Source organism: Camelus bactrianus, chromosome 7, assembly GCF_048773025.1.
Source record: "Camelus bactrianus isolate YW-2024 breed Bactrian camel chromosome 7, ASM4877302v1, whole genome shotgun sequence".
Lineage (NCBI taxonomy): Eukaryota > Metazoa > Chordata > Mammalia > Artiodactyla > Camelidae > Camelus > Camelus bactrianus.
In genome coordinates, this window is record NC_133545.1 from 83,276,688 (window position 1) to 83,398,583 (window position 121,896).

At 53.9% G+C, this 121,896-nt stretch overlaps 6 protein-coding genes and 1 non-coding gene across 16 annotated transcripts; 2 read left to right on the forward strand and 5 right to left on the reverse strand.

The window, feature by feature from the left end:
• Positions 1–2,782: 2,782 nt before the first annotated feature.
• On the reverse strand, positions 2,783–19,506 carry POLM (DNA polymerase mu). Of its 8 annotated transcripts, none has more exons than XM_074367709.1 (11): positions 19,012–19,499; positions 17,532–17,715; positions 16,672–16,770; positions 16,402–16,572; positions 15,668–15,739; positions 13,727–13,847; positions 12,333–12,465; positions 12,101–12,203; positions 11,766–12,011; positions 11,613–11,696; positions 2,783–11,467 (listed from the first exon to the last, which is right to left on the reverse strand). In XM_074367709.1, exons 1-11 carry the CDS (start codon positions 19,185–19,187, stop codon positions 11,390–11,392), a joined length of 1,467 nt encoding a protein of 488 aa, XP_074223810.1. In that variant the 5' UTR covers positions 19,188–19,499; the 3' UTR covers positions 2,783–11,389. The 8 variants fall into 8 exon arrangements, with proteins under 8 accessions (XP_074223810.1, XP_074223809.1, XP_074223811.1 ...); XM_074367708.1 differs by having other exon boundaries at positions 2,783–11,408; positions 19,012–19,493; XM_074367710.1 differs by lacking the exon at positions 19,012–19,499 and adding an exon at positions 18,089–19,005 and having other exon boundaries at positions 2,783–11,408.
• An 18,752-nt stretch (positions 19,507–38,258) lies between these two features.
• Positions 38,259–48,511, forward strand: AEBP1 (AE binding protein 1). Its single transcript, XM_074367720.1, has 21 exons — positions 38,259–39,011; positions 40,670–41,062; positions 41,571–41,633; positions 41,752–41,823; positions 41,974–42,108; positions 42,186–42,263; positions 42,994–43,071; positions 43,193–43,276; positions 43,401–43,454; positions 44,145–44,254; positions 44,333–44,472; positions 44,797–44,881; positions 44,977–45,121; positions 45,224–45,309; positions 45,502–45,625; positions 45,915–46,111; positions 46,205–46,384; positions 46,594–46,945; positions 47,033–47,172; positions 47,308–47,407; positions 47,616–48,511. The coding sequence occupies exons 1-21, from the start codon at positions 38,762–38,764 to the stop codon at positions 48,233–48,235; spliced, it is 3,486 nt and encodes a 1,161-aa protein (XP_074223821.1). The 5' UTR covers positions 38,259–38,761; the 3' UTR covers positions 48,236–48,511.
• A 127-nt stretch (positions 48,512–48,638) lies between these two features.
• On the reverse strand, positions 48,639–56,183 carry POLD2 (DNA polymerase delta 2, accessory subunit). 2 transcript variants are annotated; one of them, XM_074367721.1, is made up of 12 exons: positions 56,081–56,127; positions 54,958–55,066; positions 54,516–54,789; positions 51,929–52,050; positions 51,621–51,744; positions 51,268–51,382; positions 50,924–51,122; positions 50,545–50,625; positions 50,227–50,384; positions 49,876–50,003; positions 49,285–49,386; positions 48,639–48,904 (listed from the first exon to the last, which is right to left on the reverse strand). In XM_074367721.1, the coding sequence occupies exons 3-12, from the start codon at positions 54,733–54,735 to the stop codon at positions 48,744–48,746; spliced, it is 1,410 nt and encodes a 469-aa protein (XP_074223822.1). In that variant the 5' UTR covers positions 54,736–54,789; positions 54,958–55,066; positions 56,081–56,127; the 3' UTR covers positions 48,639–48,743. The 2 variants fall into 2 exon arrangements, with proteins under 2 accessions (XP_074223822.1, XP_010967852.2); XM_010969550.3 differs by lacking the exon at positions 54,958–55,066 and having other exon boundaries at positions 56,081–56,183.
• Positions 56,184–58,104: 1,921 nt separating this feature from the next.
• MYL7 (myosin light chain 7) lies at positions 58,105–60,638 on the reverse strand. The gene is made up of 7 exons (XM_010969549.3): positions 60,597–60,638; positions 60,253–60,366; positions 59,987–60,062; positions 59,543–59,647; positions 59,031–59,109; positions 58,772–58,820; positions 58,105–58,279 (listed from the first exon to the last, which is right to left on the reverse strand). Exons 1-7 carry the CDS (start codon positions 60,597–60,599, stop codon positions 58,178–58,180), a joined length of 528 nt encoding a protein of 175 aa, XP_010967851.1. The 5' UTR covers positions 60,600–60,638; the 3' UTR covers positions 58,105–58,177.
• A 2,241-nt stretch (positions 60,639–62,879) lies between these two features.
• Positions 62,880–105,366, reverse strand: GCK (glucokinase). The gene is made up of 10 exons (XM_074367723.1): positions 104,270–105,366; positions 71,694–71,856; positions 70,951–71,105; positions 69,248–69,367; positions 67,397–67,492; positions 67,145–67,244; positions 65,366–65,549; positions 64,421–64,576; positions 63,586–63,819; positions 62,880–63,337 (listed from the first exon to the last, which is right to left on the reverse strand). The coding sequence occupies exons 1-10, from the start codon at positions 104,312–104,314 to the stop codon at positions 63,193–63,195; spliced, it is 1,398 nt and encodes a 465-aa protein (XP_074223824.1). The 5' UTR covers positions 104,315–105,366; the 3' UTR covers positions 62,880–63,192.
• Positions 105,367–107,003: 1,637 nt separating this feature from the next.
• Positions 107,004–107,076, reverse strand: TRNAV-AAC (transfer RNA valine (anticodon AAC)). The gene has a single exon. It is a non-coding gene; the product is annotated as a tRNA-Val (tRNA).
• A 5,516-nt stretch (positions 107,077–112,592) lies between these two features.
• Positions 112,593–121,379, forward strand: YKT6 (YKT6 v-SNARE homolog). Of its 2 annotated transcripts, XM_045506418.2 has the most exons (8): positions 112,593–112,849; positions 115,086–115,168; positions 116,313–116,413; positions 117,407–117,511; positions 117,801–117,866; positions 120,153–120,254; positions 120,481–120,590; positions 121,079–121,379. In XM_045506418.2, exons 1-8 carry the CDS (start codon positions 112,746–112,748, stop codon positions 121,317–121,319), a joined length of 912 nt encoding a protein of 303 aa, XP_045362374.2. In that variant the 5' UTR covers positions 112,593–112,745; the 3' UTR covers positions 121,320–121,379. The 2 variants fall into 2 exon arrangements, with proteins under 2 accessions (XP_045362374.2, XP_010967850.1); XM_010969548.3 differs by lacking the exon at positions 120,481–120,590 and having other exon boundaries at positions 112,600–112,849; positions 121,079–121,253.
• Positions 121,380–121,896: the final 517 nt, after the last annotated feature.

Genomic DNA, 121,896 nt, shown 5'->3' on the forward strand with positions numbered 1-121,896 from the left:
GTCCATTCACTGAAAGAACACTCGAAACTGACTTGTAAGAAATGTTTTATTACAAGTCATTACAGACAACAGACACTTAAAGAAATATAACACTATGAAGAACTCCATATACATAAATTCAGTAGCTTAGATAAAATGGACTGATTTCCTTGAAAGTCACACACTCCCAAAACTCACCCAAGAGAAGTAGATAATCTAAGTAGTTTGTATCTATTAAAGAAAAAGAACTCTCCAGGCCCAGAAGATTTCACTGGTAAATTCTATTAAGCATTTACAGAAAAAAATAATAATATTCCAAAAAGTAAAAAGGAGGGAATACTTCCCAACAAAGTTTATGAAGTCAGCCATAACAATACCAAAACCAGACAAAGGCAGTACTAGAAAACTAGAGAACAATATCCTTCACTAACATAGACACCAAAAGCCTCAATTAAATACTAGCAAATCAAACCCAGCAACATATAAAAAAGACTAAGTGGGATTTATCACAGGAATGCAAAGCTGGCTCAATATTCCAAAAACCAACCAGTGTTAACAATTAAAGAAGAAAATAACCACGACCATATCACGTGATGCAGAAAAAGCATCTGACAAAACAACACTCGTTCATTATAAACACTTTCAGAAAACTAGTAATAAAAGTGAACTTCCCTTATCTGATAAAAGGCACCTACAAAAACTCTACATTTAACATTATGCTTAATGGTGAGACATTGAAACCTAAGATTGAGAACAAAGCAAAGACGTCCACTCTCACTACTCCTATTCAACATAGTACTGGAAGCCCTAGCCAGTGCTATAATAAAGCAAGAAAAAGGGGAAGAAAAAGCCATCTAAATTGGAAAAGGGGCAATTGTTCCTATTTACAGACAACATGATTGTTTATGTAGAAAGTCAAATGGAATCCACCAAAAATCTGTTAAAACTAAAAGCGAGTTTTGTAAGGTTTCAGGATACAAAATCAACACATGAAAATCAATCAATTTCTATGTGCTAGCAATGAACAATTGGAAACTGAAACAAATACTATTTTATAATAGTTCCAAGAGAATGAAACATATATAAATCTAACAAAACATGTACTTGGTCTGTATCTTGAAAAACTACAAAATATTCATGAAAGAAATTAAAGGCCAAAATAAATGGAGAGACATAGTGTGTTCATTAATTGAAAGATTCGATATAGTTGTTTCCCCAAATTGTCCTATAGGTTTGGTGCAATTTCAATCAAAATCCCAAAAGATTATTTTATAGATACAGATAAGCTAATCTGAAATTTCTTCAGAAGGTCAAAGGAAATAGAATAGCCAAAACAATTTAAAAAAAAAAAAACAAAGTTAGAAAACTGACACTTTCTGATATTAAGCATTACTCTAAAACTCAAGTTAATCAAATTTAAATGGTATTTTTGAAAGGATAGGCACAGAGATAAGTGGAACAGAATAAAGTCTAGAAATAGCACCACATAAAAATAGCTTAATGATTTTTACAATGATTCAAAGGAAATTCAGTAGAGACAGGATAGTGTTTTCAACAAATGGTGCCAGAAAAAATGGGGCATATGCAAATAAATGAACCTCAGCCAAAACCTCACACTTTAAATGAAAATTAACTCAAAAGAAATTATTGATCCAAGTGTAAACTGTGAAACTGTAGAAGAAAATGCAGAAAATGTTTGTAAATTGAGGTCACAGAGTCAGAGACATGACCAAAAAGCATAAGAAAAAACAAAACTGGTAAACTGATAAACTGGCAAACTAGACTTCATCAAAATTGAAAACATCTGCTCTGAAAAATACACCGGTGGTAAGAGAATGAAAAGATAATCTACACACTGGGAGAAAATATTTACAAATCACGTAATGAGCCAAGAAACTATGTGAAGAATACACAAAAGGTTTTCAAGATTCAACAGTAAGAACATGAACAATTTAGTTTTCTTTTTAATGAGGACAAAAAAAAAAAAAAAAAAAAAAAAAACTTGAACAGATACTTCTCCAGAGAAAATATAGAGATGGTAAATAAGTCAATGAAAAGATGATTGACATTGTTGACATCAGAAGAATGCAAATTAAAACCACACTGAGCTACTGTTACATACCTACTAGAGCAGTTAAACAGATCCTGAAAATACTAAGTGCTGATAAGGATACAAAGCACCTGATGACTGGAACATGTTTAACTTACATGTGTGGCTCTACTCACTAGCAGGAGAGGCATAAAATGATACAGGCACTATGGAAAACAATTTGGCACTTTCTTATAAAGTTAAACATACACTTACCATATGCCCCAGCAGTCCTAGTCTTATTATTTGCCTAAGAGAAATGAAAACCTATGTTCACACAAAAACCTGTATATGAATGCCTATAGGAGTTCTATTCATAATCATCAAAACCTGGAAACAACTCAAATGTTCTGCAGCAGGTGAATGAATCAGCTGTGAACTATCCATGGTGTGGAATATTATGCGGCAAGGAAGAAGAGTAGCACTAACTTAAATGACTCTCAAAGGCATTATGCCAAATCAGAGAGATCAGTCTCAAAAGTCACATATAATCTGGTTCCACTTACATAACATTCTGGAAAAAGCAAAACTACAGGGGCACAGAAAAACCAGATGAGTGGATTTGGAGTAGGAGAGAATGTGACCACAATTGAACAGAATAAGGTAGTGTCTTGATTTTGGTGGAGGTGAATGGGTCTAAACGTATGTTAAAACTCAGAAAACTTTACACCAAAAGAGTCAATTTTACTGCATCTTAATTTAAATATATATATATTTAATGTGGTGATTGGCTAGGGAAGTCCTCACCTGACAAAGAGACTTGGGTTGGAAGGGTGATTCTAAGTGGGTGGTACAGCAAGGGCAAAGGCCCTGAGGTGAGAGCATGCCTGGGGATTTGAGACACAGAGGTCACCAGGTAGCCAGCCCCCCGTGGTGAGAGATTGAGATGCCTACTGGCCTTGTGGGTGTCTGGAGCAATTCAAGTGGGAAATTATGCACCTGGCCAGTCACAGGGCAGTGGGGCTTGAGAGAGGGACGGTGCAGGAGAAAAGGCCAGTGGGGTGGGGGTGGAGGCAGAGAGCCTGGGGCTCTGAGGGCCACTGTGAGGACTTTGGCTTTACTGTGAGTGGTGGCAACCAACGGGAGGGCATTGAGCAAGGTGTGATACCACGGGACTGTTTTTAATACTTGGGAACAGATCTTAAAGGAGCAAAGGTAGAGACAGGAAGCCTGGCTGGGAGACACAGGAGGCAGTGGATCAGTGTTGGAAGTTCTCTGCCTCCCACCTTGCTACCCCTGGGCCCTTTCTCCAGATGCCCATAGCATACCCTTTAGCGCCCCCAGAGTAGACCCCTCGCAGGCTGGAGACCCAGCCTCCACCTCTCAGCTCAGAGGCTCTGAGGCTAGCTGCTGAAGCAGGCATTGTGCAAAGAACTTCCATTCACTACTTAGGTTCTGTAAAAACCCCACAAACAAAGCCCCATTCAGGTCCCCACTACAGGGAAGGAGCCTGAGGCCTCTGGCCTAGGGTCACCCAGATATGATGTGCCTGTAAAAAATTAGTACAGAAACCTCAATTAAATGGAGCTGGGACACCAGAAGGGGGAGCTCTCACACCCTGCAATAGCAGAGCCCAGGAGAAGGAAGACTCCATCCTGGCAACAACACAGCCAATTAAAACCAATGGACTGTTTGCTAGGATACCCCCAGCTTCCTTTCCCTCATAAAAAAGTCCTCCTTCCTTTGCCACATGGGGATTTGCATGCAGCTCACCCTGGATGCAGACCCTGAATTGGTAATTCTCTGCTGATCCCAAATAAGCCCAGTCTACTGTCAGTCTATTTGTTTTAGGTCAATATTTTGGTGACTTGTACAGGGACCCAGAGAAGACCCCTGGTGGGCTGGTAAGTAAACAGGTGCAGGGCCCACGTGAGCCCAGTTTTGCTCACTGATTTTCTCAGCGACCCTGGAGTTTGAAGGTGCTTGTTTTTCCCAGATCTGAGCCTCCGCCCTCTGCGTTTTAAAGCTCTCTAGGCCTTACCTGGGATCTGTTTTAAGGTTCTGTCCTTTCTGGTTAAGGCCTTGTTCCGCACTCGAATACTCATTTGGCACTTCAGGCTGATTTTGAAATCAGACTCTTCCAACTGGAACTGGCTAGGCTTCAACCCATTCCTTTGGGAACAGAGGCTATTGCATTGGAACTGTGCCAGTTCAGCCTTCAGGCCGTTCCTTTGGAATAGCGGTGGTTCTATTGGAACTCTGCTGAGAAGCCTTCGGCATGGTTCCTCTAGGACCAACCTATTCCTTTAGAACTGGCTGGTATCAGGCCACAGGCTGTTTGAGACATTTGAACTGTTTGGGCTGCAAGCTGTTTAAGCTGTAGGCTGCTCGAGCTTTTTAAAAAGTATTCTCTTACTCTAGAGAAAAACCTCTGAGAAATGGAACCCGGGTATCCAAATATTTTGAGGGCACCTCCTACAGGGACTCTGGCTGATTTTATGTTTAAAAACTGAGGCCCTTCCTCTTAAGAATGTCTAACTAAATGGACCAACCTAACCAAAGACAATTTGGAACATCAATGGCCATTCTGGGGAACTTTTGAAATCCCCAGCCAGAGCCCTAAAATTTCCAATCCTGAATGGAACGCTTATTCTGATGTGTATTTTGAGGCTTCCAAATGTTCTCAGCAGCCTAAAATTGACTTTCTGCAAAAATAAGACTTGCCCTGGGGCAAAGGAATGATTAAAAAGATGAAATGGCTTCCAAAGCCTCAGGCTTCCTCCAGCGCCATCCTGGCTGTCCCCCTCCCCTCCTGGTGCACAGGCCATCTTCCTGCTTCTCTTCTACGTCATCTACACCTGCGCCACACCCTTGGTCCCCCACGCTAATTCTCTCACTGAACTTCCCCTTTTCTCTAAATCTCTCCCCCTTCTCTTTTCCTCTGAACTGATCATAACCTGTCCCTTTAAACATTAAGCCTTCTGAGGATCCAGAGACTAAACCCTTCATTTCTTTTATCCCCTGGGCTAAAGCTGAGCTGGGAGCCATAAACAAAGATTTTTCCCAAGTAACCAAAGATCCTCAGAGACTGGCTGAGGAATTTAATACAGTCATTCAAAGTCAGCAACCTGGTTTCTTTGACTTGGATCAGCTGGTTCCTATGTTTGTTGGTAAAGGCCAGGCCCAGCATTAAGTGAAAATGACTAATTGGGAAACTCCCGATAGGTCTTGAGAATTACAACCAGGAGACCAGCCTGCTAACTTTGACCAGACTCAGGCAATGGGGACGCAACATCACGGGGCAGTTCCTACAGCTTTCCTGAAGCCTGTTGATTGGAAAAAAACGCAGGCTTACAACACAAAAATCTATTCATGACTATTGCAACTGACTTCAGTTGTTTTTAAAGAAGACTCTGGTTTTCTTTCAGATGTTAATTCTACACAGGCAGCTTTTAACTCTATGTTTATAAACAGGCTGAAGCAGGACCCATTCCTTCTAGCAAAAAGGACTAGGATAGAATGGGAAACTCTGGCCACTCCACATTTAATTCATCAGGAAAAACAACTCTCTCTCTCACTCCGGATGAGTCACTTAAACGGGAGACAGCTAAAATTCTTTCTTTCTTTCTTTTCTTTTTCTTTCTTTTCTTTCTTTCTTTCTTTCTTTCTTTCTTTCTTTCTTTCTTTCTTTCTTTCTTTCTTTCTTTCTTTCTTTCTTTTTTCTTTCTTTCTTTCTTTCTTTTTCTTCCTTCCTTCCTTCCTTTATTTCCTTCCTTCCTTCTTTCTTCCTGCCTTCCTTTTCTTTCTCCCTTTCTTCCTTTCTTTCCTTCCTTCCTTCCTTCCTTCCTTTCTTCCTTCCTTCCTTCCTTTCTTGTATTAATAGACTTTATTTTTTAAGAGCTGTTTCAGGTTCACAACAGAATTGAGCAGAAAATACAGAGAGTTCACACATAGCCCTCCCCATAAAATTCTTTATTTATTCTTTATGAATAAATGAACTTAAATGAAACCAAAACCCTGCTATTATAGCAAAGAGCCCGGACATCAAAAAAGAGGTTGTTACAAATTTCAGTGCTTCAGGCACTTTTACTTTCCTAACCAGCCTTTCCAATCTCCTCCCAATTCTTAATGATGGGGCTCCAAGGAACTACGGGGTTCTTCCCAAAATTCCCTCTTAACTGGCTTAGAGAAACCTGTCTCCAGTGGGTGAACCTCTTTCAGTTCTAACTGACACTGGAGCCACACTCTCAGGGCTCAGCCCCACCTCTATAAAGCAGCCTCTGAATTGGAGTAAATGGTTCCGATACTGGCATCTCCAGTGACCCTCAAGAGGTTCCTCGCTCTGAACCTATTCCATTTTGTTTAGGCTCTTTGAGAGATATACACTCTCTTCTCTTTAGTTCCTTTGCCTCTACCTATGTATTAGGCCCAGACTTCTTAGAAAAGAATTGTGTCAGAATTCCTTTCTCCCAAAAGGGAGAAACAATTCCAGAATTTGGCAGAGTCATCAAAGTAACCCAGCAAGTGAATTAAATGATGCTTTCATAAAATTGTTTGCTCCACCTCTGATGGTACTAGAGCTGACTCTGTGAACAGATCATTTGTCTCTACTGAATCAGCTACCATCCTCCTTATAAGAAATATCACCAGCTGATATTGGCAAAACTTACAGCACACCTCCCACCAAGATACAAACAGATCCCGCAAAATCTCTTCCCAGAATTAATCAATATATGAGTAAAGAAGCCATTCAATGGCCATCATTTAAAAAGTCCACAAATGATAAATGCTGGAGAGGGTGTGGAGAAAAGGGAACCCTCCTACACTGCTGGCGGGAATGTAGTTTGGTGCAGCCATTATGGAAAACAGTATGGAGATTCCTCAAAAAAACTAAAAATAGACTTACCACATGGTACGGCAACCCCACTCTGGGGCATATATCCTGAAGGAACTCTAATTCAAAAAGTTACAGGCACCCCAGTGTTCATAGCAGCACTATATACAATAGTCAAGACATGGAAGCAGCCTAAATGTCCATCAGCAGATGACGGATAAAGAAGCTATGGTATATTTATGCAATGGAATACTACTCAGACATAAAAAAGAATAAAATAATGCCATTTGCAGCAACATGGATGGACCTGGAGATCATCATTCTAAGTGAAGTAAGCCAGAAAGAGAAAGAAAAATACCATATATCACTTATATAGGGAATCTAAAAAAGAAAAAAGAGGACACTAATGAACTCATCTACGAAACAGAAACAGACTCACAGGCATACAAATAATCTTATGGTTACCAGGGGAAAGAGGGTGGGAAGGGATAAATCTGAGAGTTTGAGATTTGCAAATGTTAACCACTATATACAAAAATAGATTTTTAAAAAACTTTCTTCTTTATAGCACAGGGAACTATATTCACTATCTTGCAACAACCTTTAATAAAAAATGAATATATGTGTGTATATATATATATATATATATATATATATATATATATATATATATATATATACATGACTGGGACAGTATGCTGCACACCAGAAATTGACACATTGTAACTGACTATACTTCAATTACAAAAGAAAAGAAAAGAAGCCATTCAAGGCACAGAGCCCATAATGGTAAGATTACAAAGCTCAAGGCCTCATCATCCCTTGTGCTAGCCCATGTAATCCTCCCGTTTAACAGGTGAGAAAACCAAAAGGCTGAGGAGGTAGGTTTGTTCTGGACCTCCGAGCAATAAACAACATTGTTACCTCCTGACACCCTGTTGCTTCTAACTTTCATACCTCACTAATGGCCATTCCCACAGGAGGTAAATTCTTTACTATGGCTGATTTATGTAGCACATTCTTTAGTATTCCAGCGGATGAAGCTAGCCAATACTTTTTGCCTTCATTTGAAAGGGAAAATTATTCATAATCTGGACAGTAATGCCTCCGGGTTTTCCCAGAGTCCTTATTTCTCACAAATCCTGAAGGCTGATCTGGATGCTAACAAAGTCCCCTAGAGGTTCTGCTTTGTTGCAGTATGCAGCTGATCTGTTTCTTTGCTTTCCTTCTTAAACCACCTCACAGGAAGCCATCAACCACTTGCTAAAAGTTTTAGCCTCAAAGGGACATAAGGTAGCAAGGACAAATCGCAGTCTGCCTCAAACCCAGGTTTGATATTTAGGGGATCTGATATCAGAACAAGGGCTACCCCTATATTCAGAGAGACTTCATGGTGGCCTAATTTCCTCAAAACCCCCCCAAAAACGAAGCACCAGCTGTGAGGTTTTCTTGGGCTCGTTGGTTGTTGCCAAAACTGGGTTCCAAATTTCTCTCTAATGGCCAGACTTCAGCATGTTTTGCTGAAGAACAACCTTAATCCAATTTTATGGGAGGAACCGATGACATAGCTTTTAAGGACTTCAAAAGAAAGTTTGTTGAACCCACCTGCCCTTGGGCAGCCCAATGATCAGATTTCCTTTTTGTATATGAAAAGGAAGAGAATGCCCTTGGGATGCTCACCACAAAACACAGGGATCACCATCAATCAACCCATAGGGCATGATAGCCAGCAACGGGGCCTGGAGCACAGGAATACCCCTGACATCGCCGCCACGGCCCTTTTTGGTTAAGACCACCAAGGAAGTCATTGTGGGGTCTCCTTTAATCATTTTGTACTTCATGAATTCTCATTCATCACACTCAACCTTTCTCAGTCAGCCGCCTCACCTCCTATGAAACCCTTTTGTTAGTTGCCCTTCACATAACTCTTCCACATCGTAATAACCTTAACCCTCCTACTCTTCTGTCTTGTCACCAGTGAAGTCCCTCCCAACTGTTTAACCTTGATGGACCACCTCCTGACTCCTCATAATTATCTATAGGAGATTCCATTGGCTAACATAGACTTCTCATATTCACCGATGGCCCTTCTCCCTGACCTTGAGTTATTACTAAGATTCCAGAGCATCCTAAACTTGACTCTCTGGAAGCTAAGGTAAATCACCTTGTTGACAATTCTGCAGGGATGCTGCCCTTAAAGGAACCAACAGCAGCTAAACTAATGTCATGGTCCAAAGGGATATTTCTCCAAATGATAACTTAAAATAACTGGCTAGAGTAGCCCCCAAATTGGCCTCCAGAAAGGAAAAACAAGATTGGAAATTCAACAATTGTTGCTTTGATAAAAAGAAAAAGGTCTGGGGGGTGGGTATAGCTCAGTGGTAGAGCACATGCCTAGCATGCATGAGGTCATGGGTTGAATCCCCAGTACCTCCATTAAAAAAATTTGATAAAAAAAGAAGAAAGAAAAAGCTCTGGTTCAGACCAAATAACCACCCAGGCCCACCGGAGACTCTTAAATTCCCACTCCTCACCACTGTGCATGCATTAAACCATTTGGTCTACTGACCAAATGATAGCCTTCATGAGTCAATGTTGGTGGAGAAACATTAACAAGGCCGCAAAAAGTATCTACATCACTGTCGCACTTGTCTGAAGTACAACCCAGGGAAGCTGGCTGAAACTGCTCCTGGACACTTAAAATTGCCTGATGGGTCATTTGAGGTCAGGCAAATGGATTTCATACGACTTTGTCTATTGTGTGGATAGAAATGTTTTAGTCGTGGTTTGCATGTTTTCACACTGGACTGAAGTTCTCCCTTGCAGATAGGTTACTACCTCTTCTGTGACTAAAGTCCTTTTGGAAAAGATGATCCCTCCCTGGGGAACTCCTCTCAAACTTCATCATGATCAAGGAACCCGCTTCACTTGAAGCTAGCTGCTTCAATAAGTTTGTGCTGTTTGGCCAGTTTGATAAAATTCTTCACTCTGCTTACCACCTTCAGTTCTCTGGTTTGGTCAAACACACTAACAGCGTCATTAAGATTCAGTTGGCAAAACTCAACAGAGGCCCTTCACCTACTTCGGTCAAAAGCATTGCTGTTGGTCTTCCTAAATTTTAGATCCACCTCTTTTGGAACTTACAAACTTTCACCCTTTGAGACAAAGGATGCCCAATGCAGTAAGCTCCTGCCTCTTTTGACCCATAACTGATAACAGGAGAGTTACTGCAGTGCTGCAAAGGCCTAACCACTTCCATGAAAAATAACCATGTTTTGGCAGAGCAACCTTTTGCAGTGCACTCTTGGGAGCTGAAGACCTTGAGCATGACATCTTGTAACCTGGAGATTTCATCTACTGGAAAAGACACCTCCAGCTGGACTCTCTTCAACCTTGCTGGGAAAGGTTATCAAGTACTGCTAACCAACGCTTGTGCCACAAAACTCCAAGCAAAGCAATTCTTGGAGTCACATGACACGCCTAAAGAAAGCTTCAAACCCTGTCTGGACCTGCAGATCATCTGGCGACCTCAAAGCAGAAATTCCCCTGAACTGAAGAAGATGACATCTAAAGAGACAGCTTTCCAATGACAGCTGGACCAGGCCTGTTGGAAGGTTGTCATCAAACCTTTGATGACGTAACACTTCAGGTGATCTCTAACATCTAGGGTCTTGTTAACATAGGGACTTTAGATTAAAAACTGCCTGAGAGTTCTCCCTTCTACCCCTCCTGTTACTTAAATGAGACCTCAATAGATTTCCTATCTGTGCACCTTCCCTCTGACGTAGGATACTACACCCAGAAAAGGTCCTTCCTGGCATGGAGGGACAAAAAGGCCCTGAAACTGGGAAACCTGACTCAGATCAGTGATGCTTTCCGAGAACGATCTTGATCAAAAAGGGGAAATGCAAAAAGCAATAATAATAATAAACAGAAACCTCAATTAGAGTTGGGAGATCGGAAGGGGGCGCTCCCATGCCCTGTAATGATAGCACAGCCCCCTCCTCTCTCCTGGCAGCCGCTCTGCCAATGAAAAGCCGCGGACTCTTGTTTACTGCAGGCCTCCCAAATTCCTCTTCCCCTGTAAAAAAGAGCTTTCCTCTCAGTTTTTGCTGGGGACTTGCACATGGCTCGCCATGGTTGCAGACCCCGAATTGTAATTCTCTGTTGATCCCGAATAAACCCATTCTTGCTGGAGAAACAACTGGGAGAAACAACTGGAAGACACCCCACGCCAGCAGCACGTTCAGAAAATAGAGCTTAGTTTGTTCCATGTGCTCATTTCATTACATCTTGAACCGGGTGTGGGTGGGGGAGTGCTGGTCCGCACAGACAGGGCTCCCACTTGGGGGGAGTGGGGACTAGGGGCAGGAGGGCATCTTCCACATGAAAACGTCCAGGGACCAAGGACATCCATAGGGTATGGCTTGAACAGCACCCCCATTTCCAAGGAGTGGAAGTAGGGGCCGACTGACAGGGTCAGGCATTCCTCTGCTCTGGGGGAAGGTACTCAAGGCCCAGGTATCTGAAGATGTCTTCCTCTGAAGTCACGTGGAAAATCGTCTTCTGCAACAGAGTAGGGGCTTCAGTGCCCCGGAGCCATCCCCACCACCACAGTGGCTTCCCTGAGGAAGGCATGGGGAGGCGGCTGGAAGGGCAGGCAGAGGCCAGCCCCACAGTGGGGTGCATCTTCGGGGGGGGGCCAATTCAGACCGTGAGCCAGGGAGAAAGCCATTTTCTGCCCCCAGGCGTCCCATCCCAGCAACACACCTGCTCTGGATCAAACAGACCATGGCTGTTCAGCCAGAGCCCCCTCTCCTTCCTGCTGAAGCGGCGCAGCTCCCGCTCAAAATGCTGGGGAAAAAGTGACCTTGTCACCCGGCCGCCAGCCCCAGGCCTGGCCCCCAGCAGCACACTCCCTACCTTGGAGCCGGTCCAGCCGAGTAGGGCAAAGGGGAACTGGCTGCTGGGGGCGACCACCAGGTCCACGCGCACCGCCTTCCAGGTGGGGCAGGGCTTCTGGCATCCCTCGACATCAGCCCCCGGGGGTTGCGGCAGGCGGAAAATGCAGAAACTCCTCTCAAAGGCGTCCATGACGTGGTTCTGCCGGGCCGGGTGGGCGGGGTCTCGCTGTTGGCTGCACTGATGCTGGTGGTAGAGGACAAGGCCCTGGGGGGAGAGGAGGCATGGCCGGGCACTGCCGAGTGGGGCCCGGATCCCAGCAGTACTCCCAGCAGGGGGACCGGGGAGCCCCTCACCTGTTTCTTCAGGCAGCACATCACTCTGGGCAGCAGCCCTGCCTCCCGGCCCTCCTGGGGGTGGGTGATGAGGAAGTCCACGTCGTGGCCCTGCAACTTCCCCCTGTGGGGGCCAGTCTGACTCACAGCCTGCGTGTTCTCCCCACTCCCTTCAGCGAGGGGAGGCCCACCCCAGATCCCTTCCCCAGGAAAGGCCTGGAGCTGAGCCGGAAGGCACGTCGAGCCCCCTTACCTCCGGAAGCCGCCGGTCAGCGTGACGGTGGCCCCGGGAAGGGCCTGCCCCACGGCCGCCTCCACCACCTGATGCAGGGCCTCGGCGTCCGACCGCTGGATCAGGGCGCTCAGGTCCTGGTGGTGCCGCAGGCCTGTGGGCAGCACAGCCCTCCTGACCCAGCTCTGTCTCCCACTCTCCTCTCCTCCCTTCTACATTGTAAACTTTTATTTTAAAATAACTGTAGATTCACATGCAGTTGAAGGAAATAACAGAGGTTCGCCGTGCCCTCTGCCTGGTTCCCTGCAAGATAATATCTTGCAGCCTTATTATCCATCACAGCAGAATACTGATGCTGACACAGTCAAGGCACATATGGTCCCTTTTAATGCCTCGGTTTCTCCATCCATAAAATGGGACCGGGGGGGTGATAAAGGAGACGTGAAGGAGATGGCTCTGCTACTTAGAACACCTCACTTCAGCCCAAGTCCGTCCCTCACCCATCAGAGGAATCACAGCACCTTTCACACACGGTTAGGGGAGGTTTAAGTGTGGGAGTCAGCACGTGGCAGAGGGTGCTCTCAGTAAGCGCTGCTGGCCATTCCTGTCTTTGCCACGTCTCAGGGAGGGGTGACAGAGTGGAACCAACGGATGTCACCGCATAACGCTCCACTGGACACACAGTTCTGTGTGTCTCACTTCCTGCTGACCGACCAGGCCACTCGCCCAGGCCCCCCAGGTGGCCTCCCCTCCCCCAGCCCCTGGGAAGATGTTCTAAGAGGCAGAGAACGAGCCACCTGCTGTCCTCACACTGAGGAATCCCGTGCTTTACACAGAACATAACTGAGGCTCAGAGAAGTCAGGACTCGGGGCCACGGTCTCCTATCTAGTAGGTGGCAAAGACGGAACTCAAACCCAGGCCTAATAAACTCTCAAGTTCATGTTCTTTCCACTGCATGGTGCCCCCTCCTACATGGGCCTCTCCTGATGAGCACAGGTCCCCACACCATCAGCCGGCAGGCCGGGGCGCCAAGCACCATGCTGGCAAGTATGCCCAGGGCCTGGGCTCTTCTGACATGCCCTCCCCTCCAAGGAATCAGGAGTAAGGGGTCCATGCCTGGTTCAAGTCCAAGTCTAACCAGGAGGCCCTGAATGTCATGGCAGCTCCCATGACCATGATCACTCACTGAGAGGGGCCTGCGATGGGTCCTGACTCCCTGGGTCAGTAAGCCCACCAAAGATGCCTGCCTTTCTGCCTGACACTGGAACCCCTTCCCTCTCACCCCATTCCCTGCCACACAGGCAGCCATCAGCCCGGGCCGTGCATCAGAGCTAAGGGCTCCGAGGCGTAGGAAGCTTTCAGGCCCAGGTGCTTTGAGGAATCCCAGGCCCCAGCCCTCTCTCAGAGGGCTCACCTGCTTTCTGCTGCTGGGTCAGTCTCTGGGGCTGCTCTCGGAGGTCGTCCAGGGTCCGCAGCCCTTCCCGGTACCAGCGGTCAGCCGTCTTTACCCCGACCCCGAAGATCTGGGTGAAGAGCTGTTCGGAGGATGAGCACAGCGTGGTGAGGAGCCAAGCTCTTAACAAGATGCCAATGGTGACACTGACCTGGGAAGGGCGTGTCCCAGGCCAGCACCACTGCAGCTTCTCATGGGTGGCCTCATCAAGTCATCGCGTGGCCTGGCAGGCATCATCCCCACTCACATTTTTCAAGTGTAAGCAACCTGCTCAAGGTCCCACAGTGAGTGCGCAGGCAAGGATTCAAATCCCGAGCCTGGCCGATGCAGCGCACCCTCGCAGGGGAGGGCAGGGAGGACCCCACGTGCTCCCTCCTCTCTCTCGGCCTCGGTCTCCTCTTCTAGGGAGGGTCTCTCCCCAGAACTCGGCACAGTTCTAGCCGGTGATTCCAGCATCCCCCAAACAGTCATCCTGACAGTCTATCCATTCACTACAAAAACCACGCGGCCCCCACTTACCAGCAGCTGGAACGTATTACCGTGGCTCTGCCTCTTAACAGAGAAAATGATGGGCAATTAACAACTGGGGGGGGGGGGTGCCTTAGCAGGATTTGGAAGGAACGGTGTGGGGCGGCTGGGAGGGCTCTGCTCCAGGCTCACACACAGCCAGTGCCACTGTGTGGCCACAGGTCAGCCCAGACATCCAGGGCCGTGGGAACTATGCTGCTGGGGCCAACCTCTCATGGGGTGGCCGCCTGCCCTTGCCCGGGTCTCCCACACACGGTGGGGGGGGGGGGTCCCTGACCCCAGCCCTAGCAAGTCACCTGTTTCTTCCCTGACTATAGGTTGTTGGTCAGGGGCAGGCACCTGCCCTAGGCCAGTCCCTCAGAGCCCCACCTCAAGAGTTTTGGGAATTGAAACAGAAGGGCAGTCAGTCCCAGGAAGTGATGGAGGCTGTCATGCATGGCAGAGGCACCTTCTGTGGCCCCGTCTCAACCAGCGTGCAGAGAGAAGGAGGAACGGCCGGGCATCCCCTAGCCCTGCAGACCGGCTGTGGCCCTGCTCTTTTTGGGCTGTGCTGGCCACCTTTCCCTAGATCCCCTGAACCAGGAGCATAAGCTGGGTCACTATCACCATCAGCCTCCTGATGGATAACCTAATCATACCGCGTATAACAACACACTTCTAATTGTTAACGTACTTCTCTCTTCCTGGACCTCAGAGCAGCCAAGAGAGCGCAGATGGCTCTGCCCTCCCCTAGAAGCCCCCCTTCTCACCGCCTCATTGACCCTTATGTTCTGGGTGACTTCCCATGGCACCTGTGACCCACCCTGTGGTGAAGCCCTACTTCCCCAACCGATCACTGATCTGACAGCCTCCAGCCACAAAACCAGGGTGTCAACAGCATGACCAAGGCATCCAGGAGAGCCTCGGCAGCTCCATTTGAGCCCAGAAGTGAGCAGAAGCCATGGGAAGGTGCGCTGTGGACACAGGCAGGGTGACACTGAGAAGTCCGTGAGATCATAAAGGCGGAGACAGTGCAAGGGAGCAGCCCTACACACTCGGTCGTCCCGGGCCCCAGGAAAAGGTTCTGTTTTGTTCAGTGTACTCTGTTTAACATGCCAGAGCATGGAACCTACTTGAGAATGTCCCATCGATAGTCCAAGGAGAACAGATGGTGCTGAGTAATCTAGAAAATTCCCTGTGCTCAAAGCAAGCGTCTCCTGGCCGACCTCCGTTTGGCGGCCTCGCGCGTCTCGGGTGTCGGCTTAGCTGCCAACTCTCCAGGGATACCTCCTCTGACCCCTGCCTGCTTCATGGCGTGAACTGTGCTGTCGCTCGGGGGGAGGACCGTGGAGCTAGGCGCCCCTGCCCAGGGTGGGGGATCTGCCCTGCACGTACCTTCATGATCTGGTACCTCTCTGACAGCCGGACCCTCTCCACCTCCTCACACACTCCGTGCTCCAGCAGCTCCTGTGGGAAGAGACAAAGCAACTCCCTCTGCCCAAGGACCAGGCAGAGCCCCCAGCAGCCAGCAGGCGGCTTAGGGGTACCAGGATCCTGGGGGACTTGGAAATGGAAGACTTTGCCCAGGGAGCTTCCAAGGGGCAGGGAACATGGGCTATCTCTGGGATAAATAACAAATCTCAGGATGTGGAAACAATTGCTTTTAAAGTCTAGGTGATGGATTCATTGCGACTTCATTTCAAAGCATAAGTGAATTCAGAAGCATCTTTTCGTCATGATGTATTCGCCCAGTGGTAGGGGTACAAAAGCACAACTCAACATTCTGGGTCCTCAAACACTTTGAAAAAGACATGTTCGTGCTCAGGGGCTCTCTTCCACCATCCTGGATAGTCTGGGCTGATGCCAACAATGCGAGCTTCCGACCTGCCAGGCTCTGGGCAGCTCCCTTGGCTGAGTCCTCTCAGGGGCCCTGAGGCAGGTGGTGTGGCCCCAGTTTACACCTGAGGAACCTGAGTGAAGAGGGTGGCTGGCCGCACCCTAGGGCGCTGTCTGCCCCCACAGCTGGGCTGTGACCCACCCAGCCATCTGCTCTCACCAGCCTCCGAGGCCTCCTCACCCACCCACTTGTGTTCGTGACCCCGCCCTGCTGGGGTGGGGTGAGCACCCACCTGGACGACCCTGCGGGAGTGTTCTCCGAAGTGGGGCAGCCCCTGCAGCTGGCTCAGGGCTGTGACCGGGCCGGGAAGGGCCTTGAGCACTGAGGCTGCTCTGCAGAAGGAGAGTTGGCGGCCCTCACTGCGGTCAAAGCCTGCTGCCTCCGCCAGTGTCTCCAGAGCATCCTGCAGGGAGGGGCCCATGGTGAGGGGCAGGGACCCTCCAAGGCTGGGACAGAGGAGGGCCTGGCCCCGTTCCACAGAGGCTGGGGACCCGCGGCTCACCAAGAGGCTGGTGTTGTGGTGTGTGAGGGGAGTGGGGCGCTGGCAGGCATAGGGCGGCATCCATGCTGGGCTTGGCAGCTCCTTCCTGGGCACAGCCACCTGGGATGGGCGAGGGACAGGCCGCAGGGTTGGCAGGGGATCTGGCAGCCCCCAGAGCCCTGCCTCTCCTGGGTGGTCACCTAGGGCTCCCAGGACAGAAGGAGCCGCCTCTGAGAGGGCAAAGCCAGCAGAGGCCTGGGGCAGAGGTGGCGCTGCCCTGCACGGCCGGCCAAGGCTAGGCTCCTCCAGCCACAGCAGCAGTGGTGGCACGACCAGCCTCCCCCGTGGGGCATTTTTCCCACTGCTACACATGCTGCACGTGCTCCACCTCCCGAAATCCTCCCAATCAAATGGGCTAGGAGTGCCTGTCATCCCCACCTCACAGGTGGGGACACCGAGGCCTCACGGCTCACAGCAGAGCCAGGATTTGAGTGTGGGCAGCCCAGCTCTGAGGCCACACCTGAGCCTCCCAGCTGTGCTGGCCCGGGAATCACTCAAGTGGGGCAGAGGCCATGAGCCTCCCAGGGCCCTGAGGATGACCTCCTGCTGGCCCTCGGGTCATCTCACTTGGAGCCACAGTCTCATCCACTTGGTGGTAAGAAAGGCCTAAAGATACTAAAAATAAAAATATATGGATCTCAAGAGAGTTTGCACCACTGGGGAGAGCAGAAGCGGGGATGGCCTGGCGATCGGGGCAGAGCCCTCACTGTCTACCTCATCTGAAGGACATGAGTGCACTGCTGCCGTGTCATCTGTCCCAGCTGAGTTCTGGCCTGCACTGGGGTTTTTCTGTGGCCCCCCTGACCCTCCACCCAGCTCACCTCCAGGCGGTGTCTGCCCTCCACAGGGACAGGATGCCCAGCTTCCATGCTGTCTGTGAACCAGCTTATGTCTAACAGTGCTGGGTGGCTGCCACCTGGGGGAAGAGATGCTGTCTTGCGCTCCTGCCAGCAGGTGGCCTCCTCTGCTGAGGTCCCCTCCATCACCACGTGTGTCACCTCAGGGCTAGGTAGAGGGAAGAGGAAGGAGTGAGGTCCAGGGCCCTTTCCCAGAGCTGCCATTCTTTCTGCTCATCACTCCGTATCTCCAAGCCTCTGCTCTTACTGTCCCCCCTCTGCCTTCAAACGTCACCTCCCCAGCCCCTCCTCCTGGCAGATCTGGCACCCGAAATGCTGTGGTTCTGTTCCAGCTACAGTTACAAACCCAACCCTTTTTCGTGTTGATTAGTCTATGTTCCCACCCCCCAACCCCTCGCCAAAGGAGCTCCGTGGGAGCCAGGACCAGGGAGGTCTTCATCTAAATGCTGGAGACAGGCTGCTTGGGCATGAACCTCAGCTCTGCCTCATCCTTACTGTGTGCCCTTAGGCTCATCACTTACCTCTGTACTTCAATTTCCTCCTCTGCAAGGCAGAGAGTAACACAGATACTTTGTAGGGCTGCTGTAAAGGTTAAAAGAGCTAATAGGAAAAGGGGCTTAGTGCCCAGTACACACCAAGCTGCCATCATCATTCTTTCCTGAGTGGGTCTGCCACATTCCTGGGAATGCTTAACTAAGTTTTTTTTTTTAAAGCTTCAAAGGGACTGGCCCCTGATTCACTTGCTATTTCATCTTCAAAACATGGGAACCTGCCTCCCTACTCTCACCATTGCTTCTGCAGCCGCTGTTTTGTTTTGTTTGTTTTCTACTCTTGGAGCCTCACTCAAGTCACCTGCTCAGCCCTGAGGAGAGAAGTCAGTTTAGCTAACAGGGCAAGATGAATTCACCTAAGGCAGAGGGACTGTCAACTAATGAGACTGTTAACCGCGGCTACACCCATGTGGACTTTTACAAAACCTCTGGCTTACATTCTCACCCCGTCCTAAGAACACTCCTGGCCCTAATTGCTAGCACCCTTTTACGGAAAGGAAAACTGACAGAAAGGCACTGTGACTATGAAGTGCCAGGGCTAACGTGGAATCCGAAAACCTCAGGCGCCCCTCTGCCCCGGGGTCAGCCGCGTGCGAGTCGTTTCGGATCTCAAGATCCTCAGCTGTAAATAAACGCCATATATGAAAGAGGCTGGTCAGCTGCAGAGTTTCGAGCACGGGCATTTCGTGCTCAGGCCATCACGCCAGCAGCAGGGTTCCCCGGTGCACCGGATGCGATGGCATGATGACACGGATACAGACGTGCCGCGTTTCCCCGCAGGGCGAGGAGGCGGGCGCCGCACGCGCCGCGCGCCCCCGTGGAAAGGCGGCCCCGGGGACGTGGCCCCCGGGCAGGCGGGCGCCGGCCGGGGGAGGTTCGCCTGGACCGCGCACCTGTAGGCGTCCAGGACCCGGAAGCCCTTGGAGAGCGCCAGGCGTGTGAGGAAGGCCCGGCGGCTGCGGCCCATGTGCGGCTCGGCCAGGTGGATAGCGACCCCGGGAAAGCGCGCCGCGGGGCAGGGGGCGGCGTCAGGGGACCCGACCCTCGCTCGCCGCCGTTTCGGTAGCATCCTGGCGGCGCCCCGAGAGGGCAGCGGGGAACTGAGCGGAAGCCGGAAGGAAGCGGGAGGAAGCCCACTGACAGGGGAAGTGGCGCCAGGCTCCACTCAAAGAGTCAGGCCCCGCCCCATGCAAATTAGATCTCCGGGTAGATCCCCGCCCCTGGGCCGCTCCCAGCCAGTTGGCGGTCCCGGCGCCCGAGGCCCCGCCTCTATGCAAATAGAGCCAGAGTCCACGCCTTTTATTTAAATTACTCTCGCGGTCCCTTTCCATTCTTGGGACCACCCGGGAGGAGAGACCCGAGTCGGGGTCGGGGGTAAAAGGGCTGAGAGTGGGACCTGGGAGGGAGGAGGTGGGATGTTGGGGAAACCTCCTCGGCGCGGGTTTGGGGGCTCCGTCCTCAGAGGGCGTGGGGGTTGGGGAGTCGCTGTGGGTGGTGTCAGGGGATCCGTCCTCAGCGGGGATGGGGGTCGTCGGTCCTTGGCGGATGGGAGGGGATCGGTTCTCAGCAGGAGGGGGGTATCGGCCCCAGCCCCTGCTATTCGCCCCCTCTGACTCGGTCGGACGGCACCAGGGCCGTCGGGCTGGTGGCCTGCCGACATCTGGCGGCGCGGGGTCCCTGGACCGCCCGCGTTGGGCAGACGCGCGAGCTTGGAACGTGCTGGTGCAGCGGCCGCTTCAAACCCAAGGAAAGGGTTTTCAGCCGGATGGCGTTGGGACGACTGGCCAACCACTTGGAAAAATAGAAATTGGCTCCCTCCCTCACTGCTTGACACCAAAATAAAATCCAGATGGAGCAAACATTCAAATATAAAAAAGAAACAAAAAATGTACTGGGGAGTCGATGAATGCTTTTATAGCCTTAAGCATCACAATAAACCTGGAAACACTGAAGGAAACGAATGAGAAACTTGACTACGTACAAATTTCAAATGTGTTGGAAATTTTAAATTAAAAAGCAAACCGGGGCGGGGAGGGAATGTGACACATTTTGAAATTAAACCTAATCCCTGTAATTAAGAAATTGTCCACAGAGAAATAAGAAAAAGACAATGAACTAGTGGAAAGATTGGCAAGAACACCAGTAGGCAATTTACAGAAGAAATACTACTCAATAAACATAGCAGATCACCTGACCTGTCAATCGTTAGGCAAGGGCAAATTTAAAAGGGTGCCTTCACCTGTCACTTAGCCAATGTTTACAAAATTGATCACACCTGTCAAAGGTGTGTGGGAATTGGCAGTTTGTAGGAGGGACTTTTTGGAAGCCAGTTTGGCAACCATATCCAACAAAATGACAACAAAAATCACACTCAGCAATGGCTTTTCCAAGAATGGTATTGCCTTGAACCCCTAGATCAGGTTGGGAAAGCTGACATCTTGACAATATTGAGTGTCCTTGTGTGTCTCACCTATTTTCAGGCACTATATTTTGGAGTCTCTGTTACACCCTGTGGCCTCTGTTCCCACCACTCTCCTCATTCTTCTGCCCCGGCAGCCCTTCTCTCAGTGGGTACAGGGCTGTGGGAGGCAGATGCCTCTCGGCGACCACACCTGCTCCCAGTCTGACCTCCTGGGCCCTGGACACACACTCGGAAGACAGGAGGCCAGGGCTTGGATTGTGGCCCCTTTCTCATTCCCCACGCTCATTTCTCCTCCTACCAGCAGGGAAGGGGGAGCTCTCAGGGTTTCTGTAAGGGGTTGGAGCTTAGTTCCCCGTCTGTGGGTTCTGCCTCTCCTCAGAGCGGTCTATTCCCTGAAACCGTTTCCATTCCTCTTAGTGTACTCTGTCTCCATCTCGGGCACCTGAGTTCTCTCAATGACCCATTACACCTGAATACTTAAAACACTGGGCAACCCTCCTACACTGTTGGTGGGAATGTAGTTTGGTGCAGCCATTATGGAAGACAATATGGAGATTCCTCAAAAAACTAAAAATAGACTTAATATGATCCAGCAAACACACTCCTGGGCATATATCCAGAGGGAACTCTAATTTGAAAAGATACATGCACCCCAATATTCACAGCAGCACGATTTACAGTAGCCAAGACATGGAAGCAACCTAAATGTCCATCAACAGATGACTGGATAAAGAAGTTGTGGTGTATTTATATAATGGAATACTACTCAGCCATAAAAAAGAATAAAATAATGCCATTTACAGCAACATGGATGGACCTGGAGATCATCATTCTAAGTGAAGTAAACCAGAAGAAGAAAGAAAAATAACATATGATATCATTTATATGTAGAAGCTAAAAAAAAAAAAGACACAAATGAACTTATTTACAAAACAGAAACAGACCCACAGACATAGAAAAAGAATTTATGGTTACCACAGGGGAAAGGGGGTGGAAAGGGATAAATTGGGAGTTTGAGACTGCCAGATACTACTATATATAAAATAGATATATAAGTTTCTTTTGTACAGCACGTGGAATTATATTCAGTATCTTGTAGTAACCTTTAATGAAAAATAATATGAAAATGAATATATGTATGTTTATGGATGATTGAGACTGAAACATTACTCTTTGCACCAGAAATTGACACGTTGTAAACTAACTATATTTCAGTCAAAAAAAAAAAAAAAAAAAACCACTGCGCAACTTGCAAAAATGAGGAACACAGGGCTTTCCACAAGCCGAGGGAGGTTTTGTGAGGGAAGGGTGACCTTCAGTGCCCACTGAGCAGTGGGCAAGGCCACTGCACTGATGGATGGCATGCCCCTCACTTCTCCTCACTGGACCACCTGATCACCGTCCAGCCAGCTGGGAAGCTCTCTATTGCCAATAAACCTGGCTTGGGGTTCTCCGGGATCTAAGTCCCCAGCGTCCTGCTGCACATGTGAGACCACAGCCAAAAAAGAATTATTTTGTGGGGAAGTGAGATATCAGAGGCTGTGCAGATGACCCCCTGGCTGGGCCCTTTCGGCTGGCCTGAGGGTTGCAGTCCGCCCCCGTGTTCCGCACTGTGGCTATCTCATACTGGGTTTTGGATTTGTTATACCCAGATGTATGAGCTTGCATTTTTCCAAGATGAATCTCATCTGGCCATTTCCTGTTCCCACTTCCAGTTCAGAAAGGCCCCTGGGGCTGATTTTTCAGTCCTCATGACCTTCGCCAAACCTCCCCGTGGAGCATCTTCTTTGAAGTTCGCTTCAGTGCTGTTGGTGCCTGTCCTTGGCCTGTGGGGCCAGGACTCAGCCCTGGCCCTGGGGCCCAGCACCCCCGCCAGTTCCTGTCTCCTGTGGGCTATTTGCCAGCAGCATTCCGGAGAGTGTGTGGTCAGACCTTGGATGCTGCTGGTCTACAGCTCCTGAGGGCCACTGGCCCAAAGCTCTGGCCTCTCGTGCTGGCCCTGGGCCTTCCTGAGCCATCCACCCCCTCACCATGGGTTTGGACTATACCTGGTGTATTGTCAGCTCGGGTGGACACAACAAAACACCACAGACAGGACAGCTTAAACAACAGAAGCTGCTTTCTCATTGTTCTAGAGGCCGGAAATCCAGGCTCATGGTCCTGGCAAGGCAGGTTTTGTTTGGAGGCTTTCTCTGTTGGCTTGTAGGCGGAGCCATCTCGCTGCGTGCCCGCACAACCTCTTTGTGTGCTACCCGAGAAAGGCGGGGGGTGGACGGGGGAGGCAGGAAGGAGGGAGAGGGACTGAGAGAGAGACCTTCCTCTTCTTATAAGGCCACCAGTCCTGTGGATTAGGACCCACTCTTACAACCTCATTTAACTTTATCACCTCCTATAAACCCTTTCTCCAAAGACAGTCACATTGGGGGTTAGGGCTTCAACATATGAATTTGGGGGAACACAATTCAGTCCACAATATATTTGGTATATTTGGTCCCATGGCTGCTGTAACAAATTACCACAAACTGAGCAGCTTAAAACGACAGAAATCTATCCTCTCCCAGTTCTGAAGGCCAGAAGTCTAAGCTCCAGGGGTGGGCAGGGCTGTGCTCCTTCTGGAAAGCTCTAGGGGAGGAGCCTTCCCATCTGTTCCTGCCGCAAGTGGCTCCTGGCATCCGTGGGCTTGTGGATGCGTCCCTCCGATCTCTGTCCCACCTCCAGTGGCCGCCTTCTCTTTGTCCTTCCCCCTTTCTTAGGAAGGAGTCACCGGTCAATGGACTGAAGGCCCATCTTTTATTCAGGATGACCTCATCTTGAAATTCTTATCTTAATCACACCTGCAAAGACCTTTATGGCAAATATGGTCACAGTCTGAGATTCCAGATGGGCATAAATAGGGGGGCAGGGAGCATCATTCAACCCACTACCCTGAGTCCATCACTCTGACCCAGGCTCAGCTCTGAACTCTGCTGATGGTCTCCATGACCAGGGCCGGGAGGCCAAACTTCCCTGATCTGCAAAGATCCGTCAAAGCTGCAGTGTTCAGTTTAGGACAGGAGCAGATGTGCTAGTGTTGGGGACTGTGGCTTGCCATGGGCTTGGCAGGTTACGTAACAAAAAGAGATGCTTTATTTTTGAGAAACCATGCTGCCTTTTCAGGAGGAGGTGGGTCCCTCTGATTGTTGGGTGGTGTCTATGTCCATTCGGGCCACTGGAACACATACCAGAGGCTGGGTGACTTGTAAAAGAACAGGCCTTTCTTTCTTATAGTTTTGGAGGCTGGAAGTGTCAAATCAGGGTGCTGGCAGATCCGGGGCGGGTGAGGGCGCTCTTCCAAGTTGCAGACTTCCTGCTGTGTCCTCATATGTCCTAAGGGTGAGACCTGGCACCTCTTTTATAAGGGCACTAATCCCACATCGGAGGGCTCCACCCTCATAGCCCAATCACCCCCTAAAGCCCCCACCTCCTAACACCAGCACCTGGGCCATCAGGGTTCCAACCTGGGAACTCAGGGGCGCACAGATGAGCTCTGTGTAAGACAGAGGTGGGGGAATTGGAGGCCTGGGGCGAGATCTGGAGTGGGAAGACCGGGCCAAGGGGCGGAGAAGGATCCCTGACTCCCTCCCGCCGTGGGGACTTGGCCAGAGAATGATGGAGAAGAGATGTGTCCTTAAAACGAGGGCTCTTTGCGTTCATTTGTCCAACCAGCCCTGACTCAACATGGTTGGCAATGGACAGGGTAGGGGAGGCGGGGTCAGGGGTCTGGAAGAAGTACAAGAGGGATGACTGCTGGCCCAAACGCTATCACAAATTGACACAATTGTCTACTCTTTCCACCACCAGTAATTCTATTGATATTAACGCAGAATATAACATTATCACAACCTTGAATGAACAGACCCAATGTCACTAGGTATTTTCCCATTTGCTACCATTATCATTGAAAGAAAACATAGATATGACCATAAGGAGGTCCAGTTTATTGGCTTCAAGGAGGACCCTGGGCTGGAAAGTTCGGCTGAATGCCCAAGGTTGTCCTGGACGGTGGTCCAGAGGGTGGAGGGTGCTGAGAGTTCAGATAGGGAAGCAGCAGGCTGCCCCAGGACACGGGGCAGGTCAAGGTCAGAGTCCATCCTTCCCTGGAGGAAGGTGGGACAGGGATTGTGGTAGCAGCTCAGGAGGGTGTCCATGGTCAGGGCCCCGTGTGGATGGAAAGGGATGGGACCTGACTGCAGGGGAAGGGGGAGGCCCGGTCAGTACAACCACTGATGTTTATGGAGGGCTTGGTACAAGGCTTGACATTTGTTCTGTTACGTTTATATTCTCTTACCTTATTTCCCCCATTTCACAGATGGAAAAACTGAGACTTAGCACCCAAGTACTCCTTCCAAGGTTACAGCGCACACAGAGTCACAACTCTGATTTAAATACCGACTGTCTGTCTCTCAACCATTAACTCAACACAATCGTGTTGTGTGCCTAGCTCTGCTCTAAGTGCAGGGAGTAGAGTGTACCAGACATACAGAAACCCCTGCCTCCACTGAAATTTTTGTAGAGGCAAGACAGATAGACCAATAAAGAGAACGCACACTGTGCCCGGCGGTGCCACGGGGCGTAGCAGGCATGGCGGCACGAATCCCTCCCACATGCACACACTTTTCCAATCGTGCCTCTGATGCTCTCCCTGGCAAGAGGTGGGGTCTAGTCCCCTCCTCTTAATTCATTGCCCTGGGACATGCTCTGACCAACAGGATGCAGCAGAAGCAACATTGTGGGACCTCTGGGCTTAGCCTGACGAGAGCTTGCAGCTTCCATTCTGCCCTCTTGGAAGACAGCTGCCACAGAAAGAAGCCTGGGCTGGACTATGGGTGATGAGAGTCACGTGAACAGAGAACCAAGATGCCCGCGGGCTGCAATTCTAGGGGAAGGGGACATCTGAGTGATGACCTCTCTGGGGTAAGGTGAGCCCACTTGGGATCTGGGTGAAATGTCTCGCAGAGGGAGCAGTGAGGCTGTGTCAGGCTCTTCCAAGTAAGAACAAGGAGCTGTGTGGCTGGTGTGGAGTGGGCGGGGGGGGGGGGGGGGCGCAGGACGGGATGCCCGTCAGCCACTGAAAGGACTTTGACTTTTACCCAGAACTTTGAACAGAGGGCGGATGTGATCCCACTCAGCTTTCACAAGACCCCCCACTGCCGCCCCGCTGTTGTCTGGAGAGCAGATGGAGGGGCAAGGGCAGAAGCCAGGAGACCCCTCTGAGCCTGGCGGAGTAGAGGGTGACTGGACCAGGGTGAAGTGTGTGAGTAGAACAGACCAGACTGGTTAGTGGGTCAGATCTGGCTGCCTGAGAGAAAGAGGAGGGATTTGCTCCAGCCACAGGAAGGCTGCGATTGCCATGCCTTGAGATGGGGCAGCCTGTGGGGAGCCCAGGAGTGGGGCTGCAAACAGGTCCCCTGAGATGCCGTAGAAACCAAGGTGAGAATCCAGCCTGACAGCCGCGGCCAGCACCCTGGGAGGGGCACGGTCTACAGCTACAAGCAGGGGACCGCCAGTGGCGAGCAGATCACCCAGGAGAGAGCACAGATGCAGAAGACGTGCAAGCACTGAGCCTGGGGCTCCCCCACATGAGAGGCTGGAGACTGTCCCCAGGGCAGAGGGGAGACTGGGCAGGACGGGGTCCAAGTGGAAAGGCTTTCAAAGAGGAAGACTTGAGCCATTATATCAGGTGCCTGACAGGTCACTTAAGATGAGGACCGAGGGGCAACTGGGTCGCTGGGGTTGACCGAGTTCTGGTGGTGACTGAAGGTTGGTCCTCTCCTCGTCTCCTCCAGATGCCCTTCAACATCCATCTTCTTCAAGGTGATGCAGGGCTTCTGTTGCCAGTTATTTAAGTCACTTACCTGACCTCAGCCCCAGTCTCCTCATCTGTAAGCAGGAGTGCTAAGCCGCCCTCCACAGGGCTGATGAGCAAACTCAGTGAGAACTGACATTTAAGAAACACACCGGTCAATCACAGCACCTAAGCCTTAGTTGGATCCTGAGTCAAACCAATAAATGTAAAAAACGAAAATGTATGCGGCGACTGGGGAAGTGGGCACCCTGATGGATGTTAATATTGAATATTAAAAGAATCATGGCTGAGAGTAATAATAGGTTCTGTTAGAGCAAGAACGAGAGGCAGGCAGAGGGAGTCCTTTCTTTTAAAAAATACACAGTGAACTATTTCCTGGTAAAATCATATGATGTCTGGGATTTGCTTCAAAAATATGTTGAGGTGGAGGAAAGAGTGAGACACAGGCGTAACAAGATGGGCCTGGAGTTGATAGCTTCAGTGCCGGAGACATTCGGCGTATCACCTCTCCATGCCTGCATATGTTGGAGATTTCAATAATAAAATGGTTTTCAAGCATGTGCGCGCGTACACACAGTGAGAACAGTGCTCTCTGCCAAGAGCAGTTCTAAGCACTTTACATGTGTCGGCTCATTGATGCCCAGGACATTCCTGTCAGTGGAGGACATCCTTCTTCCCATCTTGCTGCAGAGGAGAGAAGAGTCACAGAGAGGTCGAGTGACTTGCCCAAGGTTGCACAGCTGGTGAACAGCAGTGTTGGGATGCTTTCGTGGAAAAACACCCCTGCATTTTCCTTTCCTATCACACTACACTTCTGATACCCGATGTGTGGGTTTCCACACCCAGCTGGGTGATCTAAGTTCAACGCAACTCTGACACTGACTAGAGTTAGTACAGGGTTCAGTTCCCTCCCTCCCCAGCCCCACTTCAGATGCCAACCTCAAGTCTGAGTTTCTGCCTGTGCTTCTGACGCATCAGCTGTAAGTTGAGGTTCCCATTAACCCCCCACCCCCGATTTGATAATTTGTTAGAACAGTTCATAGGACTCAGGACAACAGTTTCCCTAATAGATTACCAGCTTGTTACAAAGCATATTGAGGATATAAATGAACAGCTGGATGAAGAGACACCCAGGGTGAGGTCCGGAGGAGTCCTGAGCACAGGAGCTTCTGTCCCCGGGGAGCTGGGGTGAGCCCCCCTCACGTGGATGTGTGCACCAAACAGAAGCTCTCCAAATCCTGATGATCCATCATTAACTCCATCTCCAGCCCCCGCTCCTTGTCCCACAGGATGGTGGGGCAGGGCTGAAAGTTCCAAGCTCCTAATCACGACTTGAACTTTCTGGTAACCAGCCCCAAATCCTGAAGCCATCAGGAGCCCACTCAGACTCACAGAATTAGAACAAAAGTTCCTCCTTTGACCCACGAAATTCCAGGGGATTTAGAAGCTCTGTGTCAGGACCTTGGTTCAAAGACCAAATATTGGAACAGAAAATGTTCCTAGTGCTCGTATCACTTAGGAAATTCCAGGGGATTTAGGAGCTCTGTGCCAGGAACCCAGGGCAGAGACCAATGCATTTTTTTTTTTTCTGTAATTTCACAGATGTGAACCAGCGAGCCCAGCTCTATCACAGACCTCCTGGTCTAAGTGCTTCCAAAACTCCCCACTGATTATGTAACAAACTGTTACTTGTTCCCTCTGGCAGGTCGGAGGGTCTGAAATTCAGTGAAAACTTACCATCATCATTTTGTACTCTGCCTACTTGTGTCTTCTAATTTATCTACAATGAGCACACACCACAGGCATAATGAAGAGCTTTGTAATAAGAAGAGTTTCCCCTAAATCCAGAGCGAGCAGCAGTGAGGCCAGTGGGGGTGCTGGGGTGCAGGGATGGGTGGGAGTCACCCTGAGGCTTCCCAGCCCCCACCTCTGTTTTTTGTTGTTGTTGTTGGGGGGGGGCGGTAATTAGGTTTATTTGTTTATTTTAATGGAGGTACTGGGGACTGAACCCAGGACTTTATGCATGCTAGGCATACACTCTGCCGCTGATCTTCATCCTTCCTCGGACACACACACACTTCTGTTTCCAATGGGCCACAGCTGTCAGGATTCCAGACACGGCAGTGAGGCTGGCAAGGCTGCTGAGTGTCCAGCCCAGCTTGGGCACTCGGGACCAGGCACAGGTATCCGAAATCCCCACAAGAAGCAAAGATTCACTTTGGGGGACGTGGCATCTCAAGAGGGGGTAGAGCAAAGTGGTCCCCACCGCATCACATCTGATCTTTCATCAAACCTGGAGGGGGTGGGGTCACTCTCCCTGGGTGCATCTGCCCTTCCCCTCACCCCCTGGTTACTCCCATATCCACACGGCCCTGTTCGTGGCCCTGGTTTCAGGAATGTGTGACCAGCTGTCCACAGGGCAGGACCCCCCACACTGGTCCACCCAGCCTCCTGCTGTAACTACTCTCCCGTGGACCCCACTTGGATCCCCAGCAATCAGTTCCCAACCAGTAGCCTCACTGACTCCTCCCTCGTCATCCACCAGGTCCCAGGTCTTGTAGGTCCAGCCCTAGCATCATCCCCATTCGGCATGCCTGCATCCTACGGCCCCTCTGCCCTCCCCACTCAGCTGCACGAAGCCCCACTGCCCACAATGTGCTCGTCTCCGGCTGCTCCTCTGCAACAGGATCTTCTTCCTTGGCACGTGCAATCCCCTTTCCCTGCAGTGACTTGCCTGGCTCATTCCACTTACTCTTTCCTCCAGAAGCCCCCAAGTCCAGGTTGGGTCCCCTGCAGGTCCCCCAGCCCACTGGGCTGTAGCATCTGTCTCTTCTGCTGGAGAGAAAGCTCCCAGGGCACGGCCTCTCCCTGTGTGGACTCGGGGTGGCCATGCCTGCACAAGGAGTCAGTCTATGAACGCTTTTTCACTGGGCAAGTCGGTCTGGCACTACATGCATGCATCTGATTCTTACTGCCATCAGCAAGGGCTTCTTCCCAAGAGATACCCATGGTGCGCCCATGCAGCCTGGGGCTGGCCCGACCGAGCTCACATCCCCACAGGACACCCTAAGGGCCAGCTTTGGATGCTCATAGGATGGTGATCTCCCAGAATCCAGGTCTTTGGGATTCTAGACATTGAGTCTGACCCCTTCTCTCTTTGGGATGATGTTAGTACAAAGGACTATCAGAGGGTAATTTAAAAGGGGGTCAGTGTTCCAGCCCTAGGGTGGATAAGGGCTTGCGTGGTGTGAGCTGGAAGGCAGAACGCATTGCAAAGGCCCCCAGCATGGAACTAGGGGAGAAGAAAGAGGAATCAGCCTGGCAGGAGGCCACAAAGGGGGCTGTGGTGGCCCTGAGAAATCCCGGGAGGCTGGTGAGAGTGCCAGGTGCAGGAAGGAGCAGCTGCCTGGGACTGAGAAAGTGGAAAAATGAGTGTGAACAACTTCTTGGAGAAGCTTGGCTATTAAGAGGAGGATTGGGTTAGAGAGGGCAGGTGCAGATTTCAGCGCTGAGAACTCTGGGCACCGCAGGGGCCTCGGGGACATCCTGTGCATGCCTCTTAGACGGCAGGAGCTGTGGAGCTGGGAATGCAGCCCTGCTGGGGTCCCCGTCCTCCTGCAGAGCTGGTCACTGCTCACTGTTTTTGCTGGCTGGGCTTCTGGCTCAGGTCTGCAGACAAACATGCAAGAATGTGAATACCTGACACATGGACTGATTTATAAAATTGCTGATACCACAATGTGTTTTTAATTCTTATACTTCCCTGGCATGTCATCTCTTACACCTTCCTCTACCCAATACCAGGGTTTTCGTTGTTTTTACACCTTCCTAAGATCTTAGTGATCTTACCAGATATGAGAATAACATTCTCTGTAGCAGGTTATTATTCCTCGGTATCTAGTATCTCATTCTGCTTTAGTAATGGAACTCCTGACATTCAGCAGACGCAAGGCTGTCAGAAAAAAGGCTATACTTCTCAGCTGCCCTACAGCTGGGTGTGACCCGTGACTGAGTTCCGGCCAAGGCCAATGGAATGAACTTGGAGCTTTGTGTGAGCTTCTAGAAAGAGCTTTTAAAGAAAGAAAGAGACTGAGCTGGGATGATGCAATAATGGCTGGATCTCAAGCAGCTGTTTTGCATCATGAGCTGGAAGGCAGATGTTGAGAATGGAGAAGCAACAAAATAAAAGGAAGGAGACCCCGGGCCGGTCTTCATCTTGAAGCTCACAGATAGGACCAGCCTCAATTCCTGAGATCCATTTGGTGTTCACCCGCTGTCATGCTCCTCACCAATACCAGTGCCATGCTTTTTCCTCTACTCAGTTCCAACTAGTTCCCGGACTGTTGTCTGTCTCACAAGACCCTGTTAAGGTATTAACCTGCATTTAGCCATTTAATCAATATTTACTCAGGACTTCTGTGTGCCAAGGGGGATGTGGTAGTAAATATCACAGCCCCCAACCCTTGGTCTTGTGAAGCAGGCATTGGTGGGGAGACAGATGATAAACATCTGAAATAAGTGTTAGTGATTCTGAGTAACCAACCACCCAGCTCAGCAGATTAAAACAATCACATTTATTAGCTCACCCGCCTGCCAGCTGTCGGACAGCTCTGCCCATCCGAGCCTGGCTTGGCCGGGCTCGCTGGTTTCCCTCGTGCATCCCGCTGGCCGGGGTGTCCTGTGTTGCCTGACCTCGGCTCTGCCCTCCTCTGGTCTTGTCCTCCCGTGGGCTAGCCCGAGTGTGCTCTCACATTTCTGGAAGATTGGGGGGAAGAGTAGCGGGGATACTGCAAGCGTTATTTCAAGCCTCTCCTTGGACCCCGCCTGTTCGTGTCTGACTGGCTAAAGCAATCCCATGGCCAAGCCTGTAGTCAGAGTGGGAGGGGCCTACACGGTCACAGAGCACAGGGCAAAGGGCATGGGCACAGGAAGGCCACTTCATTGTAGCCATTAATGCCGTCAGTATAGCCCAATGGGTCCATATGTCAAAAGCAAAGTAGGGGAGTGGGATGGGTTGTTCTGGCAGATATAGGGAAGGGCTGCCCTAAATCAGGAACGTGTTGTATTAGTCTGGGTGGACAGCGAAGGTTGGGATACACAGGAGCACCGAGGCCCTCTGTCCTACCAGGCACCTATGGGGTGGCCCCCTGGGGATCAGCTGCTTTAGCAGCTGCATTGATCAGGGTTCCCCAGCAAAGCAGAACATATCCACATAGAGAGGGATTTATTACGGATTGGCCCACATGATGATGGAGGCTGAGAAGTCCTGCCATCTGCCTTCTGCAGGCTGGAGGCCCAGGAGAACTGTTGGTCAGTTCAGTCCAAACCTAAAGGCCTGAGAACCAGGAGTGCCGGTGTCTGAGGGTAGGAGATAGACATCCCAACTCAAGCAGAGATTGGGGTCACCCTCCCTGGGGAGGCCCGTTGGCTTTTCTTAGTTCACTGATTCAGACCAGTGATTCTCTTTTGGGAACGCCCTCACAGATACACCCAGAAATAATTTTTCACCAGCTATCTGGGCATCCCTTAACCCAGTTAGAGGACTCACAAAATTAGCTATCCCAGTGGGTTTCTGTTCTTTGTAGTCAAGTAATCCTTAATGACAGTATTCCTGGTACCACCTCCACCAGGAGGGTCTTAGTCTTTGAGAATTTTTTTTTTAAACTGAAGTATAGTCATTTACAGTGTGTCAATTTCTGGTGTACAGCATAATGTTTCAGTCATATATGTACATACACATATTTGTTTTCACATGCTTTTTCATTATAGGTTAATCTTCATGAATTTGATATTGGAAGAGTAGTACTCAGTGTATTTTAATTTGCATTTGCATAATTTTTAGTAAGGTCACCATTTTTACACGTTTATTGGCCACTTAACATTTCTTCTTTCGTGAATTGCCTGACTGTGTCTCGTGGCTCACTTTAAAAAATGGAAACAAGGTCAAATTCCCTTTAAAAATGTAAAGAACTTAATTTAATGGTTTCCCTTTATTGAGAAATTACTATTTTTCAGGCACAGCTTTCAAGATTTATCTCAATAAATCCTTGTACTCTTTTCATGAGAGACTGACAGTGTCATTATGAACCCATTGTACAGAGGAGAGAAACTGAGGCTCAGAGAGAGGCTCTGAGGCCACAGCCAGCTCCTAACATGTTTGCTTTCTGACCTAGGTATGCAGATCTGTTTCCAGTGTTTTGTTTGCCTTTTAATTTCACTTTCAGGATATTTTGAACAGAAAGCTAGAGCTTTCGTGCGACCAAAATTCTCCATCCTTCTGCAGTTTCTGCCCGAAAGACTTCCCCCGTGAAGATTATAAGCCCAGATTCTTGAGGTGGGTATAGCTCAGTGGTAGCGCGCATGCCTAGTGCACACAAGGTTCAATCTCTCAGTACCTCCATTAAAACAAATAAATAAACCTAATTACCCACCCCACCCCCGAAATAAGCACAGATTCCTATTCCTATGTTTTCTTTTACTACTTCGATGGTTTCTCTGTTAACATCTACATCTTTAATCCATCGGGAGTCAATTTAGATGAAGGTGGGAGGAACAGTCAACATTCCTTTTCCACTAGAGCCTGTTTGGAATCGAACAACCCTTCTTCTAACACTGGCTGATTGTCACATGACGCTGCCACACACCCTTGCCCTCATCCCTGTCTGCGGGCTGCAGAATTACTCAGACGCTGGAAGCCCGCCTCCCGCCCCCTCAGCCCATCAGCCCCCCTGTGGCTGCAGTGACCACCCCCCTCAGTCTCCCCAGGGGCTGGGTCCTGCGGTGAGTGGAAGGAATTCGGGTGAACTCTGCTCACTCAGCAGTCCAGGCCTGGGGGAGTTGGGCGGGGGCACCGGACTGTGGAAAATCACATGTGGTTTTCAAGTTGTCAGAAACCAGGAAAATCATTCTGCCAGTTGTGCGGATGGCTAGACGCTGTCTGGGAGACCCCAGCTCCCGTGGCTCTGGGAGCCGCCCACCTTGTGAGCTGAGCAGCCTTATCCCCGGGTAACGTCCAGACTGCAGGCGGGAGAGGGCCTCTCCTGAGAAGGAGGAGCGGAGGGGCGGGATGGACCTGGGTCCTTCTCCTTTGGTCCCTGGAGGCAGACTCAGGACTCCAGGAGACTGGGAGGGTCTCTTCCAGGCCTCCCGGGTTCTGCTACTCCAGTCCCAGTGCTCTGTGGCTGCCCCAGTTAGAACTGGGACACACTGGCCGAGACACCAGGGTGGCTCCTGGTAATGCCAGGCCTCAGCAGGAGGAGCTGGTGCCCCCATGGCCTGATGCCAGAGGCTGTGTAACAGGGATGGAAAGAGCATTCAGTCTGGCCACACAGACATGCCATCACTGACATGCTGTGACCTGGGCATGTCACTTCTCCCTGGGCCTCAGATTCCTCCCTGGAAAATGGGGAAAGATGGTGCCTGCACTCAACAAGCGTTAATCACCATCACTGCCCAGCCTACTGCCCACATGGGACGGGACCTGAGACAAGGGCAACTGACATGAGGACTCTTAGCCTGGGGGGGCAGAGTCTCCCCCACTGGGATCCCCTCTTTCCCTTTCTCCCATAGGGCAGGACTCCACTTCCTGGTGGGAGGCCATTGCCCTCCCTTGTGCCCTCTGCTCCAGGGCGTCCAGTTGCTAACTTCCTGTTTGCCCTGGCCTGAATGTCTTCAGAGGAAGGCCACCCCAGGAAGGCCTGGACCTTGTTGAAAGCTCCATGGAGACCTGCCAGCGAGCAAACGAGCTGCAGAGTCACAAACTCACAGATGTGTGTACACGATGGGGACCCAGGAGGTGAGGGGACTGAAGCTGTGGCAGGGTGGGGACTGGGAGGTGGAGAGCAATGACATCACGGACTTTTGGGACTCAGGGACCTGGGATGAGACAGCCTCCTGCTGACATGGCAGGCAGTCCTGGCAGGACAGCTGGGGACATCTTTTCAGGCACTTGGAAAGCTGAGATGTGGTGCCCCTGGGTGCAGATATTTGGCTGAAACCTTTAGAAGGATGAGTTCCCTGTGAAGCCCAGAGCGTGGCTCTTCCCTTTCGGGGCCGTATTTTAGGAGAGGCCACCTAGGGTTCGGGGCATCCTCCCCAAGGGACCCCTGCATCCCCTGGACGTGCAGATTGAGCGCTTGGATGGGGCCTGTCCATCTCCGTCTCTCCGTGTCATGGGGAGATGTGGTCATTACATTTGTAGGACCGGAACCCTGAGGTCTGGAGAGGGGAGGGGGCCACGGTCACCTGGGGCCCACCCAGGGGTGGGACTGACCCTCATACCTCCCAAGGCTCTGGCCAGAGTTGCCCGGAGACCCAAACTGTCAGATCTGCAAAGACAGAAAGTAACCTTGCCTGACTGCACTGGCTGAATGAGAGGGGCTCCCTATCAGGGGCGGGGGAGTCTCCAGTAGTCCTAGAGCCACCCCCCACCCTCCACCGCTTACAGCCTGAGAAAACCAAGTTATTTAAGGTCACGGTTTTAAATGTCTTCCCTCCCCCTCCTGTGGGACTGACCCCTCTACAGTGGGAAGAGGGTGGGTTCCATTCCTTCCCATTTCTGCTCCACCTGCTCACCCCCCTCCCAATACGGGAGCTTCTGGCCCCCTACCCCGCTGCGCCAGGGCATTATTGGAAGGAGCAAAGTGGCCCCACGTGATAGCTTTGCCTACCTGTCCCCTCACCCCCACCTCACCCTTCACTGCACCTATTCCTTCCAGATGGGCCTCACTGCAGCCCCTGCTCCTGTCCCCAAGTGGGGGCAACCCCTCCAGCTCTCTCTCCTGGGGACCGCCCACCCTGGCAGGCTGCCCTCCTGGCATGATTCTTTCCCAATGGCCCTCAGAGATGAGCTCTTGTCCATTGAGCTAAACAGCACTCACCCCAGCCCAATCAGGGGTCAGGGCGCAGGCCACGCCCCCTTCTCGCCATGCCACGCCCCCTTCTCGCCCGTCAGTGGGCTCCACCGGCCTGACCCTGACAAGGCTGCAGGAGAGCCCCATGCACCCTCTTCAGCCCAAGTCATCTCCCCCAAGGACTCCCCTTCCCCACTCCGGAAGCAGCGAGGGGAGGTAGGTCCACCAGGGTGAGATGCTGCCTTGCCTCTGTCTGTCAAGCCCAGTCCTGCTATGGCCTGGAGGGCAGACCTCACTGCGAGGGCCTGGGCCGGAAAGGCCCAGCCTTTTCTTAAGAAGCTGGAGGTGGGGGTTAGGGGTGGGGTGAGGAGCCCCAGGATGTCCCGCAGACTCCCAACTAGCTCAGGAGAGCCCTGGGACATGGATCCAGATGCCCCACCCGCTGGCAGAGGACACTGGAAGGGTGAGTGGTAGCCCAAAAGACCACAAGCTCCCACCCTTTGGCCTGCCTCTTCCTGGCCTGGGCTGCCGCCCGTGGGGAGTTTGGTTTAGAGGACAGGGGTCCTCAGCACATGGGAGTCCCCTGATGGGCCCAGGTCTGCCGGACTTCCTAGGTGCAGGTCAGAAAGCTGAGAGGAGTCCCAGCCTTGCCCTCTGTGGGGAGATATTAGCCCAGCACAGAGAGCAGTACCCCACAGCTCCGCCTGCCCAGACCTTCGGGGGGAGGGGGAGAGGTGGGGAGAGGCCCCAACTCCCTGCCTACCCCACCCCCCGGGGCCCAGCTCCCCACAAGGCCTCTGCTCATGTTCTTGTTGGTGACTCACTGTGGCTGAGGAAAAGGTTCTTTCTATTTCTTTTCAATTTTTTCATGGCTTCTATTTTCCCTGGCAGAGAACGTTGAACCCAAATCTGATCCATGTGTGAGCCAGCTGAACTCGGGAGCTGTTCCCAGGGAAGTGACGCGCCACAGCCGCCCACCACACCCCCCACCACCACCCCCAGCCTTGGGCCTCCCTTTTTGACACATTCAGCTGGGGGCAACAGAGCAAATTCCAAGACGAAGTTTCGAGAACGATGATTCACAGGCCCGCCGAGGACATTTATGGGTAAGAGCTTGCTTCATCCTACTGCTGCCAGGACCAACCCCGGGGACACATGGCAGGGTGAGGACAGCACAGAGACAAGGAGGCCTGACCGGGGGGATGGGGGTGGAGATGCACCAAAAGCCTAGGTGTGTGGACTTGGTCTCCTAAGGGAAGTGACAAGAGCTGGGAGCTGGGCTGTGAGCGCCGACATGCTCGGCCCAGCATGTGCACAGTCCCCGTTCGGTCTGCACAGCGAGGGCACGGGGAACCGTGAGGTTCCTTGCTGTGATCAGATGGATGGCCAGGAGGGAGGAGATGGGATTTGACTCTGGGGACCAGCTATTGACACAGTCCCATTGCCTTTTTAAGTATGAACAAGTGAGCCAGTGAAAAGCAAAGGAAGGGCTTTGAAAGGAAGAGGTGAGGGGAGGCAGAGACCCCCGGGGTCCTGTCCCCCATCTGGAGCTAAGCCAGCTGCCCCCACACTCTCCCTGCCTGCCACCTGTGCAGCATCCCAGGGGCTCCTGGGTTTTCTCAACCAGGCCAAATCCTCACAGACGACATTGTCTCAGGGTTGACGGCTGCTAAATTTGGCCCATGGGCTCAGGTGTGCTTTTTCTTGCTTCTTCATTCCTTCAAGGAGGAATGTTCTGGGAGCTCTGGCCTTGGGTGTCATGCCCATTTGGGGCAGCCAACATTTGCCCTTCAAGAAGCCTTAGGGAAATATCAGGCACACATATCATAACTCCTTATGCCAGCACCCATGACAGACATTACTAATCGATCATGGGATTCTCTGACTCCCCTGTCTCCCTGGGGTCCACGTGGTAGCTGGGGCCTTTGTAAATACAGTTTTAAAAAACTGGGTTCTGGTAAGAGGAAGGAGAGGAATGGCTGTTTGTCCTTGTTGGGATCTCAGCTGGTAAGAGAGCAGTGTATCCCTAGAGGTGAAGCCATGTTCATTGTGGGATATAGTAAAAGAAATTCTAGGGAAGGGGGCCTGACCCCAAATATCTATGACTCCTATTTGGGTGGAGAATGACCCATTCCCATGGCAGATCCCAGAACACAGCTTCAATGTGTTGAAGGCACACATCCTCTCTCCCCAGCTGGTCCATGTCCTCAGGGGTGGTAACTGTTGTCCTCTGCCTTTGTGGCCCCTACATCTTCCACATGGAGCTGGGCTCACAGGCACTGCCCCTAAAGTGTCCCATTGATCCAACCTGGCTTCACCTGCGGCTGCACCACCTGCTAGAGAGAAGCTCGATAAACTGCTGCCTCCCACCTCCTGAGGGTTCTTAATCTGGGATCCCTCCCTCTGATGCTGGGAGTGCAGGGGAGGGCAAGAACCCCCTGTTGTGTGGAAATTGCTGTGTAAGTGCTGAGTCACTCCACACCCCTAACAGCCCATTTCTATGAATTATACACACAAGTTAATAAAATTTGAACGGAATCTCCTCCCTCTGTGCTCCCTCTCGGACCCCCTCCAAATTTGGTCTTGTGTGTGTCAGGACCTCGGGAGGGGCCGGATAACCTTACATGGGGGCTCCTACCCCCAGCAGAGCAGTTAGCCTGCCCCGAGGGCAGTTTTCTCAACGGAGTGAATTCACAAAGTGTGGTCCCTCCCCTGGGACCGGCCCAGGGCTGGGCTCTTCATGGTTCTGGGAGGTTAGTTGGATGTCTGAATGAAGGCTGGTGACAGTTCGCAGAGCTGCCAGGCCAAGGCTCAGAGAAAGGGAAGCCTGGGTTGGCCCTCAAGACCCTTCTGCGGGTCCCGAGATGGGGAGGGTCCCTGAAGCCAGAGGCTGTGGTTTGGATCTGCTCTCAGGGTTCCCGGTCACCTCCAGCGGGCTCTGTGGCATCTTGCCTCCAGTTCCCGTCTGGCTTGGGGGCGGTTCCGCAGACGGAGCGGGACTCGGGCGCCGGCGCGCTCCGACCCGCACCCTCAGGACCTCGCATCCCCTCTGACCCTCCCTCCTCCAGGCCTTCCTGCCTAGGCGCTGACCCCCCGGCCCGGGCCACCGCCGGCGGTTCCCACTTCGGGAAGTGCCAAGCGCGCGCGGCGCGGGGACTGCTTAGCCCCCCCGCAGCCCCTCCGTCCACGCCCGGCTCCTCCTCCTCCTCCTCCCCCCAGGGTGGGGGGAGCCGGCTCCGGAAGCCCCGGCGCCCCCGCCCCGGCCGGCACTGGAGAGGGCGGTCCGCGCGGGAGCGCGCCACGCGGGACCTGAGCTCCCAGCCGCCGCGGGTGCCTCGGAACCCCCGAGCCCCACCGACCCCTGAGCCACTGCCCTGTCCGAAGCCCCCTGCCCCCAACCCCGGAGTCCCCTGCCTACTCCGGATCCCCCGCCGCCCCTCCCCGGGGCCCCCAGCCCGCCCCTCCCCGGATCGCCCCCCCCCCGCACCCTCTTCCAGGAGCCCCCCGCGCGGGCTGCGGCCGCCATGGCCGTGCGCGGGGCGCCCCTGCTCGGCTGTCTCCTGGCGCTGCTGGCGCTGTGCCCCGGGGGGCGCCCGCAGACGGTGATGACCGACGACGAGATCGAGGAGTTCCTCGAGGGCTTCCTGTCCGAGCTGGAGCCCCAGCCCCGGGAGGACGACGTGGAGGCCCCACCGCCCCCAGAACCCACCCTTCGCGTCCGCAAAGCCCAGACTGGGGGCAAGCCGGGGGCGCGTCCGGGGGTGGCCAAAGAGGGTAAGAGCACCAGGTAGGGGTGGTCCTCGGCGTGACGGGGGGCCTCAGGGACCCCTGCACCTCAGGTGAGAATGGCGGGCCTCCGTAGGGTTTGGCTGATGTCCAGTCTGCCCAGCGTGAGGAATGGCTCTGTAAGGCACAAGAGAGCCCAGATGTCTGGCAGGACACTGTGCCAGGCAGAGGTCAGTGCTGGCTTGTAGCCCTTCGGGTTTGGAGACACATCCAACAGGTCCTCTGCCCAGTGCCGTAGGTCCTCTGAGTCTGTCATCCACAGCCCCCAAGCCCCCAGAGGGACTAGGCTCGAGCTAATAGGGGACTTTGCTGCCCCTTCCCCAGGTCTGGGCTATGAACAGCCCTGTTGTCCTAATGGGGCCACTCAGTCTGACTGTGGCACACACTGGCCGTGCCCACTCCACGGCCAGAGTCCCAGCCTCCCACCATCCCTGGAAAGGACCCCTAGCCCCCTCTTGCCTGGCCTCCTATTCCAGGAGCACAGAGGCAGGGGAGGGGGTTGCAGAAGACCCTCCTCTCCCCAAGGCCTCCAGGAGCAGCGGGCAGTAGTCCTGGGTTACTGTGAGAATTAAACAAGGTGATACATCACCAAAGCATCTAGCCCAGTGCCTCTTATATAATCAGTGGTGAATAAATCTTAGCTGTTTATTGTGACTTTCTGGAGGGTGGCAGGGGTCTTGCAGATCTCTCTCCCAGGAGACTCCAAAGCACCGCCCACCATTCCTGAGGTCAGCAGCCCCTCCCCTTCGTCCCACTCTAGATCTTTCTTGGCTCCTCCCCCACCCCTAGGGGATGGGTCCTAGGACCCACCTCAGCCTCCCCCTATTCTGGGGTTGCTGTCCCGGCCTCTTACATGCTGCTAGGGCAACTCTGTGACTCCTGGCTGTCCGCATTCTGTAAATTTTCCCGTGTTTCTGCCTTATGGCCCCAACCCCCCATTACATTCTCAACAGCACTCGCTCAGGGTTCTGGAGGATTCCTACAGGCAGCCCCCAGCCCCTGCCCCTGCTACCTCCCCAAGACTCTGAGGTCAGTGAGCAGCTGCAGGTCCTGCCCATCCCTCTGTCCTCTGTGTGGCCCCAGGACTTCCTATTGATTATGGTTTCCAATCCACCCCAGACTTCTTACTCCTGGATAGGAGATCGCCCACGAGTGTCCCTTTTTGTTGAAGCTTTCCGTGCTTCAGGGAGGCTCTGGGCCCTTTACTTTGTGTGGCAGTTGGCAGGGATGGGACTGCCTCCTCCTTTAGACCGGATGCTCCCCAGCCCTGGACAGCTTAGTCCCCTGTCTGCTTTTCCATGCCCAGCACAGAGGAGTGGCCGGGCGGCCGTGCGGGAAAGGAATGGATTGTGAGGTGCCCCTCTTAAGGTTTCGGCAGGTAGGAGGTTGAAGGTCTACTGCCAGGAAGCTGAGCCACCCAGGCCACGGTGTGGTGGTGATGGCATAGTCTTGCAGACAGAAAGTCTGGGTTCCTGTCCCAGCTCTGCCATGATCCCAAGTGACTTAACCTCTCGGTTCCCCGATCTGGGAGATGCAGGACTAACAGCAGCACCTTTGCCCAGGCTGTGGGCGCCTTGCGGTGGGGAGGCTCAGGGGGCATCGCGCGGGCTCTGCATCGATTTGACCTGAGTCTGTATCCTGGACAGCACCTCCGGGAAAGGCCAAAGACAAAGCGAAGAAAGGGAAGAAGGACAAAGGCCCCAAGGTGACCAAGCAGCCCCCAGAGGGGTCCCCCAGGCCACCCAAGGAAAAGCCGCCCAAGGAAAAGCCGCCCAAGGAAAAGCCGCCCAAGGCCACCAAGAAGCCCAAGGAAAAGCCACCCAAGGAAAAGCCGCCCAAGGAAAAGCCGCCCAAGGCCACCAAGAAGCCCAAAGAGAAGCCACCCAAGGCCACCAAGAAGCCCAAAGAGAAGCCGCCCAAGGCCACCAAGAAGCCCCCGGCTGGGAAGAGGCCCCTCGCCCCAACCCCCTCAGAAAGCCCCGTGTGGCCGCTGCCCCCGCTCCCCAGCCCCCGCCTCGAGGAGCTGCCCCGGGAGGGAGGTGTGTGCCGGGCTCCGGCTGCGGGGCTTGACCCCCTGGGTGGCGAGACCCTCGGGGCCCCCAGGATGGATGGGCGCTGGGGCCTAGCCGTTGTCGTGAACCCGGCAACTCAGCTGCCGCTCCCTCAGTGCTGCTGCCACCCCTGGGTGGGAGGGAGTGCTTGGCAGCTCATGAATAGGGCTTGCCCTCCACTGTCCTAGGGTCTGTCCCCTGCGCCCCATCACCATCTGCCCATGTATCACTGGGCTCTGAGCCCGCAAGGTGCCCTCCTGCTGGGGGCAGTTTGCAACAGATCCTCTCAAACACCACGCCTGGGCTCCCCCAAAAGTCATCCAGCTCTTTGGCCCTGGAATTGCCAGCAGGGTGCTGAGGGCCGGAGCAGCCCAGGCCTCCTGGGAGTGAGCTGTTCAAGGGGCATCAGCAGGACCCAGGTCTCGTGGAGGCTCGCGGTGTAGCCAGGGGTCAGGGCAGGCCTCCCATCCTCCTGCTTCTGGGGTTTGTGTTGCAGATGGGTCCTTCCCAAATCCGTGGCAGGGTCCAGGAGGGGAGACTAGTGTGGAGCACCAGCCTGGTGAGTGGGTACCAGCCACTTGGCTTCAGGGGACCATCCGCTCTGGCTTGCTGGGTTTCCAGGGTGGGCCTGGGTGGGGGGCACTGGTGAGTACCTTCAGTGAGTAATCTCCCCCCAGAGTTGGAAGAGGAAGCCGAGCAGCCCACACTGGACTACAACGACCAGATAGAGCGGGAGGACTATGAGGACTGTGAGTAGGGCTCTGCTGTCTGGGAGGCTCCTCCCGGCTCCACCTCCCCTGTCTGGATCCCGACCCCTGGTCCGGGGGTTTCATGAGGGTCCACCCAGAAGCCCCACCCTCCCCGGGGTGGCCCGGCTCAGGGTCCACCCTCTCCCCTAGTTGAGTACATCCGGCGCCAGAAGCAACACAGGCGGCCCCCCAGCAGGAGGAGGCCGGAGAGGCTCTGGCCCAAGCGCCCCGAGGAGAAGGCCGAGCCACCCAGTCGGGGGTTCGAGACCCCAGAGGAGAAAATCGGTAGGATGGAGGCAGACTGGGGGTGAGGGGCGCCAGGCGAGGGGGCTCTGACTCACCCCTGCCTCCCGCCTCCACAGAGCCGCCCCTGAAGCCGCTGCCGCCCCCGCTGCCCCCCGACTATGGGGACGGCTACGTGATCCCCGACTACGGCGACAGTGAGTGCCCACCGCACCCCAGGGTCCCGGCCGCCTGCGCGTCCAGCTCAGTGGCAGCCACCTCGCCGCCCTCGTCTTTTCTCCCCGCTCAGGCTGCGGTCTTCCTCCTGTCACCCTCTCTTTCAGTCTGAGCCCCACTGGGCTTCACACTCTGTCCCTCCTGAGCTCCAGTCCTGCCCACCCGTCACCTCCACCTCTCAGGACTAGCTCCTGTTCAGAGCTGCCGCCTTCCACTCCCTCCTGCTCCCAGTCCCTTCGGATCCGATCCATGCCCCTCTTCCTGGGCTGCGGGCCTCGGCAGGTCCTTGCTCTTTCCCTGGCCCCAGGTCCCCATCAACCCCTCTGACCCTTGGCCCCAGCTCTGCCCTCAAGACGCCCCCTTCTCTGTCACAGGTGCCAGTTGTCACTTGAGGTGTGTCCAGTGCCCATGTCCTGCTCCCTGCCCAGCCTTTTCTCACCTTTCCCTGGACAGAGCCCTCCTGGGAGCCAGGCTGATCACTTCCTCGGGGGTCTTACTCACCCCACCTGTGCCCAGGCAGCCTCCCTCTCTAGGAGGACCCTCCCTCCTTGTCTCCTCTTCAAAGCCCACCCTGATCTCACCTTCTTGCCTTGCAACCCCCAAGCTCCCCAGTCCTGCCCACTGGGCTTCTGTGAACCTAGGCACTCCAGCTTTTGGTTTTGGGCCCTGGGACCAGCACTGGGGCATCTCATCAGGGCTCTCTCCCCGCAGTGGACTATTACTTCCGGCCTCCCCGGCCCCAGAAGCCCGACACTGAGGTGGAAACAGATGAAGAGAAGGAGGAGCTGAGTGAGTGGAAACAGACTTCCCACCGCCGGCCCAGTCCCTGGTGCAGGTCTGACCCCCACCCCACCTGCCCCCTGAAGCCCGGGGCTAGGCTGACAGGTCCCTCCCACCTTCCACCCTTCAGAGAAACCCAAAAAAGAGGGCAGCAGCCCCAAGGAGGAAGAAACGGATGACAAATGGACTGTAGAGAAGGGCAAGGACCACAAAGGTGTGTCTCTAGGGGCCGGGGGCTGGGGGCTGGGCGCACACAGCCTGAATCCCTGTGGGAGAGCAGCCAGATTCCCTGATGCTCTAGGACTCTCAGCACCATCTCCTCCCTTTGTTGCCCGCAGGGCCCCGGAAGGGTGAGGAGGTGGAGGAGGAGTGGGCTCCAGCAGAGAAAGTCAGTGAGTGAGGGGCCAGGGATGTGGGTGCTGGGGGTCCGAGGGCTGGGAGGTGGGCCTGATGGCTAGGGTTATATGTGGAAGCTGGGGTGTGGTGTGAGGGCTGGGGGTGTGGTGTGGGGGCTGGGAGTATGTGGGGAGGCTGGGGGTATGTGTATGGGGGTGCTGTAGGCTGGGTATGAGGGCTGTGGGGCCATGGGAGAGGAGCAGGGTAAGGGTGACAGGCAAGTGACCCACCCAAGGCCACACCTGGGTCCAGAACCTGGATTTCTTGATGGCGCTCCAGGCCTCCAGAACCCTTTCCTTCTCTTAAAGCCTTGTGGCCCAAAAGGGAGAGGCCCTGGAGTGTCTGCCCTGGGCCTGACCCCAGGGGACAGAGCTTGGGGCACACGCAGGTATGCAGATGGCCCCAAAGCTGATGATGCCTGTGACTGGCTGGGGCTGGGTTGCTGCCCCTGTGATGTCCTGTGAACCCCATGGCCTCTTGGAGGCTGCCATCATCAGCCCATTCTCCAGAGGGGGAAGCTGAGGCCCAAGGAGGGGAAGCACAGGCTGGGGCAGAGCTGCCCTGACTGGCAGCTGCTGACGTGAGAGAAGTGGGCTCTGGGCTTCTCAGTTCTGGGTTTGGGGGAGGGAGGCACTGAGGGAGGGATGGAGCCAGTGGGCCACCAGCCTGGGATGCCATGTCCCCAGAGTGTCCCCCCATTGGGATGGAGTCGCACCGCATCGAGGACAACCAGATCCGGTCCTCCTCCATACTGCGCCATGGCCTGGGCGCACAGCGGGGCCGGCTCAACATGCAGGTGGGTGTCGGGAGGGGCCCATCTCCCAGCCGAGGAGGGGGCGCCTTGCCTGCTCAGCTTCCCTGCCATCCCTCACAGGCTGGTACCAATGAGGACGACTACTTTGACGGGGCATGGTGTGCTGAGGACGACTCTCAGACCCAGTGGATCGAGGTGGACACCAGAAGGACCACCAAGTTCACAGGCGTCATCACCCAGGGCCGTGACTCCAGCATCCAGTACGTTGACCATGCTCACAGGCACTTGGTGGGGGTGAGTGGCTCCAGGCATGGCTGAGTCTCCTTCAGGACCTTCCAGTGGACACTCCAGGGCCCCCACCCCCACTTCAAGGTCATGGCCAGTCAGCTTCCTGGGTCCAGATAAGCAAACCAATCACCCACAGCCACAGAGTGGGTGTGGCAGCATCTCCTGACACTTGGGCCGAGCACCACACACCGGCTAGCTCTTAAGTTTTTGGGCCCAGAGGAGGGGCTCAGGCCACCTGAGGGCCTGGATCTGGGGCTGGGAGACCAATCTTGCCCTGACCACCATCCACTCCACAGTGATGACTTTGTGACCTCCTTCTTCGTGGGCTTCAGCAACGACAGCCAGACGTGGACGATGTACACCAACGGCTACGAGGAAATGGTGGGCGCCCGGGCTCGGCTCTGCCCTCCTCGTCTGGGCCACAGGTGGGCTTTTGGCCAGGGTTGGGGGCTGCTCTGAGGCCTGCCTCTTCCCAGACCTTCCACGGGAACGTGGACAAGGACACGCCCGTGCTGAGCGAGCTCCCGGAGCCGGTGGTGGCCCGTTTCATCCGCATCTACCCACTCACCTGGAATGGCAGCCTGTGCATGCGCCTGGAGGTGCTGGGGTGCCCTGTGTCCCGTGAGTGCCAGGGGCTGGCAAGGGCGCGGATGGGCAGCTAGGGCCACCCCGGCTGGGCTGGCAGGTGACCAGCTTGAGGCCCTTCCTGCACACCTTCTGCAGCTGTCCACAGCTACTATGCACAGAATGAGGTGGTGACCACTGACAACCTGGACTTCCGGCACCACAGCTACAAGGACATGCGCCAGGTGGGGTGCTTATCCCTAGGTGGGGTGTTTGTCCCCAGGTAGGGTGCTGGTCCTGAGGCCAGGGGTGTCCTATCTGGCATCTGGGCTCAGGGCCAACAGGGCAGCTTCCCCATAGAACAGACTGGGGCAGTGGGAGAGGCGTGGTCACTGGGGGGGGGGGCTGTGTAACTCTGTGTCTCCTGCGGTGCACAGCTGATGAAGGTGGTGAACGAGCAGTGCCCCACTATCACCCGCACATACAGCCTGGGAAAGAGCTCGCGTGGGCTCAAGATCTACGCCATGGAGATCTCAGACAACCCCGGGGATCACGAGCTGGGTGAGCGTCCCGCAGCCCCCTGGAGGCCTGGCCCTCCGCCTGCCCAGCAGATGAGGCAAGGCCCTGGCACTGCAGCTGGGCCTGCGCTGTTGATGTTCCCAGCTCGCCAATTCCCGCTCGGCACTTCCAGCCCTTCAGGGGGTCCCAGTCTGCCTTGCGGGGGCTCTACAAGCCTCAGCCCCACACCCCCTAGCACCCTGGGAGTAAGGCCAGTTTAAGCCCCTCCTCAGAGCCCCTGAGCCTCAGGCCTCGGGAGGCTGGTTGATTGCTGAGGCTGCTGCCCTTGCAGGGGAGCCTGAGTTCCGCTACACGGCTGGGATCCATGGCAACGAGGTGCTGGGCCGAGAGCTGCTGCTGCTGCTCATGCAGTACCTGTGCCGGGAGTACCGCGACGGGAACCCCCGTGTGCGCAGCCTGGTGCACGACACACGCATCCACCTGGTGCCCTCGCTGAACCCTGATGGCTACGAGGTGGCAGCGCAGATGGTGGGTGGAGGGAAGGGGGGGTGGGGCGAGGCCGGGGTGGGAGGGGCAGGCCTGGGGGTGGGCCGCTGACGCTGACCCCGCTGGCTCCCCCAGGGCTCAGAGTTCGGGAACTGGGCGCTGGGACTGTGGACCGAGGAGGGCTTTGACATCTTTGAGGACTTCCCGGATCTCAACTCGGTGCTCTGGGGAGCCGAGGAGAGGAAATGGGTCCCCTTCCGGGTCCCCAACAATAACCTGCCCATCCCTGAACGTTACCTCTCTCCGGAGGCCACGGTGAGGACGCGGCCTGGCCAGCAGAGCCTGGGGTGACAAGCACCCCAGATCCTGTGGTCCACCGGACTTGGGGGTGGGCTGGGGGTGACAGAGCCCGGGTGCTGAGACTGCAGGGGCTCAGAGGGGCAGAGGGGGCACAAATACCCGTATGGGGTCTGCATGGAGGGCAGGGAGGCTGCAGTCCAGACCTCACACGCTGGCCACCCCAGGTGTCCACAGAGGTCCGGGCCATCATCACCTGGATGGAGAAGAACCCCTTTGTGCTGGGGGCAAACCTGAATGGCGGCGAGCGGCTCGTGTCCTACCCCTACGACATGGCCCGCACGCCCAGCCAGGAGCAGCTGCTGGCCGCGGCCATGGCGGCCGCCCGCGGAGAGGACGAGGAAGAGGTATCAGAGGCCCAGGAGACCCCAGACCATGCCATCTTCCGCTGGCTGGCCATCTCCTTCGCCTCCGCTCATCTCACCATGACCGAGCCCTACCGGGGAGGGTGCCAAGCACAGGACTACACTGGCGGCATGGGCATCGTCAACGGGGCCAAGTGGAAACCTCGATCTGGGAGTGAGTCGGCCTGGGGGGTGGGTGTCTGCAGTGGGGTGTTTGGCGAGGGGCAGGGGTAACTGCAGCTCTGTGTCTGCCCCTGCCCAGCCATCAATGACTTCAGTTACCTGCACACCAACTGCCTGGAGCTCTCCATCTACCTGGGCTGCGACAAGTTCCCTCACGAGAGTGAGCTGCCCCGAGAGTGGGAGAACAACAAGGAAGCCCTGCTCACCTTCATGGAGCAGGTGTGGGGGCCGCAGGGGGGCCAGGCAGAGCAGTAGGGCAGCGCCGGGGGAGAGGTTGAAGGGTTGGGGGACCAGACAGGGGAGCAGCAAGCCGTGTGGGGTCTCCATGACACCGGCCCTGCCTCTTCCCTGCAGGTTCACCGCGGCATCAAGGGGGTTGTGACGGACGAGCAGGGCATCCCTATTGCCAATGCCACCATCTCCGTGAGTGGCATTAACCACGGTGTGAAGACAGGTACACAAATGCACGTCTCCACCCCGCTTCCCAAGGTGGGGGACCAAATCTGTGCATGGTCTTGGCAAGGCAAGCCAGGCCTACCCAGCATGTCCCTGCTCCTCTGGACCCCCACCTGAGAGGGTCTACCCCTGACAGTGGGAGGGCTAGGGGACTGGGGCTGGGGAGCGGGGACTTCTATGCAGCCAAACCCACCCTCCCTCTGCAGCAAGTGGTGGCGATTACTGGCGCATCCTGAATCCGGGTGAGTACCGTGTGACAGCCCACGCGGAGGGCTACACCCCAAGCTCTAAGACCTGCAATGTGGATTACGACATCGGGGCCACCCAGTGCAACTTCATCTTGGCTCGCTCCAACTGGAAGCGCATCCGGGAGATCATGGCCATGAACGGGAACCGGCCTATCCCACACATTGACCCATCGCGCCCCATGACCCCCCAGCAGCGGCGTATGCAGCGCCGCCGCCTGATGTACCGGCTGCGCATGCGTGAACAGATGCGGCTCCGCCGCCTCAATGCCACTGCGGGCCCGGCCACCACCCCCACGGCGCCCCCTACTGCCCCCACGCTGCTCCCCACCACCTCCCTTGCCCCCTCCCCCGCCCCAAGTTCCACCCTGGGGCCCTGGCACTTTCCACCCGAGACCACAGTTGACTGGGAGCAGTCAGAGACTGAGACGTACACGGAGGTGGTGACGGAATTTGGGACGGAATTTGGGACAGAGCTGGGGCCCGAGGAGGAGGGGGAGGAGGAGGGGGACACGGTCACAGGCCCAGAGTTCCCCTTTACCACCGCCGAGACCTACACAGTGAACTTCGGGGACTTCTGAGAACAGGTCTGCCAACACGCGAGCTTGCACTAGTAGTCACGTCGTCGCCTCGGCCAGCTCAGCCGCCATCAGCACACGGAGGGCCCCCTGGTGTGGCCCTGCCAGGGTGGGCGTGAATGTGACCAAGAGAGAAGAGCCAGGGCCTGCGGCAGGCGCCTGCTCCGCCTGCAGGCCGCGTGGGCCACTGCAGGGCTGGGATGGGGCAGGTTGAGCCAGCCTGGGAGCCGACTTCTCTACCACCTGCCCAGGCCACACCAATAAACCAAGCTCATGGCAGATGTGTCCTGACCACTTGCCATTCTGACCAGCGGGGAGAGGGGAGGAGGAGGAGGGAGGCTCCCATTTGCCACGGGCTTCGTCCACAGGAGTGCCCTGGCCCAGCACCAGCTCTGCACAGCTCAACACCAGCAGACAGTCAGGCTTTATTTACAAAGCAAGAGCTGCCACAGTGCTGACGCCACAGGGAAGGGATGGCCAGGGCCTCCCTGGACAAGGCTGCCTTTGAGAGTCAGGGGCCCAGACCCAGGCCTCCCAGGTCCTCTTCCTCTGCCCCGAAGCCGGAGAAGCTGATGGGCTGGCAGGCCAGGCTGCGCAGATTCACAAGGCAGGCGGTCTGTGTGGTGCTGAAGTCCGGGACAGCCACCAACAACACTGTCTGGTCCTCAGGGCCTGGAAGGAAGCCACGTGGGAGCCCACCTTAGATTCTGCGTGAGCCCTCCTTGAAAGGAAGTCACCAGAATTAAGCAGGAGTTCCCCATCAGCATCATGGGACCGCTGACCCCAGAAGCTCCTTTGGACCAGAAATGAAAAGGGCCAAGGACACCATAAAGGTCCAAGGCTTAAGCCACGCTGACCAGAATGAGCTCTGGCTTGGCAATGTCAGCCCGGGCCCGGCACGCTCACTCAGCCACCACCAGGCAGAGCTGGGGGGCGTCCACCCCAATGGGGCCTGGGCACGCCAACAGACGCTTACTCTGTGAGCCTTGGCCCCGGTTGAGAGCACATCTCATGACAGCTCAGGCCTGGGGTCCCCACAAGATGAAACTTACCTTGGATGATTTTGGAGCCAAAACTGGGGGTGTTGCCACAAAAGTAGACATGAGGGCACTCCAGAAAGATGAACGGGTCCGTTTTGTAGAAAGGGTAACAACCTGGATAAGAAGGACCCACAGCTGAGAGGGGGACTTCTCAGCCTCAGCACAGGGGACATCTGCACGTTTAGGTGAGGCTGTCCCATGTAGGACGTGGGGCGCCATCTCGCACGCGTGACCCTGGCAGCATGATGTCATGACAAAAATGCCTTCAGACATTGCCACGTGACCTCAGAGCCAGTGCACTCTGCTGCTGCCGCCTTCGCCCCTCTGGGTGGGCCCGGGGGCAGGGGACAGTGCTCTGACAGCCCAAGCTCCCAATATGCTCGCATTGCCTTCGGCCATAAGCAGGGCCTTGGCCAGAAACAGAGATAAGATTCCAGAGTAGCTCCGAAAACAAACATCAAGTTTTGGGGCGTTTTTCCTTAGACAGGTCCCGACAAGGCTGGTGGGTGCAAATCCACGCTGGGAGCCCTCTGAGCATCACGGGAGCCCTTTTAGGCCTTCTCTGGCCCTCTGCCCCGACCCCACATATCTGAGTCCCATCACCTAGGGTGTCAGGAGCCGTGGGGCTGATGTGACGGACTTGCAGGGTCCACTCCAGGATCTCCAAGTGATCCTCCATGCTGCTGTACCGGAAAATGTCACTCACGTTCTGCCCCGATGTCCCCAAGAATCTGCAAGGCAAGGCTCAGCTGACCCCCTCCTGGGGGGCCGCCGTCTGTGCTCCTCCCACAGCGGCCGGCCCACAGCTCCCCTGGTGCCCTCATGGCAGGGTTCTCAAGCCAACCTCAAAAAAAAGCCCCGTTCCAGGTGGGCCCCCCTGCAGCCCTGGGCCCAACCCTCCCCTCCTGGTGCCACTGAAGCAAAAGGCCAGGGGTCAGGCTGGGGTGCGGCTACCTGATTCCATCGATGGTGGCCTGGTAGGGGTTGGTGACCAGCTGGAGCGTGGCGTAGGCAGTGGCCAGTGGGAACATGCAGGGGTGCAGGGGCTGCTGGGGGAGCGTGTAGTTGGTTGGGTCAAATTCGCCGGGCATCACGTCCACGGGCACGGAGGCCTGGGGGGCGCAGGGCACAGGGCAGAGGAGTTAGCAGGGCCCAGCGCCCTCCACATGCACCCTACTGGGGTCCTCCTTCCCCAGCCTGCCTTCTAGTGCCCAACCACCGCAGTGTCAAAGACTCTGATCTCGAGCCCAGGCCGGCCCCCAGCTCACTCACACTCAGCTGCAGAAGGATCTCATCCAGCATCTTGACGGCCTCCACGCTGGCTGCCTGTGTTTTCTTGGTTAGGTACTTGGCCTGGGAGGAGAAGTCCATACGTAGGCTGTCAGGCTCCAAGGGAGACTTAGATCGAAAGGATGCCCAGAGTCCCTGCCAGGAGGGCTGAGAGCAGAGCAGAGCAAAGCCCCACCCACAGGAGGACAGTAAGAGTTCTTGGCAGTGAGCCTCCCTACTGTCCTCAGAAAGCAGGGCCTGAGCACAAGGTCAGGCCCCCAAGCACGGGCAGTCCCAGGGTCACTGCAGGGCACTTCCTGTTACACCTGCAAGACCCGTTTTGGGGAGGGAGGGGCTTGGATGTGGGCGGGTGGCGCCATACCTTGTTGATGGAGTCTCTGCTCTGGGTGTTGTGGCTGAGGAGGTTCCCCGCGAGGATGACCCGGGAGACGTGGGCTGCGCTGCACTGCTCCCCTTCGTCCCCAAGCTGCCCCGTCACCACATCCACCAGCAGCTGGGTGCCCAGCAGGCTCTCCCCACCGCCTCCACCCAAGCCCAGACCGGACACCAGCAGCACAAACCTGCAGAAGATGGGGTCCCCCTGGGTGCTGGGAAAGCAAGGGGCCCCCAGGAGGGCCGGGGGAGCTGCTGGTGGGGCTCCATCACCGTCACGGGTGAGAAGGGGAGATGGGACCACTGACCCAGCCCTGGGTGACTGCTCCTCACCTGTCTGTGTCGAGGGGCCACGGGGGCTTCTGAGGGGCAAGCCCGGCAAAGCAGTGGTCCTCCACCAGGAACTTCCCGTCATCTCCCGTAGAGCCCAGCACGGCCAAGACTGTCCCTGGGGAGCAGCAGGGTCAGGCCCGGGAGCAGGGCCCGAAGGGCCACCACCTCCTTCCAGGCACCCAAACGGCAAAGCCAGATGCTCACAAGAGCATCTGCTTCCTGGGGTCACTGCCTTAGGGTGGAGGTGGGAGGAACTGACTGCCTACTTGGATGTCGCCCACCGCCTGAACCCAAATCACTCCAGGAATGCAGGTGTGCCAGCACCCAGGTGCTCGGCCACCCCCCGCCCCCACCTGTGACCAGCTTTGACACATCAATGGTGCCCTCCAGTTTGATCCGTTGCAATTCATCTTCCAATATCAGTTCATCGTCTGGGTGGATGTATTTACTCCGAGGAGGCTGGGGGAGCAGGTTGTGCTGGAATTCGAAGACGGGAGTGGTCTTGGGGCCAGAGCCCACCAAGGCTCCAGTATGGCCCTGCAGACCCCACCCCGCCGCGGGCAGAGGCCCAGCCCCGATTCCCTGGGTCCAAGGCAGATGACCCCATCAGTGCCCCCAGGGAAGTGTTCTGGGGAAGGCCTGGTGAGCCGGCCGGCCTCACCTCTTCACTGATCTCCCGCAGGATGGAGGGCTGGAGCGGCATGGCCTTGAAGAGGGTCCCCACCACACAGCACTTCTCCCCAGGCTGCAGCTCACACAGCTTCTTTACCCGGATTCCGCTGCCTGGGGCACAAGGGGCGTGAGTTCAGAGATCAGGCAGCCCTCCCAGCCCAGCAAGGAGCACTGAGCAGCCTTCACCGAGCACTGTGGCCCCAGAGCCCTGGCCTCCATCAGGAGGGAGAGAACGTCAAATGTAAGAACCCCTTGGATCTAAAGGGTCACTTGGTCCCAGGAGGACAGAAGGACTCTGGATGTGGCTGGGCCCTGGATGCCAAGCGTCCTCACAAGAGAAGCAGACATGCAGAGAAGGCCATGTGAAGACGGGGCAGAGACTGGAGGGATGTGACCACTGGCCCAGCAATGACGGGGCAGCCGCCAGAGGCTGGAAGAGGCAGGGAAGGACTGGAGGGAGCACGGCCCTCTCGCCACCGGGATCTCAAACTTCCAGCCTCCAGGAGTGGGAGAGAAGACACTTCTGTTGTTTGAAGTCACCGAATTTGTAGCTTGCTGTTTATTACAGCAGCCACAGGAAACTAAGGCAGAGGAGTACCTCACTTAGACCTAAATCAGAACGCTGATTCTTAGAAAGAGGTATGCCAAGTCTCAACCCAGCCCTGCCCTAAAAATAGTAGATTCCTTTGAGAGTTTGGATTTTTCCATCCGCCCCACAAACGGCTTGTCTGCTGAAAACAGAAATACCCCAAATTCAAACTTCATATCTCCACCCACCCCATCCTGCTCCCCATGGAGCCGGGCAGCCTGGGGTCCCGGAGAACAGCATGTGGGAAGCACTAGGGGGGAAAGGAAGACTGGCGTGGTATGCAGGGGTCACTCAGGTGGGAGGAGGGAGGAGTGAAGTCCCAGAAGGCCTGTGGGTTTGTTGGTACAGACTCCAAGCCTGGAGAAAATGCTATCAGAGGTGAAAGGATAATGTGGACTCAGGCCCAGCCCCTTCCTTAGCCCGGCTGAACTCAGCATGAGCCCCTTCTGCCCTGGAATAACCAAGAACATTCCACAGATTTAACCCTGAGGAAGCAGAGGGGAGAAATTCAAAACAAGATCAGGAGGGCACCAGCACTGGACAGAAATGCCGGGTACCAACAGAAATAACAGATTCCAAAGCCCCGATGTCTCCTGAGCTCTCACTCGGCCCCAGGTGGCTGTGCCGAGCCCGGCGCACGGAACTCCTGTACCCCTGACAACACACCACTGCACGTATTATCACCCGACCACATGGCTCAGGAAACTGAGGCACAGAGAGACTAAGTAACACGTCCAAGGTGACACAGCTGGGATCCAGTGTGTGCCTGAGCACCAGGCAGAACCACACACCCCTGTGCGGAGGGCAGGACACCGGTCCGTTGGGCGGAGCGTGGACACCAGGCCAGGCACCAGCACCGAGAGTGAACACAAAGGCTTCCGGTCCAGGGGGAGCAGTGGCAGCAGTGACCGAGGGTCCGCCACTGTGACAAGTGCCACGAACAAACGGGAGCCAAGGCAAGAGATATGGAGGAGGCCCTGGTGGCTGAGGCGGCCTCGGGAAGCACGTGACATTTAAGTCGAGGTCGTGAAGGAGGCCTGGGGAAAAAGCGTGCCAGATGCGGGGAAAGCCAAGGGCAAGAAAGGGCTGGAGGTGTTCAGGAAACTCGTGAGTGGAGAGAGACGAATTCTGAGACGGCTGAGCTCTGATGTGGAAGCCCCGCCAGACGGAGAAGCCACGTGGAGGTGTCCTGGGCCAGTCAGTGAACGCTGCTGCCCACTGCCTGTCACCCAGCCAAGACCCCATTCATTGTGGGCCCCTGTCTGAACTCCTGATCCCAGTCTGCGAACAGAATAAAATGCCTGTTTTCCGTTACTGGGAAGCTTTGGTGGAACCAGAGCCGATGAATCTAAAGAATCTAAAAGGTGGTGTTGACCTTGGTGTCTCTGAGGGTTTCAAGGAAAGTGAGCAAAAGGCCACTGGGAGCCAGAGGAAGGAGACCCTTGTTATGTGGCTGAGAGAAGGTGAATAACACTCCGGCCTGTAGTAAAGAAAACAGAAGACATCTCCAATGCGACCACCTAGCTAGTGTTCTCCTGCCGCCTATAATAAACCTGAGTCCATCCAGCGGACCTGGTGGGAAGGGATGGGCCTGAGCACCGGTGCTTCCCAAAAGGTTTCCAAGCGGTTCTGATGCGCAACCTGGGCTGAGACCCAGTGAGCCTAGTGCTGGGGGCAATAAAAATGAGTAAGACACGGTCTCACCCACAAAATTTCAGTTTACAGACTTCGCAGCTGAATTGAAAACTACATGGAAAGCCATTCTCACAAATAGTAAGAATGGGGTGATGGAGTATCCCCCAAAAGTTGAAGGCCGTGGGGGTCCCCAAGAATAACTTCAAACAGGAGAGATCACCAAGGAAGAAAAGGGGAAAAAAGAAAAAGATGTGCACTGCCCAGGCCACGTGATTAGAAAGACAAAGACCCCAAGGGACAGGAGATTTGTGCCCAACAAACACGGAAGCACGTCCCCAAGCTGGTCACTTACCCCACCGCTGCTTGGCCCGGCTCACCAGGAAAGGCCTCATCTGGATGAGGCGGGTGGCATAGATGTGGGCATACTGCCGGCTGAAGCTGCGTTCCCCCAGCCGGAAGGGCTGCGAGAAGTTGGTGTATGTCACCACAGGCACCCGGGAAAAGGTGGCGTTGCTGGCTGACGGTGGGGACAGCAGAGTGTGCGCCCTCTGGGCGGCCTGCTCAGCAAACATGGCCGTGCTGGATGTGTCAGGACCGCAGTGCCCAGGCCAAGGAGGAGGTGGTCCCTGGGAGAACACAAACGCATTCCTGCAACCCTGGCCCACCTCAAAGGCAGCTGAGTTCCCGGTGTGTCTCCACTGCACCCAACAGGCGCTGGGAGAACTTGTAGTGCACGCCAGACTTCGGTCAGAACGGCACCTGGAAATCGACTGTGTTGGATACCAATGTCTCACCCTGTAACTTGCATCCAAAGGTGGAGATGAGGGATGCTAGGAAATGCTTCTCCCACCTGGAGCTCTTCAAATCTGTCTCAGGCATGCACTGCCTGCTCCACACCTCCACCTAGACAACCATCAGGGACTCATGTTCCACACACTCCAGAAAGAATTCCTCGTCTGCTTCCATCCAGCTCCCCAGGACCTGCCCCATCTCAGGGCATGAGGCCAGCCTTATTATTACCATAAGATAATTAGCCTATTATTAAATGTTATAAATAAAGTAAAACCTAAATCAGGCACTTCTCTGCTCAAAACCCTCCAAAGGTTCCCCATTTCATGGACTAAAACCCCAAGTCCCTACAGTGGCCTATGAGATCTGCCCCACTGGTCCTGTCCTCCTGTCTCCCCACCAGGAGGCCAGCTCCTCCCCCATACACATGTGGCTCACTGGCTTCTCTCCCTCAAGTCTGCTCAAATCTCACTTTCTCCAACTGCAGCCCTCCCCTGGCACTTCTGCTTCTCCAATGTTTATTTTTTTCATGGCAATTACCTTCCAACAAACAATACATTTCAAGTTTATAGTCTGCCTCCTCTGACTAGAACAAAAGCTTCAGGAGAGCAAAAGTATCAGCACCTGAGCCCACTTTCCAGAAGCAGCCAAGAGCCCCACCGAGATGTGATGCAGGCATCAAATCCACAGCAGGTTCCAAGATCAGTGCTAGGAGTGGCTGTCATTTCTTTGCATGCGTGCTGGGATTTTTAATAGTTCGCACGAAATGGGTTGAATAAGATGTGGCACTAAAACCGATTTCTCCCTTTTTTTTTTAAACCCTTTTATCACAGCTATTACGTGGCCTGTATTCTGTTCCTATCGAACAGCTCTGGGCTGGGACGGAATCTGAATTCACTTTCCGCCTCAAAGTGCTGAGTGCGGATGGCACCCAAGCTGCAGTTTCCGTAGGAACCCCGCGGCCCCAGCCCCCCAGCCCCCAGCCTGCACTCCGAGGAGGTTTTGGGGGTACAGCAGAGACGCTGCTCAGTCCTCGCGAGACGCAACTTAACCCGCCACCAAGAGTGGACACCAGAAGCCCCAAGCCTCCGGCCCCACGCGGCTGGGGCAACACCAGACCCCACTTACCTCTCCGCGCACCACTGCCCGCCCTCTGCCGCGCGCCGTCTCCCGCCATTCTGCGCGCCCCGCCCCGCCCACCGCTGCGTCCCGCCAATCGCCGCGCAGTCCACCTTGCTCATCCCCGCGGGACCCGCCTACCGCCGCGCTCCGCCTCCCGCTGATCCGCGCGCCCCGCCCCGCCCATGCTGCATCCCGCCAATGGCCGCTCTCCCTGTTCCGTCCATCACCGCGGGGGCTCCCACGAATCCTCGCGCTCCCCGCCCCATTCATTGCCGCACGCCCCGCCCCTGGGGGCTGCGCGTGCGCGGAGCCACGCCCCCGGTTCCCCGGGTAACTCGGGGCGGGGTTGGCGCCTAGGGACCTATGCGCACGCGTGTGGGACGCATCAGCCCAGGAACTCCCCTGAGTCCTGTCTGTCCCTGAAGTCTCCTAGCCTTCCTTTCCCGAGATTTGGCACCCCTCGCACCACCCCAGGACCCTGCCGGGTGCCTCTGAGGTAGACTCCAGTGCTGATGACAGTGTGGGAGGACTGAGGCCGATGGCTGCGCCGCCCAAGGGGAAATACTCCTCCGCAGGTCCGAGGACAGGGCCAGGGACTGCGATCCAGGACAGCGTGGGAGAACTTAGAGTCAGGGTTAGGTTAAGGAAGCCGACCGGCTGCCTAAGGCCCTCCGCACAGGGCCACAGCCCTGCCAGTCTTCACCCAACACTGCCCAGTCTCTGTTGTCCTCTCTGTCCCTCATCATCCACGCTGCTTCCTACCTACCAAGGTTTTCCCGGTGCCGTCACCCACTTTGGGGCAGGGGTGGGGGATTCCACATCTCCATTACCCACAGACTTCCTAAGCGAGCCCAAGTGCCCCTTCCCCATGAAGCTTCCTCTCCACTCCCACCAGCCCCAGGATTCTGTCCCGCGCGCCCTTTAGACACATGCTGTTCTGCTCATTCGCTCTGAGTCTGTTCCCAAGTCCCGGTCTTGTCTCAGCTACAAGTAGGTAATAATAATGGATAACACATCAAAGCTCTTGCTATGGACCTGACACTGTTCTAGATTCTTGACATATACTAATTCACTAATCCTCATATAGCCCTTTGAAGATGAGGAAACTGAGGCACAGAGAGGTCACATGGCTAGTGAGTAACAGCTAGGATTCACACCAAGGCAGCCTGACTCTTAGCCCTAACATTGTACGTGTAACGGCCCTCCACATGTACTGCAATCTCTCAGACCCTCCCACCCAAACCAGGGAACTGGACCTCTCAGCCTGCTGGGAGAAGGTGGGCGAGGTGGGGCACGGGGACAGTGAAGACCATCAGACTTTGCTAAACCTCAGGACAGGCCACACCTCCTGGGGAAGGATGCAGTTCCAAGATTTCTCCTGGCAGGGCGGGGCTGATGAAGGAGCCTGTCTTTAACTTTATCAGCGGGAGTTAACAAGGCTGGAGAAAAAGTGTGCACGCTGCCTCTGAGATGGGGTGGGGGCAGGGCAGGGACTGGGGGCCCGGGCTGGGGACTGCGGAGGACTCAGGATAAAATCAGAAAACACAAAGAACAGGGGCCAGGATCCTCACTGACCATGTGCTGCACACCTGGCCAACCCAGTGAGGCCACATGCCCCCACACCCATCACCCTACACCCCACACGCACCCCATCTAGCGAGACCGAGGCTCTGGTGGGATGGAGCTTCAGGCCAAGCTGGGGAGATAAGTAAAACAAAATCTCCTGCCATCCCAGAAAAGAACCTCTCCACCAAAGTCAAGAGAAAGAAGGCAGATGTGTTATGGAATAAGCGCTAAGCCGGAACCCCTTGCTCAACATGGAGATGGAAGAGCAAGAAGTCTTGCCCTTTTCACAGCCAGGTCAACCTATCTGCCTGTGTTTTCCAGAGAAATGGAAGCCAGTCCTGAGCAAGGGGCCAGAAGTCACCTCTGTCACACAGCTCACCCCCACTCACAGCCATCTCTGCATCAGGCCCCTCGGATCCCCTTGGCACCCCCACCCATCTGTCACAGACAGGCCACCACTCTGGTTCTGATTTAGAAACAGCTTTTATTGGGGCATCCTCGGAGACTGGCCCTGAGTCACAGCCGCCGGTGCCAAGCTCACTCCTCTTTCTCGTCCCCGTGGGTGATGATATAGCACAGGGACTTGTAGTCGATGTTCCCTGCCAGGTCCATGGGCGTCAACTCGAACATCTGCTCCACCTGGGGAGGCACTGGTGAGAGGCAGCCCAGCCAGGGAGGCCTGGGGGAGGTGGCTGTGACCTGGGGGAGGCCTGTGACCCTTCATCCTGCCCCCCGGAGCTGTGCGCTGCTCCTGAGCTTTTTCAGCCCCAAACCTCAAACTCTGAGTTACTGCTTTTCTGTTGTCAGACTTTGAGCAGCCTGAGAGGGGGGCCAGAAAGGGGCTGTGGGTTAAAGGGCTCACCCTGGTCACTGGGCTGCCCCTCTGCTCCGCAGCCCTGTGTGTCCGGAATCTCTTCCAGATGTCAAGGCGCACTGTGCTCTCTGGCCCCAGGGCCTTTGCATACTCAGCTCACTCAGCCCATACACCTCCTCCCTTTCTGAGTCCACATCCTTCACCCTCCAGACAGCCCCCACGAGGGCAGTGGGCTACTGAGGTCTCCCCAGGGCCCCACAGGGTGAGAGCCCTGCAGAGGGGTTGGGGAGAGGTGTTGAAGGAGCCTGGATCCTCACCTCAGCCAGAGAGAACTTGTCTGCCTGGGTCAGGAGGAGTTGCTTGAACCTGGGGGAGTGGGGAGCAGTGGGGAGAGCCTTGGGTGGGTAGCCACACTGGAAGCAGGTACAAAGGCTCCCACGGCCCAGGTGGTCACCCCTCAAGAGCACAGAGGCTCCCAAGTACAGGTGGCTACCCTCACAATAGGACCCACCTCCCTCCCTGCTTCCCAAATGGTGCCCCTCACCTCTCACCCCTCGCCCCACCGCTCACACTTACTCATCCTTGTTCACCACGCCCTTGCCACTGGGGTCAAACAGGCGGAAGGCACTCAGGATGGCTTCCTCGGGGTCTGTCCCTGCGAGGCCAAAGGAGCCAGGTGAGCACCCACTCCCCCAGCCTCCAGCCCCCACTTAGGTGGACCCCAGTGTGCAAGGGGAACCTTCTATGTCCCAGAGAGGTGGGTGGGTGTTCCAATACAAAATGTCTCTTGGGGTCAGAGAAGCCAAGATCAGCTGTCTTCTGAGATGGGCAGGAGATTGCAATTAGGGATTTGGGAGTAGAGGCTCCCAAATTAAGTCAGGGCTCGAGGTGATCAGTGCCCATGGGTCTGGGAGGCAGGGGGGGTGCCCCACAGCCTCTGGGTGGGCAAGGGCCAGGTGGGGTCTGGGTGGGGTTCAGGCCAGGTCCAGGCAGGTCCCAGGAGGAGCTTAGGAGGGGCCCAGGTAGGGTCCAGGCGGGGTTCAAGTTTGCTGCCCTGCCAGGAGGATCCAGACTTGCCCCAGGCTCACCATTGAGCTTCTCCCCAAAGAGTGTGAGGAAGACGGTGAAGTTGATGGGCCCCTTCCCTTCCTGCAGCATGGCGTCCAACTCCTCTTCTGGGACATTCACCTTCCCTGGTGGGGCGGGAAGGGACGTGAGATGGACACGGAGACCTTGAGTGTCTGTGAGTAGGGCCCAGGCTGCCCTTCTCTCCTTCCCAACCACAGAGGGTAGAGAGGTAGAGAGTCAGAGGCAGCTCTGGGTGGGGAGGTGAAGTGGAAGGAAGGTGCGATGAGGGAGGTGTGAGGAGACAGTCGGGGGCGGTGTTGGGGGAAGGGAGGCGTGAGCAGCAGGAAGAACAGGCAGGGCCACTGACTTGACAGGAGGCCTGTCCCCTCCCACCAGCCCAGCAGCTCTGAGCTGGGTCCCTGGCCCGAGCAGGGCACGGCTGGGTGGAGATGGGCTCGCCTCACCCAGCTGGGAGTAGGTCTCTCGGAGGTCTGACTTGCAGATGATGCCATCACGGTTCTGGTCGATGCAGCTGAAGGCCTGCGAGGCAAGGGGTCACAGTCTCCAGGTGGGAGCAGCCCCCACCCCAGGGGAGGTGGGAAGTCGGGGAGTCCTGGGTGGTAGGAGGAGCAGGGACAGGGGCCAGGACCACTGGCCTACAGAGAAGAGGGAGCGTATGCGGGACAGGGTGCCCCGATGGGTCCCAGGCTGTTGGGGGTGGGGCACTCACTTCCTTGAACTCCTGGATCTGGGCTTGCTCGAACATGGAGAAGACGTTGGAAGAGCCTCGCTGGGCCTGCTTGGTGGCTGCCGCCTTGCTCCGGGTCCCCGCCTTCCTGCTGGCCTGCAACCCCCATGGGTGGAAAGGGTCCTCTCCCCAGCTCCCTAAAGACTCCCCACCATGGACACCCCCACAGCGTTCCCAGGACAGCCAGAGTCAGGGTCCTCTTCCTATCTCTGGGGACCACCTCTCCGGGCCCAACATAGGCACAGAAGTCACGGGCTCTGTTCCCCCAGCCCAAAGGACAGCAGCTGGGAGCTACTGGCCTGGAGTACCCCCCACCGGGCACTCACCATCCTCTCTGTGCAGCAGCCTGGTCGCTGTGAGGGGCCCACAGCCCCCTTTTATGTCTCAGCCTTATCACCTGGAGTGCCAAATAAGGACAGGAGGAGAGGACAGGCCCAAACTTGGCAGCCTCTGCCTGGGCTGGGGGAGGACAGGGCCCCAAGCAGATTCCAGCCACATTCCTGGTGACCTTCAGGCCCCCAACATGTCACATCCGGGTGTCCACCCATCCTGGCAGCACCAGGCTTGCCGCTCTCCCCCTTCTAGTGCTGAATGCGGGGCCCTGCTGCCCCCACCTGACTGGCCTTCCTGCAGTTCCAGCCCAGAATCTGCCCAGGCCAAGAGGACAGCACAGGGAGGGCAGGCCCAGAGCCCCCAATGGGCTTGGGAGGGCAGTGGGTGGTTCTGAGGATGGTCTCTGGCCTGAGTCACTCCCACTCCCCCCAGAGATTCCCAGAGGTTTTGGTGAAGACGCTTGGCTCTGGCCCCTCTGACCAAGGGGAGAAGGCAGCCCTGAGTTGGCTGCAACCCCCAAAAGAACCTGAGTGTGATGCTTTTGGAGTGTGGAGCACTGCCTGGGCCCCGAGCAGCCACTGGGACCCCCGTGAAAGCAGGTCATTAGCCCTTCATGTGGGGCTCAACCCCAAAATGAGGGGCCCGGACTCTCACCGTGGTGCCAGAGCAGCTGCCTCACCGGCCCCTTGCTGGCCCAGGGCAGAGAAGGGCTGCGGGGCTGGGGACCTTCCAGAGCAGAAGGAGTGGGCCACTGGCTGCCCCCTTGAACCTGGAACAGGAGAGGGCCCCCTGCTACCCCAGGACAAAATGAGATTTGATACTGTGGGTGAACGCTAAACACGAGTACATTCGTCCTGATAAAGAAGTGATCAGATGCTTGCACAAACATAATTTGATGCATAATTTCGACTCGAGAGAACTAAAAAAATCAGAAGTAATTACATACGAGACACACCAGAAAACGAGAGAACATCTCAATGAGGATGTGATTATGCAAAATCACAACTTTGGGTCAAGTTCTGAACGAAACAGCACAGTCATTCCTGATTTGCTGGATAGCTTCTCTTATTGAAAAAATAAGTGTACGTTAAAATCTTACAAATATGTGTTCGTTTGTAACTGGGTTTACGTGGAAGATGGTCTTAGGCCCCAGGCTAGGCATTTCATCCAGGAGCATCTGGCAGCACCTCAGAAATCAAGTAACTTCTTCATCTCCTGGTCCCCCCATCACTGCCACAACACAAGTGGCTCCCAGGGACCCTCTGCTGAGACAACCTGCAGCAGGACCAGTCCTAGAGATCAGCCCTGCCTGCCCTCTTCCCAGAGCAGCCCCACTCCTTCCTGGACACACCCTTGGAGCTCTTGGAAACCTCAGAGCGGCTGTGTGATTAGGGTCAGGTGGAACCACACCCCAGAAGTCCAGAACCTCTGACCACACTGCCCCCCTATGCCCCCCCATTCCTGTTTCTGCAGCCTGGTCTGTCACGCTACACGTCCCCGGCGTAACTGGTCGGAGACGATGACAAATTCCAAGACATGCCTAGGCCTACAGAGTGTCTGTGTGCATGTGACCACATCTAGATACGTGCTGTCCCACAGCCCTTACACACTGGTCAAAGAATGGTGGACAAGGTCACGTTCTAAACTTTTAAAACTTTTAATTAAAAAAAACCCCACACGGTCCCAGGTTGGGCACGAAGAGGTTGGTGTGGTACATGGAGGTCTGGTGAGAAGAAGGGGGCCTGGGTTGTCCCTTGAAGGTGTGCTGAGTGCTGCCTGGGGTTTCTCTCCCAGCCAGCACTGGGGGAGCCAAGGACTCCATCCTGGAGGTGCTCCCAAGCCTGCCTGTGGGTAGCGGGACTCCTCCTCTTCCTGGGCCCCTCTGGGCCTCCTGTGAGGGTCCATCCCAGAACCACAAACCACTCAGGGATGGCAGTATGAGGGGGGAAAGTCTGCCATCTCCAGGCCTCATGCATGGTACCTGCAGCCTCCCCCGTGGAGCTGGTCACCCCATTTCCCAGGCAAGAAAACGGCCAGGCCTGGGTGATCAGCAGCACCCCCCTCAAATCACCCTATGGAACCCAGGTCTAGGTCTGGCCAGGTGACAAGGGCTGCCTCCCTATGTGTGCTGAGTTCCCAGGGAAGGCAGGCCATAGCAGGGTCCAAGGGGCATCTCCTTCCCAGAGCCAGGGCCCAAGGTTGGCTGAGCCAGGCTGAAAGTTCCAAGCAGTGCACAAATGCAGCAAAATCCTGAGTGAGTGACTCCCTTCTGGGTCCCTGATTCCAGCAAGAAAGGTGAGGTACTTTGGGGGGTCTCCATTCCTGCTCATCTCAGCCCCCACCCTAGTCAGAGCCCTAGGGCTGTCCTGTCCACTGACCCTGAGCGAAGAGGCCTGCTCCAAGCCCCTCACTCCCCTCGAGGGGCTTTCCCCAACTTCTGGGGATCACAGTGGGGATGGGAGGCGTCCGGGGTCCTTACACGGAGAAGCCTCTTGACTGGGCCGGGTTGGGAGCACCGGTAGGGAGCGCGCTCCCTGGAGCCCACGTCCAGTGGCCGGCCACAGCCTCCTTGCTTTGCAGCCTCTGTCCTCACTGGCCCAGCATGCAGGCCTTCTTACAGGCCACCGCGGAGATCAAGGCCGCGCCCCGGCCGCTGCCCTCCTCCGACTCGATGAAGGTGATTTCACAGCTGGGCGTCAGCCTGCGCACGCTGGTGTGGAACCGGTCCTTGAAGCTGAGCAGGGGGGAAGCAGGGCTGCTGTCACCACGCGCTGAATGCAGGGCAGGGGTTAAGCCACGGGGACCCTTCTCCTGTGTCAAGGGGCATGGGGATGAGATAAGGATCCCTGGGACCTCAGAGAGCGTGTGTTTCGGCCTGTGTATGGCAGATATAGACTGACTCCAGGGCTCTTCCCTCCCGGCGCGAATTCGGAGGCGGAAGCTGGGCCCGGCGGGGAGGGGCAGATGGCCGTGCGGGCTCACCTCGGGTGCAGCTTGTACACCGAGCCGTCCACGCCCACGGTGATGCGCATCACGTCCTCGCTGCGGCTCTCGCGCATGCGGTTGATGACGCCCGCCAGCCCCGCGGCGCACATGCGCGCGGCGCGCGTGGACACGCTCTCGCAGGCGTGGCGCACGATGTCGCAGTCGGTGGCCGACGGCCTCAGCCCCAGCGTGCTCAGAATGTTGTAGATCTGCTTGCGGTCGCCCGAGTCGCTGCGGGGCGGGGGCGGGAGGGCGTCGCCGGAGGGTCGCTTCGTTCCTGGCCAGCCTGACTCCCATATAGCGGCGGCCTCTTCCCTCCCCCTGACCGCCTCTCCCAGGCAAAGCGCTTGGGGCTCGGGCTCCGGAGTGGGGCAGGTCCGGCTCCGCCAGGGACCAGCAGTAACCTGTCATTACTCCTCTCTCTAAGCCCGGGTTCTCCGCCCTAAGGTGGGTGACACTACCGCGCCTTGCAGCTGTTGTGTGAACTGAGACTAGGTCCATAGCGAGTAGGGAGCCACCAGGGAGACTCACGGACTCCATCGACTGCCCGGCGCCCCAACCCGGGACTTTACGCCCGCCCTGGACCTCTGCCCCCTGAGTCCCGCCGCCTTTCCTGAGCCGGGGCCCTGGCGCTGCGCCCCTGGACCACACTCCTACCCAGGGCTCTCACCCTGGTCCGGGCCCCTGGCCCTCTGCCCTGACCCCCGAGCCCCGCCAGGTCCCGCCCACGTTTGGAACCCCGCCCCCACGTCCCAGGGCGTCCTGGTCCAGGACCTCTCCAGATGCTCGCTCACAGCTGTACCCAACCCCTTGCCCCGCGCGCCCCGCGCACCTCTCCACCTGCGACACGAAGCGTGTCTCAAAGGCTCCGCGCGTGCGCAGCTGCTCCGAGGCCTCCCCGTGGAAGAGCAGGTCCTCGTCCACAAGCTTCAGCAGCACTAGTCGCACCAGCTCGCCCATGTACTTGCCGCCGATGAGCTTCTCGTACCTGGACGGGGGGCAGTGGGGTCATCCCCAGTAGGGAGCTCCCCACGCGCAGGTGGAGGCCAGGAGCTGGCACCACCGCCCCTCACCGCACCCACAAAGAGGACATATGGGAGGCTGTGACCCACACCTCGGCAAAACTAAGGCTCAGAGGGGCTAGTGACCAGCCTGGGTGCCCTCTGCCCCAGGGTTCCTAGGCCCTGTGCTCCTGGAATCCACGGAACTGGCACGTTGGTTCGTGCTAGTCTGTAAGCCTCCATATATTCATGTTGTGGTCCATACTAGTAGAGGTCTATGAGAGCCAGAGAGGACGCTCATGAAGGAGTCAGCACGAGCCTGGCGCGCAGTAGGCGGTTGATAAAGGAGAGCCCTGACTCAGGACAAGTACTGTGAGGGCTGTTTCTCTAGCTGTCTGGGAGCCCGCAGCATTCCACAAAACACTGGCATTCATTCTGTGAATGTGTTCAGATTCGTATTCTGGGGAATTGTGGGTTAAACCCAGTAAACGTTGCTGCGGGCATCTCAGACCCTTCCTATGCCAGCAGTCACCTGTCAGAAGGAGGGGCAGGGGGCGGTCCTGGCTTATCTAGCCACAGACCGTGTTTTTGAGGACTAATCCTTCGCATTTCTCACTGTTCCCTGTTCACATGCTTGTGAGCTGAAGGAAGAGACGAGCCAGCTTACGAAGGGGTTGTCAGTTTGCTTTTCCCCAGAGCTGTTTAAAAACAAGCCCATTATCTGCGGGCCGGCCCATCTGCCGCGGGAGCGGGGCCGGGGGAGGGGCAGCCCTTACAGCTGCTGGCCGGGGTTCAGGGAGTTCTCGTCCACCACGCGGTCGTACTCCAGCAGGAACTCGTCCAGCTCGCCCGAGTCCCCGAAGGCGCCCCACTCGGTGTTGACACACATGCGGCCCTCGTCCCCTTCCACCAGCTCCACGTTCTGCATCTCCTCCATGTAGCAGGCGTTGCAGCCCGTGCCTACCAGGGAGGAGGCAGCGTCAGGCCCCACCAGGGGCTCCTGGGGTGGGGCGACAAGAGCTGTGCTTCCTGAGATGTCCCCTTTCCTGGCTGCGTCCCCTCTGCAGGAAGCCCGTGTGGCTTTGGCTTCCTTGAGCCCTCCACCCCCATCACTGTGTGAAGGGTCTCCCTGCATCTCTTGGAGCAAAGGAAAACTGGCTCTCTGCGGGGTTAGATGACCTGGGTTTGCTGTGTGACTTCAGGTAGATAAGCCCACCTCTCTGGGCTGTTCCTCTTCCCCAACAGGGGTTGGTAACGCCTCCTCCTCCTATTACCTGCGTCCTTGGGAGGAGTGAGGGAAAGAACATGTGTCAGAGTGCTTTGCCAATTGGAGATGGGTGGGGATGTTATGATTTTATCTTGTCTACACACCACCTGTTCTTGGGCATTTTCCAAGCACGTGTTTGAGCTTCTTTATCCCAGGCTTTGCTTTCAGGGGGCACCCAGAGGTGAGTAGGGCACAGTACGGGCACTTGGGAGCAGCACATAGGCGACTGACTTCAGGCGGGACTGGCTCTGGAATTTGTAAGTTGCAGGGTCCCATGCAAAGTGAAAATATGGGGTCCTTTGTTCATAAATTAAGAGTTTCAAAAGACTGATAGCAGAGCATCAATCTGAAGGTGACTGCACACCCCTCGAGCCATCGGGGACAGCAGCTCCCCTGCTGGCCAGGGAGCTGCCTGGAATCGGGGTTTCCAAGTTTTTGTGGGGAAAAAAACACAGAAGCCCAGACTTTGATGGGGTGCATGTTTAGCTCTTGGTAATGATTATAAACATGTTTTTAAACACTGAGAGTGTTTCAAGACAGATGTGACCACACACCACTCTCCCATCTCTACTCCGCGACAAGTGGCTCAGGTGAAGGTGTCTCGGGGAACCGCCCCAGGCAGCTCTAGGGGAGAGAGTAGGGGACCCCTCAGGGCTCAGAACCCCTCAGGGCTGGCTCTGAAGGGGCCATCAAAGCAAAAAAAGTTAACACTGACTTTCTGGGTAACTAGAGCCCAGAGAGTCCAGGGAAATACCCGCACGCCTGGATGTCCAGTAAACGCTCCTCTGTAAACACTCATTGTAAGGCCTGGGGAACTTCTGGGAAAAGCCCGCGGTGCATGAGACAGGCCCACTGGGGCCAGCGCTGCCTCCTTTCCTGGCACCTGCCTTTGATTCGGGCGAGGCAGATGGCTGCCCTGGGGTGTAGTAAGACTGTCCAGGAAGGGATGACGCCACTCTGGTTTTTCCTCTTCCGCTTGGACAGATCTGTCCAGGTTGGTCAATTTACCAGATAAGGTGATTTCATTAAATCCTGATGGGCCAGGTGGATGTGCAGCTGCTGAACCATCTGATGCAATGACTCGCGAGTGTTGAAATGTTTCCTACTGATAAATAGCACCTGCATTCAGGACACCCCTGCTGCTCCCCAAGGCCGCCCCGGGCTCCAGCGCCTCTGGGATCCGTGCCTGGCACAGAGCTCCTGGGCAGCCTGCTGTAGACAGGGAAGCCTCGGCCCTGTCTTTTGTGGTGGCCGAGGCCCCTGGATAGGGCAGGGCACAGGTCCTTACCCACAATCATGCCAACCTCACACCGGCGGTCTTCGTAGTAGCAGGAGATCATTGTGGCCACAGTGTCATTCACCATCGCCACCACGTCCATCTCAAAGTCCTGCCAAGGGGCAGAGAGGCAGTGGTGATGGTTCTCAGCTCAGCCTGCTCTGGTCTGGTCCAGCCAGGCACAGGAGGCAGAGACCCCTTCCCTGGCATTTTAGCCTGCAGGGAAGGGAACCCAGGGAGGTCGCGATGGCAGGTACCACTCACCCCTCTCCGTTTGATGGCATCCCGCAGGAGCCCCACGATGTTGTTCCCTTCTGCTCCAGAGGCCTTGAAGCCCTTGGTCCAGTTGAGAAGGATGCCCTAGGAGAAGAGGAGGGCCTCAGTGGCTGCTGAATGCCGGGACAGGACAGGAGCTAACTCAGATCACAGGGACATGCACCCACTTTGCAGCAGAGCAAACTAAGGCTCAAAGCAGTCACATAACTTTGAGAAGTGTTGGAGCCAGTTCTCTACCAACATCCCCTATTTCTGCAGGGCTGGGTCCCAGCCAATTTAAGAGTGTTTGTATAGTTAAGCCCAGAGTCATCATCCAGAGTGAGGATGAGTCTGCAAGGAGCAGCCTGTATAAAATTGGGGCTCCTCTCCCATTTGCACCCTCTGTGTGTGAAGGTTCCATCTGGCCCTCAGTGCACTGGAAGGACTGGAGTTTGGAAAACCAAGGTGAGATGTTACTCCCGCTGCTGCTCCTGCTGGGAGTCCTGAACTGGCTTTCTCTCTGACCCAGAGGTCTCATGTATTACGTATAATTGTTGATGTTGTTTATATATGTGTGAACGTATATATAATTTACACATGCATGGATAATCAGCGTATGTGGGTGTGCATGTATCATTGACCTGTGAATGTTTATATATATGCAGGTATGATTGACATGTGCGTATATGCATGTATGTAAAATTGACATTTGTAAATACGCATGTATAGTATGTATGTATATATGTATGTATACCTGATATGTATAATGTACATGTGTATATATGTATAATTAACATGTGTAGATATATACGAATATGTAACTCCAAATGATTAATGAAGAAAAGCTGCTGTTGTGAAAAAATCTAAGACTTGGATGTGCTTATTAGCTTACTGTTTAGAAAAAAAGCCCCTGATACCAATATTGAGCACATATTCATTGAGTTCTTCCATGTACAAGCCAAGCCACTGTAAGCATCTAAGAATAAAACAGCGTATATATGTATGTGTAATTTGTGTATAAAAATATGCATGTAAATGTTAACCACTATATATAAAAATAGATTTTAAAAGATTTCTTCTGTATAGCACAGGGAACTATATTCAATATCTTGTAATAACATTTAATGAAAAAGAATATGAAAACAAATATGTGTATATATATGTATGTATATGCATGACTGGGACGTTATGCTGTACACTAGAAATTGACACATTGTAACTGACTATACTTCAATTTTAAAAAAGATTAAAAAAAAATGTGCATGTACAATTTTTGTGGTTATATGCATGTATAATTTACATGTGTGTTATTCACAAGTGTAATTTATGTGCATACATATGTGTAAGTTACATGTGGATATGTGTGTGCCTATCATTTGTCTATGTATATACGTATAATTTACGTGTGTGTGTAACCGTGGCAAGCTAACTTGCAGCTCAAAAGCGGGGTGAAGCCTGAGCTCCTACACAGTTCTGCCTTGGCCACAGGTGGTACCACGTAGTGATGACATGCAGGTGTGCTGGAGCCCGGCCCCCCCCCCCAGCCCCAGCACTGCCACTTCCCACTGAGGACAAGTTGCTACACCTCAGTTTCCTAATCTGGAATGGGGGTGATGATATGCATGCCTCACAAGGTTGCGGGGAGGCTTAAGGCCAATAGTAAGAGTCAGCTACTATTATGATTATTTCCCGAAGTCTCACGGAAGATAAGTGACGGAGCCACAGTTTGAACTCGAGGCTCTTCTCCAGCATGAGGAGCTGCATTTGAAGGCAGCACAGGGCAGAGGTCAAGGGGGTGCCTCTCTCTGGGATGCATGTCCATCCATCCATCCCCCTCCTCTCCCTCCTGCCTCTCCACACCTTGTCGATGTCTTCGTGCCTCACGGGAAAGGAGAAGGTGAAGCCCAAGGGCAGCTTCTTGTGCTTCATCTGATGCTTGTCCAGGAAGTCGGAGATGCACTCAGAGATGTAGTCAAAGAGCTGGAAGATGCACACCGAGGTGGCCGTCAGCTGCAGAGGGTGGGCCAGCTACAGCACCCCTCCCCCAAGGCCTCATACTCAAGGTACTCCTCAGCCCCTTTGAAAGCACCACTTCTGGGCCTGAGTTCCCCTCACCTAATCACCACAGCTTGTCAGGACTCAGACCCTGAGCCTCCCCCGATGCCTGAGTCCTGCTGACAGCAGCCCTCAGGACAGGGCAATACCAGGACGGGGTTGGTCCACAGCCCAGCTGTGCTCTGTCAGGCTGGCCCTCCCAGCTGGACCCAGTGGCATCCGGCCTCAGGCTTTGGACAGAGGCACATCCCTGGCTATAACTACGATTTCTGTCTCCAGCACCCAGAATATTCTTTGCTGCCTCCAACTGTCCTGGCTGCCCCACTGTGGCCCAGCAAGGACAGCCGCCAGCCCACTCATATGGATGTGTCCACAGAACTGGGCATTACTGAGTGCCCTGCTGATTGACTCACTCCCTGATGGTTCTGGGCCGAAGTGAGGCACTCATGGTCACCCCTGCTGCCTTGATTCCTAAGTGAGGACCTGGCTGCAAAGAGCCTCCTACTTTGAAACCCTGCCCCCCAGGCTCTGGCTCTGCCTGCCTCCCCCCTAGGGCTCATTCTACTTCTGTGCTCTTTCCTGAGTCCTCCCCATGGTCAGGGTGGCCTCGCTTCCCGGGCAGATGCTGTGATGTCATGTCACCTAGTATCCATTCTGATGGAGAGTGAGGGGTGACACGTGGGGAGGCGGCAGAACCCAGTGTGTTCTCTCAGCTGCCCTGCCAAGTTTCTGATCCTTCTGAGAAACTGGCCTGGGCATGACCTGCTGGGACCGTACCCGGTGGCCGACCCCCTAGGCCTCTCAGCTGCCTCCTCCTCCTGCAGCAGGACCCCCTGAGGACAGGTGGGCCTTCCTGCTGGGACTAGACAAGCTCTGAGATCCTGGGTGGTCTTGTAACCCAAACAGGACTCTATGGGGCCTTCCCAGAACAGACACCCTCCACTCCCCCACCACCATGTCCTCGGCCTGCCTCTTGTCTGCAGAAAAACTTTAGTCTTCTAGGCTTCCCCATATTCCAAACAGTACATTTAATCAGAGAAGTGAGACAATGCAGAAAGAAAGGAAAACAGTCAAGCAGGACAAAATACTAATTGTTTAGCCATTAAACAAAGTCAGGGACTTTTAGTTCCTCCTCAAGGGCTACAGATAACATTCCAAGCCGAGTTGGAACCAGAAGGTAGATGATGTTGACTCCCGATGACCACCAACCAAAGAGAAGAACGTTCATGAGCTGATCACACATCCTTCAACCCCACTCCCTCATCTTGTCTTTAAAATCCTTTCCCTGAAAGCCTTCAGGGAGTTCTGGCCTTTTAAGGACTAGCTTGCCTGGACTCCTTGCTTGGCGCCCTGCAATAAACGCTGTACCTTCCTTCACCACAACCTGGAGTCAGTAGATTGGCTTTAGTGCGTAGGGGTGAGCGGACCCAGGTTTGGTTCAGTGACAGTCTTGACCCCAGCCCCTGGCCTCCCTGGCCCCTCTGGTCCTGGTTGCCTAAGCTACTCACCATCTCAGCGGTGCCTGTCATGGCATCCTCGGGGATGGAGTACATCTGGTGCTTGGTTTTCACACTCCACTGTCCCTCCTCGCCTTCCCCCACCTTCACCAGCATCACCCGGAAGTTGGTGCCACCCAGGTCCAGGGAGAGGAAGTCCCCGACTTCTGCAGCCATAGGGAGAAGCACACCAGTCTCATGGGCACTGCACAGAGGGACTCCCAAGACCAGGCAGAAGAGGAGGGGAAGGCATGGTGGGGGGGGGGGGACCAGAAGAGCTGGATGAGCAGCTGCTGATGCTGAACTGCTGGGGGACCCCAGAGTAAACTGTAGAAAGGGTCAAAGGTGAACTGGGGTAGTCAGCGGGGGTCCTTTGCCTTGGACTGAAATCTCCCCCAGCCCAGGGCTCAACTGAAGACCTAGTGAAATGGCCCAGACTCAGGACTGGGTGAGGGGATCTCTCAAATGACCATGAGGAATCAGTTTCTCATTGTGAGATTTTTTAAAAGGCTGTTTGTCTGAAGCCAGGGTGGGTCTGAAGGCCTGAGGGCTGGGCCAGTGGAGTGGAGGGTGAGAACTGGCCAGTGTCCGGGGCCCAGCATACTGGGGACGTGTCTCGGGGCTGCTGGGGACAGTCAGAGCCATTAGGAAGGGCCTGGGGCACTTCTCCCTGCTGGGGTTTGGGGACATGACCGCTGGATGAGGAGCTGCTGGTTCCCATGCTGGTTCCCTGGGTGGGGATCCCACCACGGTACCTGAGCCTTCCGGGGTGGAGCGCACGTAGGTGGGCAGCATCTTCACACTGGCCTCCTCATGGGTCTCCAGCCGCAGGCCTCGGTCCATCTCCTTCTGCATCCGCCTCATCACCTTCTTCAAGTCCTCCTCCTGCAGCTGGAACTCCGCCAGGATCTGTTCCGCCTGCACAGGGAGGGGGAGGGGGAGCCGCTGGGTGGGGGAGGGGCTGTGCACCGCAGGGGAGGGGGAAACCGCAGAGTGGATGTTTCACACAGACACACACCAAGGTTTCCTTTTGCCCCCTGATCCTGGGTCCAGGATGACCCGTCATTTCAAACCACCACAGTTAAAACCAGTTGAAAAATTAGGAGAGCAGTTTCCAACACCAGCTTTTAAATAAACTTGGCCTGGGGTGTGTCGGTAAGTGAGGGTCAGAGCACAGCTGTAGCACCTCCCTTTGAACCTCAGATCCCTGCCAAACGAGAAGGAAGGCACTAACCAGGGGACTGGGTGAGACACAGGCCAGAAGAGCCTGTCTGGAGGGTGATGTGCAGCTGGCATTACTATCTGAAAGATCTGGTCATTCTACTGTTAGAGCAGGCAGATGGCTAGATATGAGCAGAGAAAGGGGGACACAGACCAAATGGCCAGAATTGGGCAGAAAGGAGGGGCACAGGCCAAATGCAGGAAACCACACATCATGTAAGCACCAGGGGTCCCCGGGCAGAGCAAGAAAAGCAAGAACCTTTGGGCTGATAAGGGGTCACACGTTTTGGAGTGATGAGTGGCCTGGAGACCCCAACAAAGAAAGATAAGAAAAGGCAGGAATTTCCAGTGTCTGAATATAACCATAACCTTTTGTTCATTATGCCCTCATTTCAATAAAATTAGCCTTGCAGATTAGAAGTACCCAACAGGCACCAATGCCATGACACTTCCGATCCAGACTAAATAAGGACAAAAATCCTTCCTCCCTTCAGGAAGGTGGAGTTGGGGTGATAATCAGGGAATTATCACTTCCCTCCGCAGTGAATATTCTGCCCATTCATTTTTACACCCTATGTAACCAACTTGCCAAAGAAACACAGGGCAGCCACTCACCTGAGCCTGCCCGCTCTCCCCTTGCGAGTGTCTTATCCATCCCTTAATAAACCCTTACTTTACTTTTTTAGCCACTACGTCTTTTCTCTGAATTCTTCCTGGGATGGGACAAGAACCTAGAACACGGGTCGCATCCACCAGCAACACTACGTCTAGGAATTTATGCTAAGGGAGTCAGTGGGCCAGTGTCACAAATGTTCGTAAGTGATAGTCAAGACACACTAGTTCGAGGTGAAACCAGTTAGTCAGAGGTGTCTGGTTGACTAAGGCATGGCGGTCCACAGCCTGGAAGGCGCTGAGGCCATCAGAGAGAGGACAGGTCCCTACGCGGTGAAGGAGGGAGGCCGGTGGCACAAAGCTCAGTTTCAATACCACCATTCTCGTGGGTACGGATGGCCTGGGTGGGGGTCTCCTCCCGCACCTTCTGGAGGAGTGACCACCCGCTCACCCCTCCATGGTGGCATGACATCTCCAGGAAGTGGGGACCCAGCCCTGACCTTTGCACAATACCACGTCTCCATGGAGAAAAGGCCATTTTGATTCACCAGCTATTTGGACCAAAAAAGAAGGGAAAGATACCCGGATAAAAGTCGTGGGTCCACTCTTCCCAAAATCTCACTCTCTTTTGCTGGCAGTCTTCCATGTAAGCTCGGGGGTGGAGGTGCTCTGAATTCCAAGCGGGAGGCAACACAGCTATTTGCTCCTTCTTCCTCAGTTTTTAGAGCCCGCATTTTATTGGGGGGTGGGTTTGGGCGGGTATCACATTAAAGGAAGGCAGCTCCTCCCCATGCCCAGGGGACAGCCATCCTATCCCCTTTGGTTGGTAATCTGGTTTAGAGTTGGGCATGTGGCGCAGTTCTGGCCAGTGACAGGTGAAGAGAAGCCTGATTTTAGCAGGAGGGGGTGCCTTCTGGGAATGTCAGTCCCCTCAAACTTTGTGAACACAGCCATATAAGGTGTGATAAGCTGTTAGCACACTACTGATGGCAGAGTAGAGAGACAGCGTGGGTCCAGCCCTGAAGACATCACTGATGTGCTGAGCCAACCCTGGACCCATCCACCTCTCTGTGCTGGTTTTGGGAGCAAATACTAATCATGTAAGGTTACAGTTAGGTTTTGAATTTCCTGCAGCCCAAAGCATTCCTAATGGATACAGATCTTTACTGAGGAACCACTTCTCTTATCAAGACACCACACTTACAATTTAAACCCGGGAAAGTCACAAAGGGATGGATGGGACTAACAGACGTGCTCTGTGAAATGATCCAGGCTGTCCTCAGAGGACCACGGGTACAGCCTCGCCTCCTCTATCTTTCTGACACTTTCTAACATAAAATGGCTCAGGAACGAACAACCCCAGTAGCATTTGCTGAGTCCTTCCAATGTGCCAGGCCCTGAGCTGGGCGCACCCGTACAAGTTGCCTGACATCCTCGTCGCAGCGCGCTAAGGGGCGGTGCCAGCAATTGCCCATCTTCGAGATGAGCAAAGGCTTAAAGAAGTCACTCGTGCAGGTGCATGCAGCCAGCACACTGCCCGGGGCCAGCACCCACAGCCATGCACATGAGGGCTGCAGTCTGACATCCCTGAGAGGCTGCCTGGCGTCTCTCCCAAAACAGAACTGTAAGACACAATGAGCTCTTTTTTTTTTTTTTAATTTTTTTAAAGGAGCTGAGACGATCCCTTTTTTGGGGTGGGGAGGAATAATTGGGTTTATTTATTTATTTACTATTCATTAATTTAATTTCTTTTATTGAAGGTGCTGGGGATTGAACCCAGGACCTCTTGTATGCCGAGCAAGCCCTGTACCACTGAGATACACCCTCCCCACCGAAAGTCTCCTGCCTTTTATTTCACAGATTTCAAAAAAAAATTTTTTTGTCGGAGGAAGTAACTAGGTTTTTATTTCCTTATTTTTTAAATGGAGGTACTGGGGATTGAACCCAGGATCTTGTGCATGCTAAACATACACTCTACTACTGAGTTATACCCTCATCTCTTCACAGGCTCTTAACAAAAGGGATGCTGACCTTGCAAAGTTCCAGGCCCCAGGCCCTGCTGGGCTCCATCCCCTCTTCTTCAGTCATGGCGGCCCATCTAGTGGCCGTGGGCCTGGACTCATGAGGAGCTGTAATTTAATGGCTTCACCCTCTTCGTCCAGCCCCATGTGGGCACAGGTTGGGAAGGATGCTAGAAGGTTCCATGGCTGCAGTCTGACACTCCAGGGGGCCACAGGCTGACATGGGCCACCAGCAGACCTCCTATCTGCCCTTGGAGAGTGTCAGCAATGGTTGTAAGCCCCTTCCTCGGGTGCATCTCGGCCTCCAGATGCCACACTTGGTCAGCCTGCAACACCGAGGAGGGGCATTCTGAGCTGCAGGGTCCCCTCAGTCCCCAAGGCTGTGTGTCTGGGCAGGCGTGGGTGGAGTTCAAGTCCTAGGGGCAGAAGCCAGCCTCGCTGACCCCTGGGAGTGTCCCCAGGGGCAGGCACTGCATGCCAGGCCCTGCTCAGGGCATCCCTGGTTCTCCCTTAAGCTTAATGCCCCCTGGGACACAGACTTTCATTATCTCCATTTCCTACAAAGAAGAAACTGAGCACAGGGGTGCACTTTTCAAAGCTACAGAGCCAGAAGGCTCAGAGCTGGCTTTGCACCCAGGTGCCAGCTCTGAACCCACTTCCCCTCCCCACCCCTATCAGGCTGCCTAGCCCTTCCCTGAACCCAGACCCTGGCTGCAAAGGTCTCTTGCTGGGTGTCCGTGCAAGCTGGCTTAAAGGTCTTGTCAAACAGCCTAGGAAATGCAGGATGTTGCCAGAGGACCCCCAAGAAGCCACCTGTCCCCCAGGTCACAGGAGAACAAACAAAGCACAGAGCCTGTCCTCCCATTCCTGTCCCGACAGCTGCAGACTTTTCTGCTCGCCAGGAGGTCACAGGACACATCATCAGGGCTCAGGGCGATGCCTAAACATGGTGGGGGTGTCTCCTGCCTGACCAACTCTCCCACACTCCAGGCAGGGCCACTGCCACCATCTGACAGTGCCACGGCCCCCCAGGACCCTGGTTTGCAGGAGGAGAGCCAGACTGCCCAGTGCCCTCTGGCTCTCAGGGACTCCCATCTTAGCTGTCCTGGGATTCTCAAGGTAGATCTGGGGTTGGCAGCTTGTGGATCCTCTTCCCCAGGAGGATGGGGGCAACAGGCCCAGGGTCACCCACTCTGTGTACACAGCCACCTGATGGCCTGGGAGCACAGGGGCCAGGCTGCAGCTGGACACATGGCAGGGCTGACACAGCCCTCCAGGGCCCAGAGATGGGCCCTCCAGCGTTTGTCCAGGGGCCCCATTCCCTGGCTCTCTGGGGCCCTCCCAGTGCTGTGCTGGCGTGGGAAGCACCTTCAGGCCCACCCCTAAGTCTCCTCATCTCACAGATGGAGGCATCACTGGGTGTCCTCCCGTCCTTCCTGAGCCCTGGGCGTGGAGTCCCCCTGAGTGTGGCATAAAGGGGCAGGTGTCCGGAGCTGAGCCCTGCAGACCCAGCCCCGGTCATTCCTGCCCAACCAACTTGGCCCCCTCAACTTTGTTTTCAACCTGTACAGGTGATGGCCTTGTCCAGGCCGGTGGCCTTAAGGACTGTCCACATACTGATGGCTGAGCACCAGGAAGAGTGGTTCCACACCCTGAGATGGGGTGAGTTGAGTGGGGAAATCAGCCTGGTCTCAGCATGCCGCCATGTCTGTTAGCCAAGGGGAGATGGGTGCCAGGTAGCCGTCGGATATATGAGGCCAGAGCTCAGGGGACAGTCTGGCACTGTCAGCCCCGGGAGCAAGTTCCCCAGAAGACGCTGTCCCTGGAGACCCTCCTGGAGAGGCTGGACAGTGGGTATCAGGAGAGGCCAGCCGCCTCTTAGCCTGAGTGCCTCCTTCCAAGGGGTCCAGCCCACCCCAGCCTCTACTCTGCCGAAATAATTGTCCTGCCTGCACAGGAGAACCAGCCCCAGCCGTGGCCCTGGGGACCACTTGCCCTGGACAGGCCAGGGTGGGCAGTCGCCATGCTACCTGGGGTCAGGAGAGCACGTTGAGGAGGCAGCCGACGGATAGGGGCCACTGAGGGGGTGGCCCCGTGCAGGATAGAGTCTTGGCTTGGTCTTGGGAGATTCCTGGCTGATTTTCACCTGGGGCCTGTGTTGCACGTGGGCGGGGAGAGGTAGGCTGGTGGCAGGAAGGCCTGGCCTGAGGCACCAAACAAGGCAGACCCCTCGGGACACCAGGGTGCGGAGATGTAAGGCCAAGATGCCTAAACCTCCCTCTTCTCCTGTGATCTCACAGTCCCACCGAAAATCAAGCTGCAGGATTGGTGGGGGTGGTGGGTGGAGGTCATGTGTAGATCTCATTTGGGTCAATGAGAGCCAGGACCAGGCCTGGGGCAGAGGTGGGAGAGGGTGGGGGAAATGAGGGGACAGGATGTAGAGAAGGGGAGGGGCCCGGGAAGGAGTGGAGGTGGGGTACCACCTGGATGGCTGCCCCCACCCCAGGGGTCCAGGGCCTGTCAGTCCACCCTAAGGCTGTCCTCACAGGGCACAGTCTTGGAAAGGCCCTCGTGCTCTGTGAAATGATCCAGTCTGTCCTCAGAGGATCTGAGGCTGTTCCCCCAAGTGAAAAAATGCTTGCTTTCATCAGAGATCTTCAACTGTAAATTGTTAAAACCTGCCTTAGAAGGTGGGGAAGGTCATTCTTGGGTTTGGGGCCTGCAAAGTCCAGGCCAGAGCTCACTTTGGGGGCCTCCCTCCCTCCTCACCCCAGCTCCCTGCCTGGAGATGCCGGCACCTGCCAAGCCCTGCTAAAATTATCAGGTGCTTCCAAGTGGGCAGGGTCGGGAAACGGTGGCTTGGCGGAATGCCAGGCTTTCCTGCCAATGGCCAGTGTGGTCATCCCTGAGAAGCCCTTGACATGATTGACATGATCTTTCCCAAAATAGAACAGAAAGGGCTTCACCAGTCCTGCATGTGACAGGTCACTGTCCTTGACGCTGAGCCACTGTTTGCACGAAAGGGTGGGGTAAGGGACAGGGCTCATCTCCGGGTTTGGAATGGGGCCCCCCCTTGAGCAGCCAAGACTAGAAGCAGCTGCCCTTCTCCTGGCCCAAGCACATAGCACCTGAGAAGAGGAGCAGAATCCTCCAGCTCTGTCCTCTGGGAAGTGGGAGCGGACCAGGCAGAGATCAGATGGGCCCCCTTCTGGTTTGCTAGACTTCCAGTGCCCTCTCCAGCTTGCACTTTGACCAGCAAGCATCCTTCCCCAGAGCCCTTTCCCGGGGCCACCTTGCATTCCCCAGCACTTGTTGGGGCAGGAAGGAGTCCAACACCCCCACTTCCCCACACTAGTTAATCCTCCACAGCCAGACTCTCCTGCCTCATGCCAGCCCTCCAGTGCACCCACTGCAGAAGCTGAGTCTCGCTGCTTCTGCCTCTTTCGGTAAAGGGGTAACACCAGAGGGTGAGCACTGGGCTGGAGTTAAGGATCAGTGTAGCAAGGGACCAGCTTGTCCAGAGAAGAGGGGCCAGGAGAACAAGGGCCTCAGAGACAATGGCTCCTGAGGGATGCCCAGGACACACTAAGAGTCTTCAATATCTCAAGGTCTGTCCTGAGGAGGATGGATGCATGTGGTTTCTGCTGCGACTTTCTCAAAAAACAAAAACAAAAACAAAAAACAGAGCTGCTCAACAATGAGCTAGGATGTCTCAGCAGGTAATGGGCCCCCCATTTAATGGAAAGAGAGAAATGTGGGGTGTTTGAGAGAGCAAGACCAGAGGGACCTGTGTCCCATTTGGTAGCCTCATCCCTTGGCTGCTCAAGGAGTGGATTGACATAGTTTAATTTTCTCTTTATCTCTAGGAAATAATCTGACAAGTCCAGTGATGGATATTCCAGGTTACTCTTTCTAGGATTAAAAAATGGGACATAATCCACACATTCAGCTCTAGGAAGTTGGTTAAATAAATCATTCTCCATCTATATCTAGTCATTTAAGATGGTAAGATTGATCTGCCTTTTTCGGCATGGAAAGATGCTCGTGACATCCTGTTTAAAGAGAATGTGATGGTTACCCTCCAAGAGGACCTCCCATGAGCCCCACCCATGCTGAATAGGTCTGGCCTGTGTAACTAATGGGTTAGTGCAGAAATGATGGAGTCTGACTTTTGAGGCTTGCCATCAAAGACATTGAGGCTTCTATTTTCTCTCTATTGGATTCTTCACTCTGGGGAAGCCAGCACCCACGAGCCGGTGGCCATGAGGACACTCAGGTTCTAAGGGGAGGTCCACTGCAAAAAACCTGAGGCTCCCCTGCCGATGGGCAGCTCCGATTTGCCAGGCAGATGAGCGAGCCACCTTGGGAGCAGATGAAGTAGCCCCAGTCGAGCCTTCAGATGCAGCCCCGGCCAACAGCCCCAGACTTGCAGCCAGACAGAGCCAGACCCCCCACCCCAAGCTGAGCCTCTCCTGGATACCTGACCCACAGAAACGGTGTGAGATAATAAAGATTTGTTGTTTCAAGCCGCTAAGCTTTGAGGTAATTTTTTACATAGCAAGAGATGTCTAATACAGAGGAAGAACAGTTATAAAACACAGTGCAATCCATTTTTCTCATATACATATATTATGTATAATATTCCCATGGGAGTAAATACAGCAAAATGGTAATAGTAGTTATCTTGATGGTAAAAATATGGATTTTATTTTCCTCTTTGCTTATCTATATTTCCTACATTTTTCTGCAATGAATGTGTATTAATGGAGCAGTATTTAAAACTCAAGTTGAAAAATAAAAATGTTGGCCTTATCCGCTTTTTTTGCACAGAGGCTCTGAGGCCCAGGCTCTGAAGGATGGAGACTCATACTTAAATGGGTCAAATGACCAGACCCCATATCCTGGTGGGGGAGGAAGTGGGACTGGGAGCCAGAGAGCCCAGCATGCCAGCCCCGCCCCCAGTGGCCGGCAGCCCTCAGCACCAGCTGGGCAACGGCGTGGGCACTCCCTGAGCTGCTGCAGCGGGGCCCAGAGGTCAGCACGGTGTCGTAAGTGTTTGCTTACAGCAGGTTTGACTGCAGACTGGCTGTGCCCTTGTGTAAGCACAGGCCAGGGGCCTGGTGGTGAGATGGTGTCAGGCAATGTGGCCTTATCAGGGACAGACGCAAGAGGGGCGTGAGCCAAGAGACCGCAGAGTGGGCTGGGGTCCCGAAAATGACAGCTAGTGAGTGCCCAGTGGCTCCCACATGCTGGCTGCTGTGCTAAATGCTTTATAACTGGCCTGCAAGCTTGAGGGCGTCACTTTCAACGTGGGGAAACTGAAGCCCACGGGGGTCCAGGGGCTTCCAAGCCGTAAGTGACTTAGCCAAGATTCACCCCCAGGTCAGCCTGACTCCAGGTGTGCTGACAGTTTAGTCTTCCTGACCAGAAAAGGGGGCTCCTTCAAGGCCGAGCACCTGCCAGGTAGGGCTCAGGAAATTAGCTGTTGGAGCTGCTGGAGATGTTCAGAAAACTCGGCTTCAGCTATTGGGGTGGGAGTGGCAGGAGCAGCCAAGGTCTGCACTGCCTGGGGTTTGCCTCCGACAGCAGGCGGGGCTGGAGGCCTGGGGCCAGGAGTCAGGGGTGAGGCTAAAGACTGGGGTCATGGGAGTGATAGGGGCAGAGTGTGGATGAGGAACGTGGAGTGTCCTACACATTGGCTGGGGAGGGGGAGGGAGGCTGGGGGATCATCCAGGATTCACGCAAGGGAGGCAGGATAACTCTGGGGTAACACGGAGCATGAGGTCAACAGCCTGAGTCTGAAGACTCTGCCATTCACTGGCTGTAGAACTTGAACAAGTTCCTTAATTATCTGGACCTCAGCTTCCTTAGTAAAGTAAAGATGACAATTTACCTACCTCACAAGGCCATTGAGAGGATTCAATGGGATAACGCAGATAAGACTTTAAGCGATGCAAGCTGTTCAGTGATTCATAGCACCACCAAAGGGTGCTTTAGCCCCTTTTAGAACACAAAGCTGTAAGATCTGCAGCCGGTGTAAAGCCAGATTCCCACCTCCACACCTGCCGATTATCTCAGAGCATTCTGAGGACACAGAGAGGTGGTACAGCCTCTTTGGTGCCACTTCTGCACTAAATCAATGAAACTTATTGTCTGAAAAGAGAATGACTAGGGGATGATGTCACAGAAAATGATGGCATAGGAAACTCCACCTCCCTCCACCAAAACACCCATTGCACTAGAAGAAAAAATGATCAAAATAAACCTGATGGGACACGTATAGCAACCAGGGGAGCTTGATGAAGGGAGAGGTTGCTGATGGCCTGTTAGTGAGCAGTCAGCACAAACCAGCTGCCACACCCACCCCCAATCATGGGCATGGAGACAGCACCCATGTTCCTGGGGCAGTCAGGACCTTGGGCTATGCATTTTGGTTGATCTGTTGGTTCTCTGAGGGCTCAGCACAGAGCTTGCCTTCATTTCAGCCTCCTCAGGCTGCAGCAGCCTCCCTGGTGGCATTTAGTAGAAGATTTAAAGAGACATACATGCTAGTTTAAAATTTCCTTTGCATTTTTGTTTTTCAGATCCAGACGCTTAAGGAATTCTCTGTCAGGTCACAGGCTGACTGCAGAGACATCAGAACAGAAACTTCATGGATCATACACAATAAGAAATATAGATTTTGCACAAAAAAAGTTTGAAAAGGTCGCTATACAAATGGAAAATACAGTCCTCAACAAGCAACAATTCAGTCTTTACAGAGGGGGAGAATCTGACTTCAAGAGCTATCACAATATAGTATTCAACAAAAAATTATAAAGCATACAAAGAAACAGGAAAATATGGCTCATTCATAGGAAAAAAAAAAAAAGAATTCAATAGAAACTATCCCTGAGACAGCCTGAACATTGGAATTATTAGTCAAAGACATTAAATCAACATCAGAATTACCAAAGATATTAAATTAAATATACTCAATGAGCTAAAGAAAACCATGGATAGAGAACTAAAGGAAATTAGAAGAACAATGTATGAACAGATAGGCTTTCTCCAAACCTTCTTCAGGCTTACATCCAATGTGGGTGGAATCCAGAAGTAGTTGACTTCTCTAATCCTGTCCACAGGTTGCATCACATTCACATAGTGTCCAGTTCATAGCAGCATTATTCACCATAGCCAAAAGTGAGAAACAATCTAACTTTCCATTAACAGATGAATGGATGAAAAAAAATGTATTATATACAGTGGAATATTATTCAGCCATGAAAAGGAATGAAGTTATGGCATACTACAACATAGATGGACCTTGAAAACACTATGCTAAGTGAAATAAACCAGACACAAAAGGACAAATATTGTATGATTTTGTTCATATAAAATACAAAAACAGGCAAATTCATGGAGACAGAAATTAGAACAGTGGCTACCAGGAATGGTGGGGAGGAATGAGAATTTATTGAGTTTTCTGACTAGGATGATGAAAAAGCTTTGGAAAAAGTGATGACATTTGCACAATATCATGGATGAAATTAATGCCACTGAACTGTACACTTAAAAAGTGGTTAAAATGGCAAATCTCATGTTTTATATATTTTACCATAATAAAAAAAAGAAACAGAAACAATGACTAAAAAGCTGGTCTATTTTTATAGCAAAAGCAAGTTTTTTTTTTAATCTCCCTCAGTGGAATCACCACTCAATCACACTTACACATTCGTTCATTCTTCCTATGATATTTACCAGCAGGTACCTTAAATAATTCTAGACACTATATGAACCTGATATAGCCTGTGAACGGGTTTAGAGAAGTCAACTACTTTGGATTCCTCCCAGATTAGGGATAAGCCTGAAGAAGGGTTAGAATTTTCCTGTTCAGTCTTCACAGTAAACAAAGGGACTCAGCCCTGTGGCAAAGATTTATTTGATGATGGAGTCTTCTCACTGGGATCTGTTGTTTCAGAGGGGAATAGGAGCTAGGAAGAAAGAGAAAGAAAGAGAGAGAGAGAGAAGAAAGAGAGAGAGAGAGAAGGAAGAAAGAGAGAGAGAAGAAAGAAAGAAAGAAAGAAAGAAAGAAAGAAAGAAAGAAAGAAAGAGAAGAAAGAAAGAAAGAAAGAAAGAAAGAAAGAAAGAAAGAAAGAAAGAAAGAAAGAAAGAAAGAAAGAAAGAAAGAAAGAAAGAAAGAAAGTAAGTTAGTTGATGTATACCATGTCTAGGAGAGCTCCCGTTGAAGTTACTGTCACTACTTAACTCTGAGCAAATAGATGAAATGCTTACTAAGTTTTTGAGGAATCATATTGCCAAAAACCCCATGAGCTTGACCTGAAAAAGCTTTTGATTGTTCAAGCCACAAAATAAACCTTGGGCCCCCCTAAACTTTATCAGAAAGAAGTAGGTTGTGAAAAGATATTCCATCACAGAGGGTGGTGGTCAAAAGAGACTCTCCCAAAGGCTGGGGCCCGGAGCTGCAGCATCTCCCCACTGAGGGCAGAGCCCAAGTCGTGCGGAGGAACTTGTCCTCACCAGGGCCAGGTCTCCCAGTGCCTGCCTGGTGAGATTTCATCATCGCCATGGATGCCACTTCTTTGTTTTCCATTCTTCCCTTCTCCCAATGGGAATTTGGGTTATGGACGCCCTGCCCATGCTCCCCTGGTCCAGGAGTGAGGAAGATTGGGTGGGGTAACTCATCTTTTGTTTCCAGACCATGGGACCACACTCAGCATTACTTGCACCTGGTGGAGATGCCGGCATCTCCTCTTGGATACAGGGACTGGGTGAGATCTTGGCTCATCACCTTTGCGGAGGGATGACCATGCAGTCTATGTGTAAGAAGAAAAATGTGCACGGACATGTGGTGGCCAGAGGCATGGACTGTGGCAGAGATTGCCAGCTGTGGGCCGAAATCCATGTCCTCTTTGTCCACTGTGATAACCACGCCAGGTATCAGGTGCTGGCCGGCTGGTCTGTATACGCTCAGCCTCCCTTGCTGTGAGATGTACCATGGAATCTGAGCAGCAATAATGCCCACCATTTCCAGGTCCAGGCTTTCAAGCACAGAGTGTTTCTTCCAGATTCTTTCTCACCTTTCTGTGGGCTTCCACGTAGGTGAGGAGGGGGCTTTTGGAAGCAGTGGAGCCATGAAGCATAAGATGGTGGGATTCATAGATGCAGAGGAAATCCTCCCAGCCAGCTCACACCTGCACTGACTGTCTATCATGTGAGTGAGAAATACAATTCTGCTCTGTAGACTTACTTCCTGTTTTGGTGTTAATGACAGCAATTAAGCCTATCCTAATTATTACTCAGAATCATAGCATCGATGACCAAAAACAGAAGTTGGAGAGGAGATTAAATCACTCACTTATGGAACATTTACTGGGTACCTAACTTGTGCTCAGTCTGAGGTTACAAAATAACTAGATTTTAGTTTGCAAGAAGCTTACAATCTAGCAGAAGGGACAAGCAAATAACTAATACAAACTAATACTGGCAGAGCGGAAGAGTCTTCAGGGAACATGGAAGAGACTGATGGGGATTTTCTGAAGCACAGGGTTTCTCAAGACTCTTTCCTGCAGCCTCTGATGCATGAGACGGACGTGGCCAGGAGACATTCCAGATAGAAGGGCCAGAGGACAAAGTCAGAGATGCTTGGAGAAACAGATATTTGCAACGGCTTGAACTAACTCGCACAGAGGGCATGCCCAGGAAATTAGACTGTTGTAAGTGGCATGTGGGCTATAAAGGGAATCTGAGTTGGAGTACAGACCCTTTATAAGTGAACAACCATCCATGTACTGAATATTAAAAAGATGGATAATAACCCAGCAATACTCAAGGAACATTTACACCTTTATATACACCTATGAAAAAATAAATGGAAAAACAGTGAGCAAAGTATTCCTCTCAAGGTGTTTTTTAAAAAAAATACCCCAATACACAGGAGATAAAATAAACCTAAGAATAAAAGAATCAATAATGATAAAAGCAGAAAAAAATTGTACAGGAAACATGCAAACAAAAAAAAATAGTAAACGTATTAATAAATCCCAAACCCAGATCTTTTGAAAAAAAGACCAATAAAGTAGCAAACAGCTGATACTCTAATCAAGGATGAAAAAAGACACCAATGAATAACTCCAGGGATAAGAAAGGGACATAATCACAGATAAAGAGACACTTGAAATGTTTTATGAAAGTTTTGTCTAAGAATTGCATCAATACATTTTTTAAATCTAGAGAAAATAGGTGATTTTCCAAAGAATATGAACTACCGAAGTTGACTCAGGAAAACAAGAAAAACCTCACCAGAGGGATAAAAGTAGAAGAAATATTAATAGACATCAAAAACTTTCCCCTAACAAGAACACCAGGTCTTGTTGGATAAAGAAGTTGTGGTATACATATATGATGGACTACTACTCAACCATGAAAAAGAATAAAATAATGCCATTTGCAGCAACATGGATGGACCTAGAGACTGTCATTCTAAGTGAAGCAAGCCATAAAGAAAAGAAAAATACTATATGATATCACTCATATGTGGAATCTAAAAAAAGATGAATGAACTTATTTACAAAATAGAAATAGACTCACAGACATAGAAAACAAACTTGTGGTTAGCAGGAGGGAAGCGGGTGGGAAGGGATAAATTTGGGAGTTTGAGATTTGTAGATACTAACTATTGTATATAAAATAGATAAATAACAAGTTTATACTGTATAGCATGGGGAACTACATTCAATATCTTGTAACCTATAATGAAAAAGAATATGAAAACCAATATATGTATGTGTATGTATGACTGAACAATTATGCTGTACACCAGAAATTGACACAACATTGTAAACTGACTATACTTCAGTAATTAAAAAAAGAAAAAAAAAAGAAATGAAAAAAAAATCAAAGAAAAAAAATCAGTCTTGCTAGTTTTTAAAAGAATATGGCTGTGGAAATGTCCAGGGCAAGTCCTGGACCATAACAAGCCTTAATTCATGCTTATTTAATGAGATGATAAGTAGACAAGACTTGTGTGGCAGACAGAGATCACATGTGTGGGATCCAAAGTTGGAGCTGAGTGTTCAGCTGAGTCCTGCAGACAGTGAGGCTGTATCATTTATGACAGCAGAGGGGCAGGGGGAAAGGAGTGGCAGTGGTGGGATGGATGGGGCTGGGAAAATAATAATAAAAATAATAATAACCATTGGGGGAGGGTATAGCTCAGTGGTAGAGCACAAGCTTAGCATGCATGAGGTCCTGGGTTCAATCCCCGGTACCTCCATGAAATAAATAAATAAATAAACCTAAATACCGCCCCCAAAATAAAAAAATCAATCAATTAATAAACCTAATTACCTCCCCCCCAAATAATAATAACAACAATAATAATAATAGCAACTGTGTATTCACTGTGTATTCACTGTGCCAGGTGCAGTCACTGAGCCACAGAAAGGTAAGTTACTCACCCCATCACCCTGCAAATATGAATTTTAAACTCAGGCATTCTGTCTCCAGTAACTCTTAATCACGGAGCTACCCTGCCTCTGGAGGAGCTGGAGGAAGGTGCAGACAAGCTGGGCTAACATCACGGGTAAGCTGATGGGTGGGGGCTGTTGCCTGAGGGTAGGCGGTGGGAGCAGAGGGCTGTGAACTCAGTTCATAGAAACATGTTTCCAGGTTACTGATTGGATCCTTGTAAAGTTACTCTCAGCTCTTGGCAAAACCATGTCTGATAAAATGCCTTGTATCCAGAATATATAAAGAGTTCTTACAACTCAATAAGAAGATAATAACCCAATTTTTAATACCTCACCAAAGAATGTCCAATAAGCAGATGAAATATGTACATCATTAGCCAACCAGTGACATGCAAATTAAAACCACAACAACATGCCATCGTATATTCACCAGAATGACTTAAAGTTAAAAGATGGACAAAACCAAGTATTGGGGAGGATATATAGCAACCAGAGTCCTCAAACATTGCTCGTGGGAATGCAGCATGGCACAGCCCACTTTGGAAAACAGTTTGGCCATTTCTTCTAAAGCCGAGTCTACACAAAAACCTGTACTTGAGTGTTCATAGCAGCTTTACTCATTGCAGCCAAACCTGGAAACCCTCCCCCTGCCCCCTGCCAAATGCCTATTAGCTGGTGAATGAATAAATGGACAAATAGACCAGAGCACATCCCTGCAGTGGAACACCACTCAGCAGTGGAGAGGTAAGAAAGACTGACCTACTGCTGATACGTGCATGGCATTATGCTAAGTCAAAGAAGACAGACACGATAGACTGTATTCTCAGTGATCCCATTTATATCCAAAAGGCAAAACCAAAGGGACAGAAAATAGACCAGCGGTTTCCAGGGTCGGGGAGTGGAAGAGGTGACTGACACCAAGAGGCGAGACTAAAGGAATTTGCTGGGTGATGAAAAGATCCTGCACCTTGATGACGATGGCAGTTTTATAACTATATATATTTGATAAAACCTATCAAACTGTAGACTTTAAAAGGTGAATTTTATTGCCTGCATTTTATATTCTCATTTAAAAAAGAAGAGTAGCAGATGATGTTGAAATGAGTCAGGGGTCCAAATTAGAGGTAGAAAGATACAAGGGTCCCCTGCAGAGATCTGCTGTCTTCCTCAAGCCTGCCTCTGTAGTGGATCTCTCCCCTGGAGGACCCAGGACCCTGGAAGTCACTGTTCCAGCTCCCTGATGGCACTTGGGCAGAAGATGGGAGCTGGTGGACCCTTGCCACCTACCTGAACTTAGACACATGATTCATTCCTGCAAAATGCTTTTTTTTTTTCTTTTTGTTGAGCAGTGAGAGCCCACGCTAGTCCAGGGCATCCTGGTACCAAGGCTCAGGATAGATGAATTCCTGCTCCCTGGGGCACTACATCTTAGGGGACAAGGACAATTCGTTTTTGCAAAACTGCGCCTATAAAACAGGGGTGAGATGCCCTCTCTCACAGAGCTGCAGCTCTATACATGAGAAAGCCCACCATTCAATGAGATTTTCTTTTATTACCAGGAGACAGGGCTCCCTGCCTTGTTCAGTGCCCCAGACCTCAGGTTCCTCCCAGTTCAGCTTTACCAAAGCCAGAGCCATCCATGTCCACACATCGCAGTGTAAGTGCCATGAAAGCAGGGTCACCCAGCGTGTCATCATCTGTCTGTGCCCGGCTTCCTCTTCTTCGGAGAGCAGTCAGATGTCACTTGGAGAGCGTCACCATCAGAAGCCATCCCGCATTCTACTTGTCTTTGTCCCCTAAGATGTAGCGCCCCGGAGAGCAGGACTTCATCCATCCTGAGCCCCGGTACCAGGACCCCCTGGCCTAGCGCGGGCTCTCACTGCTCAGCAACTGCTCCGAATCCGGAGGCCAGCACAGCCTGGGGGAATCCCTGTGACCAGATCTGGTCTCGCCAGCCCAGTGCCGTGCATGAGACTTGGTACTGGCCAGGCAGGAGGGCCTGCTCCTGGGCTGTGCCCGGGCGTGCATGCATGCTCGGTGGCGGGGAGAGGGTGTGAAGGGTGGGGCAAACACTGTTTCTTGCCACCCACAGCCAGTTCCCCTTCTTTCTTGCTCATGGGGTCTGCATTTTGTTTAGGGATCAGGGGGCAACACACCCAGCACGGGGGGGATGGACCCACCTGGTCTAACTCCCAACCCCCTTCCGGAGATGGCAGAAGGGGGGCACCTGGGGAAGATGTGGTGGCAGAAGCTCCATCACTCTTGCACTTGGAGCATCACTGGTCTGTTGGTACCGCTTGTGCTGTGGCTGCACCTTGCAGCCAGGATGGGGAGGTCAAGACGATCAGAAGAGCGGACCCAGAGCCCAATGTCAGGGTGTCACTGCATTGGGCTGGGAGCCACCTCACGGCTACTGATTATGTGAGATTATGAGCCTTATCAGTGATTCAGTGTTAGGTGGGTGTCTGGTACAGCCTAAAGGACCCTGACTGCCGCAGTGGGGACTAATGCCATTCTGCTCTGCTGCACGGGAGCAAGCCCTAGAGAGGGGGAAGGAAAGGATGGCGGGGCACACGTCGGCTGTCATCTTCAGTGGGGTGGCTCAGGAAAGCCCCCAGGAGGTGAGGCAGGAGCTGGACTTTACTGCCTTCGAGGCGATGGAAACCCAGCACTGCTGGAAAATGGGGAACAACTGGCTCTCCAGGGGAGAAGACCTGAGTGGGGGAATTAATCAGAGACTGGCTCGGTCCCCGCCCCCCCACCCCGGCCTCCCTGGGACCTGAGCCTCTGTCCCACCGGGGCCACCTCCTGGAGGCCGTGGTTCTGGCAGAGACCGTGTGACAACATCACCAGGGACTCTGCCACCTGTTGCCCCATCGCTTTGGCCCCACTGATGGCAGGCGGGATGGGGGCTGTGTCTGAAAGGATGGAGGGAACACTCTGTTCTACCCTCTCACTTCCTCCGGGGTTAACTGTGCCGCAGGTCAGGTTAGGTCTGCTGCCCGCACGTGGGGCTCCTGCTGGCTGAGCTGGACTTATCACCATTGCAGCCACTTTGAAGACATGTTGCAGAAATGATTAACAATAGCAAGCGTCTGCATTCCTTGTTTCAAATGAGAAAGAAATAATGATTCCATTCCAAAAACTCCATCTACTTCTCTAAGTATCACTAAATCTCTCTTCATATACAGCAATCCACTCACAACTCTTACACAATATAAAGCATGCAAAACGCCAACTACCTAATTATTTAACTCCTAAAGGACTCAGTGGTGGCTGTATTTGTCTGGAGTCGAGAATGATCCTGTTCACGTCAACATCTGTCATGTTATAGGTGATGTTGGTACCTGCCATGAGCCCCCTTGCTGGGCGCTGCCCCTGCCCCAGGCTGGCTGCCACCAGCTCACAGCTGGACCCTTCTCCTAAGACTCCTCTTCAATCTATGAAGTCACCCGACCCAGAAATACCCAGAAGGTTGTGTATCCCCAGGATTGGCAGAGAAAATACAAAATGTCATATAATATTTGGGACATATATTAAACATTTGCTTGTTGTTTTTTTTTGAAATGCAAATTTAACTGGGCATCCTGAATTTTTATTTGCTTAATCTGGCAGCCCTAACCCGCCCACTGGGGCTCCCAGGCAACGACTGACCAATACGGGACTGCAAAGGCTGCCCTGGCCGCAAAGAAGGACACCTCACAATGCCATTCAGGATCCAGAGCCCCCGTGGGATCAGACTGGGGCTCACCTTTTGCGGAATCCAAATCTGTCTCCGCCCCTGTCTTACCCCAGCCCCTACCCCTGGGGCAGGCCTCCCCTGAGCGCACTCCCTCACTAATCGGTGAGCCCCAGGAGCCTTGTCCCTGGGACCTTCCTTCTAAGACCTAAGTCAGTTGGTGGCCAGGCTGGTCTGAGAAGTCAGGTGGGGCTCTGGAGGTGGAATGCCTGCAGCGGGATGCAAGAGGAGCTTCTCTGGGGGTTGACACAGTCCTGGTGGCCCCTGGCCTGGGGGGCAGCCTCTCACGGATTCCAGCTGGGGGGGCAGGGGTGCTGGTGGAAGACAAGGCACTGTGTGCTGTCTGGCATGGAGGGCTCACGGGGAGACATCAGCCCTAAGGACTGTGCAACTGAGTGGCTGTTGATAAGTGTCACGAAAAATGCCAGGCTCGCATCTCTTGATTTAAAGCCAAGTGTGAGAGGAGGAGGGTCTGCCGGGCAGTATTTTTCTCCTGCAGCCAGAGGCCAACAGAGCTAGAAACCAGATATAGGACTTAATCGTCTCGGCAGAAACAAAACTTCAGCGAGGGCATGCCAGGGCTCTGTGAGGGAGGAGCGTGAGCAGGGGTGTGCTGGCAAGCGGTTGACAACTGGCTCTTAGGGATGGCAGAGGCCTTTCTCGGTTTTCATGGTGTAAATCCTTCCTCCATGGCCAATTTCCAGCCACCAATATAACATCACTGAAAGAGGAGTTGGAAAGAGATGAACATGATTGGCTTTCTGAGTGTGTGGGAGCTGCGCTGAGAATTTTGAATTCCCAAATTCCCGTGCATCCTCTGGGCTTACAGAATAGCCTTGTGTGAGAAGCAGGGCTTGACTCCCTTGAAGACTGTGCAGCTGTCTCAAAGAGACAGCGCATGTCCTTCTCAGGACCTGCCTCTGCCTCTCCTGCTGGTCCCAACCACTGAGGTCAACCCTCAGCATGGCCCCTGGCTGAGGGAGGAAGTATGCCAAGGCTGCTTCAGGCCCTGGCCAATATGTTCTGGCCAGAAGTGAGAGACTGGACCTGCTGGTGCTGGACCAAGGCAGGTAGACTCCAAGGAGATGAGCAACTTAGCTCCAGTGATGCAGGATTGAACACCCTGGCAAGGGTCCCAGGAGAGGCTTCCAATACAGTGCTGGGTAGCTCTCAAAGCTTGGGGAATGCGATGACCCACATTAAAGGCGGTAGAGATTCTTGAGTTTTTACGGCAGACCATGGAGGCAGTGATCAAAAGGATAAGATAAATGGGTATAATAACGCTGATCTGCTCTGTAAGACTGGAAAACCCATGGGCTCGCCATACCCCTTGGAAAGGTAGTGGGACACTCTGCTTGCCAAGACTGTAGGGGACACGGTCAGTGAGGGGACACCAGTGGAGAGGTTCAGGGGGGCTGTCCTCTATAGACCAGGGCCGATGGGAGGTGGTGCTGTTTCAGGACTTCTTGCCTAAGTAGCAGTGTGGATGACAGTTCCCTTAATAGCAGAGACCAGAAGCAAAGCAGGAACAATTACCACACTGAGCAGCAAGATTAATAGCCATGGGGGTTAGCCTACAGGGATCTAAAGAGAAGGCTGATAGAGTGTTGTATACTTAGGGCCAAGAAAGGATGGGCAGAACGCTGAGACCAGCCACCCCAGTGGAGAGTTACAATGGAAGGTTATAGTTTCCAAACTTGAGCCCATTCTCAGATCCAGAACCCATTGATTGAAAGATACACTGAGCCTCCATGAGGAAGGAAGGACCCTGTAGCACTATACCCAGTATATGTAATAAGGGTCTATGGCCATTGGCCTGAATACACAGGGTAAAAGGAATCCCCAGATCTTTTGATGGCTATTTCATGGCAACTGACAACGACAGCTAGGGTCCCAGCGTGCCGTCCTGGCCCCTCTGTTAGCACAGGGACATACTAGGGTAAGGAGATACTTCGGGTTCTGGCCCATGGAGTCTGCCAGCTCCATGGGTTCACTCAAGGGCCACATCCCTGGATCCTGAACACATAACTGGAGTGGATTTACTTGGATTTATTGGAAGAGCCCTTCCTTGACCCATAGAATGAGAGCACTTGTAATAGGAAAGGCCAAGTGCAAGCCCTTGGAATTCACACGCTCACGCACACACACACACACACACACGCACACACCAGCAAAAAGCAAAGCATCAAATCCTGGGAAAATGGCAGAAATGATTGCCATTCTTAATGACTCAGAGGGGGCAGGGTGTGGTCACATCATATGATCGTTAAATTTTCCAGTCCGATCCCTGAAAACTGAGTGGATCAGGACAGAGGGCAGCAGACTCAACTTCCACAAATTCAGCTACACAGAAGGCCCAATGTCAGCTGGTGTGCTGGACAGAGTATCTTTCCCAGAATAGATGGACGCAGTTTATATTAGGTACGTAGCAGGCAGCCGTTGGTCTGGCAAATTTATTGCTATGGACTGAACGTGTCCCCCACCAAGGCTGTATGTTAAAGCCCAAATCCCCAGTGTGATGGGCGTTTGGAGGTGGGAGCCTTTCCTTGGGAGGTAATTCGGTTAAGATGAGGTCATGGGGGTGGGGCCCCATGATGAGATTATTGTCCTCGTGAGAAGAGGAAGAGATGGGAGTTCCAGCTCTCTCCATCATGTGAGGACACAGCGAGAAGGTGGCCATCCGCAAGCCAGGAAGAGGGCCCTCACCAGACCCCAATCCTGCTGGTACCCTAATCCCAGACTTCCAGCATCCAGAGCCCTGAGAAAGCAAAGTCTATTGTTCAAACCTCCCAGTCTACGGCATTTTGTGACAGCAGCCTGAGCCAAGACATTCCTTTTTTTTTTTAAATCGATAACCTTCAGGAGGGAAGAGCAGAAGCAGTCTGCATGCACTTGAGATGGACAATAGTGTTCAGTCACAGTCTTGCTCCAAAGGATGTGAATTCGCCCACTCTCTGTCACAGTAGAGTCCCCCAAAACCTAAACCATCTGGTCTGCCCAGACCACAGAACATCACTGGGCTCACGGTCTTGGTGACGTCGTGGTGGTTGGGCCCAGTGGCGGGCCAGGACAACTGCTTTATAGTGGATAACAAATGACTGTGCCCTGTTCTTCTTATCGCTAAGAAAGGTACACAGCACTTGACAGGCCTCTTCAGATTGTGGAAGCAGCATATTCTGTTCTTGGCAATACCATGCCAACCTATTTATTGGATGAAACTGGAGGCTGATAGTTTAAGTGGAGCCAGAGAAAACAAAGGTCCTGCAGCTGGTTGGGATGGTGCCACAGTCAGCCCTGACCCTGAGGCCGTGTGGCCAGGCAGCCCTCACGCTTGAGGTGTCACCCTGCGTGAAGTGTGAGAAACCCCAAGAGGAGAGTCACAGAGGAGACCCTGGGCTCTGGACCCCGGGTCCTGCGATCTGCAGCAGAGAACCAAACACCACTTGAAAGGCAGCCCCTGGCATGTCACTGGGCCCCAGGAGAGACAGAGCATCTGACCGTGGGACATCGAGTGGTCACGTGGCCAGAGCAGCCCCTCAAGAGCTGGGTGCTGTCAGAGCCGCTGAGTCAGGGACCCGGAGGGCCCCGCAGCCGTCCGTCAGGATTGCGCGTCTGCAGTCTGGCTCAAGCAGGTCTGGAGGGCACAGGGCAGCTGTGGGAGCAGGTGGCCCGGACCCGCCCGTCACCTTCCACTCCTGCATCAGTGCCCCTGGGCCCTCCCTCAGCTCATACATCTGGCCTTCCCTCTGCGTAGCTGCTGGAGGAGGGCAGAAACCCTCCCACGCTCGGACCGTGGGCCAGTCAGGGCAAGTGGAGCAAACTGGAAAGGGACCTCTGCTGCACCGCAGTCCCACGCAGGGGCGGCCCCGGAGGACAGCGGAGAGGAGAACTCCTCTCAGCAGGCAGAGTCTGGGGCAGGGCAGCCAGCCACTCACTTTGTGAGGAGAGAGAAGGGACTCAAGGTAAAGGTACACGTAGACCACAGATGGTGCTGAACAGCTTCGCGGGAAGGAGCCAGGTTAGCGGACTGGGGATGGGGGCGGTGGGGGAGGAGGTGTGCAGGTAAATCCCTGCGCCTGGGGGCAGGTCTGAGGCGCCAATGCCTCTGACAAACCATCTGCTAGAGAAAAGGCAACAAAACAGACAGCTCCTCGTCCGGCTCAGCCTGCACACAACCCTGAGGGACAAATAACCACGGTGGCAGAGATGGAAGCTGTGCCTGAGCCCAATAGCACAGGCAAGGCTGGCTGAGCTTGTGCTGTTCAGTGTATGACCTGCCAGTATCAGAGACCAACCCTGAAGCCCTGGTATGACACGGCTCCTCCCGGTCACCGACAGCCACCACTTGGTGACAGGTTGACTCTGCTGAACCCTTTCCCACCCTGGAACGGGCAGCAGTTCATCTGATGACCCAGGCATGCATTCACCTTTCCCACCTTCAGTGTCTCAGCCAGTCCCACTAACTGGGGAGCCATGGAATGTCTGACCTACTGACAGGAGATCGCACACAACGTTACCACAGACAAAGGATCCACTTCATGGCAGAGGAGGCTTGGCAGTTAGCACACGACCCGCAGGATCCGCTAGTCCTACCACCAAGAAGCTGCCAGCCTGCCAGAGTGCTGGGACAGACTCCTGAAGGCACAGCTGAGCTGGCAGCGTGAAGATGACCCCCGATCAAAGGGGCCAGCATCCTCCAGGCTGCCATAACCACCCTAATGGCCACCGAGTGACGCTGTGTCTCTAGAGGGTAAAACACACAGGTCTGGGAACCAAGGGCTCCTTGTCACTCCTAGTGACCCATTTGGGGAATTTGTTCTTTCTCTGAGCCTAGAGGCCCTGGTTCTCAGAGGAGAGATGCTTCCACTAGGGGATGCAGGAAGAGTTCCACTAAATTTAGAGCTACGATTGCCACCCGGTCACACCATGCTCCTTGTGCCAGTAACCAGGCAGGTAGAGAAAGATATGACTGTACTGGCGCCAGGAGCCCAGTGTGACCAGGCAGCGGCTGACCCTTGCCATCACAGGGAGGCAGCAGTACTGTCACACGATGGAGCAGAGCAGCATAGGTTTTGCACTCAGATGATCCACTGGGGTGTCTCTGGTACTCATGTGCCCCGTGGTGACTGTAAACAGACAGCACCCAGCAAACACAACTTGGTAAGGGGAGGCAGGGTGCAGACTCTTCAGGGCTGAGTGTCCGGGTCGCCCCTCCAGGTGAGCCACCCGGCCCCGCAATGTCAGCCGAGGAGGAGGAGCCCTAGAATGGGGGGGGGGGGGAGGCAGGTGCGGATCTGGGTAGTCACCTGCAGAAGGAGAACTGTGGTTCACCTCACTCAGCATCCAGTTGTGAGTCTCCCCAGAATCCTGGAGAAGCTGTGCATGGAGGGAGTGAGAGGTTGATAGATCCGAGCCCTGCAACGGGAGGACCACGGTGAACACCACAGGTGCCCCCCCAACAGCGGGCTGGCACCCCCCGCCCCCAGCTGCCCTGAGTGGTGGCTGCTCCCCGTTCACAGCACATCCTTCTCCCGAGACCTCAGGCAATGACTCTGTTACAGGCGTAAGAAAGGCTGGCCTGTTTCCTCAAGGATGGGCAGCTCCGTGAAGCTCTCCACACTTCAGAGCCCCCTGCGGGAACAGGCTGAGGCTTTGCTCAGGCTGAACCCACTTTTTCGCCTGGTTTCTTGCCCTCTCTTATTCTGTTCCTCTCCCTTCCTTACGGGTTCCGCTGAGAGCACTTGCTCGGTCAGCCACTTTCTGAAGAATCCCAATCTCAGGCTCTGTCTCGGGAACCTGACCCAAAAGGGATACACATGCTTTTTCCCTTTCACACAGCACCAGGCCTGGTGGCAGTGACACAAGACATATGGGACCCTCTCGGGAGAACAGCAGAAACAGGACACTTACAACCTCTCCCAGGACTCAGATGCTACCTACGCACTAATTCTTTATACCCATTTTCCATCTGGGGAGTGAATTTGGGGCAAACAATTGTCCCAGTCATTAGAGCGAACATCCAGTGTTCAGACTGCAGAGGACACTGGATGCCAAAGACAGGGTCTTTACTGGAGATCAGCCTGCCAGCTGTGCCCTCTGGGTCATAGCCCAGGAGAGCAGAGAATCCCAGATCCTCATCTCTGTTTCCCACCCATGTGACCCTGGACATGACCTCCGTCGGCTCCTGATTCATCGTCAGCAAACACAGGCATAGATGTTCACTCCACCCCGCAGAGCGCTCTGAGCATAAACCAGCGGGACTTCAAACGGCTCCTGGGTGGGAGAGGGTACTGGCACCTGCTGGACCTCTGGTGCTGGGAGGGGTCTGGAGGGAGCGCAACCCCTGGTGCTGTGAAGTGTCAGCCTGGAGTCCACCCCGACCTGACCACCTCCCTCTAGTCTCAGCCCCTCCCCTGAAAGCCCCCCTCCCCTCCCCATCAGGTCACTGAGGGTCAGGTCAGCTTCGTAGCTGACCACTCACGCAGGAAGGCGCTCCTCCACCCCGTGGCCCTTGGAGGCAAACATCATTATTATTCCCAGTTGGTGACAAGTATCCAGGCCCAAGGAGGCTGAGGGGCATGGCTGGACTCACAGTGGCCTGTCTGTCCACTCTGAGGCTGGGGGCTCACCTGCCCCAGTGGAAGCAGGGAGCTGTGATGACCGGGAGGCACAGACCTGGCCGGGGCAGGGATGGAGAGGGCAGCGGGCGCCACCTGGCAGGGCCTGGGAGGTACAAAGCACTGGGAGGGGCCAAAGTAACTAGGGACTTGAACATCGGGCAGCCTACAGAAACGGAGACAGGAATTGGGCAGTGGAGACTAAGAGGCCAAACCGGGTAGGGGATTAACTGGAAAGTTCAGGATCATCCAGCCAAGGCTCCCCTGGGACATGGGTCGATGGCCACCCTCTCTGTGTGGGCCTTGGCCAGGATGTGGGGTCCTGTTCCAGCCCACGGAGACACAACATGGACCACAGCAACCCCCCACCCCCACCCCGGCACTTCCCAGAGACCCAGGAGACTGGAACAGGAGCAGAGGCCCGGGTGACTGCAGGCTCCGAGGAAGGCTGATAATGTTTGCGTTTCTCTTGGGGAGGAGGGGTGGGAATTAAAAATATACATCAAAGAATAAAGAAGAATAGAAGAAAACCCATCTTCCTTGCAGTGGGCATCCCTTCCAACCCAGGCTAGTCTCCTGACTGCTGGACTGTATTTCAGAGTCTGTTAGACTTGGTTCCCAAAAAGGTCAAGTTTGTCTGAGCCTCCTGCAGCAGAAAGGAGAGGCTGTGAGGACCTGGAGGCTGTTTGCGAAGCTCCCTGATTCGGCACATGGACCCCACTGCGCTCAAGGAGTCTTGGGGAGAGGGTGGCGGCCACCCCTCACTGGGGAGGCATTCACAGCATTAGTCCTTGGGCTTTGGGGACTGGGGGCCCATGGTGTCTGTGCACGCAGGTCCCCCCACATTTTTCCCTGCCTGAGGTTCTCTTGGTGGCTTAGGGGCGCCTGCTGCCCTGTTGGCCCCACGGGATATGAGAGGTGAGCCTGTGACAGACCTGGCCTAGCAGGTTCCAGGCTGGGACCAAGGGAGGCAGGTGGCCTCTCTCAGGTGCAGAAGTGGTGAGTGTCCCCTGCACATTCGAGGATGGACGGCAGGAGGGGAGGGGCTGGCACCTCCCCACTGCAGTGCTGCTGTGTGTCCACAAATTCCCCCAGGACAGAATCAAAGGCTCAATTATGGGAAAACTAGAGTCCTGTCTGCTAATATTTTTTTCACATTATTATTATAATTTCTACGTACTTTGCAAGTGATGCATTCATCAGTGATTAAAAGATTGTGTGTGTGTGTGTGTGTGTGTGTGTGTGTGTGTATGAATAGGGAAACACACGCCACTTCTCTGTAATTAACTGAAATCATTTATCTATTTGTGGTTCTCTTGTGGGCTGTTTTTAAAGCCATCTATCACCCATTTTCACTGACTTTTTCTTCACAACTTTCTATTTTCATGTTTTTCATGGAAACACCATGCCTGCAGGTGAAGGGGGATGCACAGGCCAGCAACAGGGGAAGTAGGCTGGTGTTCCCCCAGGCACATCTGCCTTGATGTACTCGTGGGACCTGCTTCTCCTCCTGTGCTTTGTGAAGGGGCCTGGCAGCCCACCAGCTGGGACAATGCCACTCTGGGACCTTCTGGAGGATGGGGGACCCGGTGGCCAGGTCCAGGAGCCACATGGGCAGGAACCAGAGAGCACATGTGACACACATGACTTGGGTTTCTTGTGAGTCTGTCTGTGGGTATATGATGTCCTAGGACACAGGGTGAGGATTCTGTAGCTTCTGGAAGGGGTGTGTGGCATCGCGTCCCTCCTCCCGGCTGTCTACGTGTAGGACTTCTTCGCCCTTCTGCTCACAGTGGAAATGCAGCTGCTCTGCACAGCTCTGTGCTTGGTTATGTAGCATGAGGGCCTCACTATTCAGGGGCTCCCGTCCACACAGCAGCCCTGGGGCGCGCTGTACAGAAGGGGAAACTGAGGTCCAGAGGGATTTCAAAGTTGCCAAAGGCCATCCTGCTAGGAAGGAAAGAGCAGGTTTGAGCCAGCAGCCCAGCCAGGTATACATCCGCAAACACGGGCTGGGAGCAGAGGGCAGCCCTTTGATGTGGACATGGCATCCTTCCCTCTGGGGGCGCAGACCAGCTCTGCTCTTCTGGGGAGTGCCAACGAGGGGGTTTCTTTATCTTCTCCCACCCCTCGCCTCCCCTGGGGGCGAAGGCTGGATCTGCTGGGTCCTTACAGGTGGGAAGCACATCCAAGCTGGTCTGTCACCACTGCCCTGTGGGGGCCAGCCCGGGCAAGGTGACAGTACAGTGGGCCCCCGGGGGCCCAGTTTGGCGGGAGGAGTGGGCAAGCCCATTGGGTCCAGCATTGGGGGCCCAGGGCCCATGCCAGCACCCCAGGGGACCGCCCCGGGCTCAGGGCTCTGCCGAGCTGTGTGGGGCAGGGGCTTATTGGAGGGTTAGCAGGTGGACATAAGGCCGTGGTCCTGAGTGCACTTCACCAAACATGCGATGGTAGGATGACTTAGGGGGCGGGAGAAAAGGAGGCAGTGTTGACCCTGGAGCAGTGAGCAGGGCCTCCCTTCTCAGGGGTGTTAGGGAGTGAGGGGGCCCGCCTCTCCTCTTCCCAGAGCCCTGGGGCTTCTCAGATGGCATCTGCTTCAAGAGATCCTGGCTTCCCGAGTCCCCTTCTGATCCACCTCTGGCCACATCTCACAGAGGTCTCCACACCCATCCTATGCTGCTGTTAGCCCATCCTGCTTTCACCCGGCCGCGAGGGAGCTGGGCTGCTGCCCTCGCCCGGGGGCCACCCCTGGGCTCACAAAGCAGCTGCCTCAGAAGGAGTGCCTCTCCACCACTCACCCCGTGTGACTTCAGCCACTCACCCGGCTTCTCTGTGAAATTAGGGGCAGGACAGCCTCTGAGAAAGTCCCCTAGAACAGCCCGTGGTTGAGCAGCGGGCAGATCTGGCCCAGAGGGGACCTGGGAGCCAGGACCCACGGTTGGCGCCCTTCCCCTCGGTTGGATTCCTGCTCAGGCCCAGCACCAGAGGGGAGCCTTGGAGCCCCTCTGGCTGGGCAGGTGCTGCCTGGCATGGGGCAGCAGAGGGAGCAGAGCAGAGATGGACTGAGTGAGACGCATGAAGAGCACGTGCAGAGGGGGAGGGTGATGCTCAAAGCAGGTCAGGACGACTGCAGGGGGGCCTGAGGATGCTGGGGGCCCAGGGGAGCTGGCTGCCCACCTGGAGGGGAGGATGCTCTGGCAGGGTAAACCCCACACCTCTGGGCCTTGGTCCCCTTACCCCACAGGATAGCTCTTGCTCTAGGCACACCCTCAGGCGTAGGCACATGGCTGGGCTGTTGGCACGGCGCTCTTCCCGCCAGTTCCGAGTAGCTGGCAGGACCCCCTTGCCTAGCTCAGCACCCCTGGGAGCCTTCGAGAGGCTCCAAGCCCGAACTCCCTAGCCTGCCCCAACTCTCGAGACAGCAGTCGGGACCCTCTGGCATGGATGGCCACAGAGGACCAGCCAGACTGACTTTCTCAGGGGGTCAAAGAGAAGCCTGGGCCAGGAACTCAACTCCTGTGGAAAGGAGAGTCCAAGAGCCAGAACTCTTGTCCAAAAGGCAAAAGAGACAATCTGTATCCGGGGAAGTGCCTATATTCCGGGGTAGAAGGTCCATCCCTCCCCAAGTCAAAACCCTCACAGCACTTTTTATGAAATTTGACCAGCGGGTCTAAACCTCACTGAGAAGGTGAGGCGGGATCTGGTACCACAGACGTGTGTCAACGAGAGTGGTACCCAGAGGGATTCCCTGGAGCAGAAATGAACAGACAGGACAATGCATCCTCACCAGGGATGTGTACGTGTTGGAATCTAGTCCCAGCTTGTCTCAGCAGCTGGATGGCCTGTTCGGGAACTGGCTATGGGGATAAATGGCTCCGCTTTTAGAAAACAAAGGAATAGAACACATCAAGCAAAGGAGGAGGTGGCCAGTGGTCATCAGACCAGGGGCCTTGGTGGATGCCAAGAAGCTTACCCTCAGGCCCCTGGGGGGCTGAGGAGGGAACTAGACTGGGAGAGGAGGGTGTGGACTTGGCAGGAGCCGGGGGTGGGGGGCGCTGAGGAGGGGCCACAGTGGAGGGGCACATGGATTCCTGTCTGGGAGGTACCTGGGCAGGCCTGAGAGGGTGATGTGGGGTGGAGCAGGGCTTGGAGGGGGCAATAAAGGGGCCTGTTCTCAATGCACCCAGCCAGAGAGAGAGACACAGAGACACAGAGACAGAGACACAGAGGGCTGCAGCCTTCTGAGACTGGGGCAAGAATCAGTGTCCAGCCCTGAGAAGGGGAGGGAAATAAATGTGGAGGGAAGGGCCCGGGCCAGGACTGCCCTTCTGTCACAGGAATGCGGGGACACGGGGAACACATCTGGGCTGCCCCCAAAGGCTACAGCCCTGCCTTGCACCAGACCCTTCCGCGGAGGGCCTCCCTTCAGCGGAGGGCCTCCCTTCAGCACAGCTCTGCTCTCTCTTGCCTCGGGGTGGCTTCAGGGCAGCTCTGCCAAGACCCGGGGAAGGAGGCCAAGGACACTCTCTCTCTGTGGCCTGTCTGCCCCCAGCTCTGCAGCCCCAGACGCCGCCTCGCCTCCTCCAGGGACATGCTGGGAATTTTAATGTTCTTTCTGAGGGCCCTCGCTCGACCCGGAGGCCTGGGACCCAGGCAGCTTGCTCAGCTCTCCTGGGTCAGCCTCTGCTCCACCGCCTCCCGGCCCGGGCCCCTCGCGGATTCCAGCCGGTTGCAGCAAGGACAGCCTCTCACACGGCTCAGAGCCGGCAGCTCCCGGCTGAGAGGGGCCCACCACCCACTGGCAGGCCCAGCCCCTGCCCCCCACTGCTGAATCCATGACTGAGCGGGCCACGGGGAGCCTCACTTCCGCAAGTTCAGGGTCTTGTCATCACTCTGCTCAAGCCCGCACTGGCCCCTCTCCCAGCACGCTGCTTGGGAGCCACCTGGAGCTTTGCATCCTGAGCATCTGGCAATAGCCCAGCCTCCCAGCAGCTTGGTGGGGGGGGGGGGGGAGCCGGTGGGGATCTCTCCTGTTGGGTCCCCAGACCTGCTGGGACAAGTCCTGTCGGGGAAACTGGCAACTGATGCTGTCTCACCCCATCTCTGACCCTTCTCCTTCAGCAGCAAAGTGCCCGGGGCAGCTGGAAGGCCTGAATGGAGGGAGGTCAGTTCCTCCCAGGCTGCTCCCATCCCCCACCCCCGGTGCTAAAGACTGAATTGGGTTCCCACAAATACATACGTCGAAGCCCTAACCCCCAGTGTGTGGTATTAGGCGCTGGGGCCTCTGGGACGTGATTAGGGTCAGATGAGATCTCCATGAGGATGGAGACCCCACAAGAGGAAGAGACTAGAGTCTCTCTCTCTCCCTCTCCCCCCACCATGTGAGGACACAGCAGGAGAGCAGCCATCGGCAAGCCAGGAAGAGCCCCCCCACCCCCAGCACTGACCATGCTGGCACCCTGATCTCAGACTTCTGGCCTCCAGAACCATGAGAAAACGCGCCTGTGGGTGAAGTCACCCGGCCCACAGTATTTTGTTATGACAGCTGGGCAGACTAAGACACCCGGAATGTCACCCCCCCAGCTTTCTTCCTGAAAAGTGCTCCCCAAACCCACCACCCAAGGCTAACTGTTCTCACTGTGGAGCCCCCATCCCTCCCGCCCACCAGCACAGATGAGGCAAGGGGGAAGGACCACCCAGAACCACCCAGAAGTGCTAGCCGCCGAGGGATGGAGTTCCAAGCCAAGGGAATGAATCAGGGTGGTGGGTTCCACGGCGGCAGGCTGGAGCGGAGGGGCGCCTGCCCCCGGGGAGCTCTAGAGAAACCGTGCAAGAAGCTGACACTCACACGGGGAAGCCACAGATCATAGCGAGATGACCACGGGTGATGGAGGAACCGGAGACACAGAAAGGGTAAAACCAGCAGCACCTCAGTTCCCTCCAAAGCGACCAGAACGCTCTCCTCCCGGGACCCTGTGGTGGATACCACCGCGGCTGACCTGTTGGGGGTACTTCTGTTAAGTGTGAACAGGGCACTGCTCACTGCTTCAGGTCACATGCTGGCTTGGGGTGGGGGTAGCACTTCCTGGGGACACAGGACTGGACCTTGGTGGCCTGGCAGCAAAACCTCATATCCTTACGTTGGCCCTGACACCAAACTGAAGCCCCCACCCCACCTCCCCCACCAGACAAGAGGTGGGTCCTCTGAGCGGCCAGGACAGACGGGGCGGGCGGGGTGAGGACGTCAGAGCCCACGCCCCCCTTGTCTGGCCCTGGCACCTGGCTGGCTGGCTGGCTGGCTGGCGCTGCGGAAGCAACCAGCACAGGCCTGAGACAGGAAAATAAATCAGTAATACCCCAATAATTCTCCTTCTAAAGAATTTCGGCATTCCGCTCACCATACTTTTTTTGCATTCATTTTGATTCTTTAGAATTTGCATTGAAATATTCTTTCCCTTGATGATGGATGCTTTGGGTGGCTCCTTAAAGCAGATGCCAAGCAGCAATGCCTCCCTCTGCTCTCGGCCCTGACAAGGCTGTGGGTGACCCACCCTCCGCCCCCACTCCAGCCCTCAGGAGCCAGCTGGGCTCCCGAACTGGGACCAGCACCCCCTGGCATGTGGAACAGAAATGGTTTACCCACGTGGATCACTGTGTCCCCAGGACAAATGAGAAGAAGCGGGGGTCTGAGTCTGCAATGGTGAGCTCCCCACAGCAGACCCCAGGCCCCACCGCTCTCTGTCGCCCGCTAGCTCTCTGCTTGTGCCAAAGACACCACATCCCTGCTCCCCAGCTGCCTCCACGGCCCCTCTGTGCAGGATTCCTCATCCAAACCGTGGCCGTGGCCCCAGTGACCGGCACACCCGGCTTCCTGCTGCCTGCAGCTGCCGGCGCCCTGCCCCGGGGTGGTTGTTTTTCTCCTAACATCATTAGCTCTGCCAGGAGCAGAACCAGCCCAGTGTTTATGCTGACTTCGTCATTTCACAGAAGAAGGAGAAGAAAAGACATGTGAGGAGGAAACCGTGCCAGAGGGCCTGGATCTGGGCCCTCTCCCCCGTCTCCCCCGCCCCGCCTGGCTTGGGAGAGCGGGCAGGCTCTGTCTGCCGCCCTGCCACCAGCTCCAGCTCCTTTGCTCACAGCTTGGGCACAGGGCTGGCTCAGAGGAAGTCTGGATTTTCCTTTCTTTTAGAAAAGGTAACTGCTCTCTGCTCTTCTCCAGGAGTAACGGCCCTCAGGCTCCTTACACAGAGATTCCTGCCAGGCAGGGAGGGCCTCTGAGACCTTTCATGACGTCTGTTGAGTCTTGTCTCATGGCTGGCCAGCAGGTTCTGCCGCTAAGATCCCAGGCCCCCAAGCCCCCCAGCTGGGGCTCTAAACTCTCCAGACCCTCTACCCAACAGAGGTCACCTCCCAGGCCTCCTGGCACCCTGTGACTTCCAAGTCACAGGGCCGGAGTCTGGAGCAGCCGGGAGAGGAACAGATCTGCTCAACAAAGCCAGTGCCCCACAGTTCACTCCCCACAGACCGTCCCTAAAGCACCTGTGCATGCAATCAGATACTAAGCAAACACTCGTCCAAGTTAAACAAACCATTGAATGTGGGAACGTATAAGAAACTCTTCTAGAACACCGAAAAGCAGCAAAGAGCTACCTTTTCCTTCTTGGTGATCTCCATCCTGGCTCTGTCATCCAGCATTTGTACCACAGCCAGCCCGTTGGAGCTGGGACCCCTCAGAGTTCCCCAACAGGCTTCCAAGGCAGAAATATCCCCAGGTTTCTCCCAACCAAGGGTTACGGGCGTCTGGGAGGATACAATCCAGCTTCTGGCTGATTTCTGCCTGGAGGATCAATCACAGAGCTTCCTCCTTTTCATCATTCTCCAGCAAGCCTGCGAGCCTTCTCTTCTGAGCCACAGTCGGGACCCTTCCCCACGCAGGCCTCGTTAGGCCGGGTGTGGCTGGGGCAGGGGCATCGCTGGACTCCACGGCTGGTCAGGACTGGTCAGCTTTCTCTCCGGGCTGTGCTGAGCTGGGACGGCGTGGTGTCTAGACAGATTCAGCAGAAAAGGTCCACTTTTTTTCCTCCTGTGACTGGGGGACAGCTTTTGCGTAATTAAGCTGCAGGCGACTGTGTTTCTGTCACACGCGCCAACCTGCTGCCCTGAGGCTCAGTCATCACCCGTCACATCCAGGTGTGGAGTGGGGAATTCTCCTGCCAGGGCTTTCTGTGCTCCTGCGAGGGCCCATGCTGCCATGGCAACCAGGAGCAGGCCTCTGCGCTCGCGCCCTCCGGCCTCCGCAGGGCTGACCATCCTGTCATTAGAGCTGCCATGCAGAAAACTGGGGCTGATGGCAAAAGGCCTCCATCCCCATCACCATAGCGACAGCCCAATCGCCTTATCACCGCAGACTTTGCCACCTGTCAGTTCCCAGGGCAGGGTCATGGGTCTTCCAAATTCATATCCTAAGGAGTGGAGGCCCCCATGAGTCTGGGAACCAGAGGAAGAGGGAGCAGCTGGCTTGGCCACCAGCATTGCCACACGTGCCCAGACCACCCTCAAGCTTTGATCACTGTGTTATGATTGCGTAGCCAGGACGACACTTCCCCCTCGAATGGCTTCACCAATTTATAAATCCTCCCACCATTATTAGGAGTTTGACTACATGCTGGCCAACATTTGAGATGATAAATCTTTCGTATTTTTTGCTTATCTGTTATCTCCTCTGTCATATGAGTTGCAAAGTGCTGGACATATTTTTTATTATGTTTATGGTTATTTCTTTTTCTAAGGACGACTTGTTTATATCACTTAACTTTTGTCATTGAAGTGTATTTTGCTTTGCGATTTGTATAAACCATTATTACATTCCACCCATAATATCTATTAATCTTTTGCTTGCTCAGTATGCTATCCCTCCCCCTGTCCATTGCTAAACTTACAGCTTGATCAATAGCATCTTTCATCACACAGAAGTATTTCTTTCTTATGAATCAGTTTTTGCTTTCTTTTTTCTGAAGCTCATGTTTTGTTAAGAAAAGCATTTCCCACCCAAATTGGAAACATGTTCGTTCACATTTCCTTCTAATAGTTTTTCAGCTTTTAAAAATGTTTAGTGCTTTGACGCTTCTGGAATTTGTGTATGCTGTGAGGCAGTAGTCTAATAGTCGTCGGGTAGGCTAGCCTTTCTCCACTGATTTGTATCCCTGACTGCATCACAGTTCGTTCTCCCTTGTTGTATTTCTCTGTTATAAGAAATGGCTCAGTTTTGGTCACCTTGCAGGTGTCCTCACAGGACCCCTAGGCCAACTTTGGAACCACAGCCAACCTCAGCCTGTCAGAACACTTTGTGATTCTCCAGGAACTGAGGTTGGACACGAAAGAAGCTGCCCTGAGGCCACCTCCCACTCTTCCCCATCTGCCCAGGAGGCAATCAGGAAGGTTTCCTCTAACCTCTGCTTCCGAGATGTGAGGCTTTCTGCCCCTTGCCCCTCAGGGTGTAGCTGCCATCTAGAATGGGCTCCCAGCCCGGGGAGATGCTTTGGGGTGACTCAGGACGCAGGGATCCAGACTCTTTGGTTTGGGAGTCAGCCTTCCTGGTGGGACAAGGATGGGGAGCAGCACCTTTGGGTGATTTCTTTTCTTTTCTTTTCTTTCTTTTCTTTTCTTTTCTTTTCTTTTCTTTTCTCCTTTCTTTTTCTTTTTCTTTTCTTTTCTTTTTTCTTTTTCTTTTTCTTTTCTTTTCTTTTTTCTTTTCTTTTCTTTTCTTTTCTCCTTTCTTTTTCTTTTTCTTTTCTTTTCTTTCTTTTTCTTTTTCTTTTCTTTTCTTTCATTTCTTTTCTTTTCTTTCTTTTTTTTTTTTGCTACCTGTGTCAGTAACAGATTGCCTGAATGTAAAAGTGGCTCCTGGTACTCTGCCTGCCTTGGCCTCGGCTCTGCCTGTGAGCTGGACCTCTCTCTGTCCATTTCTGTGGCTACCACACTCTCAGTTGGCATAAGGTTTTGATATCTGGTGGGATAAGCATCTGTTCTTTTTTTTTTCTTTTCCCCACAAAATTTTCTTTACCATAAACCTTTTATCTTTCATATAAATCTTGGAATCTCTCATCCCATTTCAGTAAAATAACGCTGTTGATCATTTCATTGGAAAGGCATTGAATTTGTGGAGTTGAGGGTCTGTTTTAGAGAAGTGGCATTTTGATCATGTCAAGTCTCCTCATTCAGAAATGTGATACGTTGCCCCATTTGTTTCGGTCTTTTTTTATGTCCTTCGGGTGAGTTTTATTTTTTTCTTATAGGTCTTATCCCTTTCTTTCTTTCTTTCTTTCTTTCTTTCTTTCTTTTTGATGGAGGTAGTTAATTGGTTTGTTTGTTTGTTTGTTTGTAGAGGAGGTGCTGGGGATTGAACCCAGGACCTCATGCATGTTAGGCATGCACTCTACCACTGAGCTATACCCTCCCCTCTTGGCCTTATGTATTTCTTATTAGATTTATTCCTAAAGAAAGGAAATAGATTTCTTAGGAGAAGGAGAAATTAACATTATAACTATGATTGATTAAAACATTTATGATGCACAAACTACTTGTGCATTCATTCCGTCATTTGATCAGTGTTGGGGCAGTAGGCAGGGGTGGCTTTATTTTCGCCACTTTAAAATGAGCTCACTGAGACTGGGGAGGGGAAGGATTGGGATGCAAAGTCCTGCGATGCTCACCGCCCCGCAAGGACAGGGGCCAAGGCAGTCCTCGTGCAGAGGTCCCAGGTTCTGCTGCACAGCTCTGCTCTCCCTGGCCACAGCTGGCTGGAATGTCACCTAAGCCAAGGGCAGCCACACTGCACCCCGGCCAGAGCCCTGGGGCTGGCCTCACAGGAGACATTTACCCAACAGGGACTACGTGAAACAATGGGTGGCTTTATGGAGGCCACAAAGGGGCAGAATCTCTGAGCGTTCAAGTCTCCCAAAGGAAAGTCTTGCATCTTTCTCCTTGGAGAGAGGCAGAGGGTGGTACATTCCTGGCTGAAGAATTTGGAACAGGTTGGGGAGGGACCCCCCTCAGGACTCCCCTTGCTTCTTTTCCCGCAGCTCCGGGACCTTGTGCTCCAGCCCCTCCCCTGCTAAGCCCCCATCCCTGACCTGCCTCTCCCCAGTTTACACCTGAGCACCTGGTTAGCGTCTCCCATGAGTTACTGTCTTCCTCCCACCCTCTTTGTGCCATTCTAGTGGACGATTTGCCCAGGGGTTCATATAAACAAATGTACTTTATCGTCTATGTTTAACCAGAAGTTGGTATTGATAATGTTTGGGGTGCACTGCCCTTAACCTCTACCAGTCCCATTGTTTCTCCCTAGGTGTCAAACACAAAGTCCTGAGCTTCACTCTGATTGGATGGTCAGCAGATGGCTTGCATTGATTGGCTGAGGCCTGGGTCAGGTGTCCATCCATACACCAATCTCTGCGGCAGTAGGGACAGGTTTGTGCTGGTTGACTCTGACTCAGACTTCCTGGCACCCACATGTGAAGAGGGGTGGGGAGCCTCAGGGGGTGGGCAGGTTCAGAGGGGAAAGAAGGCAAGGGGCTGGAAGGGGGGATGTCAGCAGGGGTGGGGTGGGGAGGGGGCTAAGGGACCAATCATGAGAGCTTTAAAATTCTTTGTCACGATTTTTCTTTTGTGATGCCTCCCATCTTGGGTGGTTTTTTTTTTTCCTTTTCTGCTCTCGGAGGTCTGGAGAACCAAGCTCCTCTTTCATGGTGGCCGTCTCTTCCTACTCTGCAGACTTTTGCCCAGTTTCCATGCAGAGCAGGGCCACAGCAGTCAGGGTGCCCTCCTCAGGTCAGGTCACCGGCCTAAATGCGTCCAGCATGGGCTGTACATCCATCTGTAGACCCTGAGCAGCAGAGGGCTGCCTGGTGGCACAAATACAGCTGCTGGAAGGCCCTGCAGGAGAGGAAGTTCTGAGGGCGCCTGTCCCACTGTTTCAGGAAGCTGCCAGCTGGCTCCCCCTTCCTTGGCTATGATCTCTTCCTGTCCACTGCCTCCAGGTAAACCTTTTCACAGAAAACCCCACCCTCTCCTGCTCTGACATCTCCTGTTCCCTCTCGGCTGGTGGCAGAGCACTGCCTGTACCAGGCTTCCCTGTGACCTGGAGGACCCGGTGGGAGCACGGGACACCTGGGTGAAGGGTGGTGGTAGTTAAGCAGCGTTCCTGGGAGCTGGGTTTCCTGAGTGATGGCAGGAATCCAACTGTGCGTGTTAGACTCAGGGAGATACTGAGAATGTGTAAGGGAGGAAAAATTCTCCTCTGCCCTCTTTGGGTCTTCAGTTGGGCCCAGGAATTAAACTGACATTGACAGGAGAAAAGCATAAAAGTTTTACTTACATTTTTTTACATGTGCTTAGGAGCCTTCACAAGGGAATGAAGATCGAAAGAAGTGACCAGAGAGAAAGCTTTTATATCTTTACAAAATAATACCTTGGTGAAAAATTGACAAGACAGTCTTTATTGTTTCTTGTTTCTGGTTTGTTTGCACAGATTTATCTTGGCCTCCGTTCATCTCTGGTGATAAGAATGTCTTCCTCTTCCTGGTACAGAGAGAGCACCTTTGACCTGGGAGTGTCACCTCCTGCTTTCGGGAATAACAAGGAAGTTCAGAGTGTCCTTCTTGCAGCTGCTGTTTCTCAAATGCCTTTAACTCAAAATGATCGATATGTCGAAGCAGCGGATTTAGGGGGTGACGTTCTGAACTCCTGCAGAGGCCTGACTGCATCAATGGCCCCTTACAAGTCCCCTTTCCTGGGTGGGTCGTGGAGGCTAGAGTTAGACTTACTGTGAAAACAACCCTGCTGCCCTGGCCTTGGCTGAACGACAAGGGGGTATGGGGACTGAGGTGCTGCATGGCTGGGTTCCCCCTGGACTGGGCCTCCTGGGGTGTATCCCTTGGCTGGCTTTTATGCGGCTGCATAGAGGGTTCCGCTGTTGCAACCAAATTGAGTGCCTTTTGTGGGCTGAACAAAGCCTCGAAGGAGGGAGGCTGACTGCCTTGCACAGCGAGGTGAACTGAGGGGACCGGGGCCGTTTGTCACAGGCAGCCTTGCTCCGGTTCTGTCCGCAGAGGGGCTTGCCCTCCAGTGTCCAGCACACGACGGGGAGCCTGGACCCCAGAGAGCTGTGCCTCCCCTGTGTCTGCGGATGCTGCAGACAGAGCCTCAGTGCCCCTTCCATGCAATCTGTTCTATCCCCATAATTTCAGACTCCCAGAACAGCTGCAAGAACAGCACAGTGAACTCCTGGCTACCCTTGATCCTGACTCTAAATCTACCATATTTGCAGAGGGTGCAGGAGGGTATAACTCAATGGTAGAGCGCATGCTTAGCATGCACCAGGTCCTGGGTTCAATCCCCAGTGCCTCCATTAAAAAAATAATTCATAAATAAAACTAATTACTCCCCCTCCCAAAATTTTTTTAAAAATTTAAGAGAATACTATATTTGCTTTACTCTCCATATATATTATAGATAGATCTGAACCCTTTGGGAGCATCTTGCAGACAGGATGTCCCTCTACCCCTGAGTCCTTGCATGTATTTACCTAAAAACAAAGACTTCTCTTATGTAACCACAACACCATGCTCAAAATTAAGAAATTAACACAGACACAATACTATTCTGCAATCTACAGACCGCCCTCAGATTTCAGATTTCAGCCTACTGTCAAATCTCCGCTTCCCACAGCCTGCAGGATGCCTCTAACTTACCACAATCTCTCTTCCTTTTGGTCGTGAATGATAACAACACACATTATCATCATTGTTCTTATTTAGTAACATGTACTATGTCTAGAGCTTGGAATATAATGTCTTATCATTCCCAGCAACATGCGTATGGGAAAGGGCATTCTTCCAGTTTTACAGATGGAAGAGAAAGAGAGACTCAGAGAGGTTAATGGTTTGTTCACATTTGCGGTTTTGTGGTTTGTGGCACTGCTGGGACTGAAGCCAAGTTGGGGGATAGCTGGGGTGAGGAAGTGGAAGGTGGGTCTTGCTTTTCAGGAAGATGGATGAGCGTGGAGAGTTTGTAACCACAGAGGCTGAGCAAGGCTTCCTGGGGTGATGGAGGCTGAGCAAGGCCAGAGAGGAAGGAGGGAGCTGCTAAGAGTGCAGCTGGGCTGTGAGAGAGTGTTTGTCCCACGTTTTGGTGTTGATATGTGCCTTCGACTAGCAATTTCCTTGACCTGCATCTCAGTTTCTAGTCTGTATGGTGTTAGTAATATCTTCGTCTGTTTTTGTGAGGATTAAATAAAGTAGCACATGAAAAGGGCTTAATGTAAGGGAAACTTCAGGACGGCTACTCCTATGTGGCATGTGAATACATTTAAATCTATTCCAACCAAGCACTGTCCTGGTTCCTCCTTTAGTGGCAAAGGGAAAGGGGCTCTGAGCATTTTCTTCAGAAATGGCTCTCACCTTCCCCCTATAGGGCAACTGTGTCAGTGCAGTCAAGATGGAGCTGCACTGACAGCTCCCCCACCATGCAGTCTTCCTGTGACCCAGCCTGGCAGGCAAGTGTGCCCACATCTGTAGGAAGCTGGCCTGGCGTTGGACAAACTCTGTCCTTGAGGTTTAGCACCAAAACGGAGAGGATGTGGAACAGCCCTTTCCACCCTCTGCACTTGGAAATACCCAGGGTTGGTGAGGAAGGTGCTGAGTTAAAGGGCACGTGGTGGGAAATTCCTTTTGCCACAGGAATATTTAGACCAACAGTTCTCTAATCCACTGCTCCCCGGGGAGCATCTGGCAATGTCCAGAGACATTCTGGGGTTGCCAAATGGTGGGTGGGGTGCTCCTAACATGTAGTGGGTACAAAGCCTGACATGCTACCTACAGTGCACAACAAAGAATTATTCAATCCCAAATATCAATAGTGCCCTGGTTGAGTCATCCTGATTTAGAGTAATGTTTATAGTGATGCTGTTGATTTTTCAAATCTGTTGATTTTTCAAATATGCCATCTTTTCCCCATTATCTCAGATCTGGCTGCTTCTAGCATGACGGTTGTCTAAGCTTACTGCCAACTTCCAAAGACCAAGGTCCTTTTATGCATGTGAGTCCTGCACACGCATGCTGTGTGTGCTTTCTGATTACATACCATTAATTAAACGAGAAGGGCCCAGGAGGTGGTACCCTTAGGGAATTGAGCCTCATTCATCCCCATCCATTGAAAAAGTATTATTTCGGTATCTCAAGTAAAATGAGGTTTACTGACTCACTGTACACCAAGCTGCTCCCTCAGTGTGGAGCTGACCTTCTGCCCCTTTTGAGGTGAAGTGGCTCCGCCACTCTGAGGTCAGCAGTTTGCTCCACAATCAGTAGTTAGTCAGACCACTGACCAAACAAAACAAAATCAGTGGTTAGTTTCACAGGTGGTGGGCAGGCCCAGGACCGTCACCCCCGCAAGCTTGTGCTGACGAGTCCTGTGTGACCAGGGATTTGCTCCAACATGGGTAGGAGGAAGGCGTGGGAAGGGCGTGAAACAAACTGATCATCTGAAAATAAGAAGCATGTCTTCACCTCCCGGCAGGAGCCTCTAAAAGAAAAGGTCCCTGCCCTTCATTCAAAAGGAGATCTGGAGGGGGAAAAAAAAAAGGATCTGATTTACAAAACACTTTCCGGAAAGGCAGTTAGCCCATAAATCAAAGTCCCTCGTGTAGTAGCACTGGCGTGTGGGTGCTGCTCTGGGACTCACTGCTTGGAGGGAGGACGCCGCCGGGGGACTCAGGGCCGCCCGAGAGGACGCAGGACCGCCAGGAAGAAAGGGAGAGCGACGGCGCGCGGAGGTTAAGGACTGCGGTGGGTGGGACCAGGATGGCCTAAAAACGCGCACGCGCAGCACCCTGCCCCACCCCTCTCTCGTGTTTCCGGCCTCTCCATTCTGCATCCGGGGCACGAAAACCGTCTCCGTTGGGCCTCGGGCGGCGTCCCCAGACCGGAACCGGAAGTGGACCCCGAGCCAGGAGGAGGAAGCCGGCTGCCAACCCGTCAGCAGCCGGCGGCGGTCGCGAGGGGCGGTGCCGCCGTGCTGCCTGCGAGCCGGTCCCGCGGCGGGCGGGTGGCCGGCCCCACGGCGCGGCGCCATGAAGCTGTACAGCCTCAGCGTCCTCTACAAAGGCGACCCCAAGGTGGTGCTGCTCAAAGCCGCGTACGACGTGTCCTCCTTCAGCTTCTTCCAGAGGTCCAGGTGAGCTGGCTCCGGCGGGCGGGGTCCGGGTTGGAGACGGCCCTGGAATCCAGGGAGGTCCGGGGCTCGGCCTCCCGCAGTGGGGCCCGGTGGTGGCCTCTTCCTCGGCCTGCGGACTGTGCCTCTGAGAAATCATCCCCCTTTCGATCGCAGAGAGCCTTGTACCATTCTAGAACATACTTCAGTAATCACTTTTTCCAGATTTCTGTCGTATAAAATTATAAGGAGACTTTGAAAAAGTGCGGACTCCCCAGGTTCACACCCAGACATTCTAAACTAGTGGGTTGAAGCCCAGAAATCTATGTTTTAAACCAGGAACTCCCACTCGGTGGTTCTGACCCAGGAAGCTTAAGAGCCACGTTTATAGTATCTGGTGGGACTTTTCAACAAATCAGTGTAAGAGATACTGGTATACTCTCCCGTTTTGTGGATGGAGTCACTGAGGCCCCAAGAGATAGCAAATCAACCAGGACTCAAACCCAAATTGTATGCTCTTTATGGCTGGGTTCTAGTGGTGCAAAAAGGTTCCACACTGAAGACTGGGAAGGAAGCATGGGATTTATAGGGCTTACCGGCTCTAAACATTTATGAGGTACTTTCATGCAATAGGTGTGTATTAGAAGTACCACAGACCCTTCCAACCTGTTCGTGAGAGGGGTGGGAGTGACTCGGGCACAAAAGGAGAAGGACCCTACAGAGTCAGTGTCTGTGGTCACCCAGCCTCCAAGTTGTGGAATCTGCCATCTGGATCCTGTTGTTACTGCTTCAGTGTGGTTGTTTTGTTCTTGATGAGAGTGGCTTGCTGGTAGCATCTCAAAACATTTCTCTTGTTATTTTGTTGAAACTTTCTGCTTCTTTTGGGTCCTTCTTGGTACTTAGCTTTCTTTACCATGACCTCTGTTCTGTGTCGCTGCTTTTCTGTGATGGAACTTTTGGTACTTGGCTAACTCTGATTCTTTTTCTTTCTTCTTTTTCCCCTGCCTGTGTATACTGAAGATCCTCAGAGATTTCACTGTAGGACTTCCACCTCACTGCTTTGCGATCCCCATATGAGTTTCAGATGACTAACACAACAGCAATACTATAGGGACATCTCTACCAGCGTCTCTTAACACATATTCCAGCTGAGCGCATTTTTTTTCTCATAAATCCTTCTCGCTTCCATCTAGTCTTACTGCAAAGATTTCCTTATTTTCTCTAAGGGATTATTTGGATTGTGTCACTCTTTCAAGATAATAGTAGCAAATAATACTGTGTGCCAGACATTGTGCCAAGTGCTCATTGAATCATCAGAGCAAATCTTGAGTTTGACAGATGAAGCAAGGTACAGTAAGTACCTTGTCTGAGGTCGCACGTCTCGTAAGTGGCGGACCCCAGCCAGGCAAGTCCACTCCCGAGTCGGGGGCCTTCACACTTCTGTATGGCTCTCAGTGCAGTTTCAGAAGTGTGCAGATCTGCTGGAGCCAACCATGGACTCCATGAGTCAAGACCTTGCTCTGATGGCCCTTTATGTGGCATTTTCAGTCGGAGGCTTCTTATTAACTCTGGTTCCTCCGGCTGGACTGCTGTCACCTGTGACTGTTCCATTCCAGCCACATCTCTTTGTTGGGCCCATGAACCTCCTCTTCCCTTTCAACCTCTTGTGCAAGCCTTTTCCCATCTCATTGTCTTGGCTGAGCTCTTGCCCTCCATTCCTTGCAGAGTGCCCTGGGCTGGTACCATGGGTTTGCCCCAGCTGAGCTTAGGCCATGTTCTCCACCAGAGCCAGCGCTCACTGCGGACGTGTGTCACATTGCAGTGTTCGGCGTGTGGCGCTGCCATGACTGAGTGGGCCTCTGCTGAACAATTTCTGCCACTTGTGTTTTGCCATCACAGTTTTGTCCTGCTTGGAAGTTAGTGGAGTCTTGGGGACAGGAGCTGGCTTCTGCTTCTCCCGTGTCCCGAATCATACTCAGACCAAAATGTTAAATTGACTATAGCCTGTAGAAAATTCCCTGGAAATCTGCAAGTGGGTTGTTTGGGTGAGCTCGGTTGCAAACATGTGATTTGAATGGTTGTGATGATGAATAATTACCCGTATTTGCATTATGTACAGAGGCTTTATTGTTGGTAAGGTGGGGAGGGAAAGGAATGAAACCAAGAAGCAACGTCTCCTTAGTGTATTAGCTCAGAGGTCACTGTCCATTGTGCTGGCGACACGGTGACAGGAACAGGTAATATGTGTTGTGTTTCTTAGTGTTCAGGAATTCATGACCTTCACAAGTCAACTGATCGTGGAACGCTCGGCGAAAGGCAGCAGAGCTTCTGTCAAAGAACAAGGTAAGAGGACCCTCCCCCTCGTGAGTGCCTGCTGGTCCCGCGGCCACACCTCAGGCAGCTGGGAGCTCTGAGCAGGAGCTGTCACCTCCTGATGGAGAGGGCTACCAGTACCCAACTCCTCACTTCTCTCTTCCCTCCTCCTTTTCCTGTTACGCAAAATTCTGTGTGCACTGTTGACGTCTAAGTTGCTTGGTTAAAATCACCCCCGGAAGCTTGGACGCGCTTCAGATTAGGGTCCAACTGTCTTGGAGCAATAAGCAGCCTGTCGTGATCTCCTCCTGGAGTCGCGGATATCTCAGAAAGGGATTTCCGGCCAGCCCTGTTGATATAGTGCTGTATTCTGTGCTCCTTGGATTTTTGCCCAGGAATCTAAAAACTCATTATTTTTTTCCTCTTGACCTTAATTTTTCCTTCTTCATAATTCAGGTTTCCTGGAAGAATTTTTACGTGCTTATTTTAGAGGCACTTGGTTAGCTGTGTCACCTCTGAATCCTTTCAAAGTGATGAAAATTAACCCCATAGATTGTGACTGTTTTGCAAAAGTACCTTTTCATAATCAGATGACTTCAGCACAGTCATACTTGAGACCCCAGCCAGGAGCGGCGAGCTTTTTTTTTCTGGATGGGCCTTGTCGCTTCCTGCCTTCCCTGCCCTGTCCCCACAGGGCCCACCACAGAATGGAGCAGGCTAGGTTGCCGTGATAAGGAAACCTGAGGCCCCGCAAGGTGACTTCCTGAGTTGGGCCCCATCTTAACAGGGTTTTTAAAGGAAGTGGAGGCCACTTGGCTCGTCCAGGGTTCCGTCAGTTTGGGAACAGCGGAACCTCAGAGGCCACAGCTTCCCAAGGCACAGCCGAGCCTGATCTGGAGCTCAAGGATGGAACTTGGACGTGGCCCCGGGGTCGTGTTGCCTGGGATGTTTCTGCACCTTTGGTGCACCTGGCCATGCACGCTGGGCCTCAGAGCCGCTCCTCGTCCTGAAGCAGGTGTTGGGCCCCGCCGATGGCAGAGCTCCTGCAGGCACTGTCCTGCGTGCAGGGCCACTTCCCTGCCCCCTCTGAAGGCCCAGCACTGGTTAACACTTGCACTGATTTGGGAAGTGAGAAGTCTAAAGTCCTCGTGTCACCCCTCATGTGTCTCCTTAGAATATCTGTGCCATGTCTACGTGAGAAACGACAGTCTCGCAGGAGTGGTCGTTGCTGACAATGAGTATCCATCCCGCGTGGCTTTCTCCTTGCTGGAAAAGGTGAGTTTGCAGTTTGGCTGGGCGAGTGTGGACAGGGGCTGGGAGTGACTGTAGTGCCCCAGGAATTAAAAGGGATGAAACAGTGTGTCCGAAGTCAACCTGTTTTCACCTTTTTTCCTCGCCCTAAACCAAGAGGCAGTCTGGGAGCCTTCCCAGTTTCCCTCCCTGGCGCTCATCTCTGGCTTTCATCCCCCTAGTGTCCCTGGTGCCACCCCGACTCTCCTTGTCTGCCCCAAGTCACAGACTCTCTCCTGGACTGGAGCCCTCGGGTCAGCTCTGGCTGTACTTTCGTCCCCACCCCCACCCTGTGTCACGCCTCTGGCCGGTTCTTTTCCTGCCTCTGCCCTTGACAGTCATGACTTTCAGTTCCTTCTGAGCCACACTGGGCTCCACACTCTGCCCCGTGTTCCACCGCCCCCCTCCACTGGCCATCCCTGCACACACCAGACTCCTCCGCACCCCTGTGCTTCTGCTCACGGAGTCCCCCTGCTGGCCCGTCCTGCAGTTACAGTCGCTCCTCTCCCCAGTGTGAGGAGGGCGCGGGCCTCCGCCTTCTTCAGCGTCTTTGTGTGGTGCTAATGATAAACTCCTCAAAGACACTGGCCTCACATCCCCCATAGCACTCATGTGCTTATAAGCACGTGAAATCTGGTGGGTGCTTAAATCCAAAGGACCTAATTACCTTTTTGAAGAATTGTTTTGGAAAATTTAGAAGGCTAGGTATCCTTTTTCCTGGAAGTTCATCACCTGATAAATGTGGAAGTCTGTAATTTAAAATTCTAATACTCTTATCATTCACCAGATGAGGTTCATATCAGGCTGGGCACGCTTGCTTTTTAATTCCCATAGTACTTACAAAGGAGGAACATGGACCTAGATTTTCCCCTTGCCATTAGCCAGCCTCCTCCCCCGTCCTCCCTGGGATCTGGAGGCCTGAGAGCCTCTTCTGGATGAGCCCAAGGGGGAACGTTGTTGAGCTCCCCTCTCTTGCAGGTACTAGACGACTTCTCCAAGCAGGTCGACAGGATAGACTGGCCAGTTGGATCCCCTGCTACCATCGAGTACACAGGCCTGGACGCTCACCTCAGTAGATACCAGGTAGGGTGCGAAGACTGGCCCAGGCCGTGTGCAGCGGGAGAGCCAGCGGTCCTGATGGTTGTGGCTCTGGGCAACAGCCTTGAGGTTGAACGTCCCTTTGAAAATCGCAGGGATCCACATTGAGACCTGGAATCTGAGCGCCCAGGCAGGCTTTTGCTTCTCTGTCATGTGTTTAAACAGCCTGTGGTGTTTAAATTCTGAAAGTGTGTCTGGCTCACTTGGTTTTGAGCCCTGTTTCCAGGAAGCTGCTCCCATCCTGGCATTGTTTTTATTTTTGATTCTTTCCTAGAACCCCCGAGAAGCTGACCCCATGACCAAGGTGCAGGCTGAGCTAGATGAGACCAAAATCATCCTGGTAAGTAAGAAAGTGGGAGAGCAAGTCTGAAAACAGAGGGGCAGACAGATTTGCCAGCACTCAGGCACACACAGCCTGAACTGAATTGTAATTGAAGCGCTTTTTGGAAAGTGGTGACTGCCCCCCTCTCCCCATGCGTCAGAGGCCTCAAAGCCAGGCTCACTCAGGCAGCCCCAGTCTGTCCCTCCGGCCCCCGTCCCGGTTAATGGCAGCCACTGTCTGAGGTGGGAACCAGTGCGGCCCTCATTCCCCGTTCTGGCTCCCTGTCTGGGCAGTTGCCAGGTTCCAGGGGTCTGAGTTCTGATGTTCTGCCTCCCCGCCCGGTGCCTGCTTGACTCACAGCCCGGCAGGTGCCTCTCTTCCAGGGTCTTGGTCTCACCCACTCTGACTAAATACAGGCCCAGAGTTGTCAGATAGGCCTGTTTTAGAGGAGCGGGATCCCTACGTTTTTACCTGAAATCCCTGGTTTGTAATTGCTGCTTCGGTTTTTTTTTTTTAATTGAAGTATAGTCAGTTACAGTGTGTCCATTTCTGGTGCACAGCGCGATGTTTCAGTCATGCATATACATACATATGTTTGTTTTCATATATTTTCACTATAGGTTACTACAAAATCCTGAATATAGTTCCCTGTGCCGTACAGAAGAAGTTGTGTATCTGTTTTGTATATAGTAGTTAATATTTGCAAATCTCGAATTTTTTTTTTAAACTGTGAGCTACTTTTGGCAGTCAGGCAGTCTAGGGTTTGGTCCCTGTGGCCTCTGCCTCTGCCCGGCCTCCTGGCTTCCCCCTACCTCCAGTCTGCCCACCAGACAGCAGCTGTTGATCTGTCAGTCTTCTCCTTGGAGCCACTCTCACATCAGCTCCAGGATAAAGTGCAGACTCCCTGACAAGGCCTCATGACCCCGTGCCCCTTCGCACCCTTTCCTGCCTGGCTCCCACGCAGGCGCCCCACGCTCAGGCCTCCCGAGCACTTGGAGGATGTGCCGGGCCCTTTCTGAATGTCACTGCTTTGTCACTACATGTTTACGTGAATCCCTGACGCATGGGGAGCTCCCAGGACTGGAAGCTTGTCCTTCTGTTTACAGCCCTGCTCACAGAACAACGCCTGGCTTGGGGTTAGGGCTTAAAAACCAATGCCCAGCAATTAGTGGACACTGAAGTGGGTGGACATTAAGCCCAGAAAAACCCTGCCCTGAATATAAAACTCCTACCAACCGTGGCTCCACTTCCTTGCACGTCAGCATCTCCTGGGGTTGGACTCGGGTCTGGGCCGGGACCCAGGCAGCTGCGTCCTATGAAGAGCACTTCCAGGGCTCCAAGCCTGCCTTCTGAACCATGCTTCCAGTAGTGTTTGGGGGCTTTGGAACAAAAGTTAGATGTGAAAGTTTTCAGGCATCTCTCTGTCTTTCCTAGTGTGTTTCTCCACATTTTCTAATAAGCTTTGGGCAGCCCAGAGCCAGGGACCCCCACTCTCTGTCTTTCCTTCTCTCCCCACTGCAGAGAGCAGATCGGTCCTGGTCACCCAGTCCCAGTCTGGCTGCAGTGGTAAAATCTGGATTACTGGTCGTGCTTCCTTTTAGCCCATTTGCACCTTAATCCAGTTAACGTTTTATGGTGGGAACCTGAGCTGCGCAGCTGTGTGTAGTGATAAAGGACACTTTTGCTCCTTCCTCATTCTGTGTCATCTCACCTGTGCATACCCAGCTTCATGCCACTTGCTCTGAAGGGGCCTCTGAGGGCTTGCGGCGCTGTGGCAGTGGCCGTCTGGGGTGGAAACGAGCTGGCCACTTCCTGATGGCCCTGGCAGCGGGGCTGGGAGCTCTGCTGGGGGCCTCCATCCCTTCACCCGTTCGGGAAGGGGTCTGTCTACATTCCTAAGTGCTGAGATGCTCTCACAGAGTTGTTAGTAATGGCTCTTAAACACAGTTGCCTCGGAGGGAGGCAGGAAGCAGTCTGCCCGGTAGGCGTGTGTGTGCATAAACACAGGTGTCATAAGTACCACTCATCCCCTCGTAGAGTGTGGTTATCTAAGCCTGTGCTGCAGAGGGTTTTTGGGGAAGTGCTCTATGTCCCAGTCAGGACCTAGATTCTCCAGGGAGGTCACTAGGTCCTGTTTCCTCCATGGGTCTGGGAACGCTGTGTCTGGATGCTCGTGGGGCGGGGGGGGGGCCCAAAGGAGGTGCTTTCCTATGACTGAACTTCATGGGCGGGGGGGGGGGGGCTGGTGTCAACTCACTTTGTGAACCGAGCAGAGCGTTCTTTTCTGTTTTTCCTTCTGTCCAGCACAACACCATGGAGTCTTTATTAGAACGAGGCGAGAAGCTAGATGATCTGGTGTCCAAATCTGAAGTGCTGGGAATTCAGTCTAAAGCCTTTTATAAGACGGTGAGTACGGCCCGGCCGCTCCCAGGCACCCCTTCCGCGAGCAGTGGCCGAGCACTCCCACTAAATGAGCCTTCCTCGGGATGCTCAGTGACGAGCGGTGACGGCCGAGGGGGGTTACAGAGGCCTTGCTCCCCGCTGCGTGCGGGCCGCTCCCCAGGGAGGGCAGGCGGTGGAGTCGGGTTCTGTCCCGGGGGCTCACCCTCGTCCTCGTCCCTGCTGTCTGCAGAGCAGGTACACAGCCTTCCCAGAGAGGTTCTCACACTCCCAGATGGAGTATTTCACTGAACAGTGGGCGCGCCGCGTGTACCAGGTCCATCCACACGCGTTTGCTTTCAGGTGTGCCTTGGCGGGAGCTGGCCAGTGGGGTTGGGGTGTCTGTGAACGGGAAGCGAGAGGGAAGGTAACGAGCCACCCAAACCAAGTGGGGACCTTTCTGAAGACATGCTCAGCAAAAAACACTCTCCGCGGGGCCAGATGGCGTCGCGGGGAGACAGGGCTGCGGCAGAGGAGGAGAGTCAGCTGACTTGGCTTTCATTATTGGTTTCTCTGTACTTGGCTTAACGGTGGGAGGCTGGCTTCCCCACTGACAGCATTAGGGGCGGACAAAATGACCTTGGGGCTGTGGGCTGCTTCTGGACAGCTTCCCTCCAGGCGTTGAGGACGGGCCAGTTACTTCTCTCTGTCCTTGGTGGTTCCAGGGCCTCTGTCCGACTCAGTGGTCTGGTTCCCAGGGCCCCCGCTTAAGCCGCCTGATCCCTGAGGGGGTCGCGGTGCCGTGCGTGCCGAGGTCCTCCTCTTCAGCTCCCCTTTGTCTCTTTTTCAAGGCCCGGAAGCAAAACTCGTGCTGTGCAATCATGTGATGGCAGCCGGCGGAAGCCCCTGCGCTGGAGCGTCACCGTCATTCACGTCAGCAGTGCAGCCCCCAGGAAGCGGAGCTGCCGGGGGACGACCCGGATGGGGACAGGCGCTCAATTTTCACCTTGGAGCTCCAGGGAGGAGCCGAAGGGTGGTGGAAGGGACCTGGGGGTGGGGAACGTTCAAATTCACATGTCTAGTAATTTTTGAAAAGATGATCTGAGGCCCCCAAAGGTGTACAAAAGGCCCCCATAAAGCTCAGTGACTCCAGTAGCTGGTGCAGGGCTCGTTTCTAACCCCCTGAGAAGGACGCAGGCCCCTGACGTGGTGCCCCCGGGGGGTCAGAGCCGGCCCTTTATCTTCAGTACGCCTTTGGGTTTTACTTGTCCATTAACTGTATTAACACTGCAGTGGCGGGGGAGGGTGGGTGCTGATCACAGAGCTGGGGCGGGAAAGCTGGGACTTGGTTCTCTTGGGGAAAAGCCGCTGCGGGGGGCGGGGGGTGGTGTGCGCACGCACAGTGGAAGGAGACAGTCACCCGGCTTCACAGACGCTGAGACCTGGTTTGCATTTCGGCTGAGGTTGACTTCTGCAGTGCCCATCCGCCAAGTGCCACTAAGAAGCCTTGAAGTAGGGGAGGGGGCTCCTGCCCTGACTCGCGGTTTGGCTTTGAGCTCTTGGATCACAGCAGCACGTGCTGTAGTCTCTCACGAACGGTTTTCACTGGCCTCTCTGGTGACAGGACTGTCTGGACAACCGCCAGGGACCTTCATGTCTTAGCAAGTGG

Bases quoted from the DNA above. Each gene is read 5' to 3' on its own strand.
- POLM (XM_074367708.1), bottom strand. From the start codon at position 19,187: ATGCTACCGAAACGGCGGCGAGCGAGGGTCGGGTCCCCTGACGCCGCC. The intron at 16,573-16,671 runs GTGAGCCGCGGG...CCCTCCCTGCAG, and splicing joins ACCACAACACCAGCCTCTTG to GATGCTCTGGAGACACTGGC. The intron at 12,466-13,726 runs GTGAGCCCTCTG...TGCTGCCCACAG, and splicing joins GACCCAGCAGCAGAAAGCAG to GCCTGCGGCACCACCAGGAC.
- AEBP1 (XM_074367720.1), top strand. From the start codon at position 38,762: ATGGCCGTGCGCGGGGCGCCCCTGCTCGGCTGTCTCCTGGCGCTGCTG. The intron at 41,634-41,751 runs GTGAGTGGGTAC...ATCTCCCCCCAG, and splicing joins TAGTGTGGAGCACCAGCCTG to AGTTGGAAGAGGAAGCCGAG. The intron at 47,408-47,615 runs GTACACAAATGC...CTCCCTCTGCAG, and splicing joins TAACCACGGTGTGAAGACAG to CAAGTGGTGGCGATTACTGG.
- POLD2 (XM_010969550.3), bottom strand. From the start codon at position 54,735: ATGTTTGCTGAGCAGGCCGCCCAGAGGGCGCACACTCTGCTGTCCCCA. The intron at 50,385-50,544 runs GTGAGTGAGCTG...TGCGCCCCCCAG, and splicing joins AGATCCTTCTGCAGCTGAGT to GCCTCCGTGCCCGTGGACGT. The intron at 50,004-50,226 runs GTAGCCGCACCC...CTTGCCTTGCAG, and splicing joins GCCACCATCGATGGAATCAG to ATTCTTGGGGACATCGGGGC.
- MYL7 (XM_010969549.3), bottom strand. The intron at 58,821-59,030 runs GTAAGTGTGAGC...CCACTCCCCCAG, and splicing joins GGCGTGGTGAACAAGGATGA to GTTCAAGCAACTCCTCCTGA. The intron at 58,280-58,771 runs GTGAGGATCCAG...GTGCCTCCCCAG, and splicing joins ACAAGTTCTCTCTGGCTGAG to GTGGAGCAGATGTTCGAGTT.
- GCK (XM_074367723.1), bottom strand. From the start codon at position 104,314: ATGCTGGATGACAGAGCCAGGATGGAGATCACCAAGAAGGAAAAG. The intron at 71,857-104,269 runs GTAGCTCTTTGC...CTCCCTGTGCAG, and splicing joins AGATCACCAAGAAGGAAAAG to GCGGAACAGATCCTGGCGGA. The intron at 63,820-64,420 runs GTGCGCGGGGCG...CCCGCCCCGCAG, and splicing joins TTCGTGTCGCAGGTGGAGAG to CGACTCGGGCGACCGCAAGC.
- YKT6 (XM_045506418.2), top strand. From the start codon at position 112,746: ATGAAGCTGTACAGCCTCAGCGTCCTCTACAAAGGCGACCCCAAGGTG. The intron at 112,850-115,085 runs GTGAGCTGGCTC...TGTGTTTCTTAG, and splicing joins AGCTTCTTCCAGAGGTCCAG to TGTTCAGGAATTCATGACCT. The intron at 120,255-120,480 runs GTGAGTACGGCC...TGCTGTCTGCAG, and splicing joins CTAAAGCCTTTTATAAGACG to AGCAGGTACACAGCCTTCCC.